The 108858-nt window shown below is 42.7% G+C and overlaps 2 protein-coding genes across 2 annotated transcripts; one reads left to right on the top strand and one right to left on the bottom strand.

Annotated features, from left to right (window-relative positions):
• Window positions 1–216: 216 nt before the first annotated feature.
• On the bottom strand, window positions 217–19842 carry gabarapl2 (GABA(A) receptor-associated protein like 2). Its single transcript, XM_067998064.1, has 4 exons — window positions 19687–19842; window positions 5515–5570; window positions 3632–3804; window positions 217–643 (listed from the first exon to the last, which is right to left on the bottom strand). Exons 1-4 carry the CDS (start codon window positions 19718–19720, stop codon window positions 553–555), a joined length of 354 nt encoding a protein of 117 aa, XP_067854165.1. The 5' UTR covers window positions 19721–19842; the 3' UTR covers window positions 217–552.
• Window positions 19843–20148: 306 nt separating this feature from the next.
• tmem231 (transmembrane protein 231) lies at window positions 20149–73023 on the top strand. The gene is made up of 9 exons (XM_067997502.1): window positions 20149–20410; window positions 24455–24573; window positions 26543–26983; window positions 39691–39857; window positions 46930–47058; window positions 61192–61335; window positions 65564–65645; window positions 65766–65871; window positions 71426–73023. The coding sequence occupies exons 3-9, from the start codon at window positions 26845–26847 to the stop codon at window positions 71586–71588; spliced, it is 930 nt and encodes a 309-aa protein (XP_067853603.1). The 5' UTR covers window positions 20149–20410; window positions 24455–24573; window positions 26543–26844; the 3' UTR covers window positions 71589–73023.
• Window positions 73024–108858: the final 35835 nt, after the last annotated feature.

Raw genomic sequence — 108858 nt, 5'->3', positions numbered from 1 at the left:
TCCAATCTCCCTTCCCTTACCCAGCATCCTTACACTGTTGTAATCTATCATAACATTATTGGATAATCATATCTGTGCATTTAAGATATAATGTAGGTTTTCTCTTCCTTTATCTTGATAGAGTAAGACATTTTAGATATCTAACATATTACTTAAATGTCCCAAATAAAGAAACATCTATTATTCAGGCCACAATTAAAAAAAAACAATGATCTATAAATTCTGATGTATTTTATTATTGGTTAGGTTGTTCCAGCCACCTTATCATTCAATATTTACACAACTTTTCTTAAATACGGGTTTCAACTAATTAAAAATCTCAAACAGCAGGCATGTCACAATACTGAGCTGCAACAAAGAAAACTAATCTGCTTATATAATTTATTAATTTAAACACAATAAACTGAATATAGTGTGAAACAAGTAATAAATGCATTCATAATAATTAATGTTCCGCACAAGATCATATTCCAAAAAGATAATGTATCTACAGTACAAGTAGGCTTTCCATTGGTGAGCATTAACTGTGGCTGTGAGCTGAAGCACAGACATTTAGAAGCCAAATGTGTTTTCTCCACTATAAGCCACATACAAAAATCCATCTTCATCTTTTTCCTTCTCATACAGTTGGCCCATGGTCAAACTATAAGGAGAAACAAACAGTGAACATAATAATAAAACAATATTCTTCTCTTGAATTTTGAAGGTTGATAGAGATGCTGAACTATGAATGAGATCAATGAATTAAACTTGCATTATATAGTGCCTTTAAATATAAAGAAACATCCCAAGGTGCTTTAAAAATAGGCATACTTCAAGCAAAGAAGGGAGAGTTTAGGAGGGCTAACCAAACACTTGGTCAAAGAGATAGGTCTTGAGGTTTTTAAAAAGTGCAGCGGTTTACAGAGGTGTTTGCAAAGTTCTGCCACCAATGGTGGGGCAAAGGGAGGTGGGGGTGCACAGAAGGCAAGAGGAACAGAGTATTTTTTCCAAATCTTTTCTCTGGAAAAATGTAAAAAACTCAAAATGTGGCAAGCACGTTTCCAGCAAAGGTACGGTAGCCTAGTGGTTAAGGTACTAGACTAACAACCCAGAGTCAGGAGTTAAAATTCCACCAAAGCAAGTTGTAAAACTGAAATCAATAAAGCTAGTAATTGGTGGGCAGACACCATAAAAAAATGACTATAAAAGCTAACAGATTGTTGTTAAATCCTAACTAGTTCATTAATGTCCTTCAAGAAAGGGAACCTGCCACCCCTACCTGGTCTAGTCTTCGTGTGACCCTAGTCCCATACTATGTGGTTGACTCAATATCCGCAAGGAAACTAGGGATGGGCAATAAATGCTGCCTTGCCACTATCGCCCACATTAAAAAATATTGTACCTTTCTGGCACACGACAATGTAATTTTACCAAAGGGAAAAAGCTTTTAAATACTTTTGTAATTTTTACTTTTTTTATCAACAAAATAAATGATACTAATGTTAAGATTTTCACAATGTGTAACTGGAATATTTCACAACATTTAAACTGAATTTATTGCACACATGGAATATGATCTAACAGTACAAACTGTTCCGAAATTATGCTAAACCCAAATACAACAATGCTTATAGGACAGACTATCACATGGGGGATGATGTGTAGTGCTGTAATTGTTCAGTCATTTTGAAGAAGCATATCATAACTCATTTGCATCTGTTGTTCTTGATGGGCCAGAAATCGCTCCCGAAATAATGGAGGAACTCAATACCGCTCTGTTTTTAGTGGTGAATTGAAGGAGCAGGTTCCCATGTTTACACATGTCCAGTAAAACGCAGAAATCGTGAACTTGCTCCTAGTGGTTCGATGGCAATGTGACAGCTTTGAATTAAAGGGACATCGCACGCTAGGATCAGAGAAATCATTGAAAAAGCGCCAACTTGCTTATCTGCCCAGCTGGAAAGTAACCAATTATGCCACCGAACAGGTATGCTTAAAAATACAAGGTCTAAACTAAGTTTTAAAAGCACCGTTAGTCTTAATGACTGTCAAACAACTAAAAATTAACTTAAAAATGCGGACTCTCATATTACTCATTTTAATAGTTTTTGGTCATTAAAAAAATTTAAATTAAAAATTTTTTTTTACTTTTCCCTTCTGTTTCTTTAATTTAATTCAATTATTTCTTTGGCTTTTTATTTTAAAAAATTTAATTATTTTTTTACAATGACACCCAAAACACTAACTTTAAATGAATGAAGTCTACTTGCCTTCTTGAGCAATGCAGCCTGAATCTGTGGGCGGGACTTCTCTTCTTGACAGATTTTGTGGGCGTGTCTTCTCCTCATAGACTTTTCCAGCCGCGCGGTAACTCACGCTGCGCAGAGGCTGGGTTGATAGTGCAATTTTTGTTTAAAGTTAAAATTCAAGCAATTGGGCAGGCGCCACAGAGCCCGCAGTAAGTAATTTGCAGTTAATTAAATTCGCAGGAGCTGCGGGGAGCATTGCATTACCGCTTTGCATGATTTCTGGCCCAATATATTTGCTGTTTCCACTTGTGAGGAAACAATAGAAATGTGCTATCCACAATACTGGCATATTTATTCTCTGATTGCTCACACTTTTAACAATGCCAGCTAAAAGAGTTAACATTATTTACTTTGATGAGACCGGAATAACTCATTCAATAATATCCTCTTATATTTGCTTTAAACATTAAACTCAAAAACAAATCAATTTGTTCTCAGGATGTTATCACTACTGGCAAGCTTGTATTCATTGCCAATTCCAAATCACCCTAAGGTGGTGGGCTCAGTGGCTAGGTTACATCAGATGACATTGAGAATCAATCACATAGCATGGGATTGAAGTTAACTGGAGGACAGACCAGGGGAGGGATGGTAGGTTCCCTGAAGGACATTAGTGAACCAAATGAATTTTTACAACAATCCAGCAGCTTTCATGGTCATTTTTTTTTCTGATGCCAGCCACAATGAAAAGATTTATTGAGTTCAATTTCACAACTTACCATGGTAGGATTTGGACTCAGGACCACTGGGCCTTTGGTCTAGTACTATACCCATACAGAAAATATACAATGCTCTTGCAGAGATTCTGTGTACAAACCCATTTTACATTTACAGTAAAAGTACAGATGCTTTACACACTACAAAAAGTTACAATTGAATTCAGGAAGTATACCACCAAATGTAGAAGATATATAATGGGTAAAAATAGAATACATAGATGATTCTAAATGGCTTGGGTGACAAATCACAAATGAATTATGAAGGTTATCCTTATTATCTGGACTTTCTATTAATGTTCATTAAGTGGCCTATTTATTCTATTAATTGTATTCATATTCCTCACGTCATAATGAGGCTACTACAGCTTCAGATATAAAACCATATTCACATCCGGACGCAGAACATATAGTTCCATGAATCAAAAGTTAAATAAAAATTGAAGATATTTGCGCTTTAAGAAGAACAATCCCATTTTAAATGTCCCATTTCTCACTTTGATGAATGCAAGATTTTAAAAAAATATTTATTTTACTGCATGTAAACTTTTTACATCATCAGTGCAGATTTATCTCTCAAATACTTGTCTAAATAAACCAATTGCAAGTAATTAAACCACTGACCTGGATTGAGGTACTGTCTTATCTACAAAAAGGAAGATGGCTTTCTCAGATGGCAGTTGGATCCGTTTCCTGATAATCCACATGAACTGTGCCACTGTGATATCAGAGGGCACCAGGTACTTTCTTTTGTCTATGTCCACTATCTGTGAGCCAGATACCTTCTCCACTATCACCTATCGAAATCACAAAACAATTGCAAACAAATTTGATAATGTGTTTTTTTTAAAAGAGCATCTTAAATAGTACTTTCAACAGATTTTCAGAATAAGTAGTCAGCTTTTTGAGCATTATGGATAGATTTTGAATAAAACTTTTAAATGTTTTGCAGATACTTCCAATTTAAAAATATTTTAAAATAGGCAGCAAACACATCACTAGCAGTGATTGTAATGTGTGGCAGGCACATTACAAGAGACCGCCCTTACCCTACATTTCAGTGTTTCTGATCTTATGAAATGGCTGATTACAGGCATCATAGAAAATCCCTGTAAATATTGTTGAAACTAATTCATTTAAAGCATTATATACACAACTTAGGACAAAGGAGGGGTCATAATACCTGAAACATTACCTCTACCTTCCTATCTCCACAGATGCTGCCTGACCTGCTGAGTGTTTCCAGCATTTTCTATTTTTATTTGGAACAGGTACTTAATCATCACAGTAATTACTTCTAGACATCCCTACTGCTTTAATAGAATTCTGAGGACACAAGAGGTGCTCAATTTGCTCTTTTAATTCTAGTTTCAAAATTACTGAAATTTCTTTATTATAAATTTCTTTATTATAAATTGTGATTCTATGATTCTATGTATCATAGAATCACAGCACAGAAGGAGGCCATTCGGCCCATTGTGTCCGTGCCGGCCGAAAAAGAGCTATCCAGCTTGATCCCACTTTCCAGCACTTGGTCTGTAGTCCTGTAGTTTACGGCACATCAAGTGCACATCCAAGTAAATGTACACATTCTAAAAGTTATAATAAAATATCAAAAGGGTCAATTTGAGTTCAGATATAGTTTAAAAAAATGTGCTCATGTAAGTAAAGAAATGTAATAATATTTCTGCCTAAGTGTATGCATATTCCTATTTCCTGTTAATAACAAAGGTCATAATGGATGTTCTGTATATGTTTACATGTAAATGCCCTGCTTGTTAGTTTAGTGCATATTAAATCAGATATTACAAAATATATAGGTTAAAAGAAAATTAATTTTCCTCATCAATCAATTTTCCTTGTAAGCCAGGTCTATGACAAACACTGCAAATATTTCTTTCTGGTGTAACCATATACAACAATGCCCTTCAGGTGCTAACCTAATCAACACCTGTCACAATCTTAACCTGGATCCAAGTAAATACACTATATTTCCCTGCTTATTGAAATCCCAACTCACTGCTCTTTGTTTAAATTCTACCAATTTAACCTTTACTGTAATAGGTTGAGATTTTTTTTTAAAGTTAAAGCTAAAGAAATGCCAGAGTTGAAGTATTAAATGTGTGCTAAATAAGTGACTTCAATTAAATCTATATAGAATTATAGAGCTTTGCAGAAGTAGGTCATTTAGCCCACCATACCCACACCATTCCCCTGTCCTTTCTGCATAACCATTTAAATGTTTCTTTTTCAAATATTTATCCACTTTCCATTTAAAAGCTATTATGAATTCTTGGCACTATTTTTGTGGCTGTTGGAAACCTTGATCACGATCTTCTTATAAAAAGTGTACAAAATCTGGTAGGATTTTTATCTTTGAATGTTAGAATGAATTCTTATAAGAAAATAAATTAAAATAATTCCAATTTTTTTCTTTTGTCAAAATATAATGCAAAAAGAATTCTCAGCAAAACCTTTTTATACCGTTTTACAGGAGTAATACTCACTGGCACTCTGTCTGGATATTTAGCTCTAATTTTGGCAGATTCGACACACCTGTGTTCTGTAAAGTAAAGGTCAATATTAATGGAAAGGAATTTAACATACACATTTACCTAACAATATACATTTTTTTCTCACCCACTTTCTGACCTCCTCCCTGATAGTGTTGGCTCCCTTGCAGGGTTAGGGTTTCACATACAGCAATTGTACCTCCTTTACCTTGTCCAAGTGACAGTTATTCATGTGATACCCTCAACAGGCTATTTTACTGTGGGTGTCATCTTAGCCAGGCCCAATCTTGTCCTCACCTGATGTCCATGTGCACTTCCAGCAGGAATTACTGAGTAGTGATCAACGGTGGGAAGCCAGACCAATATTACTTTCCCTAATCCAGGTGTGCTGTAATCATTCCTGCTGCTCCCCTAAATAACAGCAGCTAACTCAACATAGAACTGGGTTCGAACCCAGGACCTACCTGTTCTTGTGGCACAGATAAGCTGTATTTAACCCAGAGCCATCAGTGGAGGCCTAGGTACTATTTGCCTACCCACTGTCTTAGTGCATTGGGTAGAAAGGTGGAGAACATGTTCTCAAAATATATATACATAAGAAAATGTTAACAGATGACTTTCCTCTTTCAATAGCTCATTGTGTGAGCTCAGACAAATAAAAATATATTTTGTTAGATAATTAATGATTGTTGATGATTTTTTCTCTCTGTATGAATTCCAAATCAATAGAAAGTATTACAAAGAATGTACAGCACAGAAAAGGCCATTGGGCCCAACAGCTCCCTGCCGGTGTTGATGCTCCACGTGAGCCTCCTCCCACCCTTCTTCATCTAACCCCATCAACATATCCTTCTATTCCTTTCTCCCTCATGTGTTTATCTCGCTATCCCTTAAATGCATCTATGTTAGTCACCTCAACTACTCCTTGTGGTAGCCAGTTCCACATTCTTATCACTCTCTCGGTGAAGAAGTTTTTCCTGAATTCCCTATTGGATTTGTGGCCCCTAGTTCCGGTCTATCCTGCAAGTGGAAACATCTTCTCTACATCTACCCTATCAAACTCTTTCATAATCTTAAAGTCTTCCATCAGGTCAACCCTCAGTCTTCTCTTTTCTAGAGAAAAGAGCACTAGCCTATTCAATCTTTCCTAAAAGTATAATCTCTCATTTCTGTATCTTCCTAGTAAATCTTTTTTGCACCTTCTCCAGTGCCTTTATATCCTTTTCATAGGGTGAAGACCAGAACTGTTCACAGTACTCCAAGTGTGGTCTAACCAAGGTTCTCTGCTTTTCAATTCTACCCCTCTAGAAATGAACCCCAGTGCTTGTATTGCTTTTTTAAAAAATTGTCTTAATTACCCTGCATCACTATTTTTACTGATTTGTATATCTGTGCCCCTAAATTCCTCTGTTCCTCTACCCCATTTACACTCTTATTTTCCAAGGAGTACGAGGCCTCATTCTTCCTACCAAAATCTACCACCTCACACTTATCTATATTGAAATTAATTTGCCAATTAGACACCCATTCTGCACGTTTATTAATATCTTCCGGTATCTTGTCGCAGTCCGCCTCAGTATCGACTATAACCCCCAATTTGGTGTCATCAGCAAATCTTGAATTGTACTTCCCATTCCAAATTGTTTATGTAAATGGTGAACAACAGTGGTTCCAGCACTGATCCTTAGGGAACACCACTTTCCACCTTTCGCCAGTTTGAGTAACTACCTTTAACCCCTACTCTGTTTTCTGTTTTGTAGCCAGCTTACAATTCATTCTGCTATTTGTCCCCTGACTCCACATGCTCTGACCTTAGTCATAAGTACTATCCAGTACCTTATCGAAGGCCTTTCGAAAATCCAATTATATCTACTACATTGCCCTTGTCTACACTTTTTGGATTCTTTGAAGAAGTAACAGAAGGTTGGTCAAGCATGACCTTCTCGTTTGAAATTATATTTTCGGTTTCTAGATGTTTCTCTCATCTTTGAGTATAGATGCCATTATCTTTCCCACCACCGACGTTAAGCTAATTGGTCTATAGTTCCCTGGACTTGTTCTATATCCTTTTTTAAATATAGGAATAACATTAGCTGTCCGTGAGCCCTCTGGCACTATTCCTTTTTTAAATGAATTTTTATATAAATATAATAGTGCCTCTGCTATCTCTTCCCTAAGATCTTTTTGTCTGCGCGGATGCAATCCATCCAGACCTGGGGTTTTAACCTCTATAAGTTTGAACAGTTTATCAATTATCACCCCCCCCCTTTCTTAAATATCTTTACACCTTTTTTGATCTCTTCTTCTACTGTCATGCCCACCATTTTATTCTCCCTGGTAAATACTGAAGCAAAGTAATTATTTAATATTTCTGCCATTTTGCTATCATTGCCTGTGAGTTTATCATGTGTATCCCTTAGTGACCCTATCCCAATCCTAATTTTTCTTTTGTTATTTGTGTCTGTAGAATACTTAACTTTTTTTTGATATTCCTTGATAATTTAATTTCGTGTTTTCTTTTTCCCTTCCTAATTGTTTTTTTGACTTCTTTCCTAAACTTTTCATATTCCCTTTTGTCATCCTTTTCTTTATTGTCTACGTACTTAGTGTATGCCTTTTTCTTTTGTTTCAATGTTACCCGTATTTCTTTATTCACCCATGGTGTGTCATTACTGGCTAATTTGTTCTTGCTTTTTAGTGGGATATATTTCTTCTGGACTCTATTGATCACCGTTTTAAATGTTTCCCACTGTTGTTCTATTTCTTTGTTTGTCAGTAAATTTTTCCTCTTTATTTTTCCTAGTTCCATTCTGATCCCCTCAAAATCATCTTTTCTCCAATTTATTACTTTGGTTTTTGTCTTGCTTATGTCCTTTTATTTCACATTAGTTAAAAAACTAGCATTTTGAGTCCAATCTGAGAATAAATATATATACTTTGCTATCTCAATTGGTAGTAGCACTACTCTATTTGAAAATAAATTATACATACTGGGAAGGTCCCAGGTTTCATCTCGAGTCTGATCTTGGCCTCAATACCACAAGCCGAGGGAGGGAAAAATCAATTACGGCTCCTATTTCTATTGATTATCCAATTATCAGTGTACGTGGATAGATGTCAGATGAGACCAGGATCAGGCTTAACATGACAGTCAGCTGAAACACGTGTCTGAACTCTCACACGAAGACTGGCCATTTTTGCAAGGCAAGAGTAGAAGGTATTAATGTACTTTGAAACCAATACATTGTAAATGACAAATGTAATTCATAATACAGAATTATACCAGTACTTTAAGTGAAGGATAGAATAAATGCCTATATCTTGGTGTCACTGATACAGCTGCTGTGATGTGTACAAGCTGTTCCGATCTTACCATGATCTTTAAATTTGTCAATCTGCTCGAAGTTGTCAACCATAATTCATAAATGTGTACCAATGTTTTTAAGTTGACTAAGCAGTGGAATATATTTCATTCTTACAAAGTATATGTATTATAACTTACAGCCAAATACTATTTATATTCCTTGAAGTAGGAGCTCGAAAGTAAAGAGGCTGGTAGTTTGGTGACATAGCACGTTGGCCTGTAAAAATTGTGAGTTATGGAACTACAGTATATGGGTTGGCAGCCACAATTTCCATGCTTGTAATGAGTTCTGATTTCAGCCAGCCCACTGGGGAAGATACAAAACAGAGACAATATGTTTCTGCCCTGTAGGGGAAAGAAAAACCATTAAGTAAACCAACCCACAATACTCGTGCACCTCCTGAGCAGGTGCAGGATAGCATTGGAAGAGGCCGGAAACCACTCAGCTTCATGTACTTCTGACAAAATTAGCATCTAATCGGGGATTGATTTAAAAAGGAGAAAAGCATAACTTTAAATGGGGGGGGGGGGGGGGGGAGGGGGGAGGAGAGAAGAGGAGAGAGATACAATAAAAAAGGAAACTGTGCTTTTCAACTATTACCATTATTCCTATTTCACTTCAACTTATGTTAAAGTCTCAAACATTAACAGAACTCTCTATTTGTGTGTGGAGAGTATCTTATTAAATTCTAAAGATGCTTCTAACGAGCAGGTCAGAGGAAAAACAAGGGGCAGTAATCGAAAAAATCAGAGATCTTACCAAAAAACTGGTTAAATGCACGTTGAGCTCTGAACTGTTGCAGCATTTAAGTAAAATAAATTAATTGTCGTTAATGGGATGCTACGATGATGTCATGCCAGGAACTGGTACAGTTATGGCTAAAATTTATAAATTAACTATTTGGATATGATTTTGAAGTTCGGGGCAAAATTTCATCAATTTTGCTTCCAATTTCCAGCCTTCGCTCACCTTCGCATGGCCCATCTCGGACTCTTCCCTTCCTTGACTTCTTTATCTCCATTTCTGGGGATAGGCTCTCAACCAATATCTATTATAAGCCCACCGACTCCCACAGCTACCTTGATTACATTTCCTCCCACCCCACTTCCTGTAAGGACTTGCTTCCCTTCTCCAACCCAGAAGCTTCCCTTCTCCCACCCAGAAGCTTCCCTTCTCCCAGTTTCTCTGTCTCAGTCGCATCTGTTCTGATGATGCCACCTTCCACACCAGTGCTTCTGATATGTCTCCCTTTTTCCTCAACCGAGGATTCCCCTCCACTGTAGTTGACAGGGCCCTCGACCGCGTCCATCCTATTTCCAGTATTTCTGCCCTCACCCCTTTCCCTCCCTCCCAGAACCGTGATAGGGTCCCCCTTGTCTTCACCTTCCACCCCACCAGCCTCCACATTCAACGTATCATCCTCTACCATTTCCGCCACCTCCACCAAAAACATCTTCCCCTCCCCTCTTCTTTCAGCATTCTGAAGGGACCGCTCCCTCCACGGCACACTGGTCCACTCTTCCATCAACCCCAACACCTGCTCTCCTGCCCACTGCACCTTCCTGTGCGAACGCAGGAGATGCAACACCTGCCCTTTCACCTCCTCCCTTCTCACCGTCCAGGGCCCCAAACAATCCTTCCAGGTGAAACAGCAATTTTCTTGTACTTCTTTCAATTTAGTATACTGTATTCGCTGCTCACAATGCGGTCTCCTCTACATTGGGGAGACCAAACACAGATTGGGTGATCGCTTTGCTGAACACCTTTGCTCAGGTCACAAGTGTGACCCTGATCTGCCAGTCCACTGCCATTTTAATTCCCCGTCCCACTCCCACTCTGACCTCGGCCTTTTACACCGTTCTAATAGAGCTCACGGAAGCTTGAGGAACAGCACCTCATCTTTCAATTAGGCACGTTACAAACTTCTGGACTCAACATCAATTTCAATAACTTCAGATCATAACCATTGCTCCCCTTTTTTTTGGACAGCAGTGCTGCTAATGGTTCTGATGTTGCAATTTACAGCTCCTCTAGATCCATCTTTTCTTTCTTTACTTGTCCCATTACCACCCTCCTTGCCTTGCACCATCATCCCATTTATCATTAATCACTCCTGCCCTCCACCCTTTTGTTCTTTCCTCCCCATCCCCTTCCCTGGCTCTGTACTTGCTCAAAAACTGTTTAATCTTCAACTTTTTCCAGTTCTGATGAAGGATCATTGATCTGAAACGTTAACTCTGTTTCTTTCCCCACAGATGCTGCCTGACTTGCTGAGTATTTCCAGCATTTTCTGTTTTTATTTCATATTTCCAGCATCCGCAGTATTTTGCTTTGGATATGATTGATGTTTGTTAAGTCCCCTTGATTAGCTATGCATTTACTCACTCAGTCAATTTTGTTATAATCCAGTTCCCGACAAAAAAATAGCCAAAGTACAAAGGTCCTATATTAACAACCCTTCAGTCTTCACAATCCCCCTTTCATACGAGGGAATTTACATTCTGTCAGACCCAAACTTGCCTTGTCTTTTCTTAAACATATCTCCAATGTCAAGAGCATACTGTACTTTTTTCATTCATTCATGGGATGTGGGCGTCGCTGGCAAGGCCAGCATTTATTGCCCATCCCTAATTGCCCTTGAGAAGTTGGTGGTGAGCCGCTTTCTTGAACTGCTCCAGACCTATGAAGGTACTCCCATAGTGCTGTTAGGTAGGGAGTTCCAGGATATTGACCCAGCGACGATGAAGGAACAGCAATATATTTCCAAGTCAGGATGGTGTGTGACTTGGAGGGGAATGTACAGATGGTGGTGTTTCCATATGCCTGCTGCCCTTGTCCTTCTAGGTGGTAGAGGTTGTGGGTTTGGGAGGTGCTGTGGAAGAAGTCTTGGCGAGTTGCTGCAGTGCATCTTGTAGATGGTACACACTGCAGCCACTGTGCGCTGGTGGTGGAGGGAGTGAATATTTAGGATGGTGGATGGGGTGCCAATCAAACGGGCTGCTTTGTCCTGGATGGTGTTGAGCTCCTTGAGCATTGTTGGAGCTGCACTCATCCAGGCAAGTGGAGAGTATTCCATCACACACCTGACTTGTGCCTTATAGATGGTGGAAAGGCTTTGGAGAGTCAGGAGGTGGTGAGTCATTCACTGCAGAATAACCAGCCTTTGGCCTGCTCTTGTAGCCACAGTATTTATGTGGCTGGTCCAGTTAACTTTCTGGTCAATGGTGACCCCCAGGGTGTTGATGTGGGGGATTCGGCGATGGTAATGTCATTGAATGTCAAGGGGAGGTGGTTAGACATTCTTTTGTTGGAGCTGGTCATTGCCTGGCACAAATGTTAGTTGCCACTTATCAGTCCAAGCCTGGATGTTGTCCAGGTCTTGCGGCATGCGGGCACGGACTGCTTCATTATCTGGGGGGTTGCGAATGGAACTGAACACTGTGCAATCATCAGTGAACATCCCCACTTCTGACCTTATGATGGAGGGAAGGTCATTGATGAAGCAGCTGAAGATGGTAGGGCCTCGGACACTGCCCTGAGGAACTCCTGCAGCGATATCCTGGGGCTGATGATTGGCTTCCAACAACCACTACCATCTTCCTTTGTGCTAGGTATGACTCCAGCCACTGGAGAGTTTTCCCCGATTCCCATTGACTTCAATTTTACTTGGGCTCCTTGGTGCCACACTCGGTCAAATGCTGCCTTGATGTCAAGGGCAGTCACTCTCACCTCACCTCTGGAATTCAGCTCTTTTGTCCATGTTTGGACAAAGGCTGTAATGAGCTCTGGAGCTGAATGGTCCTGGCGGAACCCAAACTGAGCATCGGTGAGCAGATTATTGGTGAGTAAGTGCCCTTTGATAGCACTGTCGACGACACCTTCCATAACTTTGCCGATGATTGAGAGTAGACTGATGGGGCGGTAATTGGCTGGATTGGATTTGTCCTGCTTTTTGTGGACAGGACATACCTGGGCAATTTTCCACATTGTCGGGTAGATGCCAGTGTTGTATCTGTACTGGAACAGCTTGGCTAGAGGTGCAGCTAGTTCTGGAGTACAAGTCTTCAGCACTACAGCCGGGATGTTGTCGGGTCCCATAGCCTTTGCTGTATCCAGTGCACTCAGCCGTTTCTTGATATCACGTGGAGTGAATCGAATTAGCTGAAGACTGGCTTCTGTGATGGTGGGGTTTTTGGGAGGAAGCCGAGATGGATCATCCACTCGGCACTTCTGGCTGAAGATGGTTGCTAATGCTTCAACCATGTCTTTTGCAATCACGTGCTGGGCTCTATCATCATTGAGGATGGGGATGTTCATGGAGCCTCCTCTTCCCGTGAGTTGTTTAATTGTCCACTACCATTCATGACTGGATGTGGCAGGACTGCAGAGCTTTGATCTGATCCGTTGGTTGTGCAATGGCTTAGCTCTCTATAGCATGCTGCTTCCGCTGCTTAGCATGCATGTAGTCCTGTGTTGTAGCTTCACCAGGTTGGCACCTCATTTTTAGGTACGCCTGGTGCTGCCCCTAGCATGATCTTCTACACTCCTCATTGAACCAGGGTTGATCCCCTGGCTTGATGGTAATGGTAGAGTGAGGGATATGCTGGACTATGGGGTTACAGATTGTGGTTACATTATGCATTCTTTCCCTCCATAATTTTCCTCCCTTCTACTCTGGAGACACCGATTCATGGTGGGCATGACTCTTCAGGCATCAGTTTGGGTTTCGCCAGGACCACTCGGCTCCAGACCTCATTACGGCCTTCGTCCAAACATGGACAAAAGAGCTGAATTCCAAAGGTGAGGTGAGAGTGACTGTCCTTGATATCAAGGCAGCATTTGACCGAGTGTGGCACCAAGGATCCCTAGTAAAATTGAAGTCAATGGGAATCAGGGGGAAAACGCTCCAGTGGCTGGAGTCATACCTAGCACAAAGGAAGATGGTAGTGGTTGTTGGAGGCCAATTATCTCAGCCCCAGGACATTGCTGTAGGAGTTCCTCAGGGCAGTGTCCTAGGTCCAACCACCTTCAGCTGCTTCATCAATAACCTTCCCTCCATCATAAGGTCAGAAATGGGAATGTTCGCTGATGATTGCACAGTGTTCAGTTCCATTCGCAACCCCTCAGATATTGAAGCAGTCCGTGCCCGCATGCAGCAAGACCTGGACAACATCCAGGCTTGGGCTGATAAGTGGCAACTAACATTTGCGCCAGGCAAGTGCCAGGCAATGACCATCTCCAACAAAAGAAAGTCTAACCACCTCCCCTTGACATTCAACAGCATTACCATTGCCGAATCCCCCACCATCAACATTCTGGGGGTCACCATTGACCAGAAACTTAACTGGACCAGCCACATAAATACTGTGGCTACAAGAGCAGGTCAGAGGATGTGTATTCTGCAGCGAGTGACTCACTTCCTGACTCCCCAAAGCCTTTCCACCATCTATAAGGCACAAGTCAGGAGTGTGATGGAATACTCTCCACTTGCCTGGATGAGTGCAGCTCCAACAACACTCAAGAAGCTCGACACCATCCAGGACAAAGCAGCCCGCTTGATTGGCACCCCATCCACCACCCTAAACATTCACTCCCTTCAACACTGGCGCACTGTGGCTGCAGTGTGTACCATCCACAGGATGCTCTGCAGCAACTCGCCAAGGCTTCTTCGACAGCACCTCCCAAACCCGCGACCTCTAACACCTAGAAGGACAAGGGCAGCAGGCACATGGGAACAACACCACCTGCACGTTCACCTCCAAGTCACACACCAGCCCGACTTGGAAATATATCGCCGTTCCTTCATCGTCGCTGGGTCAAAATCCTGGCACTCCCTTCCTAACAGCGCTGTGGAAGAACCTTCACCACACGGACTGCAGCGGTTCAAGAAGGCGGCTCACCACCACCTTCTCGAGGGCAATTAGGGATGGACAATAAATGCTGGCCTCGCTAGCAACGCCCACATCCCATGAACAAATAAAAAAAATCCCAACTGCCTTGCACAAATGGCCAGTCTTCATGTGAGAGTTCAGACATGTGTTTTAGCTGACTATCAAGTTGAGCCTGATCCTGGCCTAATCTGACATCCATCCACGTGCACTGATAATTGGATAATCAATAGAAATAGGAGCCCTAGCTGATTTTTCCCTCCCTAGGCTTGTGGTACTGAGGCTAAGATCAGACTGGGCTTAAAACCTGGGACCTTCCCAGTATGTATAATTTAATTTGAAATTGAGTGGTGCAACTACCAATTGAGCAAATATTTATTCTCAAACTGGACTCAAAATGCTAGCTCTTTTTTAAACTAGTTTTAGAAAAGTAAGCAAAAATGTTGTGTTACCACTTTAAATATTAAAAACCAGAAAGAGAATGCATGGCTGCTTAGGACATGACTGGTAACAGGTGGCACAAGGGAGTGGGGAAAGGTAAGGACACTGGAGTACCAATGTCAGTAGGAGGGAGTGAAAGACTAGGAAGAAGCACTCGGGTTGGTGGGGGTGGCAAGAGGCAATAGGAGGGAGTGGAGAGGAAGCACAGGTGCTCAGGGCTGGGATGATGGGGGCAATAGGTGAGAATGGGAAGGAGAAAGGCATGGGTGCTTAGTGGGTGCAGGGCAATGAGAGGTAGTAAGAGGAATCACTAAGGTACAGATACTTAGTGGAGGTGGAGATGGCGAGAGGTGGTAGGGTGAAAAAGGCATGGGCACTAGTGAAGCAGCAAATTGAAAGACTCAAGCAAAGGTAAGGAAAATGAATAGGTAAGTTCAAGCATGGCAGAGAAGAGGGAAGTGACATGCCGGTTACAGGAGGGAAGTTTTACACTTAAAGGGCATGTGTATGTGTAGGCACTGCAGTAAGTGCTTCCTAAAATCTGGTCTACAGTGTTGGTGATACTCGTCAGAATGTATTTTCAGGAATACTTTGTACTATGGTCTGTAAAAGATTCATATTAGAATTGCAATTACATTTTTAAAAAAATTGTGGATTTTGCAGAGTTGTAAAAAGAACAGGTTTTCAGACAGTTTTACTATTTGAAGTGTAGCTAAGACATAACAGACAAGATGACAGTAAATAGGGTACATTTATCTTCTGTCAAGTATTGTAAAGGTGCTATATAATTGCAAGTTATTGTTGTAGCACTTCTATACTGAAAACTACAATTTAGCAAGCATACCTCGTAGCATTGCACATCATTTGTGTACTCACAGTAGCTCCTCTCTTTTCACTAATGTGCACAAATGGCAAACTAAATTACTGGACTCATTTTTTCTTTTGTGAAAAATAGCTAAGTTTAGCTTCAATATTTTTGACATTAGGATTCTCTCGAGTTATAGGGGGAGCTCAAACAGACCACAGTGACATGTAACACTCCATTCTTACACTAACAGACCAGTTATATTGCAGTTTCTGTATCAATTGGTGCAATTTTATATTGGATTGATATAAAGTATGGTATCACTAGTTTAAGATTGCTGATTGGAGAGTAATCCAAATTTTGGCAAGCAGAGACCACATTGAGATGTAGTCTCACACTGGTTGGGGTTCACACCAGTTGTGGTATAACTGCATGTGGTGCAAAACCAATCTCAAAGTTTTAAAAAGTTCCAGGTTTTGTCTTGATACATGGGTATCTAACATACTGGATTGCATGCATATGCCTCAAACCAACAAGGAACCTCAAATGCAGCCGTAATTTGTGTCCTTGCCATTACATTTGTGTGTAATGCACACAAATTTCCTTTTAGCTTGCCTCTCATCCTGAAAACTGGTCAGCATCCCAACAAAGTGCTTCAGCAGGCCATGAATAATACAGAGCAACATGACAAAGCAGACTTATTACAATTCACTTATCACAGGAAAGTGCAACAAAGGAATGGTGGCATCATTGACTGCATGAGTTAAATAAATAAAGTACTATAAAGAGGTTTTACATATATTATAATTACATTAGCAGATGTCATTGTGCTGCTGTTACAACCCGTAGCAGACATTTGTTTTCTATAGGGGTGTAGTGCAGCATATCCACTTTTTATTTCTTGGAGGCGAGTATGCTCACTTTTCAGCAGCATACAGTGGAAGGTTTACTGAATATGCACACTTTTCATTTTGAGGCTAAAGTATGAATGAGAATTAAACAGTGCATTGTGCTTAGTCCTTATCAACATACATACAGACACCATGCTTAATCCTCACTCATATTATCTTCATTATAGCATACACTGCATAGAATCAGCAGGCCCCTATTGCATTCTATCTTAATCCTCATATATTACTTATTTTCATGTCAAATTCTTGTTCCCTTCAGAAATGTAACTAATTATTAATGCAGGCTAATGTGAAATCCCCAACCAACTATGAAATAGATAGCTATAGCATAGAATCTTACAGCACAGAAGGAGGCCATTTGGTCCATCATGCCTGTGCCGGCTCTTTGAAAGAGCTATCCAACAGTCCCACTCCCCTGCTCTTTCCCCATAGCATTCAAATTTTTCCTCCAAGTATTTATCCAATTCCCTTTTGTAATTTATTATTGAATCTACTTCCACTACCTTTCTATGAATGGTTTATGCCCATAAATTGATTTATTCCCACCTATTGCTTAAACCTGTCATCTGATTTATGTAGACCTCCTAATTAAAGATGTTCTCAGATTAGTATTGCTCCTTTGATCTACACATTAGTGAAGATACAGAATAATTATGGTATGACAAAGGATAAAGATAAATGACAATCAAACAGTACACTCAGTCTCAAACATGACAAGTCTCTAGTTGCAAGTCTCTAGTTGGACATCAGATCCTGTCTCCAAAAGGATAAGACAGTAAATAACACAAGGTCAAGGCAATGCAGGCAGCCATCTTCTGATGAAGCCCATAACGCTCTTTGGCAGTTAGTGTAACCGAGAGCTATTTTTATACTATGTACTATTTTACCACCAGGCTGAAAATTACTCTGGCAATATTAGCAAATGAGCATTTAACACATTCTTATGGCATTCCTCTCTTTGCTATATTAACAGCAGCACTTTCTCTTTAAAAATAAATGTGTTAATACCCATGTTAAAACAAAGGACCAGAGATTATCATAAGCGTTCAGTGTTCTTCTGCTAATACTGTCACTAATTTCTCATCTCAAAAAAGTAATACAGCAAGAAATGACAACTTGTATTTATATTGCTCCTTTAATGTAGTAAACATTCCATGGCTTTTAACAGGAGAACAAATGGTTGCTAAGCAGTAGTGGAAAAGTTAGGAGATGTGATTAAAGGCATGGTCAAAGGTTTTGTGGAGCCTTTTGAAGGAGGGGAGAAAGGCAGAAAGGTAGATAGGTTTAGGGAAAGTTTGCCTGAGTGTGGGGTCAAGATGCTGAAAACTCTGCCACCAAAGATGGAGTGGAGGAAGTGGGGATGTATGGGAAACCAGAGTAACACATACAGGGTCATACCACTAGAGGAGATTGCAGTAATGGGGAAGGACGAGACTGCAGGGGAATTTGTAAACAAGTGTCAGAAGTTTGAATTCAATGTGTTAAACACGTCACAAGTGTTTCATTGGCAGTGAAGCGTTTTGCAATATTCTTGGATGATGAAGTTCTTTCTTTTATTGTATGCAGTTCTAAGTTGGTGTGACGTCTGGCCTGTCTCTGAGAGCAGTAGATGTACATGCTATTTATATTATGAGGAAACAGTGAAAATGAGGGCTGTTGAATTAAGAGGGAAGGGTTGGGCAAGGTTGTACAGTTATACAGGCATAAATATACTGTTTTGTAGTATCAAAGTATAGAAATTACAGAGTGAGCAAGGACACGAGTGCACAACTTAGTGTGGGTAAGGTTCAGGCAGTGGAGTTTAGGAGTCAGCAAGGGAAATATTAGACAAACCATATCTGGAGCTGACAAAGGCATGGATGAGAGGTTCAGTGGCAATGGAGGTGAGGTAAGGATAGAGGCGGAAGGTGTTGTAGAAGTGGAAATATGAACTATCGTCTGCAATTTATATTGAGGAAAAAAGCCTGGAAATTACTGTTGGCAATATTAGTGGTCTAGGATTTAGAGTCTGAAACTCAACTCCAGGTTATACAGGACCCTAACTTTGAATTGAGACTGAACAAGGAGTCAAGGTGGACATAAACGATCCCATCTGTGAGAGCAGGGGAATTCTCCCAGTGTCCTGCCCAACATTTATCCCTCAATCAAAACCCCAAAACAAGATTAACCAGTCATTTATCTCATTGCTGTTTGTTGGACCTTGCTGTGTGCAAATGCATTTCCCTACATTAAACACGTCACAAGTATTTCATTGGCAGTGAAGCGTTTTGCAATATTCTTGGATGATGAAGTTCTTTCTTTTATTGTATGCAGTTCTAAGTTGGTGTGACGTCTGGCCTGTCTCTGAGAGCAGTAGATGTACATGCTATTTATATTATGAGGAAACAGTGAAAATGAGGGCTGTTGAATTAAGAGGGAAGGGTTGGGCAAGGTTGTACAGTTATACAGGCATAAATATACTGTTTTGTAGTATCAAAGTATAGAAATTACAGAGTGAAACAGGTTTTTATTTTTTGACTGTCTTAATAGTTATACAGGTACCGGGATACAATATTCGAATGTTGCGGATAGCATTCCTCGAATTCTAAAAACCTCAAATAGACGCAACAATTTACACACCCTAAAGAAAAACAAACAAGAGCCTAAAAAGGCAAACTGCGCAGGTCAGTGCTAGGCCCTGAAGACGTCAAACACAGCACAGCAGAATGGCTTCATTCCTCCTGATACAAGTAACCGCGGCAGCAGACTGAACTCACCTAATGAATGGTCTTCTTTAAACATCCATTTCATTTTGCCCGATGTATAAAAGTATCTATTTGCTAAAAGGAAACAAAACGCTGCTACAACGTAACAATCTGAGCACTGCACCGTATCAAGCTCAGGGAATGTCCTGTCGGTCTGAACTATTTCTTTTTGGAAGAGGGGGAGTGGGTGTGAGGAAGGACAATACTTCATGCGAGATTGACAAGAGATTCTGACATCTAGAATATATCTATATATTTAAATATTTCTCTCTGTAGTCTGCTTTGTATTATTGTATGGCAGTTTCAAACGATTGTTTTTTGTGTGACACGAATAATTATAGAGGATTGATATATCCCTTGTAATGATATGGTTTGTTCTGGGAGATTAGTTCAGCCATCGAATTGCATCACTTATGACTTTAAAGAGGAAATATTGTGACACATTTTCTATTTTTCCTTTTCCAACGTAGGTTGCCAGATTGAGGGAAAATGTAAGCACCACAGCTGGAAGGGTACACTGTAGCAACACTCCCTTATGTAGAGTCTCTGGAGCCGGCATTTATTACTACCACCAGTTGTCCTGAGAAGGTGGTGGAGTGCCACCTTCTTGAACTGCTGCAGTCCGTGTACTTTGTAACGGTTTGATACAACTGAGTGGCTTGCTAGGCCGTTTCAGAGGGCAATTAAGAGTTAACCACATTGGTGTGGTACTGGAGTTACATATAGGCTAGACGAGGTAAGTTCAGCAGATTTCCTTCCCTAAAGGACATTCGTGAACGAGTTGGGTTTTTACAACAATCCAGCAGTTTTATGGTTACTTTTACTGATATTGCAAGACAGTTGGACGGTAGTGGCTGGAGTCAAAAGTAGCCACAGAGATGTAAAACAGTATGGTCAGCAAATTGACTCCATGCCTACAAATGATGTTTGAGGGGAAAATGGGGGAGCAGTGGTTGGTGGTTGGAGAAGGCAGTTTGTTATTGAGAAGAGAAGCCTATGGATGTTCTTATCCTCCTAGATAATCCTGGAATTGTGCCAGGGGAACAGTGTGGATGTGAGATAGTGAGGGATTTAGAGGGGACAAGTGCATGAAAGCATAAGTACAGTGGATGTGTTGAGCCAGGTGGAAGATCAAAGGAGAGGAAGTTATAAGTTTTAGACTGTGTTGTAAAGAGAGCAGGGTGATTGTTTTCTTTAGGGATGGAGGGTAATTATTAGCGGAGTTTGAAGCAGGCAAAGTAATATGAATGTTAAGGGATCAGAGATGGCTTTATCAAAGATAGAGATCTCAGATGTGGCAAGATCTGACAAGGAAGTCCAGGAAGTGACCGTGGGTGTGGAAAGTGAGACTTAGGACAAAACAGAAGGAAAGTTAGAGGAAAGGGGGCAAGTGGAACTTAGTTTGAAATCGGCAAGTATGAGAATCATTTGGTGCAGAGGAGAGGAGAAGAGAGAGCAGATTCCAGCTAGGAAGTTGATAGGAGACTTAGGAGGGCAGAAGTCAAGATGGATTTTGAGGGAGCGATGGGAAAGTGAATGCTCAAAGAAGGAGAAGGTATCAGAGAGTAAGGGTATTGCCCAAGGTGGGATCTAGAGATAACAGCTACCCTACCACCCCAACGTTAATAGATGAATAGTAGGGTGAGGTGGCCTTGATAAGGGAGAAAGAGTCACCATCTGAGAGATGTTTCAGTACGGACCAGAATATTGATTGAGTTATCTACGCTGAGATTGTGAATAGTGAGAGCCCTATTTGTAAGTGAGGCAATGTTTTGAAGGCCTGTGTGTAGTGACTGGGTAGTGGGAACCAGTGGGAGTGGATGGATGAAGGCAGGAGCAGAAGAGGGAGGAGATTGGAGATTTTTGTGCCTTAAAGGGGAGATTGGTAAGCTTGGTACTGAGTTAGGGTAACAAGACGGTGTAGATTCTTATTTCTGGGAAAACCAGTGAGCAGAGTTGGGATGTGCATGGTATTGTCACCACAATGAGGACATTCTCCATTGTGTAGAGTGGCACTATCTCTGCACAGTGAAACATAATAAGGACAGATCTAGCAGCCCAAATTGGACAGCCGTGAAATGCCGTGTGCCATCGCCATCAGAATTGTATACCACTTCAATCTGTGACATTGGCCCGGCACAACCCTCACTTCTTGAACCCCATCAGGCCAGAAGACCAACGCTGGTTCAATGGGCAGTGTAGAAGGATGTACCAGGAGCAGAATGAAGTACCAACCTAGTAAAGCTACAGGGATAGCTGTATGCTAAACATCAAAAGCAGCAGGTTATAGCCAGAGCTAACTGGTCCCATAACAAATGGATTATAGCAAAGCCTTCTAACTCTATTACATCCAGTCAAGAATTATAGTGGACAACCAGGTAACTAACATGAGGTGGAGGCTCTATGAATATCCCCATCCTCAACTATGATGGAGCCAAACAGCAAGGATGAATTGTCTTAAATCAAAAGTGGACAATCTTACTCGGCCATGTCCTGAGGTCCCCACCATCATAGATGCCAGTGCCTTTATTTTTAAATACTTTATTATTTTTATCTTGATTCTTAGAGCTGAATTTTGTGACATTGAAGTAAATAACAGCCTTTCTCTCCATACAGACAGTAGCTTTCATCATAGTTCCAATGAGTGACTGGTAAGTCACTGCTAGGAGGTGCATGGCAATGGCCCAGGAATGTCTTTCCCTCTGATTTAGCTCCCATACCCCATAGGGGTGTGCGTGGTTTCCTTCAATATCTTCCTAAGCTTTGCAGCTGGGATCAACAGCTTAGACTCAAGGTGAATAGAATGCGCACACTCTCCAAAGTACTGTATTACTAACCAACTTAATAAACTGTAGAGCTGAGCCCAATGTTATAAGATCAGATCAGCAGCTATTTGTCCAAATCCAAGATGATGGCTTTCCTTTCAGCTCAGAGAATGTTTTTGCTCCAGTCATGTTATTTCCTGTTAGCAGATAGAATGGTAAAAAACATATTTCCCACAATGTTATGTTGTGCTTAGCCTATTCTTCTAGAGTGTGCTTTCATGCACACATGAGATTTATTTTCTTGGCTCACTTCACTTGTGAAATCAGCTGGCACTACAAGTTACAGCTTGAAAGGGAGGCTGTTATTTTATGACTACGTCAGTCCACATAAAGATTAGCATTCAGGGTGAAAATAGAATAAAGCAATTGTTTAAAAATAAAGGTGAAGGCAGGAAACAGAATAATGCAATGACTTGATACACTATCATTTCACCTCTGGGACATTAAATTGGAATCCAGTCCAGACAATTAGATGAAAGTCGCACTAATAGTAAGGTCTGTCAAGTCTCAATCCACTTCCTACTAGGTTATGATACAAAATTGCCTACAGTTCAGGGAAGCCATTTAAATAATATCCTTGATGCCTGATTTGCTGGACAAGTATGGCAAAGACAACCCATTATGAAAATAGCAACATTAACATGCTACAATATGGGAAGCGCAATAATTTGCCAATCGTTATATCTATTATAGAACTTTTTTAAAGTTAGGTTGTTAACTAGAATATCGTCCGTATCAAACAAATTGTGGAATGACCAGAAATCTGAAGACATTGTTTACAAAATTTCTTCCAGGAATCCAGCCAACAGCATAACAGAATGTTGTCACTCTTAGTTTGGTCTATGTAAGTGCTTTACAGTACAAAAAAGATGCTTCATTCTGTTTTTTGCATCCCAAAATATTTCTGGTAATGCATCTTGCTTTACTTGGTAAAATCATAGCTGACATTTTTACAAAATACATAACTATCTTCCTTTACAGTTAAATAAAGATTTCAGCTAAGTTGAAAGAATCTATACTTTTATTTTCCATTTTTTTGGAATGCAGTTTCAGTTTGCACTTTTTAACAAAACACCAGTTCTTCAGTGTTTATTTCTAAATGTTTATTCATATTGTGTGTTCAAGTCCTGGGGTGGGGCTTTTTTGACTCTGAGGCGAGAGTGTCAATTTGGCAGGCTTTGCCCAACTGGAATCAATGCTACATGGTTAACATCCATCAATGTCCCAGCAGCGAGGACAGGTTTCAAGCTTATGTCCACACTGCCCAATGGATTAGGGGTGTGATGCCGTAAACACTTGGTCAACTTGCAGTAGAGGAAAGAGTGCTACTAACTGATTCCAGAGATTGCCTCAGTTTCATGGGAGGCAACTAGCCTCTGTTTTTAGTGATAGGTTAAAGTATGTTCAGTGATTGGGAAATCCTTTGAAATGCTATTGTATGTGAGTCCACAGATAGTGGGAAATAGACAAAATATATTGGGGTAGATATTCAACTCGCCCCCCCGGGTGTAAAACTGGCAATGTGGAATGGTTGCCTGTCATAGAAACTGCCCAATTATTTCAGCGGAAATTAATATTGTGCAATTTCTATAACAGACAGCCAATCCGCAGCTCCAGTTTTATACCCGGGCAGTAAGTTGAAGATCTATCGCGTTGTCTCTAATGGCTGAACCATCAAGGGAATTTTGTTCTAAAATGAATCAGGTCGTGCACTGCATAAAAGCATTGGCAGATATGCAAGGACTGTATGGCATATTATTTCAATTGCTGTTGGATGTCAAAAACAAATGGACTGTCAGATGGCCTGAATCCCCTTGTTCACACTTTAACTACTTAAGTGTTGAATATGATTATCTCTAAAAATTCAGACTGTTAATGTATTGAGCAAGTTAAGTATTGTACTATTAACTTCTTTCTGTGGCTTTCTGCTTCTTTGTAATTATCTTACTCGTAAGTTTTAGCCTGACCCTATCAAGTTGGCAGTGATGTTCGTGAAAGGAAAACTGCTTTTCAGATTGGACAGAAGATCATGATGGGCATCCATCAGTCTCTGATGCGACATACTTTAGTGTAGGTAAGGTAAGGGGTAATTGTCAGCTCTGTAGAATGCTGTCCCATTCATGGCATGTATAAAAGACACAGGTTTTGGCTCATAGGAGATTCAATCTGCTTATGGAAACTGCCTTTTGCTGTGAACAAAAGTTAATGTGGAAAAGGCAGAACCGTAAAGTGTTTATATGCAAAAGAAAAGAAGTTTGCCCAGCACATTTTCCCTCCCTTAACCTCTCCCTCCCTTAACCTCTCCCTTCATATAAACTCTCCTACCCATATTCACGGCCACCCCCCTCGACCTTGCCATCTCACATGGGCTCTCTACTCCCATTTTCTCGATCATAGATAAGGCCATCTCCAACCACTTCCTCGCATCCCTCCCATCCACATCCCTGTACCGCCTTCTGACCCCACATCCTTCTCCATCCACCTCTGGTATAAACTCTCCCCAAGTCATTTACAACTACAATTCCAAACTCCCAACTCTCTAGCCCTTGGCCTTTCATGCTCTTTCTACAGCTGGTGATAATGCTCAACCACACCCTCATCCACCTTTGATGTCCTTGTCCCCAGTAAAACTCTTAATCTCTGCCACCCTGGTTGTTCCCCCAGTATGGCTGTCATCTTTGCTCCTTCAAGTCCAAAGGGTGCAGACCAATGTATCTGGAGCACAACAGATTTAGCTATCCATAGCCAGATCTGGCTGGACTACATTAAGCACCATTGGGCCCTGTTCTCCTCTGCCAAAACCGCTCACTACTCCAGGATCATCCTGGAAAGCAAATATCATCCCCGACTTCTTTTCTCCACTACCAACTGTCTACTTAAACGCCTGCACCCTCCACCTCCAACTCCAGTGACAAGTGCAAGGAACTCATGGACTTCTTTATCACTAAGATTGACACCAACTGTTCAGCTGCATCCCTCTCTCCCTTTGCCCACCAAGCCAAACCTTCCCCACCAAGCCAAGCCTTCCCCAAGATTCTTCCTGCCCTAGCCCTGAACCTGCATCTTTCTCTAGTTTCTCTCCTATCTCCTCCATGCTCTCTCTGAGCTCATCTTATCCACAAGACCCACCACCTGCACTCTTGATCTCATTCCCACTAAACTGCTGACCACCCAATTTTCCTTCCTGGCCTCCATGCTAGCTGACATTGTGAATGGTTCCCTCTTCAAAGTCTTTGAACATGTTGTCGCCTCCGACATGCAGGCCCATCTTTCCTGAAACTTCATGTCTGAATCTCTCCAATCAGGTTTCCACGCCTGCCACAGAACTGGAACAAACAACTGATCAAAGTCACAAATGACATCCTCTGTGACTGCGACCATGGTGAACTCCTGCATCAATGTCCTTCTCAACTTCTCTGCAGTCTTTGACGCATTCGACCATACCATCTTCCTCCAACACCGCTCCTCTGTTGTCCAGCTCAGTGGCACTGCATATGCTTGGTTCCATTCTTATCTATCCAATCATAGCCAGAGCATCTGGCTTCTCCTCCCACCCCTGCACCGTTACCTCTGGGGTTCCCCAAGGATTTATCCTTGACCTCCTACTCTTCCTCATCTACACGCTGCCCCTTGGCAATATTATCCAAATACAAGGGGTCAGGTTCCCGTTAAACATTTGGAAGACCGACACCATCATCTTTGCCCCCTACCACAAACTCCGTACCCTTGCTACTGATTCCATCCCCCTCCCCGACTACCATCTCAGGTTGAACCAGATTGTTCACAACCTCGGTGTCCTATTTGACCTTGAGCTGAGCTTCCAACCCCGTATCCTCTCCATCACAAAGACCGCCTACTTCGATCTCCTTAACATCGCCCATCTCGGACCCTACCTCAGTCCCTCCTGCTGATGAAACCCTCATCGGTGCGCTTGTCACTACCTGACTCGACTATTCCAGTAGGCACTAATGTAAGTTTTACAGTCTGTGATAGTAGGTATATAATTTTTCTTAATATTTATTCCCGAGAGTTTTTTTTAACAGCTTTCTACATTAAAACCATGCCATCGGCCTACAACTCTACCCAACATTCAGCAGCACTGCCTATTGAATTAAATCAGAGAACAAGCTGAGCTCAGGAGGAGGTTTCCCGCTTTCATCCTGGGCCGATTGGATTGGTCGAGGTGACGACAGAGGACCAGCATCTTGTCGTTGGTCAATATTCGTGTCAATCACAATAACCCCGCCTTTCGCCGCCAGGCGTCGGTTGCCCTGGGAAGCTATGGTAACCTGGAGTTACCAATCTTAAAAGAAAATTCGCGGTCCACTGAAAGACTTCGTTAAGAATGGCCATCTATGAAGTTTATTCGCACCCGTCGCTAATTCGTTACAAAACAAGCATTTTCACCAAAACAACGCTGTTTTTACTGATAGTTTTAGGGCTCACGTACATCCCGCCGCTTTTGGTTGCTTACAGGAGTCATGGTGAGAGATTTATTTTAGTCAAGGGATGTACCAGTTTTGATAATGGCCTAGTTAGCAGTAACTTTGGATCTCTAAATTTATTTTATAAATGTAAATACTTTCTTAGGAATGCTGAATTAAAAATCTGAATGACTTAATATTTATTATTGTTGCACCTAACAGGATGCTGGAGTTGGGGAGGAACGTTAGGATCTCTCGAGATTGATGAATTGAGGATGGGCTGAATGGCCTTCCTCATCTGTAGTTAATTTGTGATCTTGAGTATAGAAAGCACAACTACAAACACAGTCCTAGATTAAAATTAGTCAGCACTGAAATTTGCTATACTGTGTACTTAATCCATTTGGTACTTACTGTGTTTTCAAGAGTTTGCATGCACATATTTATTTTATGAAGCTATTGTAAGTTTTGATTACAGCATGTTTGTGGGGGAGTACTTATTACATTTTTTGACATGGTTGTATTTTTTTTATTCGTTCATGGTATGTGGGCGTCGCTGGCGAGGCCAGCATTTATTGCCCATCCCTAATTGCCCTTGAGAAGGTGGTGGTGAGCCATCTTCTTGAACCGCTGCAGTCTGTGTGGTGAGGGTTCTCCCACAGTGCTGTTAGGGAGGGAGTTCCAGGATTTTGACCCAGCGACGATGAAGGAACGGCGATATATTTCCAAGTCAGGATGGTGTGTGACTTGGAGGGGACCGTGCAGCTGGTGTTGTTCCTATGTGCCTGCTGCCCTTGTCATTCTAGGTGGTAGAGGTCGCGGGTTTGGGAGGTACTGTCGAAGAAGCCTTGGCGAGTTGCTGCAGTGCATCCTGTGGATGGTACACACTGCAGCCACTGTGCGCCGGTGGTGAAGGGAATGAATGTTTAGGGTGGTGGATGGGGTGCCAATCAAGCGGGCTGCTTTGTCCTGGATGGTGTTGAGCTTCTTGAGTGTTGTTGGAGCTGCACTCATCCAGGCAAGTGGAGAGTATTCCATCACACTCCTGACTTGTGCCTTGTAGATGGTGGAAAGGGCTTTGGGGAGTCAGGAGGTGAGTCACTCACCACAGAATACCCAGTCCCTGACCTCTTGTAGCCACAGTATTTATATGGCTAGTCCAGTTAAGTTTCTGATCAATGGTGTCCCACAGGATGTTGATGGTGGGGGATTTGGCGATGGCAATGCCGTTGAATGTCATGGGGAGGTGGTTAGACTCTCCCTTGTTGGAGATGGTCATTGCCTGGCACTTGTCCGGCGCGAATGTTACTTTCCACGTATGAGCCCAAGCCTGGATGTTGTCCAGGTCTTGCTGCATGTAGGCACGGACTGCTTCATTAAGTGAGGGGTTGCGAACATCCCCATTTCTGACCTTATGTTGGAGGGAAGGTCATTGATGAAGCAGCTGAAGATGCTTGGGCCGAGGACACTGCTGCAGGAGCTCCTCAGGGCAATGTCCAGGTGCTGAGATGATTGACCTCCAATAACCACTACCATCTTTCTTTGTGTTAGGTATGACTCTAGCCACTGGAGAGATTTCCCCCTGATTCCCATTGACTTCAATTTTACTAGGGCTCCTTGGTGCCACACTTGGTCAAGTGCTGCCTTGATGTCAAGGGCAATCACTCTCACCTCACCTCTGGAATTCAGCTCTTTTGTCCATGTTTGGACCAAGGCTGTAATGAGATGTGGAGCCGAGTGGTCCTGGCGGAACCCAAACTGAGCATCGGCGAGCAGGTTATTGTTGAGTAAGTGCCGCTTGATAGCACTGTCGACGACACCTTCCATCACTTGTCTGATGATTGAGAGTAGATTGATGGGGCGGTAATTGGCCGGATTGGATTTGTTCTGCTTTTTGTGGACAGGACATACCTGGGCAATTTTCCACATTGTCGGGTAGATGCCAGTGTTATAGCTGTACTGGAACAGATTGGCTGGAGGTGCAGCTAGTTCTGGAGCACAAGTCTTCAGCACTACAGCCGGGATGTTGTTGGGGCCCATAGCCTTTGCTGTATCCAGTGCACTCAGTCGTTTCTTGATATCACGTGGAGTGAATCGAATTGCCTGAAGACTGGCTTCAGTGATGGTGGGAATATCGGGAGGAGGCCGAGATGGATCATCTACTCGGCACTTCTGGCTGAAGCTGGTTGCAAACGCTTCAGCCTTGTCTTTTGCACTCACGTGCTGGACTCCGCCATGATTACAGAGCCTCCTCTTCCCGTTGGTTGTTTAATTGTCCACCACCATTCACGACTGGATGTGGCAGGACTGCAGAGTTTTGATCTGATCCGTTGGTTGTGCAATGGCTTAGCTCTGTCTATAGCATGTTGCTTCCTCTGTTTAGCATGCATGTAGTCCTGAGTTGTAGCTTCACCAGGTTGGCATCTCATTTTTTGGTATGCCTGGTGTTGCTCCTGGCATGCTCCTCTACATTCCTCATTGAACCAGGGTTGATCCCCTGGCTTGTTGGTAGTGGTTGAGTGAGAAATCTGCCGGGCCATGAGGTTACAGATTGTGCTGGAATACAAGTCTGCTGCTGCTGACCCACAGCGTCTCATGGATGTCCAGTTTTGAGTTGCAAGATCTGTTCTGAATCTATCCCATTTAACATGATGATAGTGCCACTCAACACGTTGGATGGTGTCCTCAGTGCGAAAATGGGACTTTGTCTCCCCGAGGACTGTGCGGTGGTCACTCCTACCAATACTGTCATGGACAGATGTATCTGCGAAAGGTAGATTGGTGAGGACAAGGTCAAGTAGGTTTTTCCCTCGTGTTGGTTCACTCACCACCTGCCGCAGGCCCAGTCTGGCAGCTACGTCCTTCAGGACTCGGCCAGTAGTGGTGGTACCGAGCCACTCTTGGTGATGGACATTGAAGTCCCCCACCCAGAGTACATTCTGTGCCCTTGCTACCCTCAGTGCTTCCTCCAAGTGATGTTCGACATGGAGGAGGACGGTAGGTGGTAATCAGCAGGAGGTTTCCTTGCCCATGTTTGGCCTGATGCCATGAGATTTCATGGGGTCCAGAGTCAATGTTGAGGACTCCCAGGGCCACTCCCTCTTGACTGTATATCACTGTACTGCCACCACTGGTGGATAGTGTTGGAAGTCTCTGGGATGTAGGCTGAAATGTATGATTCTATCAGGCTGTTGCTTGACTAGTCTAAAGGGCAGCTCTCTCAATTTTGGCACAAGTCCCCAGATGTTAGTGTGGAGGATTTTGCAGGGTTGACTGGGCTAGGTTTGCCTTTGTTGTGTTCGTGCCTAGTGGTCCATCTGGTTTTATTCTAATTATGACTTTTTTTAGCGAGAGTTGTGCAACTGAGTGGCTTGCTAGGCCTTTTCAGAGGGCAATTAAGAATCAACCACATTGTTGTGGGTCTGGAGTCCCCTGTAGGCCAGACCGGCAGGTTTCCTTCCCTAAAGGGGCATTAGTGAACCAGATGGGTTTTTACAACAATCCGGTAGCTTCATGGCCACCATTACTAATACTAGTTTTTTTAATTCCAGATTTTAAAATTTTAATTAATTGAATTTAAATTTCTCCAGCTGCCGTGGCAGGATTTGAACTCATAACTCCTGATTATTTATCTAGGCCTCTGGATTACTAGTCGAGTAACATAACCACTATGCTACTGTATCCATACCTGTATTTACACTGGGTGCAATGCAGGTTTAAGAAATGAAGCTACTTATTTGTTCTTGGTCTCGGTTCTGGAAAACAAATGACTCCTGCCTTTTATTGATTGGGTTTGTTGTCCTTTGCTATCTAAGGTATTGGTTGGGAGTAGGGCAAGGGATGGTTGTGCCAAATAAGCCTGCCTTCAGCACTAGGTCTCAGACTGGTATTTCAACCAGATCTGGATGGAGCTTCAACAACCTTTGTTCGGATTGGGATGCATCTTACAGGTACTGCAGCTGCATGTTTATTGTGAGAAAGCTGCACTTTTTTGCAGCTAGCGATGAAAGCCATGATAGTATGCTATCGGTGAGTAGGCCCAGGAAGTATAGGAAATTGTCCTCTGGAATTGCATGGTCATAGAGCCCTCAAGATTGCTGTTCAGAATGGCTAAATATGAGGGTATGACTAGAATATGTGTAGAGAGACCACAATTCTTCTAGCAAATTTCCATTATCTAGAAGTGAAATTTATGGAGTTGTTGTGAGATATGTTATGTACAGTGTGAGCACGAATTGGCCCTCATGCATTTTGCTGCAGGTAATGGTGTTGCAAGTCCATACCTCTTCCCATCCCTCCTTCATTAGCTGGCAGCCTGAGTCTCATTTCCAAGCCTGCTTCAGGTTTTTTGGGTTGTGTTTTGTCAAGGGGGTATTTTATGTTGGCAGCAAGCGCAATCAGATGTAGCAGTCAGATACAGAATAAAGCTCCCACTGTTCTGTCCTAACAACATGCCTAAACCCCAACATCAGAAGAGCATCCCCTACTGCACCAGTGTGACAATTTCCTATTTCCCACAAAAGGCATCTTGTAATCTCTCTGAATTACATTAGCTGGTGCTAAATGAGGGACAGTTTTGTACTGTAGGCCCAGAACCACCATGAACTAGTTTGAGTTTGCTAGAATTTTAGGTTTACTAAGAAGTAAGAAGGTACATTTATCTGAGTCCAACATAAATTTTTTTCAAGATTCATACTGTCATAGAATCATACAACATAGAGGCCATTCGGCCAATCGTGTCTGTGCTGGCTCTTTGAAAGAGCTATCCAATTAGTCCCACTCCCCTGCTCTTTCCACATAGCCCTGCAAATTTCTCCTTTTCAAGTATATATCCAATTCCCTTTTTAAAGTTACTATTGAATGTGCTTCCACCACCCTTTCAGGTAGTGTATTCCAGATCGTAACAACTTGTTGCGTAAAAAAATTATCCTAATTTCCCCCCTGGATTTTTTTGCCAATTTTGTTAAATCTGTGTCCACTGGTTACCAGCCCTCCTGCCAGTGGAAACAGTTTCTCCCTATCTACTCTATCAAAACCCCTCATAATTTTGAACGCCTCTATCACATCTCCCCTTAACCTTCTCTGCTGTAAGGAGAACAATCCCAGCTTCTCTTGTCTCGCCACATAACTGAAGTTCCTCTTCCCTGGTACCATTCTGGTAAATCTCTGCACCCTCTCCAAGGCCTTTTATCAGAATTTTTAAAATAAGAACTAATTTGAGATCATAAGGATGTTAGTGCTGAGGAATAGAACTCTTTGCACTTCAGATACTCTATTTTAGCAGCAAGTACACCCACATATAGCAAAGTCAGATACAGAATAAGGCTCCCTCTGTTCCGTCCCAACAACATGCCTTAACCCCAACATCAGAAGAGCATCCCCTACTGCACCAGTGTGACATTTTCCTATTTCCCACAAAAGACATCCTGTAATCTCTCTGAATGACACTGCTAGCTGGTGCCAAATTAGGGATAGCTTTGTACTTAAGACCCATGTCCACTAGGAACTGGATTACGTCTGCCCAAACACAAGGACTCTTATAGCCTGCAGACAGAGGAGACTTTTATCTAGTCAGTCTGGGCTGGATTTGAACCCAGAGGTGAAAGGCCAGTATCTGACTACTACGTTGCCTAGTTCTCTATCAGAATGCTTTGTCTGGTATAGTGCCATACATGGGCTCTAAGCACAGTGGAATTCTGGCGAACTGCTGCAATGTGGAACTGAATGGTTGAGCGACATGAACTGAAGCTATTGACAGCATTTATTCCCAGCCTGCGCTGCCTTTGGAGTCAGCCTTGGCTCAGAGGTAGCACTCTCGCCTCTGAGTCAGAAGGTTATGGGATCAAGCTCTGCTCCAGAGACTTGAGCACATAATCTAGGTTGACACTTCAGTGCAGTACTGAGGGAGTGCTGCACTGTCAGAGGTGCCATCTTTTGGATGAGATGTTAAACTGAGGCCCCATCTGCCCTCTCAGGTAGACATAAAATATTCCATGGCACTATCCAAAGAAGAACAGGGGAGTTCTCCAAGTGGCCTGGCCAATATTTATCCCTCAAACAACATCACTAAAACAGATTATCAGGTCATTAACCTCATTGCTGATTTTGGGATCTTGCTGTTAGAAAGTTGGCTGCCGTGCTTCCCTACATTGCAACAGTGATTACACTTCATTGGCTGTAGAACAGTTTGGGATGTCCTGAGGTCTTGAACAGCGCTATATAAATGCAGACTCTATCTCTGAAACTGAACATCCATCAAAGCTAGAATAAGACACAAAGACAGAAGGTGGTTTGCATACCATGTTGATTGCCAGTAACAACACCCTGTGTCTGCTTTAACCAGGGAATGCTAACTTTTTTGAAAAGTAAAAAGCTGCAAATGCTAGAAATCTGAAACAAATCTGAAAAGAGCCTGTGATCCCTTCTGAGATGTTCCTCTTCTTCCTCCAAATCTGTATACAAAAGGAAATTCCATCCTCATATTTGGTTGCTGCAACTTAAATTCCCAGCAACATTATGATAGGAAAAACAGTCAGAAGCAAAACAAAAAGTTCAAGCAAAGGCAAAACAAAAATTAATACAACAGTAAAAATTCTGCAAAGATAATGTAAAAAGATAAAAGTTTCACAAGAACAGGAAATGCTGCAACACACCTTTTAAGGAAATACACACTCAAAGGGCAGAAAGTGCCTTGTCATAATTACCCATTTTATAAGGAGTTACAAAGAGCTTGTTGACGCATTCCCTGTGATAAATTGTGGTTGTAATTTTCAAAATTAATTTCCATATAACTTTCAGGATCTTAATGAGATTCTTGCATGTTTTGTGTGAGAACACTCTTCGTCCATCAATCCTGTTGACTGGAAAATCCCAATAAGTTAGAATTGAGTAAGAAACTGATCTAAGATCTGCCCATCCAATTTCTTGATGTGCAACTGGCTAAGTGGACAGGAAGGTCTACTCTTGTATGTTATTACACAAAACTATCAATTCAGCTAACAGTTTCTGCCTGAGCTATTTAATAGTATGTGAACTGTTATTGTATTCGATCACATTAGAAGAAGAGGCTTACAATTTTGCCAAAAAGAGTAGTAAGCCTGAGGATTGGGAGGGATTTAGAAATCAGCAAAGGATGACCAAGAAATTGATGATAAGGGAGAAAATTGAATATGGGAGTAAACTAGCAAGAAATATAAAAACAGATTGTAAGAGCTTCTACAAGTATGTAAAAAATAAGAGATTAACAAAAGTAAACATGGGTCCCTTTAGAGGCAGGAGAAATTATAATCGGGAATAAGGAAATGACAGAGACATTAAACAAATATTTTGTATCTGTCTTCACAGTAGAAGACACAAAAAACATACCGGAAATAGTGGGGAACCAAGGGTCTAATGAGAGTGAGGACCTTAAAGTAATTAAGATTAGTAAAGAAAAAGGACTGGAGAAATTAATGGGACTAAAAGCTGACATCCCCAAGACCCGATGGCCTACATTCTAGGGTTTTAAAAGAAGTCATGATGTGGAGATGCCGGTGATGGACTGGGGTTGACAAATGTAAGGAATCTTACAACACCAGGTTATAGTCCAACTGTTTTATTTGAAAATCACAAGCTTTCGGAGGCTTTCTCCTTCGTCAGGTGAGTGTGGGATTCCATGGAAGGTTACTGCATTTATAGTCAGAGAACAATACCTGGTGATTACAGATAATCTTTCCAACTGCCCGTTGTCAAGGCAATCAAAGTGTTCAGACAAAGTGATGTTACCTACAGGACCACCGAATACACAAACGGCCAGAACAAAAAAGACAGACAGAGAGAGAGAGAGAAACATCCGAAAGGAAGAGAAAGACAGAGAATGAACCGTTGTATTAAAAACAGATAACTTTTTTTTGGCTGGTGGGGCTACGTGTAGCATGACATGAACCCAAGATGCCGGTTCAGGCCGTCCTCATGGGTGCAGAACTTGGCTATCAATTTCTGCTCGACGATTTTGCGTTGTCGTGTGTCTCGAAGTCTGCCTTGGAGAACGCTTACCCGAAGATCGGTGGCTGAATGTCCTTGACTGCTGAAGTGTTCCCCGACTGGGAGGGAACCCTCCTGTCTGGCGATTGTTGTACGGTGTCCATTCATCCGTTGTCGCAGTGTCTGCATGGTCTCGCCAATGTACCATGCTGCGGGGCATCCTTTCCTGCAACGTATGAGGTAGACAACGTTGGCCGAGTCACAGGAGTATGAACCATGTACCTGGTGGGTGGTGTCCTCTCATGTGATGGTGGTATCTGTGTCGATGATCTGGCATGTCTTGCAGAGGTTGCCGTGGCAGGGTTGTGTGGTGTCGTGGACGCTGTTCTCCTGAAAGCTGGGTAATTTGCTGCGAACGATGGTCTGTTTGAGGTTGGGTGGCTGTTTAAAGGCGAGCAGTGGAGGCGTGGGGATGGCCTTAGCAAGGTGTTCATCGTCATCGATGACTTGTTGAAGGCTGCGGAGAACATGGCGTAGTTTCTCCGTTCCGGGCAAGTACTGGACGACGAAGGGTACTCGGTTGCGTCCCGTGTTTGTCTTCTGAGGAGGTCTATGCGATTTTTCGCTGTGGCCCGTCGGAACTATCGATCAACGAGTCGAGCGTCATATCCCGTTCTTACGAGGGCATCTTTCAGCGTCTGTAGGTGTCCATCGCGTTCCTCCTCGTCTGAGCAGATGAGCCAAGTTCCGCACCCATGAGGACAGCCTGAACCGGCATCTTGGGTTCATGTCACGCTACACGTAACCCCACCAGCCAAAAAAAAGTTATCTGTTTTTAATACAACGGGTCATTCTCTGTCTTTCTCTTCCTTTCAGATGTTTCTCTCTCTCTCTCTGTCTTTTGTTCTGGCCGTTTGTATATTCGGTGGTCCTGTAGGTAACATCTCTCTGTCTGAACACTTTGATTGCCTTGACAACGGGCAGTTGGAAAGATTATCTGTAATCACCAGGTATTGTTCTCTGACTATAAATGCGGTAACCTTCCATGGAATCCCACACTCACCTGACGAAGGAGAAAGCCTCCGAAAGCTTGTGATTTTCAAATAAAACAGTTGGACTATAACCTGGTGTTGTAAGATTCCTTACATTTAAAAGAAGTGGCTGCAGAGATAGTGGGTGCATTGGTTTCGATCTTCTAGAATACCCTAGATTCTAGAACGGTCCCCGTGGATTGGAAGATAGCAAATGTAACCCTGCTATTCATGAAAGGAGAGAGAGAGAAAACAGGGAACTATAGGCTAGTTAGTCTGACATCAGTAGTAGGGAAAATGCTAGAATCTATTATTAAGGACATAGTAACAGGGCACTTAGAAAATCATAATATGATTATGCAGAGTCAACATGGTTTCATGAAAGAGAAATCATGTTTGATAAATCTATTAATGTTTTTTGTAGGTGTAACCAGCGGGGTATAGAAGGGAGAACCAATGGATGTAGTATATTTGGATTTTCAAAAGGCATTTGATAAGGTGCCACACAAGAGGCTGTTACGCAAGATTAGGGCTCATGGGATTGGGGGTAATATATTAGTATGGATTGAGGATTGGTTAACGGATGGAAAGTAGAGAGTAAGAATAAATGGGACATTTTCAGGTTGGCAGGTGGTAACTGGGGTGCTGCAAGGATCAGTGCTCGGGCCTCAGCTGTTAACAATATATATCAATGACTTAGATGAGGGGACCGAGTGTAATGTATCCAAGTTTGCTGACGGTACAAAGCTAGGTGGGTAAGTAAGCTGTGAGGAGGATGCAAAGGGGCTGCAAAGGGATATAGACAGGTTAAGTGAGTGGGCGAGAAGGTGGCAAATGGAGTATAATGTGGGGAAATGTGAAATTATCCACTTTGGTAGGAAGAATAGAAAAGCAGAATATTTTTTAAAAGGTGAGTGACTAAGAAATGTTGGTAGTCAGAGGGATTTGGGTGTCAATGTACACGAATCACAATGTTAACATGCAGGTACAGCAAGCAATTAGGAAGGCAAATGGTATTTTAGCCTTTATTGCAAGGGGGTTGGAGTATTAGAGTAAGGAGGTCTTGCTGCAATCATATAGAGCTCTGGTGAGACCACACCTAGAGTACTGTGTACAGTTTTGATCTCCTTACCTAAGGAAGGATATACTTGCCTTAGAGGGGCTGCAATGAAGGTTCACTAGATTAATTCCTGTGATGAGAGGGTGGTCCTGTGAGGAGGGATTGAGTAGAATGAGCCTATATTCTCTGGAGTTTAGAAGAATGAGAGGTGATCTCATTGAAACGTATAAAATTCTTAGAGGGCTTGACAGGGTTGATGTGGAGAGGCTGTTTCCGCTGGCTGGAGAGTCTAGAACTAGGGGTCATAGTTTCAAGATAAGGGGTCGGCCATTTAGGACCGAAATGAGGAAAAATTTCTTCACTCAGAGGGTTGTGAATCTTTGGAATTCTCTACCCCAGAGGGCTGTGGATGCTAATTCGTTGAGTATGTACAAGACTGAAATTGATAGATTTTTGGACACTAAGGGAATCAAGGGATATGGGGATCGGGTGGGAAAGTGGAGTTGAGGTAGAAGATCAGCCATGATCTTATTGAATGGCGGAGCAGGCTCGAGAGGCCATATGGCCTACTCCTGCTCCTATTTCTTATGTTCTTAAACTGTCACCTGGTAAATAAATTTGCATTTACTGGTTATTTACTTTAAACATAGTATCATTAAGCTATTTGCTGAGTGTGAAGGATTGTGGTAAGAATTGGGGTTCAGTACAGGATGTTTAACTTTCCCCTATATAATTTACAAATGCAGTAGGGGACTTTCCTGTGGAAAATAGTGCTATCATTGCAGGTGCCAGCCAAGAGCGGCGTCAAAGAATTTGGTGAGGCTCCGAGAAACAAACTGAACAGTTTTAATAACTTGAATGAAACAGTCAATTGTGAGGCACTGAGGTTGCACATGTTCAGAGGTCTAAAAGATTGCACATGAGCCCTGGGGGAGAAGGCATTTCTGTTTTCCTATTTTGAAATCAGGTGCTTGGCCTTCCATATGAATCATCTGCCCTGTGTTTGTTTTTTTAAAAGACTGTTATCATTGTTAGCATGTCTCCCAGGCATGGGAGTCAGCTGGGTATGGTTAAAGCAGTTAGTTGCACAAGTGATTTCATTGCATAGAATTACATAGAATATACTGCACAGAAACAGGCCATTCAGCCCAACAGGCCCACACGAGCCTCCTCCCTCCCTATTTCATCTAACCCTATCAACATATCCTCCTATTCGTGTTTGCCTAGCTTCCTCTTAAATGCATCAATGCTAGTCGCCTCAACTACTCCTTGTGGTAGCGAGTTTCACATTCTAACCACTCTCTGGGTAAAGAAGTTTCTCCTGAATTCCCTATTGGATTTATTAGTGACTATCTTATATTTATGGCCCCTAGTTCTGGTCTCCCCTGCAAGTGGAAACATCTTCTTTACCTTCATCAAGTTCAGGCTAATACTGCCAGCTAGGCTATCAGATTGCATGCAGACTGTTACATTCACAAGATGGACATTTTCACAGGAAACCAAAGGTCACAGATATAACATAAAAACCTACATTTATCTTAACTATATTTCATGAAATAAAGTATGCAAATCATTTTACAGCTTTCCGTTTTAACCAATAGTTTTTCGCTCAATTTCAAAAAGCTTTATATATTAATTTGTATTACAGTTTCTTCTGTTTCCTTCATGGTAATAGATATAAAGTACAATATTTTGAGTAAAAATAATATAAATTATATTAGGTTCCAAATGTTTTCTAATGCAGACTCATCAAGCAGCTCCTTCAGTAGTAGAATATTAGGCGGGCGGATTGTCTAATCAGTTTAAGGTCTGAGATTTTATACTCCCGATTACATTAATTTGCTTCTTTTTTGAATATATCTGCAACAATACTCAGTTTAACTAAAAGCTTCTTTTTAAATTTAGGTCTTTCATTCAGAACTTTCCTCCAAACCTGTATAATGGTGTAGTCCTTCAAGAATTTGCCACTTTTATATGATCCCTTTTTGAGTTCATTTTCAGATACACATGTATTAAAAAAAATGCATCCACTCTAAGTACCTAAATACATTTCTTAGATACTTTGTAATCAAAGCAAAATTTTGCTTGCCACACGTACATGGAGGCCTGAAAAATATTAGGAGGGAAGGTTCAGCAGAACAATGCAAGGTCCAAGATAAGAGCAAAATGCAGGCCACTGAAAGAGGCCTGCTGTGAAAACTTATTGGACAAATTTCCAAGCAGATGGAACAAATTTATCAGCAAGTTCAAAGACTGTTTTGTGAATTATTTAAGTTTTGCTGTGTTTTTGTTATGTTACAAATATTATTTTTAGTACCAAATGTCCTTGGATTACTGAAAAAAGCAAGCAAGTGGCCAAAATGTATTTTCAAAAAGTACTGTGAAGAATTCCACTTGTTTCCCTTCTTGATAGAGTTATTCATAGGAAGCTGTTTACTGATTCTTTATTGGTAGTTTTCGTACCTGGTTGCTGCTTGTTCATTGGTTATCTAGTTGTTATAGTTTAGGCAATCAGCTTTGTTTAGTTACAATAATTTTTTTGCTCTATGAATACAATATTTGAGACAATCACAGCAAATGTAATACACAATATGACATGTACTTTTAACATGTGACACTAGTTTGAGGATTGTGTGCTAGATGCAAGACTTTAATTTTAACTTTCTGAATAAATAAATACATGTCCTTGTGTTAACTTGATTTTCTTCCTGTAGGTTTTTGGTTAAAAATAAACACGTATGAAGAGCAGCCAAATGTTAGATTCCAGTACCAAGTTTTGATGATAGCTGGAACCAGCACAAGTGGTGACTTCGTGGCATGGAGCACATTTGAGAACTTTAATAATCTGCAAGGGGACAATCTTCGAGTCCCATTAGTGACAGTAAGTCATTCAACCTGATACCATACCATTACTCCAAATATAACTGGCATCTTAATGTTAAGTTAAAAATATCCTTTACACCTACAGGATTAATTCATGAGTACCAACAAATTGAATTTGTCAGGCATTTTTGTAATGACTTTCAGCATTACAAAATTCAGCATTTCAGCATTACTTTCTTGGTCAGACAAGTTGGTGGAGCACTTTTTGTAGCCAACTGTTCCACCTTTAAGGATTACAGCACATCTCCTATACCACATTTCCTGTGCAGCATATTAGGATTTTTGATGAATTTAGCCAGGAAGAGATTTTGGTTAAATATATGTTATCATTTTGTTATGAAATTAGATTCATTTTACAAAGAGTTAACTCCCAGAGACACAAGCCATCTATGGTGTTGATTAGTACAATTATGAAGTAGCCATAAAAGGTGTGTATTTTTGGGGGGGACGTGGCGACGTTGGCAAGATCACATTTATTGCCCATCTCTGGTTGCCCTGAGAAGGTGTTCTCATGATGGAAAATCCCAGGGCATTGACCCAGCGACGATAAAGGAACAGCGATATATGTGAGTGACTTGGAAGGGAACTTGGAGTGATGGTGTTCTTGTGACATTGCTGCTGTAGTCCTTCTCAGTGGGAGAGGTTGCAGGGAGGGAGGTGCTGTTAGAGTTGGTACAGTGCATCCTGCATATTATACATTCTGCAGCCATAGTGAGCTGATGATGGAGGGGGTGGATACTGCGTCCAGTTCCACAGGGGTTGATTGAGCAAACTGCTCTGTCCTGGACGGTTGAGCTTCTTGAGCACTGTTGCGGCCAGGTGAGTGGAAGTACTCTTGACTTGAATCTTGTAAATGTTGGAGTATATTTGAGCTGTTAGGAGGTGAGCAACTCATTGTAGAGTACTCGGCCTCTGAACTGCTATTGTAACCATGTTGTTGATGCAGCTGGTCCAATTAAGCTGCCGGCCAATGGTGGCCCCCAAGAGATTGCTGGAGGAGGACTCAGCGATGGTGTTGCTGTTGAAGGTTACGGGAGATAGCTGGGTTTTCTGTCGTTCAAGACATGCCATTACTTGACACTTATATGGCACAAATGTTACCTGATACTTGCCAGCCCAAGCCTGGATGTTATTATGGTCCTGCTGTATGCTGGCATAGGCTGCTTCATTATTGGTGAAGTTGTGAATTGAGCTGATAATTGAGTGTCCTAACCTTATGATGAATGCTTCCCTGAGGAACTCCTGAAGCAGTTTCCAAGGGTTGTGATGATTGGCCTTTGACAACAACAACCATCTTCCTTTTATGTCAGATATGACTACATCCATTGGAGGGTTTTCCCATTGACCCTTATTGTCTATAGCCTGCTGCTTTTGGTATAAAGCATACAGCAAGCCCTGTGTGGTAGCTTCATGAAGTTTGTTGCTTATTCTGCGGTATGTCGGGTGTTACTCCTGGCTCACCCTTCTACATTTCCCTATTAAAGTAGGTTGGTCTGCTGGCTTGATCGTGATTGAGGTGTGAGGGATGTTCCGAGCCACAAAGTTAAAGATTATGGTGGTACACCATTCTGCTGCTGCTGATGGCCCACAGGACCTGAAGGATGTTCAGTTTTGAGCTGCTAGATCAGTCCTTGATTTGGGGAGGGAGGGAGGGAGGGGGGCCTAGCTAAACAGACTATGTAGTCATCGTAGCTCCTATATCAGAGGAGGAGGTTTCTCGTTCATTGTGGTAACTTTGATTGGTGGCTCACCGAGCCAATCCTTGACAGAGAGCTGAGGGAGGGGGAGAGGTTAGTTATTATGCTTCTCTCCCTACTTCATCTACCCCGATCAGCATGCCCTTCTGTTACTTTCTCTTTCATGTGCTTATCTAGCTTCCCCTTCAATGCATCTATACTATTTGCCTCAATTGCTCCTTGTGGTAGCGCGTTCCACATTCTTACCACTCTTTGGATAAAGAAGTTTCTCCTGAATTCCCTATTGGATTTATTAGTGACTATTTTACATTGATGACCTCTAGTTTTGGTCTCCCCCACAAGTAGAAACATTCTCTCTATGTCTACCCTATCAAACCCTTTCATTATTTTAAAGACCTCTATCAGATCATCCCTCAGTCTTCTCTTTGCTAGAGAAAAGAGCCCCAGCCTGTTTAGTCTTTCCTGATAACTATATCCTCTCAGTTCTGGTATCATCCTTTTGAATCTTTTTTGCACCTTCTCCAATGCCTCTATATCCTTTTTATAATATGGAGACCAGAAATGTGCACAGTACTCCAAGTGTGGTCTAACCAAGGTTCTATACAAGTTTAATATAACTTCTCTGCTTTTCAATTCTATCCTGTAGAAATGAGCCCCAGTGCTTGGTTTGCCTTTTTTAAGGCCTTATTAACCTGCGTCACTACTTTTAGTGATTTGTGTATCTGTACCCCAAGATGCCATTGTTCCTCTACCCCATTTAGACTCTTATTATCCAAGCAATATGCAGAAATGCAGAGTATTTTTTAAATGGTGAGAGATTAGGAAACGTTGATGTTCAAAGGGACCTGGGTGTCCTTGTACATGAGTCACTGAAAGCTATCATGCAGGTGCAGCAAGCAATTAGGAAGACAAATGGAATGTTGGCCTTTATTACAAAAAGATTAGAGTACAGGAGTAAAGATGTCTTACTGCAATTATATAGGGCCTTGGTGAGACCGCACCTGGAGTATTGTGTACAATTTTGGCCTCCTTACCTAAGAAAGGATATACTTGCCTTAGAGGGAGTGCAACGAAGGTTCACCAGACTGATTCCTGGGATGGCGGGATTGTCGTATGAGGAGAGATTGAGTAGACTAGGCCTGTATTCCCTAGAGTTTAGAAGAATGAGAGGTGATCTCATTGAAACATACAAAATTCTTACAGGGCTCGACAGGGTAGATGCAAGGAGGATGTTTCCCCTGGCTGGGGAGTCTAGAACCAGGGGTCACAGTCTCAGAATAAAGGGTAGGCCATTTAGGACTGAGATGAGGAGAAACTTCTTCACTCAGAGGGTGGTGAATCTTTGGAATTCTCTACCCCAGGGGGCTGTGGAGGCTCAGTCATTGACTGTAAAAACTCCATTCCTCTTTCATCTTTCCCTACCTCTTGCCAATTTATTTGGGAGTAGTTGAAATCTCCCATGATTATTATTCAATGTTTTTTACTCATTTCATAGATTTGCCTACATATTTCTTCCTCCACTTCCCTTCCATTATTAGGTGGTCTGTAGAATATGCCTATTGACGTGATCGATCCCTTCTTATCCTTTGTCTCAATCCATTTGGATTCTGTTTCTATCTTAATATTACTTATGTCCCTTTTTCTATTGCCTTTATGTTGTCTCCAATTAGTACAGCTACTCCATCCCTATCCACCCCTACTTCCTTCCCGAATACGTTATATCCTGCAATATTTAACTGCCAGTCCTGTTCTTTATGTAGCCATGTTTCAGTTATCCCTACTACATCTGGCTCCTCGCTATGAATTATTGCCACCAGTTCCCCCATTTTGTTTGGGATGCTGTGTACGTTGCTGTACAGGCAGTTTAATTTGTTGTTAATGATTGTTCCCTTCACTTTATTTTTAACAGTCATTTTGTGCTCATCGTCTATAACTGTATTTGTTCCCTGACCGTTTATGTTACCCTCATACCTTACCTTGACCTTAACTTTACTCTCATCTCCTATTTCTTTTATCTTCAGACTTATATTATTTTCACCAGATCCCCCCCCCCACTCTTTCCCCCCCCCCAACACCCCCACTGTCTTACTAGTTTAAAGTCCTATCAACAGCCTTATTTATTCTTTCCTCTAGGACATTGGTTCCATTCCAGTTCAGGTGGAGCCTGTCCCAGTACTGGAGCCAGTGTCCCTTGAAATGGAACCTCTCCTCCCCACACCACTCTTTCAGCCAAGCATTCACCTTCCTTATCTGCCTATCCCTATGCTAATTAGCTAGTGGTTCGGGTAGTAATCCTGAAATTACCACCCGTGAGGTCCTGTCTTTTAATTTAGTTCTTAACTTCTGGTATTCCCTTAGCAGGATCTCCTCCCTTTTCTTCCCTGTGTCATTGGTCCCAAAATGGACCACGACAACTGGATCTTCCCCCCCCCTCCACCCCCCCCCCCCCCCACCCCGCCGCCGACCTTTCAAAGTTCCTCTCCAGTTGCTCCGAGATATCCTTTACCTTTGCACCAGGTAGGCAACACACCCTTCTGGACTCTCGGTCGCGGCTGCAGGGGAGGCTATCTATCCCCCTAGTTATGAAATCCCCTATGACAACAACTTTTCTATTCTGCTCTCTGCCTCCGCCCCTGCCCCCGCCCACCTCCCCCCGGACTGGCTCCTGCTCCGTGATGCCATGCTCAGCATTCTGACCATCCACCCCTCAGCCTGCATCCTTACCCTCACAGGTGCAATTACATTGTACCTTTTGGATGGGACCAGTGCCTGCGGGACCTCCTTCTCTCCCCTTGGTTCCCCTTATCCTGCTGACTCACAGTCACACTCTACCCTTCCTGTACTTGTGCTTTCCTCTGAGGTGTGACTGTACTCTGGTGAAAACTATCCAAAAATTCCTCCCCCTCCCTTATGTGTCGGAGCACTCCAGCTCAAAGACTCTGAGCCGGAATGTCTCAAGCCAGAGACATTTACTGCAGATGTGGCAATCTGGGACAGTCTTGCTGTCCATAAACTCCCACATATTACAGTCCCGACTCATAGTATGCACTGCCATTTCTAATTTTAATTAATTTCTTTATTAATTAGTATTAATTTAGTTTTAGATATAATAAAATTACTTGAGATCTAGATTATATTTAGTAGATGGATTTAGCTTGATTTCAGATTAATTTGTAGCTAATTAACCTTGGTTTTTGTTCATTAACTTCTTTATTTTATTATTTCCTTAACTTCTATTTATTATTTATATATACCAGATTTTAATTTAATGAAATGTGGAACCCTTTAATGTTAATATCCTCTATTTAGTTAATTTTTAATTTTATCCCTAGATCTGATTAATTAATTAAACACATAGTTTAATTATATAATAAATTAAACACATAGCTCAATTATATAGTAAATTAAACACTTAGCTGTAATTCCCCGGGCTCTGCCGCTCCACCCTCTGCTCTGACATCACTTTTTCAGATTTGTCTTGCAGTGCTCCTTTTAGCCACTTCTCCCACGCTTTATATTGCTCCTCTCAGCCGCTTCTCCCGTGTTTACAGTGCTCCTCTCAGCAGCTTCTGCCACGCCTTACAGTGCTCCTCACAGCTGCTTCTCTCCCACACTTTATAGTGTTCCTCTCAGCAGCTTCTCTCCTGCTCTTTATAGTCCAGTTTTAGTCCCCTCACATGGTGGGGAATATTCAGGGTCTGGAAAGGGTGCAGATGAGGACGACAAAATTAATATCTAACTTAAAACAGCTTAGTTAGATGATTTGATTGAGGTTCATAAAATTAAGAAGGGACTAGACTGATTCCTGGGATGAAAGGAATGTCCTTTGAAGAAATATTGAGTTGAATGGGCCAAACTCTCTGGAGATTAGAAGAATGAGAGGTGATCTCATTGAAACGTATAAAATTCTTGGAGGGCTTGAAAGGGTAGTTTCTGAGAGGCTGTTTCCTCTGGCTGGAGAGTCAAGAACTAGGGGTCATAGTCTCAAGATAAGGGGTCGGCCATTTAGGACCGAGATAAGGAAACATTTCTTCACTCAGAGGGTTGTGAATCTTTAGAATTCTGTACCCCAGAGGGCTGTGGGTGCTCAGTCGTTGAGTAAATTTGAGACTGAGATTGATAGATTTTTGGAAACTAAGGGAATCAAGGACTTTGGGGATAGGGCGGGAAAGTGGAGTTGAGGTAGAAGATCAGCCATGATGCTTACATGTAATGTAAAAGCAGAACTAGGCTCTAAGTATATATACTTTTTTATTTTATTCATTCTCAGGATGTGGGCGTTGCGCAAGGCCAGCTGTTATTGTCCTTTAGTCTGAATGTCAGGTTGACATTTGGTGGGTGTTGGTTGGCTTGACGATCAAATTGACTTTTACTGGATGTTGTCTTTGTTTAATTGCTATTAACCAGGGGGTTAGCCTCCTTTGTCAATAGTGTTGCAGTGGTACTTTTAGGTAAAAACCATTTGTACCATTTGAAAAAACATAATGCCATTTAATGTGTGTGTGCCAATTATAAAGATATGTGGATGATGCATCAGTGATTATGTTGTTCGAAAAATAACCTGGACATTTGGTTTATGCTCTGCATGGATTTTACAGCTAAAAATTATTCAGGTGTGTGCTTATAGATTAAATAATAGAATTTATGCAATTTAAAAATAATATTTTAGGCATTGTTCTACTGAATGGGCCTTGAAGACCAAATATTGGAGTTAATTAATTTCTTTACACACTAGTGATAAAGCAGAAAAAGTGATAAATTCTAGTAATAAGGTAGTCTTGGTAAATTCAAGCGCAAATACTAGCATTATTACTAATTTATTGTTCAAGCAAATTTGCAATAAACTCAGTCTTTAATTTCCTATTAATTATGCCTACAGTTTTTAGGCCCATTTTTTCCCAGTTGACAAAAATACCATCTGCCTTTCTCACCATGAATAGCTGATTCAAGTACTGCAGCCAACCGCCAACTGTTGCCTCAAGATTTTTTTTTAAATAGAAAATTATCTAAATTTTAAGATGAAATTCTAAAGTATGTGCTGGGTGCCTTCCCCATGTTTGTATGTTCTCAACATTGTGTGTGGGGAGGTGGGGTTGGTGGTTGTGCAGGATTAGGAATAGAGTGTTGTTTAATTTTAAATTTATTGCCTGCACCCCAATGTCTGCTTCTGCGGACTGTAGAGATTAGTCATCACAGAGCTGATTATTGTTGTCTCCGACTCCTTTCTTACTCTTTTCTCAACAGATACTGTTCAGTTCTATAAATATAAAATTGTCTGTTTTATTCGCCTTGGAAGTTGATATTTTTCTTTTCTATAAAATAATTTTGTGATAAAAGGAGAAAACAAACGTTTATGTGATACTCTTTTCATAGGCTATGGAAGAAGACCAAAATCAGGATGGGAAGATGGATCGTCTGAATTTCCGCCTGGAGCTTCCACTCCAATCATCAGAGCAAGTGTACAGTGTGCAATTTATTCTGACTTTTTCATACCAGCTTTTTGTAAGTATTCAGTATGGCCTGCCTTTCCTCCTTCCACATTGGACTGCACTTAAAGAGGATGCTTATAATTTAAAAAAAAACTATTCTGTGTTAACAAACCACTGTACTTGGGTCTAACCTGCAAATACATGCTCCTTATTTCTTTAGGAGCGGTGTTTATTACATTTCTTGGTGTGAAAAACTTTTGGTGAGATAATAACGCATTTAAAACTGGTGACTGGGTTTGTTTTGAGTCCAGAAAGGATAATTTTATTTTTATGTAGTTCTGGATAGTCTGGATCACAAGGTAAGTTCAGATTTCAGCATATCAACCCTACTGTCTTCTCTTTTATAGCTTCTAGTATTCTCGTCTCAACCATCCTCCCCGAAAATCTGTTCAAACCGTTGATCATACTGTGTGTAAAGAAATACTTCCTGACATTTGCCTTAAATTTGATAGCCTTGAATCTGTGCATTTATGTCCTGCTGCCTTGGCATATCTGAAAGAATTGTTTCTGCTTACTTTATACCGTTATGTACAGCTTTGTATGATCTTCTCTGAGATGTCTCTTTCTGAGGCTGAAGTGCCCTAGTTTATTAAGTCATTCATCATAGCTAATCCCTCTGACACTGGGGATTATCCCTGTAGCTCTCCTCTGCACTGCCCCTGGGGCCTGCAAGGTGCCTATATGTCACTATGACCAAATTTATATGCAGTACTCCAGATGAGGGCTGATCAGAGGACTGGGCAGCTTCGGTATGACTTCTGGAGACTTGAATTCACCCGATCTGTCAATATAACTTAGCATTCTATTTGCTTTGTTTATTGCCACCTCACACAGTTTGGACATGATGAGCAATAAATTTATTAAGATCACAAGGCCTCTTCCAGTTTACTCCTTGGTAAACTCTATCTTACTCTTGGAAGGCGAGTGCCTCTTATTTTTACTTCCAATGTATAGTACCGTCTATTTGTCTGTAGTGACTTCAGTAACATGGTCACTTGTTGCAGTCACTAAGTAATATTTTTAAATGTAATGCAGAGCAGTATAATAAGATTTCCTGTTTTAAATGCATATTTAAACCTGCAGAATGGAACATAGGAACAGGAATAGGCCATTTAGCCCCTCGAGCCAATTGAGCTAACATCAGCTGTTGTTTGAGGAAGAGAGTTCTAAACTTCTACCACTCTTTGCGTGTAGAAGTGTTTCCTAACTTCACTCCTGAAAGTCCTCACTCTAATTTTTAGGCTATGTCCCCTAGTCCTAGACTCCCCAACTAGCGGAAATAGTTTCTCTCTATCTACCCTGTCAATTCCCCTTACTATCTTGAAAACTTCGATCAAATCACCCCATAATCGTCTAAATTCCAGGGAATACAACCCTAGTTTGCATAATCTCGCCTCGTAATTTAACCCTTAGAGGCCAAGTATCATTCTAGTAAATCTATGCAGCACTCCCTCCAAGGCCAATATATCCTTCTGAAGATGCGGTGTGCAGAACTGAACACAGTGCTCCAGGTGTGGCCTAACCAGGGCTTTGTATAGCTGTAGCATAACTTCTACCCCCCTGTATTCTAGTAGTCTAGATATAAAGGCCAGAATTCCATTAGCCTTTTTGATTATTTTCTGTACCTGTCCATGACATTTTAATGATCTAGGAACATAGGAACAGGAGTAGGCCATTCAGCCCCTCGTGCCTGCTCCGCCATTTGATAAGATCATGGCTGATCTGTGATCTAACTCCATATACCTGCCTTTGGCCCATATCCCTTAATACCTTTGATTGCTAAAAAGCTATCTATCTCAGATTTAAATTTAGTAATTGAGCTAGTATCAATTGCCGTTTGCGGAAGAGAGTTCCAAACTTCTACAACCCTTTGTGTGTAGAAATGTTTTCTAATCTCGCTCCTGAAAGGTCTGGCTCTAATTTTTAGACTGTGCCCCCTACTCCTAGAATCTCGAACCAGCGGAAATAGTTTCTCTCTATCCACCCTATCCGTTCCCCTTAATATCTTATAAACTTCGATCAGATCACCCCTTAACCTTCGAAACTCCAGAGAATACAACCCCAATTTGTGTAATCTCTCCTCGTATCTTAACCCTTGAAGTCCGGGTATCATTCTAGTAAACCTACACTGCACTCCCTCCAAGGCCAATATGTCCTTCCGAAGGTGCGGTGCCCAGAACTGCTCACAGTACTCCAGGTGCGGTCTAACCAGGGTTTTGTATAGCTGCAGCATAACTTCTGCCCCCTTGTACACTAGTCCTCTAGATATAAAGGCCAACATTCCATTAGCCTTATTGATTATTTTCTGCACCTGTTCATGATACTTCAACGATCTATGTACCTGAACCCCTAGATCCCTTTGGACATCCACTGTTTTTAACTTTTTACCATTTAGAAAGTACCCTGTTCTATCCTTTTTTGATCCAAAGTGGATGACCTCACATTTGTCTACATTGAATTCCATTTGCCACAGTTTTGCCCATTCACCTAATCTATCAATATCGCTTTGTAATTTTATGTTTTCATCTACACTGCTTACAATACCACCAATCTTTTTGTCATTGGCAAACTTAGATATGAGACTTTCTATGCCTTCATCTAAGTCGTTAATAAATATTGTGAATAGTTGAGGCCCCAAGACAGATCCCTGCAGGACTCCACTAGTCACATCCTGCCAATGTGAGTACCTACCCATTATCCCTACTCTCTGTCGCCTTTCGTTCAGTCAACTTCCTAACCAAGTCTGTACTTTTTCCCTCGATTCCATGGGCTTCTATCTTAGCTAACAGTCTCTTTTGTGGGACCTTATCGAATGCCTTCTGGAAGTCCATATAAATAACATCCATTGACATTCCCTTCTCCAATACTTTAGTCACCTCTTCAAAAAATTCAATCATATTTGTCAGGCACGACCTACCTTTCACAAATCCATGCTGGCTCTCTCTGATTAACTGAAAATTCTCGAGGTGTTCAGTCACCCTATCCTTAATTGTAGACTCCAGCATTTTCCCCACAACAGATGTTAGGCTAACTGGTCTATAATTCCCTGGTTTTCCTCTCTCTCCTTTTTTAAAAAGCAGAGTGACGTGCAATTTTTCAATCTAGATGGACAGTTCCTGAATCTAGAGTACTTTGAAAGATTATAGTTAGGGCATCTGCAATGTGCTCACCTACTTCCTTTAAAACCCTGGGATGGAAACCATCTGGTCCTGGGGATTTGTCACTCTTCAATGCTATTATTTTCTTCATTACTGTTGCTTTACTTATGTTAATTTTATCGAGTCCCTGTCCCCGATTCAATATTAGTTTTCTTGGGATTTCTGGCATGCTATCCTCTTTTTCTACTGTAAATACTGACGCAAAGTAATCGTTCAACATGTCCGCCATTTCCCCATTGTCAATGACAATATTCCCACTTTCCATTTTATGGGGCCAACACTGCTCCTGACCACCCTCTTTTTCCAAATGTAACTATAAAAGTTCTTATTGATTTTGATATCCCTTGCAAGTTTCTTTTCATACTCTCTTTTTGTAGCTCTTACTATCTGTTTTGTGACCCTTTGTTGATCTTTGTATCTTTCCCATTCGCCAGGATCTGTGCCATTTTTTGCCTTTTTCTATGCCCTTTCCTTATGTCTTATACTGTCCCTTACCTCTTTAGTTGTCCATGGCTGTTTTTTTTGGCAAGTAGAGTTCTTGCCCCTCAGGGGTATAAACCGATTCTGTATCACGTTAAATATTTCTTTAAACATTTCCCACTGATCATCAGTCGTTTTACCCATTAACAGATTAATTTACTGCGGACAGTCTCTGCCTCATCCCATTGAAGTCGGCCTTACCCAAGTCTAGAATCTTAGCAGCTGACTCACTTTTTTCCCTTTCAAACACTACATTGAACTCGATCATGTTATGATCACTATTGGATAGATGTTCGCGTACAGTTAAGCCGTTAACTAAATCTGGTTCATTACTCAGTACTAAATCTAGTATAGCTTGCCCCCTTGTTGCCTCTAGGACATACTGCTGTAGAAAACTATCCCGGACATACCTAAGAAATTCACTAACTTTGTGACTGTGCTAGTCTGCTTTTCCCAATCTATTTGAAGGTTAAAGTCCCCCATTAAGACCACTATGCCTTTCTTACACTCTTGTCTAATCTCTGCATTTATACAATCTGGCACTTTAGAGCTGCTGCTAGGGGTCCTATACACAATTCCCACTATAGTCTTAGATCCTTTCCTATTTCTCAATTCAACCCATAAGGTCTCTGTTGGCTGCTTACCTCTCGTTATATCCTCCTTTATCATTGAAGTGATTTCATCTCTAATCATTAAGGCTACTCCTCCCCATCTTCCATTTTCCCTGTCTCTCCTGTAGACCTTATAACCCGGTATATTTAGTTCCCAATCCTGCCCATCCTGCAGCCATGTCTCTGTAATAGCTATCATGTCATACCCTCCAATTTGAATTTGAACCTGTAGTTCATTTAATTTATTCCTTATACTCCGTGCATTTGTATATAGAACTGTTAGTTGGGCCACACACCCTAGCCTGACCTTCAGCTTTGATGCTGGGTTAATCGCCTTACGCCTTCTAGTTTTCACTTTAGCTGTAGTGTCTAAAGTACACTTTCTTTCTGCTGCTCTATGCTTTCCCCTTTCACTTGTTCTTGAACAACTGTTTGTACTATTTGTATTGTAAATTTCCCCTGGGTCTTCCCCTCTCTTGCTGCTCTCAACTTTACTCCCTTCTGACTCCCCGCTCAGGTTCCCATCCCCCTGCCACTCTAGTTTAAACCTTCCCCAACAGCACTAGCAAACACCCCCACGAGGACATTGGTCCTGGTCCTGCTCGGGTGTAACCCGTCCCGCTTGTACGGGTCCCACCTTCCCCAGAACTGGTCCCAATGTCCCAGGAATCTAAATCCCTCCCTCCTACACCATCCCTGCAGCCACGCATTCATCCGGTCTATTTTCCTGTTCCTATACTCACTAGCACGTGGCACTGGTAGTAATCCTGAGTTCACTACCTTTGAAGTCCTGCTTTTTAATTTATCTCCTAACTCCTTAAATTCACCTTGCAGGACCTCATCCCTTTTTTTTACCTATGTCGTCGGTACCGATATGGACCATGACTACTGGCTGTTCACCCTCCCCCTCCAGAATGTCCTGCAGCCGCTCTGTAACATCCTCGACCCTAGCACCAGGGAGGCAACATACCATCCTGGAGTCACGTTTGGGGCCACAGAAACACCTATCTGTTCCCCTTTACAATTGAATCCCCTATCACTATAGCCCTGCAACTCTTCTTCCTCCCCTCCTGTGCAGCAGAGCCACCCGTGGTGCCACAAACTTGGTTCTTGCTGCTTTCCCCTGACAGTATCCAAAGCGGTATATCTGTTTGAGAGGGAGATGGCCCCAGGGGACTTCTGCTCTACCTGCCAAGTCCTTTTACTCTGCCTGGTGGTCACCCATTTCCTTTCTGTCTGTGTAATCTTTACCTGCGGTGTGACCACCTCTCCTGCCACTCTGCCAATTTCCTAACCAGGTCAATAATTTGCCCTCAATTCCATGAGCTTCAACTTTAGCTAACGGTCTCTTATGAGGGACTTTATCGAATGCCTTCTGGAAGTTCACATAAACAACATCCATAGACATTCCCCTGTCCACTACTTTAGTCTCCTCTTCAAAAAATTCAATCAGGTTTGTCAGGCATGACCTACCCTTTACAAATCCATGCTGGCTCTCTCTGATCAGTGGAAAGTTTTCATGGTGTTCAGTCACTCTATCCTTAATTATAGACTCTAGTAACTTCCTGACAACAGATGTTAAACTAACTGGTCCATAATTCCCTGGTTTCCCTCTCTCACCTTTCTTAAATAGTGGAATGATTTGGCTTTTCAACCTCTAAAATCGCTACTAACTGGATTAAATTTTATTTGGTGTTTTTTTAAATATCCCAATACTTTTGCATAAAGCCAATCACAATCGCAAAAAAACTGTGCAGATCACATGGCTACACTATTTTCTGCTCCTTTGACTTATCATTTTCTAATATAATTTCCTTTTACTGTAGATATTATCAATACTAACTTTGCACTAGTTAGCAATTAAAAAATATAGGGCCAATAAATAGTTTAATTGCTAGCATCAGCTGAACCAAGAACCACTGATCTGAGCCCCGCATATCAGCCAGTTCCAGTGTGGTGCTCCATTGGAGAATTGGTGTCGCAACATTACATCATCTGTGAAGTCTGTGCAAAAAGAGAACAACATTCTTTTGCTTACAGTCTTTTAAAATACATAAAATACAGCTATATATTCTGGGGAGTTTCTACTTTATGGCAATCACTGTCTTAGCAACAAAGAGAAGAAATAGTTGCATAATGTGTATTGTTTTAGGGCTTTAATCTGGCTCCAGGATAGTTTAAGTAGTCTGAACAGTGAACCTTGGAAAATCTTAAAATTATATCCAGTACTGTAATCTTTTGTAGAAGGTTTGATAATCCAGAAAATCCCACTGTCCCTCTATCTTCCCCTCAGAATCCTGTCCAGTTATGGAACCTACATATCTTGCCTTTGTCATCTTTTCATTTGGATCATTAAGCATAAACCACAAATTTGTGTACCTTCTTTATGGCAATTCACATTGTTCCCTAACAATAAGAAAAACGCAAGGGATGTTTTAATGGTCAGAATCTCAAATACTGTAATTACCCTCATTCTGTTTGTTTTGGGCTGTTGTTTTTGGAAAACTAATCCCAGAAGAATAGTGTAGAGTCTCTGGAACCATCCCAAGTTCGTTGGAACAAATACAAATGCGATCTGTTAGCACTTTTGCCTTTTGTCAGTTGCATTGTAACTATTGGGTGCCACCCCTACAATAATTTTTTAGTTAAAATATAATGAAAGGTAATAACACCAATGCTGTTCTTAAAAAAAAATTCAGAATGAGACACAACAGTTTCTTGCCTGGTGTAATTTTCCCATGTTGTTTGGGAAATAATGTATATAATCACATATATGGTGTTCTACATGGAGGGCAACTCCTTCCAATTTTCAGTCAAAAAACCAAAACAAAATTTATGATCTATCTATGATGCGCAATCATTCTCCAGAGGCAGGAAATTTGATTTTAATGCATGCCGGCTGTTTCACACGCTGCCATCATTGCAAAGGCAGTAAACAGGAACTGGAGAGAGGCAAGTTGGAGCCTGGGAGCCAAAGAGAAGTGAGTCTCTCTGAAAAGTCCAGAATAAGGTTTTAAAAGAAAAAAATCAGGAACAGGATGTATTCCTAGGGTCAGCTACAATATCATTTACCCCAGTATGAAACAATCTTCCTACTTTTAGTCCCCAAACAGTGACCTTTATTTCTAATCTTGTACATGAGTGCAATCAGTACTTTGCTATTGGTTTGTGTTCTACAATTTTTTCCGCTCTCAATTTACTCCCCTGTTTTTCAGAAGGTGGTGACTCATGCTAAGACGAGCTTCTTATTCTACAATACAGGCCATAAAAGCAGGGTGTGAGCGATGTATAGCAGCATGCCATCCGTGTAAAAAGTAATTTTGTGCTCCTGACCAGTGACCTGGATCTTTTATATCTTGGACAAATAGTTCTGAAAGTGTACAGCCTGCTGTGCCGTTCTAAGTAAATAACCAGTTGAGAAACCATTCTATTGGTGACCAATATTCTATTGAGGTCAAGGATGGAACAGATTAGAAAGTTACCTATGATCTGATTTGCATGCATTCATGAGACATCTGCTCGCTTCCGGCACCTAAATGGAGTGAGCAGTTAAAATGGCAGCCAGGGCGATTAGAGCGGGAGCGGGGATAAGTCAAATGGATTGATTTTAACGGCCTGCCCCATTCCTTGGTCAAAATCGATTGTAAAAGTTTTACCTGAAAAGCTTTCAGATTTATAAAGACAAAGCATACTTATGGGCAGCTGTGCTTTGTTTATACTTTCTGTTCAAAAGCATTCTAATTAATATAGCTGTGTGGGAAAAAGGAATTTTAGAACCTTTTTTGAACACAAATCTTTCAGGTGAAGTTATTATTGCCATATTGCTACCAAATTAGAATCCCTACCCCATTTCAAACAAAGCCCAGGACACGTTTCAAGCTGCTAAATCCTATGAGCCCCTTTCCTTCTCCAATGCTGCTAAATACTAGGTACCTATCTCCAGCTTGCTACATGTATGATGTGCTTCCTAGGATTTAAAAAACTGAGAGATAATATTGAGTACATATGTGAAGGATCGTGTAATCAAAACCACTAATTTACAATTTTTCATTGAGAAATAGACTGAATCGTGTAATTCAATCCTGAAAATACTAGCACAAATCCCTTGCAGTAAAAGTCCATTTTAACTTATCCAGTCACCATAAATCAGTGGCTCGGATGATAATTAATTTTGCGTTACATTTCATAACACTCCTATTATTACAAAACAGCATATTCGCCAAGTCACCTTGAACAATATCCCAAGAGATCCGCTAATATATTAAAAATGGCACATCTGTGTGTGCAGATGTCATTCTCTAGATATTACAGTTTTAATGCTTACTAATTCTGACCTTCAGTCTCAAACTGAGAAACCCTTTCCAATCTGCAAAGTTCTCTTATCAAGCATCAATTAAGCTCTGAATACTCAACAACATTTAGACTTTGTGGTCCACGTTAACATAGTAATATATGGACTATTTATACAATTTGGCTCCAAGTTTACACGGGCTGCTAATCCCAGCGGTTATACCAGGATCATGCCTGCTGGTGTCTTCCAGCAATGGCCATGCCAGAGTATGCAGGATCAGTGGAATGCACCTAATTTGCATGTGGCCTACAGGTGCCTGCACTTCTTGAGCATCCGCCAGCTCCTGAAATCTAAAGTGCCTGCCACCATCTCAGGGGCAGGTGCCTCATCCCACTCATCCATCTCCCTTCCTATTCCCGGAGGGATGATTTACTGGTCTCCTTTATAAGGGAGGGGGAGGGGGGGTCGGCGGCAGGGTCCTGGCCTGGGTCCCTCCCCTTCTCATTGGCCACTACTAGTGCCCTTCAGGAGGCTAGTGTGCCTCATGTCACTGGGCATACTAGCTTCCAATCTTGTGCTGGATTCCACTGAAGTTGGGAAAGCCCCTTACAAAGCGAGTTGCAGTGGGAGTGTGAAGACGGAACAAATTCAGTCCGTTTATATATATTAAAGTAGTCATGTATTTATTCTCTATTCCATAAATAGATTCTTTCCACTCCCTAGTCACTCTCCACTCTCCATTCCCTCAGGAAATCTGCTTTGGTTTGGTCTTTAACTCCCATGATGCAGGCCCAGGTTTGGATGTCAACAGCCCCAAATACCCCAGCATTCACTCTTAACAACTGAATACATAGTTACTTTGCTCCTACTCCCTACACCCTGACTGGCCAAAAGAATTATGCATCCATGTGGTCCTGAGCCACCTCCGTAACCCCTTCCACAAGCTGCCCTTCATCCCTGAGCTGCCCTCTCCTCCATGTTACATGCACAGCTGTATTTGTTTAGATTACTATAATATATTCCTTTGTCTGTTGCGGATAAGGAAAATATTTATTTTCCAGGAAACTATAAAAAAACCTTACTTCTCTGTCCTGAACACATTTTGCAAAAACTTATTTCCAAAACCTTACAGTGCAAATGTGCAGAACTTTACCTCACCCCCCCGCCCCAAAACAATAAAAGAATAATAAGGAGGGAGAAATTAGAGTACGAGAGACAGCTAGCTAGAAATGTAAAAACAGATAGTAAGAATTTCTACAGGTATTTAAAAAGGAAAAGAGTAAGTAAAGTGAGCATTGATCCTCTAGAGATTGAGTCTGGGGAATTAATAATGGAGAACAAGGAAATGGCGGATGAATTGAACAGTCTTCACTATAGAGGATACAAATAACATGCCAGAAATAATTGTGAATCAAGAGGTGAAAGGGAGGGAGGAATTTAAAACATTTACAATCACCAGGGAAAGGGTTCTGAAAAAGTTATTAGAACTAAAAGCTGACAAGTCCCCAGGTCCTGACAGACTTCATCCTAGGGTCTTAAAAGAAGTGGCTGCAGAGATATTGGTATTTATTTTCCAAAATTCCCTGGATTCTGGAAGGGTTCCATCAGATTGGAAAATAGCAAATGTAATGCCTCTATTCAAGAAAGGAGGGAAACTGAAAGCGGGAAACTACAGGCCAGTTAACTTAACATCTGTCATAGGGAAAATGCAAGAATCTATTATTAAGGAGGTTATAGCAGAGCACTTAGAAAATCTCAATGCAATCAGGCAGAGTCAACACGGCTTTGTGAAAGGGAAATCGTGTTTGACTAATTTATTATAGTTCTTTGAGGAAGTAACAAGCAACGCAGATAAAGGGGATCCTGTGGATGTGGTATACTTGGATTTCCAGAAGGCATTTGACAATGTGCCACATCAAGGGCTACTACACAAAATAAGAGCTCATGGTGTAGGGGGTAACATATTAGCATGGATAAAGGATTGGTTAGCTAACAGGAAACAGAGAGTAGGCATAAATGGGTCATTTTCAGGTTGGCAGGATGTAACGAGTGGAGTGCCACAGGGATCAGTGCTGGGACCTCAACTATTTACAATCCATATCAATGACTTAGATGAAGGGACTGAATGTATGGTTGCTAAATTTGCTGGTGACACAAAGGTAGGTAGGAAAGTAAGTTGTGAAGAGGACATAAGGGGCCCCATATTAGGAGGGCGGTGGGTTCGCAGCGGGGGGTCAACTGGGCGCGTGGGTAACGCGCCCTGTGAAATCGGGGTGCTCCGCACGCAGTCGCAGGCTAATTGCAGCCACTTACCTGTGCTTCCGGGTTTCGCGCTGGAAAGCTGCGCAGCGGGCGGTCTGCGCATGCGCAGAATAGGCTGTCAGCTGGAGAAGCCCTATTTAAAGGGGCAGTCCTCCACTGACTGATGCTGCAGAAAATAGGAAGAATTACAGCATGGAGCAGCCCAGGGGGAAGGCTGCTCCCAGGTTTAATGATGCCTCACTCCAGCTATTATTGGATGGGGTGAGGAGGAGGGGGAGGACGGAGATCCTCCCCCCCGGCGGGCGGGAGGAAGCGGCCTGCCTCTGCCACCAAGAAGGCCTGGCTCGAGGTGGCAGAGGAGGTCACCTGCACTACCAACATATCGCACATCTGCTTACAGTGTAGGAGGCGCTTCAATGACCTAAGTAGATCAGCCGAAGTGAGTACACTTATTCATTCCCCTACACTCCGTCTGCCACATCACTGCCCCCACCCCACATCTCCTTCTGCACTGCCAACACTACTCAATCACATCACTCCTCACACCCACTCAAAGCTCATCCTCATCTTACCTGCACTTACTCACCTCGCCAGTACTCATTCCACCACTACCACTCAACCCAATCCTCATACCATAGGAACATAGGAACAGGAGTAGGCCATTCAGCCCCTAGTGCCTGCTCCACCATTTGATAAGATCATGGCTGATCTGTGATCTAACTCCATATACCTGCCTTTGGCCCATATCCCTTAATACCTTTGGTTGCCAAAAAGCTATCGATCTCAGATTTAAATTTAGCAATTGAGCTAGTATCAATTGCCATTTGCGGAAGAGAGTTCCAAACTTCTACAACCCTTTGTGTGTAGAAATGTTTTCTAATCTCACTCCTGAAAGGTCTGGCTCTAATTTTTAGACTGTGCCCCCTACTCCTAAAATCCCCAACCAGCGGAAATAGTTTCTCTCTATCCACCCTATCTGTTCCCCTTAATATCTTATAAACTTCGATCAGATCACCCCTTAACCTTCGAAACTCTAGAGAATACAACCCCAATTTGTGTAATAAACAATCTCATGGCTCTATCTCATACTCACCCTCTCATGCATCTCTTTCACAGTCAGTCTTACTAAACCTGCCACTACCTATGCTGCAGCCACAGGGCATGCATCACATATGTGCAGTAGGAAGCGTAAGGCAAATGTGTCGTGAGCATGAAGGGGATGCACAAGGATGTTTGAGGGTTTGTCATGGTTTTTACTTATGTGAGTTGATCAGAAATTAAATATATCATATTATATTGTCACCACTACTGCCACGTCTTTGCGAATCTTGTCTGGTTTGTGCAATAATGCCCTTTCCTGAGGATCACTATGAAGACCCACAACTGATGCCACCCATTGTGTCACTGCAGAGTGGGTGTAGGTGTATATGCAGGGCTCTTTTGTGCAGACGACTGAGAGACGTCGGCGATGTCCCCGGTGGCATCCTGGAAGGATGCGGAGGAGAAGTTATTGAGGGCAGTGGTGACTTTGACAGCGACAGGTAAGAAGATGGTGCTTGGGCCAGCCGGGAGCAGCTCGGCATGAAGGAGGCTGCAGATGTCCACGACTACATGTCGAGTGACTCTGAGCCTCCGTGTGCACTGCTGCTCAGAGAGGTCCAGGAAGCTGAGCCTCGGTCTGTAGACCCTGTGGCGAGGGTAGTGCCTTCTGCGATGCATCTCTCTCTGCGCTTGCCCTCCCTTCTGCTGTGCAGGTGGATGTGTCACAGCACTGTGTTGTGGGGCTCCACGTGTCAGAGGTGGACGGTGTGGCCGGCGAGGCTGGTGATGCTGTTCGTCCTCCGAGGAGGTCATGACTGCAGCTACGGCGGCCCCCCTCTGGAAGATGTACATTTGAGGGGGTCCGCAAGGTAGGTAAATGTGTCTGGACACCGGGGTAAGTGTGCACATTTGTGAATTTTATTGTTAGGAGGAGGGTGGTGGAGGCCAAACTTTGTCCAAAGTGACACTGCATTGAGTGAGGGTCTCCCCGCCCCCCCCCCCCCCCCCACCTGTCAAATGGACCTTTGCAGCTGCCACAGGCCGATGGCTGCAACACGTCTATTTCAACTGGGAGTGTTTCCCCCAGTACGGGAAACACTCCCAGTTGTTTGGAAAATCCCACCCCTCCTAAAATATCATGTTAATCAGGTCTGTAAACGACCTGAAGTACCTAAATAATTACCTTAAGTGGCATCCTGCCGGCTTTAATTGCCGGCGGGAGTCCCACGTGCGGGGGCTGCGCGCGCATGTCAGTGCATCACTGGGGAACCCGGAAGTGGGCGGGTTGGAGCCGGGCTCCAAACCCGCCCCGGGAATCCCCGATTTTCGCAGCCCCCCCGCCACGAATGCACCCGCTCGGGGGTGCGAAAATCGAGCCCAAGTTGTCTGCAAAGGGATATAGATAGGTTAAGTGAGTCAGCATAATGTGGGAAAATGTGAACTTGTCCACTTTGGCAGGAGGAATAGAAAAGCAGTATATTATTTAAATGGAGAGAGATTGCAGAATTCTGAGGTACGGAGGGATCTGGGTGTCCTAGTACATGAATCACAAAAAGTTAGTATGCAGGTACAGCAAGTGAGTAGGAAGGCAAATGGAATGTTGTCATTCATTGCAAGAGGAATGGAATATAAAAGTAGAGATGTTTTGCTGCAGTTTTACAGGGCATTGGTGAGATCACATCTAGCATACTGTGTGCAGTTTTGATCTCCTTATTTAAGAAAGGACATAATTGCTTTGGAGGTGGTTCAGAGAAGGTTCACTCGACTGTTTCCTGGAATGAGGGGTTATCTTATGAGGAAAGGTTGGACAAGTTGGGCCTGTGTACATTGGAATTTAGAATTTAGAATTTATTGAAACACATAAGATCCTGAGGGGACTAGAAGGGATAGATGCTGAGAGGATGTTTCCCCTTCTGGGAGAGACTAGAACTAGGGACACAGTTTAAAAATATGGTGTCTCCCATTTAATATGGAGATGAGGAGAAATTTTTTCTCTGAGGGTCGTGAGTCTGTGGAACTCCCTTCCCCAGAGAGCGGTGGAGGCAGGGTCATTGAATATTTTTAAGGCTGAGTTAGATATTTTCCTGATTAACAAGGGAGTCAAAGGTTATCGTAGGTAGACGGAAAAGTAGGGTTGAGGTCACAATCAGATCAGCATGTCCTTATCAAATGGCAGAGCAGGCTCAAGGAGCTGAATGGCCTACTCTTGCTCTTAGTTCGTATGTTCGTATAACCTCAATCTCACTGAGCAGCATCACGGGAGATCTGCTATTAGTTTAAATATTTCATGATATTGTTTACAGAGGATGTCTACATTCATAATGCAGAGTATGGCATATGTCTACTTCTCATCCTCCATACCTGGGTCTCAGCTTACTGTGAATGGTGACTTAAAGCTACATCAACGAGAGCCACTTAAGCACAGAGGATTTGACACACGTTACAATGTAAGTATATTTCCTGTTTTAAAAGTTTATGCTTTGCTAAGAATGAGGGATTTATGTTTTGAAGCTGTTTGTGAACTCTAAACTGTCACCATGATAAGTTAAAAATGCTTTTCCAAATTTATGACCAAAATTGTCTGTTCCTTTTGAAAGTGGGGATATCTGAAACTGTCCACTTGTTCCATTCGTATGTCTGCATAACAGGGTGTTATCTCAGCAGTTTTAAAAATACTTTACTAAGTTGTATTTAAACCTCATGGCTATCTTTACTTTGTCACTGAATTCCTCATGAAGAAGGTCATACTCAGACTTGTGCACATGGTACATTGTACATTCATTGGGGGTGATTTTAACGGAAAACACGTCAGGTCTCCACATCTACACTGACGAGACCCAGCTCTACCTAAACCAACTCCCTCGACCCCTCCACTGTCTCTGATTTGTGACGCTGCTTGTCTGACATCCAGTATTGGATGAGCAAAAATTTCCTCCAACTAAATGTTAAGAAGACTGAAACCATTTCCTTCAGTTTCCTCCACAAACTCCGTTCCCTAGCCACTGACTCCATTCCTCTCCCTGGCCACTATCTGAGGCTGAACCAGACCATTTGCAAACTTGGTGTCCTATTTGACACTGAGATGAGCTTCAGACCACACACCCACTCCATCACCAAGACCACCTATTTCCACCTCTGTAACGTCGTTCGTCTCCGCTCCTGCCTCAGCTCATCTGCTGCTGAAACCCTCATCCATACTTTTATTACCTCTAGACTTGACTATTCCAATGCTCTCTTGGCTGGTCTCCCATCTTCCACCTTTCATAAACTTGAGCTCATCCAAAACTCTGCTGCTGGTATCCTAACTCGCACCAAGTCCCTTTCACCCTTCACCCCTGTGCTCGCTGACCAACATTGGCTCCCGGTCTGGGAACGCCTTGATTTTAAAATTCTCATCCTTGTTTTCAAATCCCTCCATGGCCTTGCCCCTCGCTGTCTCTGTGACCTCCTCCAACTCTCCGAGGTCTCTGCTCTCCTCCAATTCTTGCCACTTGCGCATCCCTGATTTTCTGCGCTCCACCATTGGTGGCCGTGCCTTCAGCTGCCTAGGCCCTAACCCTCTCCGTCTCTCAACCTCTCTATCCTCCTTTAGGACGCTCCATGAAACCTACCTTTTTGACTAAGATAATATCTTCTTATGTGGTTCGGTGTCAAATTTTGTTTGATAACACTCCTGTGAAACGCCTTGGGACATTTTACTATATTAAAGGCGCTATATAAATGCAAGTTGTTGTTGTTGTTGTTGCAGCGTGCAACGGGATGTTGGTGGGAGAAGTGTGTCCATCCTTTATTACAGCCGTGAAGCCTGAGCCATTTTGAGGCCCCGCCTTGATTTACATGCTGCCGGCAATCTGCAGACTCCAAACCGAAACTCCGAGCTTGCCAGTTGCGTCGAGCTGGAAATCGGCAGAATTCTACGCAGAGTCGGCTGAGCGTCAGAACTGGGGGTTAGGGAGGAGATCTGGGGTTGGGGTGGGGGGGAGGGTTGGGGGCTTCGAACGGGCAAGCAGTGGGGTTGGAGTTTTTTTTTGTGGCCTCCCTCCTGGCCCCAGACAAATAAAAGTTCACATGTTTTTTTTTGTCCCTTTAAGGGCTATGGGGAAAGAATGGGGGAGTGGGACTAATTGGATAGCTCTTTCAAAGAGTTGGCACAGGCACGAGGGCCTAAATTGTTTTTCTTTGACCGGTGTTTAGGCCACTTAATAACGGTAGGATGGACAGAGTGTGCACAGCACACACTCTACCCATTAGCACCTCAAAATTTCAATCCTATATATCTCATAGGACCCAGATTTGCATATCACAAGTAACCTCCCACCACCGCTCAGGTGCTACCCAAGATGGTGGTGGCTGGAGCGCCAGAGTAAACGGGGCTGTAAGTGCTCCAACAGCATTTTCAGGCAGCTGCTGTCCCATTTAAATTCAGTCCCATTCAGCTGTAACAATAAGCAGAGGCAAAAAGTTTGCAGTTATTCTCAAGGCAGTTGGATGCTGTGATTTTTGGAATCATAGGATTCTATGACAGGGTGAATTTAGATGGGCATACTGGCTTCCTTATCTGTAATTACCTTTGTGAGGTGGTGTGGAGAAGCACCACAAATCTGAACCCTTGTACCCAAGGATACTGTCATGAGGAAAAACTGGAGAAACTTGGGCTTTTCACCTTTGCAAAGAGCGACTGAGAGGGGCATCGTGGAGGTATATAGATAGTAAACAGTTACAGAAAAAATTAATCTGGAACATTACTTCAAACTACACCAGGACAGTAGGATAAGGATACAGAGTCAAACTAGCAAAGACTGATATGAGGAAGTTCTTCACACAAAGAGTGTTTGGAATGGACTTCTATATGGATAGTGGAGTAAAACACCCTAGAATCATTTAAGAAAGAGCTGGATGCTATGATTTGGGATATTGTATGTTCCTTATTGATTAATGATCTAGGATGGACCAAAGTACCTTCCTCATTCATATTTACCTAGTGATCTTGTGCATGTGTAGACAGCTCAGGGGGGTTAGTTACTGAGCAGAGTGCACAGGGCCCAGTGACGAAAAGGAGATTACAGATGAGAGTACATGCAGAGCAAGTGGCAAGTGGAGAGCACAGATGGGCTATGTAGTGCACAGCAGAAGTAGGAATAATTAAACATTTTTTTTATTCGTTCATGGGATGTGGGTGTCACTGGCAAGGCCAGCATTTATTGCCCATCCCTCCTTGAGAAGGTGGTGGTGAGCTGCCTTCTTGAACCGCTGCAGTCTGTGTGGTGACAGCTCTCCCACAGTGCTGTTAGGTGGGGAGTTCCAGGATTTTGATCCAGCGACGATGAAGGAACGGCGATATATTTCCAAGTCAGGATGGTGTGTGACTTGGAGGGGAACATGCAGGTGGTGTTGTTCCCATGTGCCTGCTGCCCTTGTCCTTCTAGGTGGTAGAAGTCGTGGGCTTGGGAGGTGCTGTCGAAGAAGCCTTGGTGAGTTGCTGCAGTGCATCCTGTAGATGGTACACACTCCAGCCACGGTGCGCCGGTGTTGAAGGGAGTGAATGTTTAGGGTAGTGGATGAGGTGCCAATCAAGCGGGCTGCTTTGTCCTGGATGGTGTTGAGCTTGTGTGTTGTTGGAGCTGCACTCATCCAGGCAAGTGGAGAGTATTCCATCACACTCCTGACTTGTGCCTTGTAGATGGTGGAAAGGCTTTGGGGAGTCAGGAGGTGAGTCACTCGCCACAGAGTACCCAGTCTTTGACCTTCTCTTGTAGCCACAGTATTTATGTGGCTGGTCCAGTTAAGTTTTTGGTCATTGGTGACCCCTAGGATATTGATGGTGGGGGATTCGGCGATGGTAATGCCGTTGAATGACAAGGGGAGATGGTTAGACTCTCTCTTGTTGGAGATGGTCATTGCCTGGCACTTGTCTGGCGTGAATGTTACTTGCCACTTATCAGCCCAAACCTGGATGTTGTCCAGGTCTTGCTGCATGCGGGCACGGACTGCTTCGTTTTCTGAGGGGTTGCGAATGGAACTGAACACTGTGCAATCATCAGCGAACATCCCCATTTCTGACCTTATGATGGAGGGAAGGTAATTGTTGAAGCAGCTAAAGATGGTTGAGCCAAGGACACTGCCCTGAGGAACTCCTGCAGCAATGTCCTGGGGCTGAGATGATTGGCCTCCAACACCCACTACCATCTTCCTTTGTGCTAGATATGACTCCAGCCACTGGAGAGTTTTCCCCCTGATTCCCATTGACTTCAATTTTACTAGGGCTCCTTGGTGCCACACTCAGTCAAATACTGCCTTGATGTCAAGGGCAGCCACTCTCACCTCACCTATTAACTGCCAGAACCTCAAACACTTTAATTCTATATTAGTTAGATAAAAATCAACACTTTGGAAAAAATGAAATCAATAAATAAGTATCAGTGGCAGACTTGGTAAATTAAATAAACATTCAACAGATGAACCTTAAAAAATATATTCAAAAGGATGAAATAAATAAATGTCAGCATTGGAGCCTGTAATACTCTGGAGTAGGGAGACGCAGGAAGGACTGAGCTAGCGACCAATCAGATATTGTTACGTTAGACCAGTCGCATACTGCCATGTTCATTGAGATATCAAACAGATGGATGGACAAATAGCTCAAAGTTTTATACAGATATCATTTTTATTCCACAGGTTTCAATAGTTAATGAGGGCAGTCCATTTGCAAGTGCCTTTGACCTGGCAGATATCATTGCATCATATCAAGATAGGAATGGTGAGATTTTCATTATAATGGCATTGTGTGTTGATTTACCAATATAAAATGCTCATCTTAGAACTACTTTTTTTTCCCTTTGAATCTAATTTGGACACTAACTATCACTTTGGGTTTTAGTAACAACAATTTTTACCAATCAGTATCCTGTGTGGACAGCAGGAAGAGCTGCTGATGCCCCATTTGTTATTAATGCAGTCATCAGATATCCTGTGGAAATTATTACATATCCTTTTCCAAATTCAAAATTATGTCTACAGATTGGAAGTGGTTACAGACCCTGAGAATTGATATATTATTTTGAATAAAACTGACATTTAGAATTCATTGTTAAAGTTCAAACTGTTACGTTATAGTGGCAATATTTTTTCCTTTGTAAAATTGCATTCAATGTCATATTATCTGGTTTATTAGTACTCAAAAGAAATTACAAATATACGAAAGTTACGGGCAGGAAAAGACCCGCTGCTCTGTTAAGCCTGCCCCATATTCATGATGGCTGGACCACCATGACTAGACATTTCCTTCCGCCCCCCACCCCTCCCTGCAACCATGTAATCTCCTGGGATAGGCAAAAAGTCTGCAGTTTCCAAAGGTGGTGGTGGGTTGTTGTATATAGCCTTGGACAGACCCCATCTGGAGTACTGTATTCAGTTTTTGGGCACCGCAACTCAGGAAGGATATATTAACCTTGGAGAGGGCGCAGCGCAGATTCACCAGAATGACACCGGGGCTTAGATGGTTAAATTATGAGGACAGGTTGCATAAACCTGGCTGGTATTCCCTTGTGTATAGAAGATTGAGGGGTGATCTGATTGAGGTGTTTAAAATGTTAAAAGCATCCGATGAGGTAGATACAGAGAAAATATTTCCTCTGGTGGGGGAATCAAGAACAAGAGCATATAATCTTAGAAATAGGTCTAGGCCATTTAGGAGGGAAATCAGAAAGCACATTTTTGCACAAACGGTAGTAGAAATCTAGAAAACTCTCTCAAAAGGCTGTGCATGCTGGGACAACTTGGCCTCGATATTAATACCCTATGACAGACGGGAGAGTGTCGGGGGGTTGGTGGTTAAAATTTATTAAATGGGGAACACGTCCCCAACTCGCCGCGTACACGCCCGTTGCCGTTTTTACGGCAGTGGGTTATGTGTCGTGTGGGTGTCCCGCCCTCGAGATGTAGGATACTTCATTAACATATTGCGATTGGGAGCCTGATTTAAATTTAACAGTTGCCGCGTGGGTTTCCCGAGCAGTGAAAGGGAGGTGGGAGCTGCCGGCTTAAGAAGGTAAGTGCCTTATACAGCACTCCTCGTGGGCCAAGAGGAACAGGCGTGCTCTCCCTGGCCCGCCAAGGAAGCCTTCGGGCTCCTCGCTACCGATTGCTCCCTCCTGCAATCAATGACCTCCCCTTCTCCTCCACGCCCTGATCTCTCTCCCGATCGCTAGGGAACACCCCCAAGGGTCCCCGGCTGCGGCCTCCTACCGCTGGTTTCCCAGCCAGCCAGCCTGTCAATTTGACCAGCTGCCGGTGGGAAGTGAAAGAAAAGATTATAATGAGGTCCTGCCGTTAAATCCCCCACACCCTCCCCGCCTCCCTGTAAATATGGGGGCTCTGGCGTTTTCAAGGCTGATATCGCTAGATTTTTGTTACGGGTATCAAGCGATAAGTAGCTAAGGTGGTTAGATAGATTTGAGCCACAATCTAATTGAATGGTGGAGAAGGCTTGAGGGACTGAATGACCAACTCCTGTTCCTATGTTCCCATGTTCCTATGAGTGTTGCTGTCAAGATTCTTAATTCTGTTGGTATCCAAACTATACTGAACCATTTACTACTTTCATTCGTGTACACTAGTCAGTTTCTTAGTAAATTAAATATTTTTTAATAAACATGCCTACTGTTGCCTGTGCGCCTAAGAAAACAAGCTTAATTTGAAGACCTTCCTCGAACGGGCATAATCGGCGGAAACTCGGCGCCCTCGTTATTTCGATCTGGGGCCATGGCCAATTTTGTGGGCGGGGCCAGCTTCGGGCGTGATGATTTTTGAACCAGCACAAAAGATCGCGGAGGCTCAATTTACACCTGAGGTAAATTGCACTTGATTTTCCACGATCACAATGGTTCGGGCGAGTGCGTTGATAAAACCAGCGCAGTCTAGCGGAAACTCTACCCCATTGTATTTAGCAGTAGGTATTGGACTTATTAAAGTATGCCATAAGGTCATTTGAATTTTTCAGTACGTCAGGAGTGAAGTAATGAATGAAAAAAAATTCTAAGCTGAATTGTTTTTTAAAAATATGTTATAGTGGATGTTCTCTTTCGCTCTATCATTGGGAGCCATTTATAAAGCATATTATGGGGAAGGTGTATTATGAAGAACTTTACATGGTGTCTGCATTGGTAAGACCATCATAAGCACCAAATATAGTACAGAGCAACCATTTGTGTCCTTAATTGCTTAATGATTTGAAGGATTTTTCCCTGAGCAGCCATGCCATTGTGAATGGCCACCAAACTTGTCCCCCAATAAAAAAAATTCTAGTAATTTATTATCAATTTTTAAGAATTATGATATGAGGCTTAGAGGGTACAAAATTCTTAACGTGCATCCAGGAGAACTTTTTGAGCCAGCATGTAGAAAGTCCTACAAGAGAGGGGGCGGTACTGGACCTAATTCTAGGGAATGTGGCCGGCCAAGTGGAAGAAGTGCTAGTAGGTGAGCACTTTGGTGACAGTGACCATAATTCGGTGAGATTTAAGGTGGTCATGGAAAAGGACAGGGAGGGGCCGGAAATAAAGGTTCTAAATTGGGGGAAGGCCGATTTTAATAGGATAAGGCAGGATCTGGCCAAAATGGACTGGGATCAGCTGCTTGTAGGAAAATCCGCATCGGAGCAATGGGAGTCTTTCAGAAGGGAGATTGAGACCATACAATGGCAACATGTTCCCGTAAAGGTCAAGGGTGGTTCCAAGAACTCCAGGGAACCTTGGATGTCAGGGGATATACGAGAATGGATTAGGAAAAAAAGGAGGGCTTTTGGCAGATACAAAAGGCTAAAGACGGAGGAAGCCCTAGAGGAGTACAAAAAGTGCAGGGGGATACTTAAAAAAGAAATTAGGAGATCAAGGAGGGGCCATGATATAACACTGGCGAGCAAAATAAAGGAAAATCCTAAGATGTTTTATAAGTATATTAAGGGTAAGAGGATGACTAGGGAAAAAATAGGGCCCATTAGGGACAAAAATGGCAATCTGTGTGTGGAGCCGGCAGATGTAGGAGGGGTTCTAAATGAATTTTTTGCATCTGTTTTCACTATGGAGAAGGACGATGTAGACATAGAAATACGGCAGGGGGACTGTGATATACTCGAACATATTAACATCGAGCGGGAGGAGGTATTGGCGGTTTTAGCAGGCCTAAAAATGGATAAATCCCCAGGCCCGGACAAAATGTATCCCAGGCTACTGTGTGAGGCAAAGGAGGAGATTGCGGGGGCTCTGACACATATATTCAGAACCTCTCTGGCCACAGGAGATGTGCCAGAGGACTGGAGAACCGCTAATGTAATACCATTATTCAAGAAGGGGAGTAGGGAAAAACCGGGGAACTACAGGCCAGTGAGCCTAACATCAGTGGTAGGAAAATTATTGGAAAAAATTCTGAAGGACAAAATTAGTCTCCACTTGGAGAAGCAAGGATTAATCAGGGATAGTCAACATGGCTTTGTCAAGGGAAGATCATGTCTGACTAATTTGATTGAATTTTTTGAGGGGGTGACTAGGCGTGTGGATGAGGGTAACGCAGTGGATGTGGTATACATGGATTTCAGTAAGGCCTTCGATAAAGTCCCCCACAGGAGACTGGTCAAGAAGGTACGAGCCCATGGAATCCAGGGTGCCTTGGCACTTTGGATACAAAACTGGCTTAGTGGCAGAAGGCAGAGGGTGATGGTCGAAGGTTGTTTTTGTGACTGGAAGCCTGTGGCCAGTGGGGTACCACAGGGATCGGTGCTGGGTCCCTTGCTGTTTGTGGTCTACATTAATGACTTGGATATGAATGTAAAAGGTATGATCAGTAAGTTCGCTGATGATACAAAAATTGGTAGGGTGGTAAATAGCGAGGAGGATAGCCTCAGTCTGCAGGACGATATAGATGGGTTGGTCAGATGGGCGGAACAGTGGCAAATGGAATTTAACCCGGAAAAGTGCGAGGTGATGCACTTTGGAGGGACTAACAAGGCAAGGGAATACACAATGAATGGGAGGACCCTTGGCAAGACAGAGGGTCAGAGGGATCTTGGTGTGCAAGTTCACAGATCCCTGAAGGCGGCGGAACAGGTAGATAAGGTGGTAAAGAAGGCATATGGGATACTTGCCTTTATTAGCCGAGGCATAGAATATAAGAGCAAGGAGGTTATGATGGAGCTGTATAAAACACTGGTTAGGCCACAGCTGGAGTACTGTGTGCAGTTCTGGTCGCCACACTACAGGAAGGATGTGACCGCTTTGGAGAGGGTGCAGAGGAGATTCACCAGGATGTTACCAGGGCTGGAGCGCTTCAGCTATGAAGAGAGACTGGGAAGATTGGGTTTGTTTTCCTTGGAGCAGAGGAGGCTGAGGGGGGACATGATTGAGGTGTACAAAATTATGAGGGGCACAGATAGGATGGATACTAAGGAGCTTTTTCCCTTCGTTGAGGGTTCTATAACAAGGGGACATAGATTCAAGGTAAAAGGCGGGAGGTTTAGAGGGGATTTGAGAAAGAACTTTTTCACCCAGAGGGTGGTTGGAGTCTGGAACTCACTGCCTGAAAGGGTTGTGGAGGCAGGAACCCTCACAACATTCAAGAAGCATTTGGATGAGCACTTGAAATGCCATAGCATACAAGGCTACGGACCAAATGCTGGAATATGGGATTAGAGTAGACAGGGCTGATGGCCGGTGCGGACACGATGGGCCGAAGGGCCTCTATCCGTGCTGTATAACTCTATGACTCTATGATATTATTGAATGGCGGAGCAGGCTTGAGGGGCCATATGGCCTACTCCTGCTCCTATTTCTTTTTTTTAAACATAAAAACATAACATAACTACATTGTAAAGTATGTCATTGGTGTTTGATCACCTACATTTTCATTTCCTTTACTCTTTATAGATAAATGTCGAGCTTGCTAAATCCAACTTAAAATGTAGACAAATCTAATGCTCTAAAATGATCAATGAATTGATGGAACAGATGCTCTGTTCTGTCCACTACCTTAAAATACCTGAATGCAACCTTCCTAATTCAAGATGCTGATGGTCCTTACTCCTGCCATTAAAACCTTTAATGAGTAAAGCTTACTTGACTTGATGGTTTAAATGCAAGAATGTGATAATGGAACAGGATTTAACAAAGCACCATGTAAGATATTAATGAGAATTACCCCATCATAATCCAGCCTATAATGCCTGCCAGTTGTACCTGTTTAGTTCTGTGGCTAGAATTGAAGCTCTGATGATAAACAAACACATTCTTTTATTATTTTACAATAGATAAGAGTCAATATTTCTTGTTACTAATAGAATCTCTGTTACTATCAAGACTACTGAGCATCCAACAATATTTGAAATTTAGTAGTGTGGGGTTACTGTGAATTCTGAATCTTAGATCATTGATCAGCTCAGTACTAATGAATAACAAGTCTGTTACAGTGCTTATACATGGTTAACTTCTTACTAATGTATTGTGCATTTATTTCTCTTTGCTTGTTTCTGTTCCTTAATTGTGTTTTTACTTATCGACCTGGTTTCTGGGAGATGATTAAGATCGCTTGGATCCAGTATGTCAGCATTCTTCTCATATTCTTGTGGATCTTTGAGCGAATCAAGATATTTGTCTTTCAAAATCATGTGTTGACTGCTATAATGGTACCACCAGATAAGCAGCACCAATCGTAATTAATTACAAAGGATGGCTCGTAAGAAATTGCTGATCCCACTACAAAAGCACAGCAGCAACCAAATATTTAACAAGAGAAGTCATTGTATTTGATGGTTAAGTATAATTTACTGCTACATATTGCAAGTTGCCTTAAGTGCAAACTTTAATCTGTATTGCTTGCATACCTGTATGAACTAACGGTTAAACATAGCTATAGGAAGGGTTCTAATCACCACCTTTTCCCCAGCAAAAACTATATTAAAGCCTAAAACAATCTAACAATCTTCATAGACTTACATAGAATTTTACAGCAGAGAAACAGGCCATTCAGCCCATCAGGTCTGTGCCGGTGCTTATGCTCCACATGAGCCTCCTCCAACCATACTTCATCATACCCTATCAGCGTATCCTTCTATTCCTTTCTCCCTCATGTACATATGTATCTTCCCCTTAAATGCATCTATGGACAGCATCAATTTATAATTTGATTTACACTGCTGTAGTTCCACTTTGTTTCAGTAATAAAGCACCATATTCATGAGGTATTCACGAGACAGTATCTACATGAAACTGATGGATTACTATTAAGAAGTTAGGAAAAATTATAAAACTTTTAATTATTCTATAAAAGAACTTCAAACTTTCAATTCCAGCTCCCAATAGTTAGAATTCAGCACTGAAGCAGAAGCATAAACATAATGATTTTGATTAATGTTTTTGAATTGGGCGTCATCAAAAAAACTTGCATTTAAATGGTCTCCTTGCAAAGTTGTTACGACTTTTATTGCTTAGCTACCTGAATTAGAGTTTGCGGTGTTTGTGTACTTTATTGCTGGTGCAATTTAAGAAACACACATACATTATTTTATATATATTATCTCCTTATTAGCTGATCTCTAGTGGCATTGCTTACACAGAGGATGTGCTATTTTATAACCTGCAATGTAAAAGGCCACTTATTTACAAATCATATTGTGTTTTTATTGTACAATAGTTTGACAGTGTTAGCAGTATTTTTGGATTTGAATTACATAATTACATCCATATTTTCATTAGAGTTGTAAATCAGTGGCCTTGATTACAGTTATAAAAATTAAACTTAAAATGAAACTGCAAATGCATACCAGGTCAGTCAGCACCTGTAAAGAAAAAAGACAGGTTATTGAGTAATTCTTCAAATGGATTATGATTATGTTTGTTTAGCCATGCAAACAATTTTATCTTTTAGCTTTTAAAACCCAGATACACAGGAAGATGTTCCAGATTGCAGGTAAATAGGAGGTATAGAGCAGTACATGGTAGTGGGGGAGCCATGTGGTTTGGTAATAGTGTTGGGAGGTTGGTCTGGGCTGTGGCAGTCCTGGGAGAGGGACCCGGGGTCTCTAGGAGGAGGTCCAAGATTTAGGGGCACTGGGAAGGGAAACCTGGGGCTGTGAACATTGGAACATGCATCATAGGATCTGGAAACACCTGTTTGAGGTGGGGGGGTGGGGTTTCAAGCATTGGGAATAGTGGAAGGAGAATTCGGTTTGGGGAGCACAGTGAGTTGTGTTTCAGAAAATGAGAGCAATGGAAGAGGGATGCTGAGATTTGGCTGCAGTGGATACGGTGCTGAGGTCTTGGAGTATTGGGAAATGCATCCTGGAATCCAGCAATGGATGTGGTCCCAGGGCACAGGAGTGCTTGGGAGGAGGTTGCAAGGGTATAGTACAATTGGGGAAACAGGTTTTGGATTTGGGAATAATGGGCGGTAGGGCTGGGACTATTAAATGGAGCCTGGTATTTGGCAATGTTGGGGGGGGGGTTGGGGGGAGGGGGGATGCAAGCCTTCACGCATCTACCCTCTCCAGAAGTTTTAGCGTACCAATTTCCTAAATGAGCCTTGAACTGTCTCTTACTTGTTAAGGTACTTATTGTGATAATACAGTGTTTGCCAATTTGTATGTTGACAAATATTGTAAAAGTGCAACTGGTGCTTTAAACAACTAAGAAACAATTCCCTGGCTCAATATCAGGAAACCCTTTAGTGGAATCTGGCAATATGACCTTCCATGGAGTGGAACCGGGAGGGGGAGCTGACCAGCGTTGGAAGTGGACACCAGGAGCAGGAATTCTGGTCAGGCAAGAAGACTGATCTTCACAAACCACAGCTATTGAGACCAGGACCATTCACAGCTGGGAGATGAAAATTGGCAACAAAAGAATATCAGAGCTGGAGTGGAAAGAATGAGCCGTTCAGAAATGAGTATAAGAAATGGGGTAAAAGTAAGAAGTTTAGGTACGATTGAAATACCCTGACTGAAAGGTATTACACGAAGTAAGCGTTACATTTACTTCCTGTGTTTCTTTCTCTAATTATCTCTCTCTCGCTCTCTTTCTATAAAAATATACCTTTGACTCCTTCCACTGAGCAGTCTGAGGTTTGATCCCTGATCTTTGCTGAGTTACCTGATCTCAGCTAGAGTAGCAGTGGATATACTACAATTGATTTGGACCAGGGTTTTTATGCAGTAATATCTGATGGAAAAATGTGTATGCATGCACATATGGACATCAACCAAGAACGAGATGCTGCTTGGCTTTGATGTCCCCCGTGATTGAGTAGCCCGCTATGCTCATTGACTAGGTTCACAAATGAAGACAAGCCCCATGGGTGATGCTCTGATCTGGTTTGATGGCTGAACATACAAGCATATGAAAAAGGACAGGAAAAGTACTCCATACATATGTCCCACCCAGATGTGATGCAGCCTACATGTCCATCAACCTAATCCTAGCCAGGACTATTTTTTCATTAACTTTCAAGGATTCAATTTTGGTAGCTTCTCTCTCTGTTACCACAAGCAACTTAGCGTTATCTTCAGTAGTGAAAACAGACGAAAAGTATCCATTTAACACCTCAGCTATATCTTGGTTCTCCACCCAAATCTGCTCTGCAGAACCTCTCAAAGGCCCTGTGCAATCATTGATCACGCTCACTCCTGTCATAACTGAAAAAGACCTTACTGTCACATTGCATTTATTCACAGTCCTCATTTCCACTACCCTTTTGATTGTTCTAATAACAGCTTTTAAACTGAACTGACCCTTATTTCCGTCCCTATTTTCTTGTTATTTACTTTATACTTGTTAAAAAGCCATATTTTTAAGTTTAATTTGTCTACGAGCAGCTATATCAAGCCATTTGGGTTTCACTTACCACATACCCTCCTTTTAAATCCAAGGCACATAATTGGCTTCCCTGTCCATGAGTATAGATTTAAAATAACTCCATTTTTCTTCTCTACTACAGTTATTCCTATATAGTAACATCCCCAAATCAACCTTCCCCAAATCCTCTCTCATTCTTGACAATTTAGTCCTACTGAAACCTGTCTCTAACATTAAATTATCTGTAGCAGTTGATTGTCTAATCGATTGAAATCTGATGATGTTATGATCACTGTGGGATTCACTGCTCTCGGGACAGGAGGAGTTAGGGAAAAAAATAAACAAATAAGCAATCCAATTGAATCTCAATTTAATTCATTACCCAGTTACTAATGTGGTGCTTGGGTCAGCAGCTCTATAACTGCAGACAAAATAAGAAATTAGGAAATCTTTGCAGCACGACCCTTGATTGTTCAAAAAGCAAGAGAAAATACAGAGCCAAACACGATAGCCCAGAATTTGCTGTAGCCAGTCAACGAACTGGTTACAGCAAATATGTTAGTTAGACTTGCTCATTTCATTTCTGAGAGATTTTGCACTGGAAGTTGCTGGAAATATGAGATGGAAACGGTGCGCGCCCTCTGCAGGGCATCTGAGACCTGTGTGAACAGGGCAGGCAACTGTATATCTCCTTAACCAATCAGATTGAAGGATTGTTAAATGAACAGTGCAGAGTCTGAACAAGGAAGTGTAAGTTAGAATAGTAAATTCAATGTCAAATCAGGTGCAGAAAGAGAAATAAAGAGAGTGAAAGAAGGATTGGATTAAAAGAGAGAGAAAAAAGTGACAGAAAAAGTTTTTAAAAAATGTTCATTTACATTTTTAAAAAAAATCTCCAACAATTAAAACCTGAAGGAATGAGACTTCACACTTGTAATAGTTCATTTTCAGTGCCAGAGAGGTTGTTTGGTAGTAACTAACACTTATCACGCCATTAAAAGGTTACTTGGACAAGCCCTAACTTACTGTGGTGAGTTTAGTTTGTATCTACCGTGCAAATACAGGAACTTCACACCATTCGATGCATTTGAATAGTGAGTCAGACAGCGAGATGCCATTTTAGCGAAGCTAACGGTGGAGTGGCGCATCTCGGACAGCAAGTTCCAGGTTATCGCATTTAACTGCGCATCTGCCCTCCCCTTATGTTGCTGCACGATTTGCGCAGAAATAATGGTGAGCACCGTTAACTTCACCTTTACTTTGTCAGCAAATTATGGGCCATATTATGCTAATGTGATTAAACATCTGAAATGTACTCCTAGCTCCAGGTGAAATTGATTAATCTAGCTTGCTTATCAATAAAAATTGAGTAATTGGGGAATATGTTATCCTTGGGTTAAATTTTTTGTTTATAAATGTTAAGCTTAGAAGGAATCCTGATAAGAGCAATATTCAGTTGAAAACCTGTTGCTTAACATATGGATTTTCACTCTTGTGTGGGGATAAATTTTGAATATTTATGTAACATTATTAGTATATGTTCATGGTAAAAGCACTTTCTTGGGCTTTAATGATGAAATAAACCACTAGAGCTTTGCTTTCTTAGTATAGGACATCACATGAACCTCTTGAGTATGCTGGATTCTTGTAACATACTGTCAGCTATTCTTCATTCTGCATATATTAAACCCTGGATGTGGAATTTCTTGCTAATCAACAGTAGATCACATTTCTAGTAAACCTGCTGTAATCATGTCAAAAGCTGCTAGTACCCTTGTGTGATAATATCATGCACCATGGGCATAGAACACACGAGCCACCACAGTCTGCTCGCAAAACAGTTAAAAACTGAATGAATCCCCTGAGGTATGACTGAATGAATATAAGTCGAAGGACATTGTGAACAAACTAGATAGTGCTTTGGTCAGTCTGCACCTTAAGTACTGCGTCCAGTTTTCATCCGTGAGACACCAGGGAGAGATAAGCACAGGAGATAGTACAGAGAAGAGCCACAAGGTTCATCCATAGCATCAAAAGTCACAGTTATGAAGAAAGACTAGAGAATCCTGTAAAGGAAACAACTAAGAGGTGATATTATAGAGGCATATAGATAGTTAAGGAAATGGAAAAGGTAAATCAGGAATATTACTTTAAATTAAATTGTGAGATTAGGACAAGGGGACATGGGTTCAAACTACTACATGGTAAGTTTAGGACAGATGTAGGAAATTCTTCATACAAAGAGTGATCAATATATGGACGAGTCCTCCAGGAGGAGTAGTGGAGGTGAAAACCCTAGAATCTTTTAAGAAACAACTGGATGCTGAAATGGAGGGGTGTGGGGGGGGGGGGGAGAATTTTAGGATCTTTCTGAATGGATGAATTAAGATGGGCTGAATGACCTTCCTCCCTGTAATTATCCTGTGATCGCTTATTCAGTTTATCCAGTGCATTACTGAGCTGTACAGGCCAGTAAGGGTTCAACACACTCGTTAATTTTGTGCTTGCCAATAGGAGCGATGTTAGCTCTGGGAACAGATACTTTCCTACTTCAGCCACCTGTCAGTATTGAGCAGCTCAGGATCAGGTATAACATAAGTGAGCTTTGAGTTCCCACGACTCTGGTCCAACAATGCACCATTAGATTCAACTTCAGTAGAGCACCAGATTTTGATTTTTCATGCACCAGCTATTCCAGTGGCCGGTCTGTGAGATTGCCAAGTTACTGACACATTGAGTCTTGTGCTTTGGATTCACATCTACTAGGAACAGGAATGTCCAAATTCATTTCATGTAGACCCCTACAGAGAGCTGAGATCTTCACTCCATTGGTACGGACTGGATTTGAAACAAAGCCCATTTTGCCATCTTATTTTTGCTTAGATACTGCTCCAATGCTGTGATGCCTCAATAATTCAAAAGTTTAATGGATTTGTACCAAATCTAGTGCATTCATTTATCTTACCACTGGGATCAGTTTTGTAAAATTCAAGTAGGCCCCATTAAAACATTTGTATTTACTTTGTTACTTCATGAGCAAGTCCAATTAAGTGGAACTATGCTTGTGGCATACTATGGCAAATATTACTTGCCACTTATCAACCCAAGCCTCGATGTTGTCCAGGTCTTGCTGCATGGGGGCATGGACTGCTTCATTATCTGAGTAATTACGAATGGCGCTCATCACTACCATCATCAGGGAACATCCCCACTTCTGACCTTATAATAGAAGAAAGGTCATTGATGAAGCAGCTGATAATAATTGGGTCTGGGAAGCTGCCCTGAGGAACTCCTTTAGCGATGTCCTGGGGTTGAGATGATTGGCCTTCAACAACCACAATCACCTTCCTTCGTGCCAGGTTTGACTCCAGCCACTGGAGAGTTTTCCCCCAATTCCCACTGATTTTAAGCTCTGCTAGGGCTCCTTGGTGCCACTCTCGGTCAAATGCTGCCTTGATGTCAAGGGTAGTCGTGCACGCCTCACCTCTGGAATTCAGGTGTATCTATGTTTGGACCAAATCTGTAATGTGGTCTGGGTCGGAGTAGTCCTGGTGGAACCCAAACTGAGCGGTGAGCAGGTTATTGGTGAGTAAGTGTCGCTTGATAGCGCTTTTGAGGACTCCTTCCGTCACTTTGCTGATGATTGTGAGTAGGTTAACAGGCCGGCAATTGGATGGGTTATCTCAAGTGAAAAGCAAGACTGTTTTGTCACAGGATTTACAGCTCAAATAACGACATCAAGTCATTCTTATGACTACCATAAGCATCAATATTTCACTTATAGCAAATAGAGTAGTATCATAAACAGGAGGTGCACACATTACTAGAACTCGCGTTTGCTTTGTTATTTTGGAATGTGACCAGTGTGCTTGTTAGACAGACCTAGCCGGCTCCTTAGTTGCAGCTGTGTGAAATTTCATTGATTAATAAGATTATTTGACATGATGCCAACTAACTGCTGCCCTTTTAGATATCTTCTTATGTAGTTTTTGTTACCTCTAGATTTGACTATTCCAATGCTCTCCTGGCCGGCCTCCCATCTTACACCCTCCATACACTTGAGCTCATCCAAAACTCTACTACCTGTATCTTAACTCGCACCGAGTCCCTTTCACCCATCACCCCCGTGCTCGCTGATCTACATTGGCTCCCGGTCTGGGAATACCTCGATTTTAAAATTCTCATCCTTGTTTTCGAATCCCTCCGTGGCCTTGCCCCTCCCTATCTCTGTAACCTCCTCCAGCCCTACAACCCTCCAATTTCGCTGTGCTCCTCCAATTCTTGCCTCTTGCACAACCCCGATTTTCTTCACTCCACCACTGGTGGTTGTGCCTTCAGCTGCCTAGGCCCTAAGCTCTGGAATTCCCTCCTTAAACCTCTCCGCCTCTCTACCTCTCCTCCTTTAAGACGCTCTTTAAAACCTACCTCTTTGACCAAGCTTTTGGTCACTTGTCCTAATATCTCCTTATGTGGCTTGGTGTCTAATTTTGTTTGATAACACTCCTGTGAAACGCCTTGGGATGTTTTACTACATTAAAGGCGCTCTGGGGCTGTTTGGCCTACTCCTGCTCCTATTTCTTATGGTTTGCATGAATGCAAGTTGTTGTTGTTGGTTTGAGTACAAACATTTTTCCTCATTGGATTTTAACACGTTTTTCTTATTTTGTGTTTGTAATTCCTTTCTGTGTTTCCCATTTTCACATCCTGCTATTTCCTTACAAGCTAACCTAACCCACTACAAATTATAAACTAAAAGAACCAAATACATAACTTAGCTTATAGCTAATACTAAGACCCAAAAACACAAACTTGAAGATTTTTGTTGAAATTTTGAAATGCTAAATTCTTGAGGGAGAACAGAGTGAAGTGATATTCTGCATAGAAGAGGTTTTAAACACTTCTTTTCATCACATTTATATATTTTCTCCACTGTTTTCTTTCTCTTTCTATTTTATTATTTATAATTACTTTTAATGTAATCTAATGTGCCCTATTCCATGTATTCTATATAAGTTTTCTTTAAACAAAATAAATTTAAAATAGTTTTCATTCTCAGCTCCAGGGTCCTAGCTTCCATTTTGGAATTGGGAGCAAATTAATCTTTCAAAAATAGCTTCACATGCCTTTTTATTAGCCAATCAAGATCTAGAAGCATAATTTAAACATTTCTACATGATACCCAGGTCGATCTTTGACACATTTTCTTGCGATCCTACAGCTCAGTGAATTGTCTTGTCTGCATCACTGGCTATGTGACCGTGCCCAAAAGAGAAAATTCATCCATGGCACATTGAGGTTAACAAGATTATATCCAGAGTTGTCTGGGATGGCAGGGTGACATGAGTCCAGTTCACCTAACCTGTTAACATGATACCTTTTAATTTGATTCTCAAATAAATGAGACCAAATCTAAATTGATCAGTGTAATTGGAAGTTTTGGTAAGCTTGCCATTTGCTAAACTTAAACATTGTGTTAAATTAGACAAAATAAAACAGAGTAGGCATTTACAAGATAAATAGGGACGAAGAAGGTCATCTTAGCTTACCAGTCTAAAATACATACTATTCAATTTCCAGAATCTGATTTCTGATAGACAATACAATCATAATTGGAAAACTATGGTACTATAGCCTACTTTATGCCTAATGCCCACTTTGCATAAATGGAAATCAATCTCTGTCACAGTACAATGCACTGACCAGAAGGATAGTAAAACTTATCCTAAGGCCAATAATATAGTAATGAATTGATTAACTGGAAAATGCAACATGTACAAAGTCAATCATGTTGAATTATATCAGTACATTGATGCAAGTGTTGTTTTTCCTTTTAAATTGTAGTTGCCCAGAAAGACCAAAATGCTGTAATTGTATTGCTATTTTAAAGCTAAAATATCTTATTACATGTTTAAGTGTAAATACTTTATACTGCTATTTTATACTACTTTTAAAATTGGTGTATTTCCTAGTTGGATAGTTTGGAACTGAATGAATTGTAGAAACGGGCCATTCAGAATGTAAACATGATATTCTACTTAATTATAAATCTGTATTTCAAGAACAGTCATATAAGATGGTGGGTTTTGTGTTTTATTTTGAGTTATACGATAACTTACATATAATACAAATTATGAGTCTCTTCTAAATGAAATAAAATCCGGGTGCCTGAACCTAATATGCATTGTTTTTCCTGTTCTACGTGTATTTCAAGAAAACCATGTGAGGGAGTGGTACTACTCAGTATGTTCTGAAGTTGGTCTGATGACTTTGCACTGTAAAAACAATTGTGAAAGATCTACATCAGGAATATGTTTACTTAACCTAAGTATCGTATCTCACTTTAACAGTGCACATTTTGCTGCAAATGTGTAGATTTGACCTGAATGCTAGGAACTTTCTTTCATTATAGCTATTGGTATTTCATTTTGGTGGAAATTAAAACTCATATTGCACATAAAATAATACATTAACTAATGGTTGCTACTGAGTGTAACACTTCAGAGATTTCAGGAGAACAATGCTCAATTAATCTTAGAACTTATTCTAACACTACAACATCCTTAGGAACAGAGATCTCCTACAATAACAATTTGGCAAGGCTTAGTATTAAAATATATTAATTTAAATCTCTTCTGTATTAAAAAATATTAAAGTTCCATAGATAAAATTGAATATTGTCCTAGTAGTAGTGTACTGCTCGGTTTACGAGAAAGATCTCAATTAATTCTGGCTATTGCACTTGTGAATCAATGGCATGCATGTGAAATAAACCGAATAGCACACTTATTAGGCAAATATCTTAAATTTGTTCCTGTTTTTCTGATTCAAATGAAGAGGACATATTAAACAGCACTCTTCCTTAGCTCCAGTGGTGTTGGCTGATGAGAGGTCAGTATTTGCAGATACAGATAAATTGGATTTTTAAAATAGGATTAAGTTCTTTCTGTTAATGGCTCTGCATTTGTTTTTGTTCCATGAGTGATTGCATTTGATCAGTTTGTCTACTCATCAATCACATGATTCAATCAATTTTCCTATCCTATAATACACACTTGTTTCTGTTTTTTAAGAGCATTGATTTAAAATGTTGCGGGAAATGTCTTTCATAAGCCCCAAAAAATGATTGTTATATCTATTTTAGAAGTTTTTGAACGTTCTGATTTGAGGTATTTGATACACTATTGGCTATCTCCAAATAATAATTTGTACATTTTTGTATGGCACTTTGTGTATATTGTTTGTATTTTTTAGTGTTTTTAATAAAAAAATAATTTTTACATCTGCTCATTGTGTTCTTACTTCTTTGAAATGTTCCACTTTCATTCTTATTATGAATGCTTCTATGATAATTATATTTTATAAAATATTTCACTAGGATATAACCTAAAAGGATAACCCGTTCTGTAACTTATTTTCATAGATGGTCACTCAGAACCTTTGTGCACTGGTAGAAAAATATTCTTACGTTATCTGCATTCAAAAAAAGCAATAATTTGGCTTTTTACTTAATTAGTATCATAAGTCGCTTATGAATTCCATGTGGCACATGAAATACTCTGTTCAGAACAACTGGAGGAAGGTCCCATCTCAAAAATAAACTGGAAAAGAAAGAAACATTCTATCCATTTGATCTGAAGTGAGCTTCCGACCCCATATCCTCTCTATCACAAACACTGCCCACTTCCACCTCCATAGCATTGTCCACCTCGACTCCTAACTCAGTCCATCTGCTGCTGGAACCCTTATATATATCTTTGTCGCCTTCAGATTCTGTTACTCCAGTGCTCTCCTGGCCGGCCTCCCATTCTCCAACCTCCATAAACTTTAGCTCATCTGATACTCTGCTGCCTGCATGCTATTCTGTACCAATTCCCAATCACCCACCATTGTAGTCCTTTCACCCACTTTGGCTCCCAGTCCACTACAGCCTCAAATTGAAAATTCTCATCCCTATGTTTAAATCTCTCCGTGGCCTTGCTCCTCCCTATCTCTGTAAAATCCTCTATTGCTACAACCCCCTCAAACTGTACGTTCCTTTGACTCTAGAACTTTGTGAATTTTTCTCTCCCCTTCCCCCACTTGCTCGATCATTGGCGGCTGTACCATCAGTTTACTGGGTCCTGCATTCTTGAATTACCTCCCTAAACCCTTCCACCTCTTCGCTTCCTTTAAAACCCTCTTTAAAACCCACCTTTTCCCCATCTAATATCTTCTCCTTTGACTCAGCCTCCATTTTTCTTATGCCTCTGTGAAGTACCTTGAGAAGTTTTTCTACATCAAACGAACTATGTAAATGAAAATTATTGTTGTAGTTTCTACTCACACAGGATACATTTGACTGTGTATTCTACAGTCAAATGTATCCTGTGTGAGTAGAAACTTCAGCAACTAATTTAAAAATTGGCTTGTGGAGAGCATCCATTGGTTATTGTGGAGAATTCTTGACAAGTTAAAGACCTTTCAATTGAGTGGTAGCCACATTTATATAGCACATTGAACATAGAAAAATATCAAATGACCTTTCACAGGGGCATAAGGAAAATAGAGGCGAGGCAGAGATTAAGAGGGGTGAAGTCAAAGAGGTGGATTTTAAGGAGGGTCTTAAAGGATGAGTGGGGGGGGGGGGGCGGGGTGTAGTGGGTGTTAAGGAGGGCGTTCCAGAGTGTGGGAAAAGTTAATTAACTTTTGAAAATGAAAAAAGATTCTGGGGTGGATTTACTGACGTGCCATTCTGGCAAGCCCACCATGAACCTCAGGTTATTTAGACTTTGGTCTGCTAGGCACTTGAAATAAATGTGCTATGGTTTCCTGATGGTAAAAGTGAATGGGACAAATGGGCTTTCACTCCTATCAAGTGACAGACTCATTACTTACCTGGAAAACGCAGACAAGGGTGTCGATTTTGCAATCATGGCAGGTTGGCAGTCGGTGGGGGGGCGGGGGTGTTGAAGGTGCGCGTGGCAAGCCCGCATGAACAAAACTTACTGCTTCCGACGTGATCGCATGTTGATTGCTGATAATTAACATACTCTCCGGGTTTCACACCCAGAAGCTAGCCTGATTGACAGGCTGGCTGCCATCAGAGCTGCAACGCGAGGGGGGGGGGAGGGGGAGAGTGGAAGTTCGGGGAGGAGGGGGAAGATCGGGGTGAAGAGGGGGACAACGGGAGGACATCGGGGGGGGGGGTGAAGAGGGGTACATCGGACATTGGAGCAGGGTGCAAAGGTTCATTTTGTGTTTTAACTTCCTTCTATGATATTTTATGTAATTTATTTAGTTTCTTTTTCCCTGATCTGGCCCTTCATGCCTGGTTTCACCACTTTACACAGGTAAAGTGCCTTAAGTACCTCAATGAGGTACATTTGGCCCTTTAACTGTCATCCCGCTGGCTTTAATTGATGGCGGGACTTCCACTTTTGGGTAGCCTGTGGGTCCCTGGGAAACTCGGAAGTCGGGGGGTTGGAGCCGGCTTCTGAACCTGAACGAGATTTCCGCGTTTTTTGGAGCCCCCCTGCCCCCAACACACCCGCAATTGCCCCCTAAAATTGAGCCCAAGCTGCTTACCCATACTGATTCAAAATGGATTTGCATAGCTAACAGTGGAATCCTGGCCAATAGTCCGGGAAATCATGCTACGGGGCAATATTTTGGTGCTACAATTGGCAGCATGATCTTAAATTGAACTATCTGGGTTTTTTTCTTTTTCATTATGGATTTTATTGCTTTGTGTTTTTAATTTTCTTCTTAAAGGGAGGTGAAAATAAATATTTTTAGGCAATATTTTGTTGCTGCAGTTTTTATTTCCACCCATCAGTAACTATTTTCTATCCTTAGAAAGGCGTTCCATTGATGTCCAATAAGTCACTGGAAAGCTGACTGTAAGGGAAGCATTTGACAAACTTCAACACAACAGAAATAGATGTAAAAGAGATTACATGATAAAGATCTCTTTCAATATTAACTTCCATAGGGATCCACAAAGCAACTGTCAGCTGCAAAGTCCTATGAGGGTCTGTAAGTCAAAGTCAAATTAATAATGAGGGTTGATTATGATGCTCTCCAAATACATTATTTGTGTAGAACAAGATGAGGGAAGGCATGCCGATGAAGTAAGCAGGCTGCTGAGTAGCACTAGCTGCACCTTCTATTATGCCACCAACCATATCTGTACCCCTTAGCACACTTTCTTGACAATGACTGAGGGCAACTGCTTCTGCAGGCTATGGATCAACAGGGAGCCAGTTGCAGAGCTGTGCCATCTGCTGCAAGGACACCAGCAGGCCAACCTGCATGTCAGTAAATGACTATTGTGCATCATACTTTGTGTTACAATAATTTAAGGTTTGAAGCCTTTGAAGATGTGAATCTTGACGAGCCAGCTGTCTTGACATATTTTCTCACAGGCTTTTGTGGCATATAGAATTACTACACCTAAGAGGAACAATCTACTTTGATACTTCAGCCCTTTCAGAATCAGCATTTCCAGTGAATTCTCTATTCCTTGAGCCAGCCAAACTAAAAAAGTTTCCAGCTTGCTCAAGAATCACCAAATATTACGATGTGACTAGCTTTTTAAAATTTTTTTTAATTGACAGCTTTGCTTGGTTTGTGTCACTCTCACGTCTAGGTCAGAAAATTATGGTATCCAGCTCCATACCTGGCTTTAAGCTCATAGTCGTAATCTAGCCTGGTACTCCAGTGCAGTACTATACTGTTAGAGGTACTATCCTTTGGGGAAAAAAGTTGAACCGAGACTTCTTCTGCTTGTTCTAGTGATTTAGGTGGAGCTTAAAGGTTCCATGGTACTATTCTAAAGAAGAGCAGGTATTAAGGGATATGGGACAAAGGCAGGTATATGGAGCTAGATCACAGATCAACCATGATCTTATCAAATGGCGGAGCAGGCACGAGGGGCTGAATGGCCTACTCATGTTCCTATGTTCAGAGAGCTCTTTAGATGTCCTAGCCAACATTTCTCTTCTAACCCCCCCCCCCCCCCCCACCCACCCAATATTAACTGGTTATTCACCTCATTGCTGTTTGTTGAACAGTTCTATTGTGAACAGTTGCATTGTGAGAGAATTTTTTCATGAAAATTTATTTTTTGCTATTGTTAATATTTATACAACTATAAGTGTTCAAATCCTCTTTCAAAACTAGCAAGATCTGTAACTACCAACTAAATGACAAAGCAGCATATGATTATTGTCTACTATTACAGTATTCCACTTTAATTACAAATGTAACATTTATTACTACAGGAAGCATTCAATGGAATACGACACCTTACTGCCTCGCTACAATTTTAAAGAAAGAAGTACTTGTAATAAGATTTTTGACAAAACATATAATTCACCTTGAGAAACTTAGCCTGTTTGCCACCTGTTGATTTGTTTTTATGCATCTTGCCACACCTCACATTAACCTTGACCTATTTCATAAAACCTAAGCTGTTTAATAAAATTACCTCAACAAATTAAATTCACAATCCACCTGGCACTCCCAAACACAGTCATTTAACATGCTCATCCTTATTTGATTCAGAAGGCTTGTATCTACCTATAAGTGTTGGTGATAATCCGATAATTGGATCAGAGTTAGACTATTGTAAAAATATGGATATTATGTTTTGGTACAGGAAGTAAATCATAGATTTTTGGATTTTTAAAAAAAAGTTTTGCTTTGCCCCCTCCATTTTTCACCGCCTCTCCTGAAAGTTCTGATTCATACAGGATGATGGGTCCACCCATGGCAGCACCGTCTGTGATCTCACCCAGCGCTCCTTTTAATTTTAAAGCAGTGGAGGAATTAACACCACTTTCTGTTTTATCAGCTTAAAATCAAATTGATAGAAGGATATTAATCACTCAATGAAAAGATTTCATGTAGGTACAAGATCTATTTCCTTTTTGCCTATTCCACTCTCGTGCTCTCTGTCTTTATTCTGTGCCCAGTTAAGCAACATTCTTATAAACATGCTTACAGTGAGATCAAAGTTTTTTTTATCATACTATGATGTAGTGAGTTCTGTCCTCAAGTTATGTGTTTCTAAACAAGCAAAAAAAAGGGGTTTGCCATACATTTTTCATGAATTGGTGACCCTTTCAGGTAACAATTCTACATTGAACCTTCTGAACGAATTCTTCCCATGTTGCCATTTCAATCTAATTCTTGATTATCTTAACAGAATGTTCTTGTATCTTATGATTAGATATTGCTTCCTCCCTCAGCTCATCACAGAAATGAAAACCAACACCAAATGCAAATTCAAATCCAAATTTCTAAATTAACACGTAATAATTCAAACAAAATGAGTCTGTTCACCCTTGTGCATTCCCTTAGTGCCTGTTGTTCATGTGCCTTTATCCGTCCCAATGCTCCTATGAGGTGCATCCCCAGTGGCTGGAGCAGGGTGGTGGAAGGCTGCTGACCTTCAATTGAGAAGCGTGCAGATGGCCTTGGAGGACAAGCTCGAGCGGCTCTGGGCCGGGAGAGCCTGGCTTCAGACTGCACCATCTCGGCCTGGGCTGCAGCATTCTGGCCTGGCTGGCTGACAGGCAACGGCAAGGGCACTGGCGGAGTGGCAGGGGTGGGAGCAGAATGCTGTCATCCTGAGAGAGGACAGCAGGTTTGTCTTCCATGGCACCACTGCCACTCTCACTGGGTGGTGCCTCAGTAAACCTGGTGATCTGCTGGAGAACAGATTGCTGGACTGCTGTGATGCCCTGGAAGCCATGTTCCACAGTGGAGCCCGAGCCATGATAGCAGCAGTATGAGCTTCCAAGGCAGCAGCCAGACCTTAGATGGCAGACGTTTGTGCTACAATGTGACATCGGTCATCAGGCGCTGCATCATGGGTGGGTTCCACAAGTGTGCTGATGGAGGTGACCACTTGTTTGATGTATGCAACGAAGGGTTCCAAGCTCTGTGCAAAGCCCTGTGCCAAGATGGAGCTGGACTCCTCCATGCCCCTTGACATTACATGCAGGCTTTCTAGCAAGCTTTCCAGTGCGCCAAGCATTTGGTTGTGTACGCCCATCAGCCTTCTTCTTTAGCCTGGCCCATCAAAGTCATCATCTGACTCTTCTGCAGTAGAACTAGTGTGCGACCTCATCCTCCGGCGAGCTGGCACCTGTGGTCTCAATTCCCCCCCGCCCCAGATCCTGCACACTTGTGCCCGGTGTCTCACCACGTGCCGATCCCTCCTCTAACCTAGCTTCTAAAGTACGCGCAGTGTCAGTCTCTGAGCTGGTGGCTGCAAGAGAGAGGAGAAAATGCGTCGTGTGTGCTCACACCATCTGCAGCACGGGAGTCAGAAAAGATTGTAGGATGAGGGAGAAGTGGGGAGCGAGATGGAGGATTAGGTATGCAGAGACCCTCATCGTCGATACCTCCAGCACCGCCAGTGGCCACGGCCGCAGTGATGGCCCACCCAATGATCGACAGCACTGTCTCCTCCATGGGGGGGAGGACATGTAGGCGTGCCTGTCCTCCCTCACATCTTTCCTGCTGCCTGTTGTTATGCACCACCTTCTCCTGCAAGAAAGAGGGAAGTGTGTCAGTGAGTGTCCTGCAAGATGTTTGGGTGATGTGGCTGTCATGGTTGAATAGCTGCTAGTGTGTGTGACCTGTGAGTTGTGAGGGTGTGAGGCTTGCAAGAGTGGTACTATGTAAGGGTGAGATACAACATCTGATTTGAAGAGTTGAATACTGATGGAAAGAGTTTGTTGGCAGGTGGATGATGGGGGGTGTAGTGCGTGGAGCAGTGGATGAGGCTAGTTGTTCAGTTGGTAGGATATACCACTTGACAGTTGAACTCACGCACCTTGACCACTCGTGAAAATCATTGAACTTCTTCCAGCACTGCATCCATGTGCATGGTGCGATGCTCCTGGCATTCACCTAGTGCGCCACTTCCTCCCACTGCCTCCTCAGCATGTGCCTGGAGAGCCTCCTGCCCTCCTGCGGATAAAGGATCCCCTCCCCCCAACCCGTGCGTCCACCTCTTGCACCAAGGCCTCTAGTGCGTTGCCCAAGAATCTTGGTGCACACTCTCTCGCAGGCCCAGCCATTCTTCAGTATATTCCAGAACAGAGCCACACTAATTCCAGGTCTCCCTGCAGCCACGGTGCATCTCCCCTTTAAGAGGTGCAAGCTGCCTTTAAGTAGTGCTAGCCACTCCCGATATCTGGGCCCCCTGCTGGTGCGTGCAGCCAATCAACAGCGCAGGTAGCACTGGCTGCACGTAGCAATCACTGCAATCACCAGGCAGCACGAATGTTAGGTGCTGCCTGCATCTCAACGACTGGGCGGGGTTAATCGCGCACTGCAATCCCAGCGCCCGTTTTTGGGGGTTAACCAATTTAACTCCCAAGATCTTTTTACATTGCTGGTCTAAATGGATGCCAGTGTGTGTGACCTGCGTCGAGGAAACTCCATGGGCAGAAACGTAAATTTGTAATTGCGACTTTTGAATAATTGTGCATGCACAATCTTTGCACATGTCCACTTGCTTCTATTGTTACTGGTGATTTGAAACCACCTGCAATTTAAATGCGATGAATTCAGTGTAGCTGGGACTATTCTTGTGCTGTGTGGAAAATTACAGATTATTTACATTACTGAATTATATATATGCCTGAGGCAGGCAGTGGTCACAAAATTCCTGCTGGAGTTTGCAAGGTGAAGGGGTGGGTACTCATTTGCATAATTCAACTAGGTGCAAGCCCCACTTGGGCACATTTCCAGGGCCCACCTGCCCATGCCTGCCATAAACTCCCGTATCCATTCCCCACCCTGACCCAGCTATGTTTCTATTGACCCCCTGAGCAAGGAGCTGATCTGCAAAATTTATTTTTATAATTTTTACTTTTTTGAGGGTCCAGCTTCCCTGGCTGGCCTGGACCATACTGGTGGGGCCTACATATGTCCACATGCAGGCATATGTGCCTCCACTTACTTGATGTACCGGTCGCCACACTACACTGGGTCCTGACTGAGACTCGGCTTAGGAAATCCTTGCCCTGGCTCTGTGCCCAGCTGTCATTTGCCTTGTAAAGGGTGAACAAAGGTCCTACCCTTTCCTAGCAGCCAGAAAGCTCCTGGAAATGGCAGAGATCCAGCGCAACTGGCCTCTGCGATTTTCGTGGCTGTTCCAATAGCGTTATGGCAAGAGACCAACAGAACCCCTGAGAATTTTGGGGCCAGTATATTTATTTTGTATCTGGTTTTAGAAGAGCACTGTCTTCATGAAAAACTGTTGGTATATCATGTGTTTGTGAATAAATGAAAAAAAGTTTGCCAAACCCTTTGCTTGAGTAGTCTGTTGGAACCTATTGTTCCAAGTTGACTGAATGATTTCTTCCCACGAATCACCTTTCTTTAAGTTCCATCTATGTAAATTGATTTAACTAATGGTTAAACCACTAGCAGGTTGCTAATTTAGAGCAAATAGAGAAAGGCAATAAACGTGGGCCTTGCCAGTGACGCCCAAATCCCAAAAATGAGTTTAAAAAAGATTCCAATACACATAGTGCACAGAGGACATCTTCCCCTACAGTTGTCATTTGCATGTAAACTTAAGAAAGGGATTAATTTGGAGGAAGGTTATACTGCATCTGTAAATTATTTATGTTCTTATGCAAAAATTGTATCAGTTGTTTTTCTGCAGGAAGGGCTTTTGAATTTGAATAACTGCACCACACAAAAACACTACAAATGTTTGAAAACAGTTTTCCCCTCCTGTCTTGAATCAAACACTCACAAAATTCCCGCTGGAGTTTGCGAGGTGAAGGGGTGGGTACTTCATTTGCATAAGTCGACTGGGTGCAAGCACCACTTGGGCATATTTCCAGGGCCCACCTGCCCATTCCTGCTATAAACTCCCGTACCCGTTCCCCACCCCAACCCAGTTATGTTTCTATTGACCCCCTGAGCAAGGAGCTGATGTGCAAAATTTATTTTTAAAATTTTTACTTTTTGAGGGTCCAGCCTGCTTGACTGATCTGGACCATACTGGTGGGGCCTACATTTGCCCCCATGCAGGCATATGTAGGTCCCATCTGTGCCACCACTTACTTGACGTACCAGTCGCCACCACCACACCGGGTCCTGGCTGAGACTCAGCTTAGGAAATCCTTGCCCTGACTCTGTGCCCAGCTGTCATTTGCCTTGTAAATAGGGAAATTATCTCCATTGGAGGTGGCAGGCCTCCAGCACCTCACCTGCCTGGTCATTCTCCATGTTTAAGCCCAGACAGTGAATATTGGCAGACTATATGATCATGGTATCACACCAAGTGGGTACATTTACCTGTACAGTGGTGATTGCATAATTAAGGAACAAAAAAGTTCTTTATCTCTTGAAACCAAATACTAAGCAGAAAAGACAATAGCTAGATTCCCACACATTTTTAACAAATGGGTGAAAAATTTAGTCCAAATTAAATTTGCTTACACACATGTACCCAATTTCCTGTTGCCTCTAATGCTTTATTATGCAATTGGTATTAAAATCAGTTTCAGCAGAATTTGGTGCCAAAATTCATAACATTAACTGGTGAATCTGAAATTGGTGCAGTTAGATCACCTCAAGTAGATTGTCTGACACTACTCTCGTGTCACACCATCTAGTTGAGGTGGTAGGCTGGCTGGTGTGGAAAATTTTCACACCAAATTCCTAAAAGCTGTTCTGGCTGAAGAGGGAATTGGCAATGGTCTTAGAGAATAGTACCAGGAACCAGTGACTCGCTGTGGAGCTGCCCTTCTGAGGCTGGTAAATAGGATTCTGTTTGAAGCACAGTCCCTTGGCGTTCCAGAGCGTAGTTCCAAGGAGACCATAATGAGCCTGAAAACTAAAGTGAATGTTATGTGGATCTTAAAGTGAGGATCTTGGCTAGTCTCTTTTACCACATGACTATGTTTACACTCGCTCAACAAATTTGTAGAGATTGACATTCTTACGTTACTTTTCCTGTGACAAGCTGTTTCTTCTATAACCAGATGGATAAAACTACTTACTGTAGGATTCTGTACTTCATCAGTGATTATATAATTCATAACTTTGGCATGCATTCTGGAAAGAATTAACCATTGCTTTGAGCTCAAGATTATGATCCGAGCAATTAAAACAGTTGAACGCAAGCATTGAATTTGGCTTTAAATGATTTGGTGACAATGAACTGATGAGATGGTCTAGAAAAATCCACCCATTCATAACCAGTTGGTGGAAAATCTAGCCTCATAGTCAACTGACAGATAAACAGCACTAATTCTCTCGAACCATGCAAACTCTCATTGTTGTGATTCTATTGTATAACTGAAATGTTTCTGCCAACTGAATGCATAAGTCAGTTGGTCACAAAGATAAGTACAGATGAGACCCTTTGGCCCTAGTTCATACTTTCATAGAAATCTATGATTCCCCCATCATAAAACTTAATGGCCACTCCAGAGTTTTGTCTTCTACCCTACTAGTCCAGATATTAATCAATCTTTGTGTGAATAAATTATCAGTTATCTTTAATCAGTTTTGACCTTGTCCTGAAGTCATTGTTTAATTTGAAATAGCGCTCAGGATTACATTAGTCAAAGGTCCCTCCCTTTCAACCCCTGTCAAGACTGACAAGAACAAATTTTTCTATTCTTTCCTCATAAGTGGTAAGAATATGGAACTCGCTACCTCAAGAAGTAGTTGAGGCGAAAAGCATAGATACATTTAAAGGGAATCTAGATAAGCACATGAGGGAGAAAGGAATAGAAGGATATGCTGATAGGGTTTAATGAAGAGGGTTGGGAGGAGGTTCGTGTGGAGCATAAACGCTGGCATGGACCTGTTGGGTCGAATAGCCTGGTTCTGTGCTGTAGACGCAATGTAATTCTATGTAATAACTTAATCCTCTTACATTAACAATCAGCCATGTGGCTGTTATCTGCATCACTTCAAGGACTTAGATGGTTGCCTTGTGCCTCGGTGATCAGAACTGAATGCAGTATTGTACTGATTAGGTAATATAGCTTTACATTCTGTTTGCTTTGTTGTTTGCTACTTGGCAAAGACTGCATGTGGATACTATTGAGTACTGAACCTCCGATTTTAACTTGGACAGCATTCGGACGGGTGGGACTCTCCCATGGACTCCTCGGCATGAGGCCCAGGCAATTTTAACTCTCGGGCCTCATTTGAATTGTTCAGTTCTGTCTCCCGCCTGAAATCGACGGGAGTGACATCATGGCCGGTGGGCAGCCACCAGCGTCCCAAGAGAATAATCCCCGGCATAAGATTACTGCTGGGGGGTGGGGGGGCTGGGTGGAGGGTGCATTGAGCTGCTGGAGGTGGTGGGTGGGGGAGGTTTCACTTCAGAAAGTGATCTAAAAGTTTTTACAAAGTAAAGCTATCGCTAGTTGGGCGAAATCATCTAAGATACAGAGTCCTGAATCAGATGGGATACAGTTCGTTCATGGGAAGCCTGATACAGCATTTAAACGTAAAGTGCTTAAAGGGCCGAAACTGTAACTGAGGAGCATCTTGGGGACCTGAGAGAGAAGGCGGGATCACAGCAGAATCCAATCCGAGAAAGATCTGAAACAATGCAGCACTACCTGGAGCGAATATCAGTTCCAGGGATATCTGTATATCCATCAGAGAGGTGGACGCATTGACCACTGGCCTCCAAGGTCTTGGAGGACTGTATTGAGAAAATGATGGCCACTGAATTCTGAGAGCTACGGGGCACCATCTGTCAGGGTCTGAAGAATCAAAGTGTCACCATCAGGGTTTGTCCCCTCGCTGAGCAGTGGGTACAGATCCAGGACCCAGCACAACTCACATAGCAAGAGTTCTAGTGGTTTAAGAGATTTAAATCTGTATAGGTTTAAGAACAGTACAGAGAGGCACCGCGGGAAAAAAGAAAGCACTTGTAAATATATATGTGCACAGTAAAAAAAAAACAAGTTTTTGACATTAGCCTGAAAGTTCCTCCAGAGCGTAATCCTGGTTTGACAGCCTTTGGGGAGGAAATGCTGCCCCCCCCTCCCCCCAACTCCGGAAAAAGGAGTAGGCTGTACCCATGTCAGGGAACCACTTGCAATCTCGAAAAAAATGTTTTCCCCCGATATTCGGGGTCTAGGATGAGATCCTTGCCTGGACCCACAGGTGGTCCCGATTTTTGCTGGGTGCCAGGGAGGTACACACCTGGTATTTCAGCCAACGTACACCAGTGGAGAACATAGGGAGTCCTTCTCCCTTCCCACTGCTTACGTTGATAGCCTTGTAGTGGTGGTCAGAGGCCAGGACCCAGCATATCAAGTCTCAGCAAAAGTTACAGTGGGAGAACGACTAAGGAATTTCAATTCCATCAAGTCCAGTGTTCAAAAATATGTCTGTTCTGCAGTTAGATTTTGTGCTTCAGTGTATTTGAAGGATTTGATTTAGGGAGGACAGACGAGGAGAATTGAGCTTTATTAGTTGGCAAATGATGGTATAGGGCAAGATGTTCAGTTGCCATTAAGGACAAGAGTGTTCATGTCTGTTAAGGCCTGCAAAAGAATGCTACCTCTTTATTCATTGGTTGCAGAAGGTGTTGTTTACCAGAGTATGTGTATTCTATTTCCTTCCAGCTCCAAGAGTTTCCCCTGTTTTTCTTCCTCCTGTTGCTGTTGGTTAAATGAATGGAATTTACTGGCTATCATAAAAGAGGCGAAACTCTGGTGTTTCTGAGTTGTGCTTCAAATCCTTACATCCCCCTCCCCCCACTCTAATGGAAAGCTGTCATTTTTCTGCAAAAAAGATCATGGAATTTCTAGCCAGGGAACTTAGAGCCTCCATGAGCAGACCCACATTATGCAATATTATTCCAGGGGTAATCTGCAACCTCAGTTACACTACAATTGCATGAATTTCCTCTGAAGAGGATATGGATGTTATTTTGGTATCTATTGAGTTATGAGATTATTTCCTCAAATATGCACAAGAAATGTGTTTGAAATGATTGGGGACATAAATAAATTGGGTGTCACAATTGATAAATGCAATTGAAATATGTCAGCAAGGTCAATCTGTAAAACATGAGAATATTAATACGGAACAAAGGCAGGTGTGAGGGATTCAAATGAATTACAGCAAATTATTTGATGACCAAATGCTGTAGTGAAATTCAATACAAAGAATAGACTATTAAGGCAAATGTGTGAGCCACTGTGCTAAATCAGCTTGGTATAAAATCCTTGCAATAAAGTAGAACAATGAGCTCATTTTAAGAAATGGCTATATTAACATACTGACAGAGCCTCAGTGACACATCTCTTTATTACACTAAACATATTTTACCAGGGTGTGGTAAAACACATAGCTGTTTTTAACAGAGGGTGAACAGTGGGTGAGCAACAATGTGTGTTTACATTGCTAAAACCACTCCCTTGACATCAGACAGAACACTTTTTGCACCCACTGTCAGTATCATGTAATCAACAACAACGTTATTTATATTGTGTCTTTAATGTAAAAATGTCCCAAAGCACAAAGATATAATAAAAAAGTGGAATCTGAGCTAAAGAAGGAGCTATTAGGAAGGGTGACCAAAAGCTTGGTCAAAAAGGTGGGTCTTATGGGAGGACGGAGAGGTAGAGAGATAAAAGGGCTTAGGGAAGGAATCCCAGAGCGTGGGGGCTAGGAAACTGACAGCATGGCCGCCAAAGGTAGGGTGAAGGGAGGGGGAGATGCACAAGAGGCCAGAGTCAGAGGAACAGTGAGTTTGGGGAGGGGAGTTTTAGGGCTGGAGAGGTATGAGGCTTTAAACACGAGGATGAGAATTTTAAATATGAGATAACGGGGGTACCGGGAGCCAATGTAAGTCAGTGAGGCCACTGGTGCGTGAATGGAATTGGTGCGGGATAGGATACATCACATCATAGGGGATGCAATGCGTGAAGAGGCCAGCCATGATGATGCCCATCCAGGAACATACACTGCTGTAACCAGCACAGAGATACCCACTCGGGAAGAGGTAGCTAATGATCAGAAGGGCTGTCACCGAGTGAAATACTGAGTGTTCGTGAGAATGAGGGCATGGGTGTGGAAGAGAGAGAGAGTGCCATTCCTACATGGAGGGTGGAGAAATGGCCACCCTTGGCTGAAGAGCCTAGGGATCAAAATTTCAGGGGCCCAGTCTCCAAAACATCTATAATAAGGAAGTATCAATCTCATATGCAGGCAGTGGAGACAGTTTCAATGCATATGGTTGAGATGATGGAGAAATGTGTCCCATCCGCAACACATTACTGAAAAGATTGCCACAACTTGCAGAACACCCTGGAGACTGTGACAGCACAGTAGAATTCTGCAGCATCAAGAGGCCAGGAATAGTTTCTAAGAACATTGGTCACTTCCAGAATAGTAGCTACCACTGCTTTAATAAATGAGGGTCAACCTGAACGCAGGGCTTCCGAGATCTGGTGTTTGATTTGTACTGAGCTCCACGCACATGGGTGAAGCTGTGGGTGGGGGGACTATTAGAACACTGGGGCATAAATCCACCTTGGACAGTGCGCAGAGCAGGCAATAGCGAATCGGCAACCTGTTTTGCACTCCACCCAATTTTCTTTTCAAGTGAAAATTGGGCAGTGTAAAACGAGCCTCTGGTTCACTATTGCCCATTTTGCAATACTGACTGAGGTGGATTTATACCCCAGAGTGCTTAGCTCCCTGTGAGAAATGAAAATTGAAGCAAATTCCCATGAGACGTCAATTTGTTGAGTCTACAAAAATAATGAAGACATTAGGGTGAATATGAGAAAATGCAGCAATGGGTAGATCAGTGAATCCTTGCACTAGAATCCAGCATTAGCAGGAACTGAAATAATTTTTTCTTGAGCTAGGTGATGTCAGAACTTGGAAAGCAAGTAGCTTCCTCCCTGCTAGAAATCTGTTCCAAGTTGGAAACTGTTCCAAACATCTGTGTTAAAAAATTTCCATCTACTCACTGAAGAGCATTGACTGAACGAATACTTACTTTAAATTTACTGCAGCCTTTGACATGGTTGATCACACCATCCTCCTCCCAATGCCTTTCCTCTGTCGTCCAGCTGAGTGGGACTGCGCTTGCCTGGTTCCATTCTTATCTATCTAGTCGTAGCCAGAGAATCACCTGCAATAGCTTCTCTTCCCGCTCCTGCACCGTTACCTCTGGATCTATCCTTGGCCCCCTCCTATTTCTCATCTACATGCTGCCCCTTGGTGACATCATCCGAAAACACAACGCCAGGTTCCACATGTTTGTTGACGACACCCAGCTCTACCTCACAACCTCCTCTCTCGACCCCTCCACAGTCTCTGATTTGTCACACTGCTTGTTCGACATCCAGTAGTGGATTAGCAAAAATTTCCTGCAACTAAATATTGGGACGACTGAAGCCCAATATGGCTCTTTGAACATTTTGGCCTAGAAAGTACATTGCGCAGTGCCTGTTTTTCTGGTTTTTCTTACCATTTAGAAAATGCTCCGATTTATCTTTCTAAGTGGATGACCTCACACTAGCCCACATTGAACTCCAGCTGCCAAAGTTTTGTCCGCTCACTTAATCTGTCCATGCCCCTTTGCAACCTCCTGTTCCCATCTGCAATACTTATTGTCCCTCCTAATTTAGTGTCATCTGCAAACTTGGATATACAACTCTCTATTCCTACATCCAAATCATTAATAAATATGGTGAAAAGCTGAGGCCCCAGAACAGATCCCTACATCCCTAGGACACCACTTATCACATCCTGCCAATCTGAGTACATACCCTTTATCCCCACTCTCTGTCTCCTACCTCCCAACCGATTTCCAACCCGACAAAAGGCTACCTGCAATTCCATGCACTCTCATTTTTGCTAATAATCTTTTGTGTGGAACCTTATCAAATGCGTTCTGATAGTCCATATAGATAACATCTGTAGACACTCCCTTACTTATCTTAGTTGTGATCTCCTCAAAAATTCAACTAGATTAGTCAGACATTACTTACCTTTATCAAAGCCATGCTGGTTGTCTCTGATCAGTTCATATTTGTTCAAGGTGTCAGCCGTGGTTCAGTGGTAGAACTCTTGCCTCTAAGTCAAAAGATTGTGCGTTCAAGTTCCTTTCAGAAACTTAAGCACATAATCCAGTGCAGTACTGAGGGAGCACTGCACTGTCAGAGGTGCCACCTGTCGGATGAGATGTTAAACTGAGACCCTATTTGCCCTCTCAGGTGCCCGTAAAAATTCTCATGGCAATATTTCAAAGAAGAGCAGGGGAGTTCTCCTCAGTGTCCTGAACAATATTTATCCCAAGACCAACGTCAATAAAACAAATTATCTGGTCATTATCACATTGCTGTTTGTGTGCAAATCAGCTGTCACACTTCCTACAATAACTACACTTCAATAAAGTACTTCATCGGCTGTAAAGTACTTTGGGACGCCCTGAGGTCATGAAAGACACTATAAAAATGCAAGTCTTTCTTTCTTTTCGTTCTTTTTCTTTTCTTTCTACTGCTCAGGCACTCTATCCCTAATGACAGATTCTAGTAGCTTCCCCACAACTGATGTTAAACTGACAGCCTGTAGTTACCTGGTTTCTCTCTCCCACTCTTCTTAAATAATGGAGTGGCATTAGCAATTTTGCAGTCTAACGGCACAATTCCTGAATCAAGAGAGCTTTGAAAGATTATAACTAACGCTTCTGCAATTTCCTCACCTACTTCTTTTAATACCCTGGGATGGAAACCATTACTTGGAACTTCTAATATCTGGTCTGAATTCATTAGAGGTCTGAATATGCTAGAGGTATTGGATCAGTCTTTGTCCTTTCTGCTCCTAAAAATATACAAACAGACTAGGATTTCTATCATATACGTCTAAGATGCCACCTTTGTTCACTCTGAACCACCTTACTTACCAGTCCAGAGTAATTTAATAGATAAATCTGAGTCAATAAACATAGCACTACAACCTAAGTGAAATGAACTAATTCTTCTTGCCAGAGTTATCAAAGATGAATTCAGACATAGAGCGATATTAAATTTAATACACATCTCCACTAACGCACAAACATTGTCATTCGATAAAGCATCGATCTTATAACAACATTTGTTCGTTTTTCCATTACATTAGCATTGCTCAAGATGCAGATTTGGGAGGGTATAAGGAGCACGCTAATGGTGTGAGTGGAAAATTGTATGTAAGTGAAATTTAAAGGGATGGGGATGGAGAAATTTAAAGGCAAGTGGTAGAATAGAATGACAAAAATTTGAAACTATTAGCAGGCTTTGCCAAAACTGAAGATGAAGGGAACTAAGAAGCATCCGGCAAATAAAGGAAAAGGAAATCAAAGGTAAGTCCGCAGGCAAGTAACAGTGCAGTCCGGTATCCAACCCCCTGGTTCTTGATGACTGTTGAAGTGGAAGTGATGCTGCATGAGATGGTTGTGAGGATAGTGGCTCTCCTTGTCACTTCATGCCATTATCCCCAGAGGTCAGCATTGCAGCTTGCCTGTAAGGATGTGGGGATAGATTTCAGGCTGCAGCTGACTGGCACTGACATTTGCTTATGCAGTGTCCTAGCAACAGATGGTGTAGCTTCGTGTCTGGCTCCCTGCTAACCCAGACTATATGAAAACAATTGCCTATGGTTGTCGGCAATAAGTGCAACAATGCCTGCAGATATTGTTGGTGGCGTCTATGATGTGTGTGGCCAATCATATTATGTTGGCCATTAATCAGCCTGGAATGCCTTCTTTCATGTACTACTGAAAGCCTGACATACTGTGGTTGTTGTGCTTCTGAAGAAGTATCCAACATTACAGTGGAAATCTTACTGCCATCGAGGTAGCTGTCCCAGCTTCCTTTGAGAATAGCAGCCGCTGCCTGCACTAATCGTCCATCAAAATGAGGAATGCTCAGTTCTGTCTGCGGGTATGTGGGCACTGGTGGATGAGCACAGAACATCTCTCGTGCAGACCAGTCTGACATCAGTCTGTTATTTCCCCCTCTTCTTATTCCAACCATGTCAGTTAGGGTGATTCTCACTGGTGGGATGATGGTGTTGGAAGTCAAAAAGAAAAGCACAATTAGCACAAAGGCCCATGAAAACATAAGTGCCAGCAGAAAAAAATACAAAAAAGGACAAAAAATGGCTAAAATACACTTACCATTACATCACTATGTTCTTTAAATGAACTTCTATATACTTACTGCCTGCAACCCTGAATGAGCAGTTCTCATGTCCATAATTATGAATCGATGTCCTGTAAGCCAAGAAATAGTGTGCAGGACATCTCTGCCTCCAATTTAATATTAAAATAAAACTACTGCCCATTTTAGACCTGCTCTTCCTGCATGTGATTTCCCTGGCTCCGGGAATGCTTATGATGGATGGGGCTCTGGTGAAACGGATCTCCACCCAATTTTCCAATTGGTTTCACCTGTTTTACGGATGTAAGTTCAATGGACCTGATCAGAAAATCCAGACCTCATGTCTCCTTAATAATATGGCATTCACTTTTATAAAACCCAGCTAGCTCATGGGTAGTCTGGGGTACAGATCAGGAAGCAGGGCAATTGGTGGGTGAGCAGAATCCACTGATGCATCTAAATTAATGTGACTTGCCCAGTATTTTATCATCTTCATTTGATCTGCGCTACTGTTTTCTTTCCTTCATCAGAAACACTACATTAATCCTATAGTACCAAGTTATTCTCTTTCTATAGTAAAAAACATTTTCATTTTTCCAATAGTATTGTCATCTTAAGTGATAAAACATGTCACTAATAGATTTTTCTGTCCATGACCTGATTTATTTTGTGTTGTTGTTGACCGACATTTTCCTCTTTAGTATTCTGATCCCTACACATGTTATTTTACAGCTCAAGCTTAGAAGGAGGTGCACTTGAAAAGATTTTGCATTTCAGTGCTATGGTGAACAATGTGGCTCATTAATAAACACTAGTAAAGCTCTTGCTGCCAGAGGTCTCACATGTATAGAACGCTGGAAAACATCGCAATTCCACATACATAGATGCCAGGAAAACTTCATAACGGTGCATGCATGGAGACTGGGAAAACATCAAAATCATGCAAACGCATGCTACTGAGGGACAAAAGACAGATGTGAAGGGCACTGAGCTCTCAGATGACCCATGCATAGAGGCATGACAAACATCGCAACCCAAAACCCAGCTCAAGGATTGAAGCCCTGGGAATAGAGCTTTAGATTTTTGAGAGATTTATGGGGGAGAAGAGATTGGAAGTACTGAAGATAGGACTGGTAAGTTTTGTAATTTTTTTTCCCAGAATTGTTGATTTTTTTTATATGTTGTAAATCAGGGATCCCTTTATTTGAATAGGACTTTTTGTGAAAGATAGTGGAGTGCACTGTGTGTGTGCATTTGTGTTTACTTTAAGCGTTTTTGGGCTATACATTGACTAAAAAGCATGCTTTGTGCTCCACAGGTACATTGAGCTTTTACTCTTCGAGCATGCCAGACACTTTTCCATACCCTCCATTTATGTTGCCAGATGCAACATTTTTAACTATATACTAGCAGATCTTCCGTGGTATTACCTGACAGTAAGTCAAATTATCTGTGGTTTCATCTGTTATATCATGCAGTATTCTGTTGCCAAGGTGGAGGAGCTGTGTCTCTTTAAGGTCCAAAGTCAAATTGACCTGAGGCTGTGTTTACTTAATTTAAGGAACACAAAGATGCACAAAAGCAAATGGTGTGATCTGCAACCTGGTACATAGAACCATAGGAACAGGGTTAGGCCATTCAGCTCCTCAAACCTGTTCCGCCATTCAATTAGGTCATGGCTGATCTGTATCTTAACTCCATCTACCCGCCTTGGTTCCACATCCCTTAATTCCCTTACCTAACAAAAATCTATCCATCTCAACTGACCCGTAATCAACAGCCTTTTTGGGGAGTGATTTCCTATTTCACTCCTAAATGGCCCAGCACTAATTTTAAGATTATGCCCTCTTTTTCTGGATTCCCCCGCCAGAGGAAATAGTTTCTCTGTATCTACCCTATCGAATCCCTTAGTCATTTTAAATACCTCGAACAGACCACACCTCAATGTTTGAAACTCAAGGGAATACAAGCCAATTTTATGCATCCTGTCCTCATAATTTAACCCTTTGTACCCTGGTATCATTCTTGTAAATCTGTGCGGTACCCCTTTCAAGGCCAATATATCTTTCCTGAGGTTCGTTGCTCTAACCTGAACGCAACACTCCAGATGGGGTCTGACCAAGACTTTGTACAACTGAAGGATCACTTTCTCACTTTTGAATTCCAATCTACTTAAGATAAAGGCCAACATTCCATTAGCCTTTTGATTACTTTTTGTACTTCTGCACTAGCTTTTAGTGAATTGTGTACCTGGACATCGAAATCCCTTTGTTCCTCCCAGCTCTTAGGCCCCGATATTACCAGGGAGGCGGGATGGCAGTGGGGGGGCGACTGGGCGCATGGGTAACCCGCCCAGTAAAATCCGTTCATTCCCCACACGATCGCGGGTAAATTGGAGCCACTTAATGTGGCTTCCGGGTTTCCCATCGTAAACTTGCGCAGTGGACGGACTGCGCACCCGCATCACAGGCTGTCAGCTGGAGGAGCCATATTTAAAGGGGCAGTCCTCCAATGCTGCTCCTGGAGCAAATACCCAAAATTACAGAATGGAGCAGCCCAGGGGAAAGGCTGCTCCCAGATTTAGTGATGCCTCACTCCAGGTGCTACTGAATGGGGTGAGGAGGAGGAGGGAGATCTTCTACCCGGCGGACGGGAGGAAGTGGCCTGCCTCTGCCACCAAGAAGGCCTGGCTCGAGGTGGCAGAGGAGGTCAGCAGCAGCAGCAACGTCTCTTGCACCTGGATCCAGTGCAGGAAGCACTTCAATGACCTAACTAGGTCAGTCAAAGTGAGTACACTTACTCATTCTCCTACACTCCGTCTTCCACATCACCGCCCCCACCCCACAACTCATTCTGCGCTGCCAACACTACTCTATCACATCACTCCTCACACCCACTCAAACCTCATCCTCAACTTACCTGCACTTCCTCACCACTTCCTCACCTCCCCAGTACTCATCCCACCACTACCACTCAACCCAATCCTCTTACAATGTCATGGCTCTGTCTCATACTCACCCTCTGATGCATCTCTTTCACGGTCAGCCTCACCCAAACCAATGCATTCATCAGTTGGCCACGTCACCATCAATCACTCACGCCTCTCTACTTTCTCCCCTTATTGGAGAAGAGAGCCCAGAATGCACAGGAGAGGGCGAGGACCGGAGGGGGGCTGCAACATCTAGTCATCCTCATAGACGCGGAGCAGGAGGCTCTGGAACTGAGTGCCTGTCCGTCGGGGATACTGAGACTGGCACCCGACAAACGGCTGGTGACAGAACTTTACCATTCAGCACACATAATAGCAATTGATGTTAACATGCCTTGCCATCTTCAGCACCTCAACATCTGTCATCATGCTTAATATTGCCTTCTGTTCTCTTACAGGTCCTTCAGCGACCGCCATGAAGCTGGAGGGCGATTCCTCAGAGGACCTGCCAGCCTCTGAGGGGGCACTGTCACATCTGAGTAAGCCATCCATCAGCGCAGATGCACACACCTCGGTGAGTCCCCATCCTCACTTAGTTGGGGTCTCACATGGTGAGTCACCACATACACGTGAGCATGAGCAGACACTGGTGGCAGGGGCAGCTGTGGAGAGTCCGCCTCGGTGGGTACACACTTCTTCAGGCTCTGCTCTGCTGGACACAGATGCTGAACTCTGGGGGCCATTCATGAAAAGGAGAATGATCGAGGGGCAGCAGCACATTTGCGAGGTGCTGGAACAGGTGCCACGCGCACTCTCCACATTCACGCAGAGGATGGAGGAGTTCAACTCCTGCATGAGTGGAATGGTGGCACAGGTAAGGGAGGGCAATTCTGAGATACAGTCACAGGGACATGAGGGCATCTCTGAGACAGTGTTGCGGGTAAGTGCGGGAATGTCTGCGATGGAGGGAAGGCTAGCCTCCATGGAGCTTCAAACATGGCTCATTAATGAGTCCATTGAGGCCCTGACAACGGCCCTTTGGACTCAGGGTGAACAACATTCTGCCGCCTTAAACAGGCAGGCAGATACTCTGGCACTGGCCTTACAAGGCTTCACACATATCCTCCAAACTGTCGTCCAGCAGAGTGGTAGGAGTGGTATGGGCCTGGCCCAGGGGAGGGAAGATGGCGAAAGAGGGCATGGAAGTGGGGACGCCACTCAAAGCGACCCCACGTCTCACCCGTTGCCCCCCTCTCAACCAGTACCCGCAATACTGCCTCCTCTCCAGGTGGCCGAGTCTGCCCCTGCGCAGGTGCGGGTGGAGCAGTCTTTGGAGGAGCCCACATGGGCACCGAAACCCAGAGGGCGTAGGCCCAAAGCATCTAATCGGTCAGGGCATGAGCAAGAGCAACCTGCCACTACCTCTGCTGCAGCCACAGGGGATGCACCACAGAGGAGTAGTTGTAAGCGAAAGGCGAAGGTTTTGTGAGCACAAAGGGGATGCACAAGGGTGTTTGACGGTTTATCATGTTTTTTATTTATATTTGATTTTTGTTAATGGCGCATTAAATATTATTATTGTCACCACTACTGCCACATCTTGGCCATTCTTGACTGGTTTGTGTAATAAGGCCCTTTCATGAGGTTCACCATGAACACCCACACTTGATGCCGCCCATTGGGTCATTCTACAGTGGGTGTAGGTGTAGTTACACGACCAATTTGTGCAGGAGGTGGGGGGTGGCCCTGGTGTGGCCGCTGCTCTGTCCAGGTGGTGAGGATTGGACTCTTCACACTGTCTGATGTTAGGAGAACCGTTCACATATCAGTGACTCCCTGGCCTCACGAGCAGCCAGGTGAGCCGCTGTTCTGCCCATGGATTGCTCCTCCTCCTCTGCCTCCTCGTCCTCATCCTCGCCTTCGTCCTCCTCCTCCGCCTCCTCCTTCCCCAAATGTGGGTGGCAGATGTGGATGGGGCCTTCTCCAGCGGCACCCCTCTCTGTTGTGCCTTATTGTGCAGGGCACAAGAGACAACTCTAATGCTCCCCACTCTGTGTGGCGCGTATTGAAGCGCTCCCCCAGAACGATCAAGGCACCTGAAGCGCATCTTGAGCAGCCCTAGAGCATGCTCAATTGTAGACCTGGTAGTGATGTGGCTGTCGTTATATCGATGCTGTTGCTTGGTGGTGGGGTTCCTCAGAGGTGTCATGAGCCACGTGTGCAGGGGGTATCCCTTGTCCCCGAGGAACCAGTCCTTGTGGGAGTTTGGTGCGTGGAAGAGGGGCGGGATTTTGGACTCCCGAAGGATGAAGGAATCGTGGCAGCTGCCAGGGTATCTGGCGCACACATGAAGGAATCTCTTGCGGTGGTCACAGGTGAGCTGAGTGTTGATGGAGTGATAGCATTTACTGCTGATGAACAGTCCTGGCTCGTGTGGAGGTGCTCGTATTGCTATATGGGTGCAATCGATTACACCCTGCACCCTGGGAAGCCAGCCACAGCGTGGAATCCCACTGCCCTCTGCGTCTGGCTGAGGTCATCCATGGGGAAGTTGATATAGTGCGAGGCCTTGCGAAACAAGCTGTCGGTGACCTGCCTTATACACTTGTGCGCAGATGACTGAGAGACTCCGGCGATGTCCCCGGTGGCACCCTGGAATGATCCAGAGGCAAAGAAGTTAGAAGTTGAGGGCAGTGGTGACTTTGACAACGACAGGTAAGGAGATGCTGCTCGGGCCAGCCGGGAGCAGCTCGGCATGAAGGAGGCTGCAGATGTCTGCGACTACCTGGCGACTCACTCTGAGCCTCCGTATACACTGCTCCTCAGAGAGGTCCAGGAAGCTGAGCCTCGGTCTGTAGACCCTGTGGCGAGGGTAGTGCCTCCTGCGACGTCGCTCTCTCTGTTATTGCCCTCCGTGCTGTTGTGCAGGTGCGTGTGGCGCAGCACTGTGTTGTGGAGCTCCACGTGGCGGAGGTGGATGGCGTGCCTGGTGAGGCTGGTGATGTTGCTCGTCCTCGGATGAAGTGACGAATGCAGCTATGGCGCCCCCCATTCTGACCGTGTCAGTTTGAGGAGGTCCGCAAAGTAGGTAAATGTGTTTGCACAGCAGAGTTTTGGGTATAAACTAAGAATTTTGAGTGAAAAGACAAAGATCATGCAGCCAAAACTTTGTCTGAAGTGACAGAGTGCCCTGCTGCAATAAATGAGGCTTTCCCCCCACCTGTCAAAGAATCCTTTGCATCTCCCACCAGCTGCTGGCTGAAACACGTCTGCTCCAACAGGGAGTGTTTCCCACAGCACGGGAAACACGCTGAGGATCCTTCAAAATTGCATCCCAGCCAAAATCTCCACTCAATGAAGTCTCTCAAGTACCTCAACTATCTACCTATGTAAAGCAGCATCCCGCCGGCTTTAATTGCCGGTGGGAGTCCCGCATTTGGGAGCTGCGTGCGCACCCGAACGCGTCACTGGGGAACTCGGAAGTCAGCGGGTTGGAGCCGGGCTCCGAACCCGCTCCGGGATTCCGCCATTTTACGAGCCCCCCCGCCCCCAACGCACCCACTCTGCCATCCGAAAATCAGCCCCTTAGTCTCTCACCTAGAGGCTCCTTAGGCCCACCCTATTATGCTGAGTCTGGGAATGTTCCTAGGGTACCCTTGGAAATCTTCCCAGCTTGCCCCTGATTGGCCCAGTGGGACATGTCTGCTGAGAACAGTTGTAGGTCCCATTTTGAGCCTGGAGAACACCCTAAAAGCTTTGAAGAGAACAGAAATTGATCCCAGGGGTTTGATTTATCATTGAAGAGGTGGCCAGAAGGTGTGATCAAAAGATTTTTAAAAAAATTCTCCTGTGCTCTTCAGCCATTTTAGGTCTTCTTATTTCCACCTCCTTCATGGGTTGGGCTCCTCCTTTGCACAGCTACAGATGTAGATACCCGTCCTGTGATTATGGATGTGACCACCAGCAGGGAACAGCGATGAATGGCAGAGTCCCCCTCACTGTTGCACTTCTGCCCCCTTGGAAGCATTCGTACAATTTCCTGCCTTAACAATCTTGGCACATGGAATATAAAGGGCGAAGGCAGACTACCACTAAATCTCCAAAAGCATCTCACTTTACTGCAGTCAAGTAAGACACCTTTTTCACAACGATAAAATCATAGAAATTTCCGGCACAGAAGGAGGCCATTCGGCCCATCATGGATTTGTGAAAGGTAGGTCGTGCCTGACAAACCTGATCGAATTTTTTGAAGAGGTGACTAAAGTAGTGGCCAGGGGAATGTCAATGGATGTTATTTATATGGACTTCCAGAAGGCATTTGATAAGGTCCCACATAAGAGACTGTTAGCTAAGGTAGAAGCCCATGGATTCGAGGGAAAAGTACGGACTTGGTTAGGAAATTGGCTGAGCGAAAGGCAACAGAGAGTAGGGATAATGGGTAGGTATTCACATTGGCAGGATGTGACTAGTGGAGTCCCGCAGGGATCTGTTTTGGGGCCTCAATTATTCATAATATTTATTAACGACTTAGATGAAGGCATAGAAAATCTCATATCTAAGTTTGCTGATGACACAAAGATTGGTGGCATTGTAAGCAGTGTAGATGGAAACATAAAATTACAAAGCGATATTGATAGATTTGGTGAATGGGCAAAACTGTGGCAGATGGAATTCAATGTAGACAAATGTGAGGTCATCCACTTTGGATCAAAAAGGATAGAACAGGGTACTTTCTAAATGGTAAAAAGTTAAAAACAGTGGATGTCCAAAGGGACTTAGGGGTTCAGGTACATAGATCATTGAAGTGTCTTGAACAGGTGCAGAAAATAATCAATAAGGCTAATGGAATGCTGGCCTTTATATCTAGAGGACTGGAGTACAAGGGGGCAGAAGTTATGCTGCAGCTATACAAAACCCTGGTTGGACCGCACCTGGAGTACTGTGAGCAGTTCTGGGCACTGCACCTTCGGAAGGGCATATTGGCCTTGGAGGGAGTGCAGCGTAGGTTTACTAGAATGATACCTGGACTTCAAGGGTTAAGTTGCAAGGAGAGATTACACAAATTGGGGTTGTATTCTCTCGAGTTTCGAAGGTTAAGGGGTGATCTGATCGAAGTTTATAAGATATTAAGGGGAACAGATAGGGTGGATAGAGAGAAACTATTTCCGCTGGTTGGGGATTCTAGGAGTAGGGGGCACAGTCTAAAAATTAGAGCCAGACCTTTCAGGAGCGAGATTAGAAAACATTTCTACATGCAAAAGGTGGTAGAAGTTTGGAACTCTCTTCCGAAAACGGCAATTGATACTAGCTCAATTGCTAAATTTAAATGTGAGATAGATAGCTTTTTGGCAACCAAAGGTATTAAGGGATATGGGCCAAAGGTAGGTATATGGAGTTAGATCACAGATCAGCCATGATCTTATCAAATGGCGGAGCAGGCACGAGGGGCTGAATGGCCTACTCCTGTTCCTATGTTCCTATCATGTCTGTGCTGGCCGAAAAAGAGCTATCTAGCCTTATCCCACTTTCCACCTCTTGGTCCATAGCAGTGTAGGTTACGGCACTTCAAGTGCATATCCAAGTACTTTTTAAATGCGATGAGGGTTTCTGCCTCTACCACCCTTTCAGGCAGTGAGTTCCAGACCCCCACCACCCTCTGGGTGAAAAAATTCTCCTCAACTCCCCTCTAATCCTTCTACCAATTACTTTAAGTCTATGCCCCCTAGTTATTGACCCCTCTGGTAAGGGAAATTGGTCCTTCCTATCCATTCTATATGGGCCCTTCATAATTTTATACATCTCAATTAAATCTCCCCTCAACCTCCTCTGTTCCAAAGAAAACAACCCCAGTCTATCCAATCTTTCCTCATAGCCAAAATTCTTCAGTCCTGGCAACATCCTCGTAAATCTCCTCTGTACCCGCTCTAGTGCAATCACATCTTTCCTGTAATGTGGGGACCAGAACTGTACGCAGTACTCAAGCTGTGGCCTAACTAGTGATTTATACAGTTCTAGCATAACCTCCCTGCTCTTATATTCTATGCCTCGGCTAATAAA

The sequence above is a fragment of the Heptranchias perlo genome, chromosome 16 (genome assembly GCF_035084215.1).
Source record: "Heptranchias perlo isolate sHepPer1 chromosome 16, sHepPer1.hap1, whole genome shotgun sequence".
NCBI lineage: Eukaryota > Metazoa > Chordata > Chondrichthyes > Hexanchiformes > Hexanchidae > Heptranchias > Heptranchias perlo.
This window is presented reverse-complemented; position numbering and strand designations above follow the sequence as displayed.

Coding starts and splice junctions, on each gene's coding strand:
- gabarapl2 (XM_067998064.1), bottom strand. CDS start 19,720: ATGAAATGGATGTTTAAAGAAGACCATTCATTAG. Junction 5,571..19,686: donor TAAAGAAGACCATTCATTAG/GTGAGTTCAGTC, acceptor TTTACTTTACAG/AACACAGGTGTGTCGAATCT. Junction 3,805..5,514: donor AATATCCAGACAGAGTGCCA/GTGAGTATTACT, acceptor TGATTTCGATAG/GTGATAGTGGAGAAGGTATC.
- tmem231 (XM_067997502.1), top strand. CDS start 26,845: ATGGCCATCTATGAAGTTTATTCGCACCCGTCGCTAATTCGTTACAAA. Junction 26,984..39,690: donor GGTTGCTTACAGGAGTCATG/GTGAGAGATTTA, acceptor TTCTTCCTGTAG/GTTTTTGGTTAAAAATAAAC. Junction 47,059..61,191: donor CTTTTTCATACCAGCTTTTT/GTAAGTATTCAG, acceptor TATTGTTTACAG/AGGATGTCTACATTCATAAT.